This window comes from Lytechinus variegatus, chromosome 14 (genome assembly GCF_018143015.1).
Source record: "Lytechinus variegatus isolate NC3 chromosome 14, Lvar_3.0, whole genome shotgun sequence".
In the NCBI taxonomy this organism is placed as follows: Eukaryota; Metazoa; Echinodermata; class Echinoidea; order Temnopleuroida; family Toxopneustidae; genus Lytechinus; species Lytechinus variegatus.
In genome coordinates this window covers 26,303,684-26,447,823 of record NC_054753.1, presented here as the reverse complement: position 1 = coordinate 26,447,823, position 144,140 = coordinate 26,303,684, and the positions used below count along the sequence as shown (strand labels likewise).

The 144,140-nt window shown below is 36.5% G+C and overlaps 1 protein-coding gene across 2 annotated transcripts; it reads right to left on the bottom strand.

Moving 5' to 3' along the window:
• Positions 1-38,793: 38,793 nt before the first annotated feature.
• LOC121427351 (endothelin-converting enzyme homolog) lies at positions 38,794-125,818 on the bottom strand. 2 transcript variants are annotated; one of them, XM_041623697.1, is made up of 19 exons: positions 125,491-125,818; positions 117,990-118,344; positions 100,785-100,988; positions 87,530-87,657; positions 79,131-79,283; positions 78,213-78,278; positions 66,960-67,076; positions 65,414-65,506; positions 63,299-63,432; positions 58,409-58,631; positions 57,304-57,402; positions 54,976-55,053; positions 52,975-53,137; positions 49,670-49,721; positions 48,444-48,636; positions 47,253-47,318; positions 46,246-46,341; positions 45,679-45,755; positions 38,794-39,931 (listed from the first exon to the last, which is right to left on the bottom strand). In XM_041623697.1, the coding sequence occupies exons 1-19, from the start codon at positions 125,542-125,544 to the stop codon at positions 39,832-39,834; spliced, it is 2,451 nt and encodes an 816-aa protein (XP_041479631.1). In that variant the 5' UTR covers positions 125,545-125,818; the 3' UTR covers positions 38,794-39,831. The 2 variants fall into 2 exon arrangements, with proteins under 2 accessions (XP_041479631.1, XP_041479632.1); XM_041623698.1 differs by lacking the exon at positions 125,491-125,818 and adding an exon at positions 122,866-123,389.
• Positions 125,819-144,140: the final 18,322 nt, after the last annotated feature.

Sequence of the window (144,140 nt, the reverse complement as noted above, 5' to 3'; positions counted from 1 at the left end):
TTGTTTGCGCACGAGCAAATACCCATCTCATTTCTATCTGACACAACTTCCCCAATCCCTTACACACACTCACCCACCAACACGTATTCACTGGAGTTAACAGATTATGTTATCTAGGACGCTTAAATATACATGTAATAAATTGCCCGAACTCGGTACCATAAATCAGAAATACACAAGAACCCCAAAAGACAAGTGCAACTATTCCCAAATTTGCAATAAATCGCTACGCACCTTTCACCTTAACATACTTCAATGTCCTTTGGAATATACAAGGGGCGATCCGTGACGTAAAAAAAGTTCATTCTTTAAACGGTAACTTAATTCTGATCAAGTTGAGCAAGTACAAAATAACCATAAGAAATAAAGAAATAAACGCTATGAATGTAGAAAAAACGGTTACAATCTCATCGAAATTGAAAGTTAAATATGTGATAAAAAGTTCCGACATTCATAAGGTAAGGAATCGTACAAGTGACCAACTTCAGTATTATGTCTTTTTTTATTCATTTATGTATTTCATGAGACCCACTTGAAATTAAAATTTCAATTGCATGCAATATTTTATATTTTCCTAAAATCCTAATCACGCATGTAAACAATTTTGCATCATCCATAAATCAAATAATTTCATCAAAGGATAATAATTTAGCAATAATTAAACATTCGAAATTATAAGATGGACATTTGCCTATGGCGCTCTTTCTTTATTTTACGCAACATTTCCCAACGCTAAAGTGTCAGCTTCTTTCCTTTGAAGGGGCCGTTTTGATAAAAGCGGGAAAATCGGAGGAAAGATTTGCTGAAGTTTAGTTGAACACCCATCAAAGAATAAGAGAGCTTCCCTATACATCACAAAAAAAATGTATTTTCAATCCATTATTTTGATATGATAATGGTGCAAATTTGTTGTTTGTAGGAGGGGGTAAGAAAGAATGTGTTTGATGATGAATAAAATCACTTAATATTTTGGGGGGATGCAATGACAATTTTAAAGGAATTTGCTTCACACTTGACATAATTATGGCGAAGCTGCTCGTCTGTGACGTCTCAAAAATATAAACTTTAAGAATTCATGCCCAATTATTCTTTGGCGGGTTTTTATAATTCCTTAACCAATATTTTTTTTCTGCTTGAACTTTCCCTAGTAATGCTGACTATTTTTTTTCTTTTTGTAAAAACATTCATCATATAAATATTTGCTGTTTCCTCTTTCCTTTTTTTTTCGTTATTATAAAAAATATTCATTAGGTTATCTTTTTTTCTAATTGAATTATTCGTCTTATAAATAAAGTGAACATTTTGCACTCACCCACCCTCACAAAGCGTTTCTTGTTTTGTATTATATTGTTAAAACTTTAGGCGTACAACCTTGACAATGAACTTATGTTAGACTGCAGTTTCTATGCAATTTTCCCACTGTGTGATTAAAACCAAACCACCTGTTAGGGAAAGTTCAAATTATGAGCTCATGAATGATCCCTCTATGTATTTGAAAACAAATCCACATGGAATGATTAATTGATAAATGAGACACGTGACTGCATTTGTCCCCTCCCTCGTGAGTAATTCGTCTAAAAATAGAGAAAAGGTTTATTCTTGCCTTTTGGGTCGCTTGAGATTTCAGAGAGCAAGCGAGTTAGCATTGTGTCCAAAACGGAAACGCGAGGTACATTGATGGGGCAAACCAGCAGGTCATAGATCCGTCTGCTCGAAATAACTCTGTCCTGCTTTCTGCTGTCGAAGATGTCACTTATTACCAAAGGGATTCCCCGTAATATTTTAAAACATTGTTAGAAGAATTTGGGGGTATTTCTTCCATTCGTCTTTTAAGCTGTAATTTCCTTTTGAAAGTAGTTTTGTTCTCGTGGTTTTGTTTGAGTAAAATCAACAGGTGGGGATATCACAGACAGTGGCGATCAGTAGCGTACCTACATGTAGGGAAAAAAAAGGTCTTCAATCGTACCAGAAAAAAAATTGACGAGCAAAAAAAAACTTGCCAGGCAAAAAAAAACTTGTCAGGGGGGGGGGGCAAAATAGGTATTCAAGCTCGTCAGGGGGGGCAAAAAAGTCTTCAAGCTCGTCAGGGGGGCAAAATAGGTATTCAAGCTCGTCAGGGGGGCAAAAAAGGTTTTCAAGGTCGTTAGGGGGGCAGGGGTACGTCCTTTGCATGTGTTGTGACTCGTCTGGGGGGGGAGACTGCCCCCTGCCCCCCCCCCCGTAGGTGAGCTAGTGGTGGCAATTGAAAAAAATACAATGATGAAATACACAGATAAATAAATTCATGAGTAGATAAATGTTTAATTAAATGAATATCCAAATGATAAGTGAATATCTAGATAAATGAAACCGAAGAATCACCAGGAACGATGATTTATATAGTCCTTTTTTAATTGATAATGCGTATAATTTTGAGGTTACGATTAATCCTAATCAAATTTACAATTCCTGAATGACTTACCTTTCAAATCTGTAAATTTGATGTTATGTTTCTTTATCTAAAACTATAGAAAATCCTGGACGTAGATGATGTCTTTGTGAAGAAAGTAAAATGAAGTTGCCGATTTGAAACCTTCTTTGAATTTGAAATTCGATTATTTTCCTTATTTCTGTTTTTGTTTTTATTATTATAAATACTTTCAAGTATGAAAGACCCAAATGCACATGCAGTTCTAAGAAAAAAAAAGAAAATTCTATCTGGGTGTTACTAATTTTATGTTCTTAATGTGGTCGTTGTACAAATCAACTGTGAATAATTTATTTTTTATTAAAGATACCAATTAAGTGAAAGTTTTTATTCTGTCCCAATGCAAAGCAGATTCAGATATGGGCAGGTATTTGCAGCCCCCCCCCCCTTACCCTCCATGTCTCTCTCTCTCTCTCCCTCTAAACATGTCAGTACCACCTACGTTTTTCCCGCACAATTTCTCTTTTTACCTTCTCTTTCTTATTCTTGTTTTCAGTAAATTAAACTTCCTAAAATTGCTAAAATGTCACTGCCATTTATATCATCAACAATGTTACAAAATGTAAAACCTTTTCAACATGAAAATGTGTGCCTTAAGGTAGATAAACAAATCCTTAGGGTCTTCTGGAATTAGCGTCGATAGATTCTTCCAAATAAAGTGATATTCCCAAGCAAAACACGACATCATAGGTCAGGTCACTGATGGAGGGTAGCATTTTTTAAGACCAACCGTCTTTCAATTTCTTCGACTAAAGCCTTCGTAATGCGTAAAATAGTGAAAAGAAGTGCTTCTGGTCATGTCACGATTTATATTATTGACGTACTGGGCTGTAATGAAGCTGCTGATACTACACCCTCGACCCCCCCCCCCCATCTTTCCATTCCCATGTAATGCATTTTAACATGATCTTAATCTCTATTGAATTATGATAAATATTTAGCGGAATTGACGTTTTAATCATCAGATCTCATACATCTTTTATTTTTTTAATGGAGCTTATCCATTTCTGCTCAATCGCTACACTAACTCACGCATTTTCCTAATAGTGCACCGTGTTAAAAATGCAATCCACTCGAGAAGATTTGACTCACTACGTCATCAGGGGCCGCGGAAGTGGGGGGGGGGGGCTCCAGTCCCCACTTTTTTCCAAAACCATGTACAAAAAAGGAAAAATTACCACATATACGATGTGATATTAGCATGATCAGCCCCCCCCCCCCACTTTGAAAACTAAAACGTTCGGCGGCCCCTGGTCATGATGCACTCCATCTTTACCTATTTTAAGTTTTAACCATCGCTTCTGTAACTGAATATCACATGCATGTACATGAAAGCAATATAAAGACTTTGGTTAATCCATAAAATCAGCGATCTTCGGCTTCATGAAAGTCATACATGAGCAATAATCCATTTCAAATAATGATTTTTGTTTTTGCAAAGCTGGAAATGAAATCAGGTATACCGGTGAACTTTACATACAAACACGATGAATAATGCAACAATAATGCGCATCAGCAGTGCTTCCGGCGCCATCATGTATCTTTCTATATTTTCAACCTCCCATCCGACCGTGTTGAAGTATAAAATGAAATCAAATATTTTGATCCAGATCCTTTTGTATTAGACCACGGGATTAGACATTCCGTATATTGCTCAAACCAAAACAATCTATTGTATGGCTCTGTTGCATCAAGCTTCGAGATTACATGCTGACATACGAAGGTGTAAGATGTGAACATTTTTGTGGTTGGATTAAATGAGCAAAAAAATCTGTATCAATATGGGTTGCTTATCATTACAAAATGTCATAAAAGTATGTTTGTCAGTAATTGATGAATCGTCTAGTGGATTTTGACTAAAGCCGCTTTCACGCTTACCCCAAAAATTGGTTACATCTCTTTTCCCCCCCCCCCCCCCCCGATGGTGAAGCGTTCCAGTTTCCAGATAATAAGACACAAACTCAAATCACCAGAGATTAGGATCAACCAGTGAATGTTAACTTGAATATGAATTAATCCCAGGAATTAATCTCGTGCGTTAATCTCATTACCATCATCGGGTAACTCATTACTCTAAATCGCATTCCATTTTATCAGGAAACGATATGATCTTGATGGTGTATAGAAAATTAAGCTTCGGTAACTTATTGTGAGGTTTTTGAGGGATTTGTCGCAAGTCATGCTATCATTTTAGCCACGTCATAATAATTACTGATTTTTTAAGCAGATTGGGTATATAGCCTTTGCACGGACAAACGAATGAATAATTAATTTCTAATTCCAGTTACAAAATGGATCATATAATCAAAGTCCTATAAGCCAATTAAAGAATCACAATTCCAATATTTTTTTTAATGGAAATTAATTATTAAACCTAATATGACGAATGCCGTAGGTCTGCAGGCGTTAGAGGTATATCAATGATAGGCTTTTTGAAGCGTTCTAGAACCACGGTTTATAATTACATAGCCCAACTCATAATTAACTTGATCATTAGCCTAATTACCCAAAGACTTCTCTCCCTAAAAAGACCATCAATGTGTGGGTGTGGGAGTGCATGTGCGGGTGAGAGGGTGCGTGTGGGTGTGTTTGTGTGTGTGCTTGATTTTTTGTTTTATTTTACAGGCGTGCATCAATCAGACGGGCATATTTACTTCTAGAACCGACCATGGTTTTATTCACTTCCGTTCAACAAGATTAACTAAATACAATCGATGTAAGAGTACATATTCAAAATAACACAGACATTGCAATGATATTACATTAAAAATATTAATAATAATGATATTGATATTGTTATGACTGCATTGTACTTTCCTCTAAAGTGGCTGCGACAAAGACTACTGAATTAAACTACGGAAAAGAAAGGGTTGCTTTTTTGCTTAGCCACGAGTTAGTGATACGCTCGACGTGTCGTCGGGTTTCCTTCGATTTCTTTAAAATTTACCAGAGTTATGCAGTAAAAAGGTATGTTGAAATCGTTCAGGTCGTTTTGAACCTCTGGGATTTTTTTGTGATTAATTTCAAACTTGAAGTAGAGATTGCCCAGGATTTTTTAATGATCCTGAATTAGTAGTTTTTTGGTATGAAAAGTTATTGCAATTGTGATATTTATTGGTTGTTATGCAAGAATGGAAAAAGTCACATCATTTCAGGAAACAACTATATGAAAACTTGATAGCTTATTGTAAAACAAATGTAGGTTATTTAGCTATGGTTTTTGCAAACTATACTTCTTATTATTTCCCTTGTCTTGTTTTTATTTTCTGCAGGAATCATCACACAGTTGTTGATTTTTTTTATTGCTATTGCTTCTTCGTTGAAACAGAGAGTTGAAACTAGAAATTGATTAATACAAGAACTTACGAACAGTTTCCACTCATCTTTATTATTGCAACAACGTGTTATACATCACTAATTCGGGACAGATATGTTATTGAGCGCACACACAGTCCGGAGAAGCTCATGGCGCAGCAACATTTTCTTTTGATAAACATATTTCATACACGTACATTACAAACAGCAACATAGAAATCTTAAATCAATACCAGTACACTGTAAAAAAATGAAGTGCTAATTTAGCACTTACAGTGCTTGTATAGTGACTGCACTACAAGTGCTGATTTTCTACTTTAAATTTGAACTAGAAAGTCAGCACTTGTAGTGCCGTCAGTATACAAGCACTGTAAGTTCTAAATTAGCACTTCATTTGTTACAGTGTACCATCTTGCATCATCACCACTGAAATTCCAAGCTACATCCTGGTGGGGCCTGGTGCCTGTCATCAAAGATGAATTAAACAGGAACTAAAGTGAGATGCAATTATTTTTGCTATTAGAAAAAATATATAGAACAGAATGGAGGGACTTGCCAAGAAAAGAACTCTTTTACCGCATCACCCCAAAGACATGACTAGGACTCGAACCTCTGCATCACTTCAATTCGTAACGTACCCATGTAGCTTGGATTATATGCCGGATAGGCTTCCGCTGAATTTTGAGCTAGCATGTAGCATGATGGCTTAAAATCAGTTGAACTTTTATCTGACATGTAAGATTTCATTGCAATGCTAAAGATTGATACATATTAAAGAACAAGGTCCATCCCAACAAAGCATTGATTTGAATAAAAGGAGAAAAATCCAACAAATATAACACTGAAAATTTCATCAAAATCGGATGTAAAATAAGAAAATTATGAAAGCTATTTGTTTTTATTTTGTTATGTGAAAATATGAAACATTCGAATTTTATTCCCATTGTTAGGTGAAACAACAAGTAATTCCCCCCCTTAGCATTCTTTACTACTATATGTTTCAGTCAAGTTGGTCCTTATTGTCATATCTGTAAAAAAGGATATATTGTATCATTCAAACAATTAAAAAAAAGAAAAAGTGAGTGAAGTTTATCATAGACTGTCTACTTTGCATATCACTAAATTGTGCATACGACTGTTTTGTGAAAAATAAGCGAAACTTTAAAATGTCATAACTTTCTTATTTGACATCCGATTTTGATGAAATTGTCAGCGTTATGCTAGTTTGATTTTATCCATTTATTCAAATCAACATTTTTCTGGGGTGGTCTTGACCTTTAAAGGTATTGTTTAACTTTGTGAGCAGCCGATTTAAAAAAATCTCAAACCAAGATGAAACATGTGTACAAGTGCATGTATTAGAACTAATAAACCCTGAAAACAACCATTATTGAGAATGAAAAGCTAAAACTACAAGGCAAACCCCGATTTTGCAAATAGGCGTCGCCTTAATAGTACACATAAGTGTATGGGATGAAATTAAGATGGTGTTTTCGGTCACTTTATATTTCAACTTTTGAAGCACTAAATAATTATTTTTGAACGCAATTTTTTCTGTGCTTCATTTTTGTAACATATCACAGACACAGGTGACAAGTGTGACCTTCTAGCTCAGATTTTTAAAAAGTCAAACCAATGTAAACCAATCACTTTAAAGCCTATACATACGAATTTTCTAAAAACAAGTTCACACCTAGTTACCAATAATGCATATAGCATTTCCATTTATTAGAAAGCAGAGCATTGTAGATTAAATGCCTTGCTCAAATGCATAGCTGCTGCGGCCGGGATCGAATCCCGGACTCTTTCATGTACAACCAGCCGCCTTAAACCACTCGGCCACGGCACCTCCATAATTCTTGTTTAGAATTTAGCGATATTGTAAGTTCATCAGCAGCGGCGTCATTAGCCAACATATTTGAGGGGCACAACACTGTGTGTATACAATATGGAAAGAAAAATCGAAATCTCATTAACTACTAATCAGAGCTTCCCTTCCCTACTTCTTACGACCCCCCCCCCTTCCTTCTTATTCCTCCCCTGCTACACCCATGCAGGAAGGGTGCACTAATGAAAGGATACTACTTGCCCATGTGCCTCCAAAGCCGCACCTAACACCTCGTCACACCAACGCAACCAGTTCCGAACCTACCGATAATATACCATTCAAAACAAGGTAATATTGCGATCGATCTGCAATCGGTTTTAGTGGTGTAACTTGGCATTAAATACACGACCTCATCGGGGAAACTCTTGAATTTTGGTATTTCCTCAATTGAGTTTTCCTTCCGACTGTCCCACTCGAACTCTAATGCTATCTTTCGTCACACCGGTGAAACCGACCCCTAATCGGCCGATATTGTGCCATCGGATATAACGCAAAAGTTTTGATCGGTCTGGAGTCGGTCTCACTGGTGAAACTGAAGCCTCAAAGGTTGTACAAAGGTGAGAATCGGGCCCATTTGCAATTTTAAAAAAGACTTCATATTGGTTGAGGGATTCATGTTTTATTTATGCACATTCAATTATTTAAGAATTAACAAAAATAAGGATGAGAACTCCATTCATCCTTTTTGATTGATTAATTTATTTATCTATCTATTTATTTATCAAAATATCTTTAAACAGGATATCAAGCTCAGATTGATTTTTTTTCCAGCATGGTCCTGTTAATATAAAACAACAATATATACATTCATTCATTCATTTATTCAATTTTTCCAACAAAATTAAGAAGCAATAATTACAATAAATAAAATATGACATCAGAAAATACAAATGATAAATATTCAAATAAACCAAATAAAAAAAGTTATACATAAAACGATAAAAGTGTAATTTAAGTTCTATACAAGTAATGAATATATTCAATAACATTAAAATCAAAATTATCACTATTACAAAATTGCTCAAAGATAACATATTCAATTTTTGAGGAATCGATGAAATGAGATAAGTTATCCTATAGACAAGAAAATAAGAGTAAAATATAAATCAAAATTTATGATGTCATTGACATAGTAAATAATTCAACAAAATTTATAATGAATATATGTTTTAAATTTTCAGTTTTATTCATCTGCTTATGCCTGTTACACTGTTAAAAAAAACCTGATTTTACAGAAAAATAAAAGAAGATTTTGCAGAAAGCAATACCAGAATCATTCTTTAAATTCATGAAACAGGAATTTTTCTGCAATTTAACAGAACAGGTCTGTTAGAAAAAGGGGAAAAGAGTGTTTTATTTAAGGAAATTTGTAAGATTACACACACCAAATACCAATTTCCTGTAAGATTACGCAATCTGGTAAGATTACAGGTGTTCTCGAGACTCTGCTGTAGGAACTTCTTTTAGTTTAAGGATAAATTTTCTAACAGTGTATAAAATCATTATTTTTTTCAATCTTACTTTACTGGAAACCAGCCTTTGATGAATTCAGATGATCATCGTTTTCTGTTTTTCTACATTTTTTAAAATTTATTGGCTATTCATTTTCTTGTTGTCTCGCTTACTCTCTTCTATATCTCTTCTTTCTGTTTCCACGCAAACACAAACCCTTTTTAATTTTTTTCTGTATAATGATTTCATCAACAGCAAGTCAATGAAACAAATTACTTTTATCGTGATAATGTTAATTTTTCACATGTAAAATATGTAATAATAAATACTCATTAAAATCCATTATAAATCAAGAAACTCCCAAACTGGTCTCCGAGAAAAGAATAACTTAAAAGTGCTTTTACCGGCAATTTTTCTTGGCACTCATAATATAACCTATCATTGCAAGTACAAGTCAGCAAGAAAAAAGAGATTAAATACAATTGCTATTCTAATGATTTGGCCGATTTTTCCACCTGTTATTAACTTTTTTTTCACAAAGAAACACATACGCACACACACAAACACTCCCTCACCCTCTCACAACAAACCTGCACACTCATGCACGCACCCTCCCACACTACCCCCCCCCCCTCGCCCTCTGTCTGCCTGTCTCTCTCCATCTCCCTCTCTCCCCCCCTCTCTCTCTCTTTCATCTACTCTCCAATGAATGTATACATTCAACGTAAAAATGAGTCACCTCATTCTCTTAAGAGATGATTCTTTTGAAATTAACAGAATGTGATTTGCTGAAAAGCAGCCAGTTGACACTGGAAGTAAATGAAAAACTTCCGCCTAGATACAAATAAATATTACTCGTGAGGTATTAACTCTAATCCATTCTGGCTGTAATCTACTCAGCAGCTCTCGCCTTTTTTTTACTCGTTCACTCACTTTTCTTCCCGCATGTACCTCCCATTTCCGAACATTGATTTTTCTGTCAGTCACTTTCTTCTAAAAACTAGTGCTTACATGTTCATTAATCATAATTCAATAGCTAAAACATAAAATGAACAACAGGTTGTTCAGTTTTGATACTTGGTATCATTTTATTACCCCGGCTGTAGCTGAGCCGCCATATTAATAGGCGCTAAAGCGTTCAAGGAATAAATCCTACCGGGTACCCATTCACCTCACCTGGGTCGAGTGCGGCACAATGTGGATAAATTTCTTGCCGAAGGAAATTATGTCATAAAAATAAAACAACAAGATTCTTTATATGAATGCATTCACTTGTTTAATTTTAATCTAATGTCACCTTGTTCTATAATCCAACACGATACACATCCTCAAAGATTTTTTTTAGAAACAAAACTCGATTGTTACGCAAAAACAATACTCGCATATGTTGCCAAATAGCCTTTAGTCTAGGGTTACGCTCCTCTTGCAACTTTATGTCATAGATCTATCATGTTTACAATAGCTGTTTTCTCTCGACAACAATAGTGTAACAATGTACCGTGTTTTACGTGTTGTGCTATCAAGCATCAGGCACTGAAACAAGAGGAGAAGAAAAGAAAGAAAATGGAAATAAAAAGAAAAGTATCTAAACGAAATATCTCGGTCATGTATTAACTCTATAGTTCTTAAGATATTAAGGCCGTCTCGCCCACCCCTCCCCCTCCCCCAATCAAAACTTCAACAACTTCAATGTATATGTTGGCATAGGCCCTATTCTAATTCTACTCCTGAGTATAGTTGTAACTTATATTCCACATTAATATGTTCGTTTGGTTGTTTTGTATAATGATATGTTCTTTTTCTACAAATACAAGAACACATAATAAGTCAAACTTGGTACGTATTAGTTCCTCCATTAAAGCACGGTTGTTTTGAATAGTGTGCCGGCTGTAAAATATTGACTTTTATTTGCGTTGTTGTCCTTCTAGATTGGTCTTTTTCTCTTGTTTTCTCTTTGTGTCTGCCTCCCCTCCCCCCCCCCACCCTCTCCCGATTCTCCGTCGCACGCTCCTCCCTCTCTCTCTCTCCATCTCTCTCTCTTCCTCTCTCTTTATTTCCCTTTCTATTTTTCCATAATTGTTTTATTTCTTCCTTTTTTTCTCTCTCCTCTTTTTTTTCATCTCCCTACCCCTCCCTCCCTCTCTCTCTCTCTGATCATTTATCATTATCTTACTCTCTCTCTCTCTCTCTCTCTTTCTGTGTGAATTTGCACAATTTTTAACCTACTTGAGTGGGAAGAGATCTCTGGATTCTGGGATCCCACTCCTGTATAGTAAACAAGCAAGGCTAATCAATTTACTAACCAGGTTATAATGACTATAAATAGGAAACCGCTCCTTGGTGGCTAATCATGATGTGACATTCAGAGTCTGTCTACAGTAGCGGATCCTGGGGCAAAGAAGTGCATACCCCCCCCCCCCCCTCCCCCTTAATCCGACCAAAACAATTTTTTTTAATTTATTGTCTTACTTGTTTGACTGGACATGCACTCTGTAAGTGATGAATACTCTTGAAAAAAAAAACTATTTACTTTATTTTCCTTGTCACTTTTTTTTTCATATGGAAGCAAGACCCTCTAATTGAATTATAATAATCCATATTTCATTGCTCGAAATTGAAATGAATGTGGCATTCACTAGTCTTAAGCAGCATTGCTACCACTCACAATATATTACTTATCCTTACATTCTCAAAAATTGCTACAAATTATTCCCCCCCAAAAAAAAAAAAATAAATAAATAAATAAATAAAATAATAATAATAATAGTACTATAATTTTAATTTGACATTCATGAAACAACCAGTTTAAATCTGAATTTGATTTTAAACTTCCTGTAATTTTCACAGGAGTCAATTATTTTAAAACCAAATTAGAATTAGATAGACCATCGTAAAACGATTTTTCCTTTTGTCGAATGGCCTATAGCTAACAAACTCTGTTTTGTTTGACGTTTAGTTCGACAGTCAGACACCTGTGTTTCCTTGCCAATCAAAATCAAGGATAGATGTCAGAACTGACAACTTGTCGGACGACAAGTGTTGATGAAACATTCTCTAGGGCTCTTTAGAATTATACACTACTTTTTCAGACATGAAAATGAGTGTGAACTGATTTTCGTCGCTCGCGGCACTCCCTCGATCACGGTTAGAAGAAAGCAAATACATTTTGTAGGAGAGTAATTTTATTTTTACCTCGTAATTACCGATGAGATAACGTACAATAAATATTATTTCATGTTGTTTGAACCCGATTTGTGATATGATAGTAGTAAATTAACAATGAACCTAGTTGGTCCATGATATACGCTAGTGGAAGCATTGGGGTAGAAAATGGTTTAGTTGGGTACTACACGAAATGATTGAATACAAATATACTAGTAATGCTTTGGGAAAGATCGCAATCATTTAATATTGTCCTAATCTTAGTATAACTTATACTGCATAATTTATTTGACAGAAAAAGCTCCGCGGGGGGGGGGGCTAGTCGTCTTACTGCGCCATTATACGCTCTTCTCCCCAAGCCCCCCCCCCCCCACGTACACACTCGCCGGTTGCCTAGATGGAAAGACGAAAATGCAAGAGAGATTTCCATCTCGTCTATGTAATGTATAAACTACATGAAATATCTCTGACTTGGCACATAAAATAAAGTATATCCCCCTATATGAAATCATGAAAATTCCTAAAAGGATTATATCTTCTGGAAGATGCTGATAGCATATTTTCTTCTTCTTTGTTAACATTTAAATATCAATGACACTCTATTCATGTAATCATGTTACAATCATACACGCGTATTGTGTCTAAAATGATGGAAATTATGGTTTTGTGTGGGCTGGGGTTCAGGTGGAGGGGGTGGATCTATGTAATCCATTCCTTCCCATGAGGAAATGATATAAGTAGTCCCTGTGATAAAAAAAACTCTTGTAAACCTGTTGATTTCTATGTGAAGCAATATTTTACCTCCCTAATTTATCTCCAATCATTTAGGCGGTCGGAACAAGCACAGTGTGTAATATCCGTTGCATTTCTATTTCCTTCAAAGAAGATCGGGAAGTTATCAATCTATTTAGGCTACTGTTTTAATAGATAACCTGACCAACTCATAACAATAATAGAAACTTATTTTGGTTTTTCACATCATATTGAAATATAGTGAATATTACTAGCTTAAAATCCCATCATTTCAGGATGAGAACCCCTTGCCATTCACGGGGCTCTTTTTCTTTTTACAAACACAATAATAAATCATGCCACACCTTGTCAATTAACTAGTGTTTAAACACGAATGCAATGTGAAAAGCTTTATAGGTGACAGACACGAAGACACACATTTGCGTCATATTCTAAAAAAAGGCAAGTGGAGGTTACGACTTACTTTTCTTGGCCCTTTCTCGGAAGAAAAATATCAAAACCCGCCGATTCTTTCGGCGATAGCCTCAGTCAAACGATCCGAAACGATATTCAAATCTGCGAACTACTAAAAAACAGGTTACGGTGTACATTCATTCGGTGATTATCTTCAAAATGAGGTTAAATATTGAGCATTAATAGTCCATAAATATATCCCCGCACGTTCCCTATATAGGACCCCTGTGTGGAAGTTAAAAGTCATGAAAGTGGAAGGGGGAAATAGTCCAGTCATTCGAGCAGCACGGTGCGGTGATTAGTAATTTCTATCACCCTGATCACATAACGAATCATCAGCACGAGTTGAGCCAAGAAGGTTACAGTAAGAAATATTACTTTTCAAATTGACTAGTCTCAATCCAGACGGCGATTTTAACATTCAACGAAATTTATGGCAACTTTCTGGTCCTTTTCTTTGCTTAAAATTATTATTGCAATGCTATCGTCCATATTATTCATACATGGCCTATTTTGGATATGGTTGCGTCAAATCGTTTATCATTAATTTACCAGAATATTGTTCCAAATTGCTTACCAAAATGGTTCCAATTTTAATCAAATTTATATGATCTTTCATGTATGCGTGTGTCATGTTGGTTTAATATTTTTATAACAGACCTACATGAATACACACTGATATATGAAAAGAAAAACACATTTTTACCACGTTACTAGATTAAATTATATCAAGAAAAATGTAAATGCACTTTTTAAAGTGCGACCTTTGGAAAATATTTATTCGGATATGAGGCTATCTACAAATAATATTGTGATATTGAAGATGAGTGAAATGCCAACGCGGACTATTCAGGATATGTCTATAGTAAACATATCTCCGAATCAATTCGTTTTGCTGAAGTGCAATTCATTTATGCCATTTCCTTTTTGACAATAAATTACTGACAAAATGAGCATCATGGACATGCACACTGCCTTGCGTTATATTTTCCCAAATAGCATGAATTGAACATAAGCCGCCATCTTATATTTGATAGAATTATGGAGCGTTGTGGCCCAGTGGATAAGTCTTCTGACTTTGAAACAGAGGGTCGTGGGTTCGAATCTCATCCATGGCGTAATTTCCTTCAGCGAGAAATTTATCCACATTGTGCTGCACTCGACCCAGGTGAGGTGAATGGGTACCCGGCAGGATTAATTTCTTGAATGCATGAGCACTGAAAGGCAGTTCGAGCTAAAGCCGGGGTAATAATAATAATAACGCGCCTCGGAATAGAATATTTCTAGATAGGTGGCGCTATATAAATGCCTATCATTATTATTATTATTATTATTATTATTTTTATCATTATTACTGTTATTATTAGAAGGTTAGGGTTTGGCAGATTTTCATTGTATTTTATTGTATTTATTTAATCACAGTAAAACTTACATTCAGTCATAACAGACTGCTTTTCTGCAAGTCAATTACACAGTACACCTTACACGGGGTCACACATCCCACTGTCTGAGCATATTTTTATCTAATTCATATAACACAAGTGGCGAGAGACACAGATTACGAATGGTGAACCATAACAAAATAATCATTCCTCATTTTCTTAATTAAAACTAGGGTTATCGTACAAGCTCTAATATGTGCAAATCTCACCATATTTTGCCTATTTCTTATCCAATTCTCTAGAAAAACGTCTATAACCGACTTGTCAAAAGAAATTGTAAACAGACTGTCGGAGTGAGGTTGAATCAGGTTCAAAGATAGAGGGAAAATGCGCTATTAATTTATTTGTTTAATTTTATCTTTTCAGATACCTTTAAATGTCAAGTCCACCTCGGAAAAATATTGATTTGAATCAATAGAGAAAAATCAGACAAGCACAGTGCTGAAAATTTCATCAAAATTGGATGTAAAATAAGAAAGTTATGACATTTCAAATTTCGCTTATTTTTAGCAAAGTAGTTATATGAACGAGCCAGTTACATCCAAATGAGAGAGTCGATGATGTCACTCACTCACTATTTCTTTTGTTTTTTTATTGTTTGAATTATACGATATTTCAATTTTTATGAATTTGATGGAATAATGGAAATCCATGTGTTCAGGGAGGAATGAAACTTCATTTCACATGACAATGACAAGAAAATAAAAATATTTCATATTTCATATAATGAAATACAAAACAAATAGTAAGTGAGTGATGTCATCAGTTCCCTCATTTGCATACCGACCGAGATGTGCATACCACTGGGTTTTTTTTAATGAAGCATCCGATTTTGATGAAATTTTCAGTGTTAGGCTTGTTGAATTTTTCTCTTTTTATTCAAATCAAGTTTTTGTTCGGGTGGACTTGTCCTTTAAGAACGTTTTCGTAGTGATATGCCTCTCATTTTTCGAAGTCCATTTTCGCCTGGAGGATTCTTTTAAAGGAAATTATATCAGTTTCTTCTTGGGGTAAATGATAAAGTTTTTTATATAAAATATATACTGTAAAAAGTGCGGTGTCAAAACTGACACCAATTGGTGTTAATAGAGGATCACACCCTGAGGTGTTAAAATTACACCCTTGAGATTGAATGTAACACCAAAGAGTGTAAATGTAACAACAAAAGGTGTTGTAACAACACCCAATTTAGCACCGGTGTAAAATGACTGGTGTGGTCCTCTATGTACACCGGTTAACACCACAGTTTTTGCTGTGTACATATATTTTGGGGAAGCTTGTCGACAAAATTTGGCAAATTATGTCGACAAAGACCCCCCCCCCCCCATCAAAAATCCTTTCCATTACAATAATACTTGCATGGTTTGCATTGATACAGAGACATGGTTGAGAACCCGTTTTTTGACATTTTTTGTGTGAATTATAGGGATTAGTCCGCTGCAGTATGACGTACATGTACGTTACCCATGACTAGGTTAAAGGGTAAGTTAACACTGACAAAAACGTTGTAAGTATAGTAAAAAAAAATAACTAAAAATGCTGCCGAATGTATAAGAAAAATCCATCCAAGAATAAAAAAAAGTTATCAGAAATTTAATTATTTGATTTTTTACGTCATCTGCGAACAGCTATCCTACATATCGTATAGTAAAACAATAAATGACATGTCATTATCTCAGAAAATTAAAGATGGTTTTTATTGTACCTTCAGTATATCAATAGACAAATCATTTCACACCCGTTCCTGAAAAAAGTGAAATTTATTGATTTTATATTACATAACATATGGGGCAGCTGCTTGTTTATGACGTTAAAAATCCAAAACTTAAAATTCGTATAACTTTCTAATTCTTAGAGGATATTCCTCAAACCTTCACCAATATTTTCAATTACTTTTTCTTCTATTTTTACAACAATCTTGTCTTCAGGCGAACTTCCGCTTTAAAACTGCGAAAACCGTCTTTGACTTGTAAGATTTGAATTTTGCATCTTGGGTACGCATTGAGAGAGATACTCGCTTCCCTCTGTATAACTCTCCACCCCTCCCCTCCTCTTCCTGAATCTTGCTCCCCCCCATCCATCCCCTTCATTCTCTCTCTTTTTATCTACCCCCACCCCCGAGGAAAGTTTTAATTATTTATTTAAATGAAAAAGACAACAGAAAATCGTGAACCTTATCAATAATTATAGTTCATTTATTATTTTAGGGGTAGCAGTCCCCCCCCCTCCCCGTGGCGTCAAGTAGATTCAGTTGAAGTGCTGACCATTTTTTTTTGTGGGGGGGTTGTCATAAAACGTTTGATGGAAAAAAATCCTTTATCATCTAATACTGGTCAATCCACGATCCGCCGTTGGCTAACATTACCAGAATTGAATATGTAAATAAAAATGTAAACAAAAATACCAACTACAACTTTTTTACTTTAATCTTTTTCAACCCACCCCTTTGCATCTTTAATTTCTATTTCAGAGGGAGATGGGTTATCACGGATATACAACAGTTCACAGAGTTTTTGCAAAAACTGCCTTCCTGCATATCAAGTCTTAACTTCTGTATCACTTTGTAATAACGTTTACATCAAATATTTACAAAGAGATATTAGTTTCATCGAACAAATATGCTATCAGAAAGGAAAACATATTACAGAGCTAAAAGATTTGTTTAAATAACTGGTATTTGCCGACTACAGAGAGTAGCGTGGTGGGTTATAATAGAAATTTGATTCGACACAAGCTCAATTTTACTTTAAATCAATATTCCGAAAAATTCGTTTATTTCAGTATTGTTAGGTTGTATATTTAGTCTAATTCTTCATTTAATCTTTCCAGTCTTTCATCCGCTGACTGATGATAATAGAAAAAAAAATTAAAAAGAAATAAGAAGAAAGAAGAAAATACAATGTATTTCTCTTCCTTCATCTTGCTTTAATATGCCACTCTTCATTATAGCGATCACAGTAAGTCGAGCATCATTACGAAAAACCCCTTTCTGAACCTAAACTAGGGCAAAGATTGAGGGCATTATGGTCATTATCCGAACAAAGTCATACATATTTGCTCTCGAACTGGAATCGGCAACCCTATTCTGGTCAATATCTAGAACGACTCATTATCAAATGGAACACTATCCTCACAGTTTCTAATACTCATGGCCGAGTATTATAACAATCACATTAGCTTTGGATGTCATGTAATATGCCATCATGCCGTGCAGACGCGGCGGATCAGGGTGTTTTGAAATAAATGGGGGGGGGGGGGCGGCGGTGCGACTGACGAAGAGGGGCGCATTCTAATTCGACTCGGTCACGGCGTATGTTACATGCATTATTGACACAAATATGAACTGTACACTTTCAAAATAGTTTGGTCAAAATAACCATTGTGATGATAAACATTATACACCACACCCCCGCCCCACCCCCAAAGTGTCAAAATTACTCAAATTAATGAGTATAATCTATAAAAAAAAAAAGGTTGATCTTGACCATTATCTTTGGTTTGACACATATTCGTCCATAGAATGGATAGTTTTGACCAAGTTTAATCAGTGATATGCGTTGCGCTCAATATTGCACGCAACACGCCATGCGTCGAGGAGTTGGAAAATATCGGAGGCAAATTTTTGCACGACCCCCCCCCCGTCCCCCACCATCCACAATGCCGCCGCATTGATGATCGGTCGGACAGGTGTTACTGCCGAGACAGAAGATGAGCCTTTCATTGATTCGGTTACACTTCACATAAACGAGAGATGAATTCGACTGAATGTTTCGAAGCGTTTCAAGAAAATTGGAAAGGGCACCCCGGAATTTTCCGCGATACCTCGCATGCCGCACACGTAAATTGAATCCATTCAGTGCGTTAGGATATACCAGAGCCAACTAGAGGTTGAAAAGGTGGACAATTGATGTCGTAACATTATTATTGGACCCTATAATTTTAACCCCGGGGTTAGATACCACCCCCCCCCCCAATAAAAATAAATAATATAAAATAAATAAATAAAATAAATAAATAAAGATTTAAAATAAAAGAATAAATACATAAAATAAAATGAAATGAAATAAATCAATCAATCAATCAATAAATGAATGAATAAATAAATAATTGAATGAATAAATGTATAAAATAAATAAATAAATAAATCGAACAATCAATCAATCAATTAAATAATGAATAAACAAATTAACAATATAAATTGAACTCTAATTTTTAGGAAATAACATTATTTTTACCTTTCTGATTCCTTGGTAAATTTCTGTAAAATTCCTACCCCATCCCCCCCCCCCGCCGGTATGACTTTCGTGTATCTAAAGTCGTTTCAGACAAAAAAAAGCAAACATGAAATACGATGCGAATTTGAATAACAGCCCGTGGTGTATGCATTATTGCAGATATTTCCGAAAAAAAATCAAAGGACAGGAAATTCTTCATTTGCTTCAAATTGCAATAAATTTCACCTCATCAGTTTTGATGCCAAGTCAACTTTGTATTGCATTGAAGTGCAAGGATTATTAGATTTGATATTGAAATCATAAACCTGAAAAGCGAGCAGGAAAAGGGAAAATCATTGTAGCGTTTTCTATCTCTATTTCTAGATTCAATGATTTTATTCAATATCCATGTCAACAAAATATACAAATACCAAACGAATTCAAATATACACAGGGGGCCTATTCTAAAATAGAATACAATAACATGCTGCGTTATAGTCCGTGGCGTTATGAACCAACAAATTTGGGGCGGTCAGACGTTTGGATCTAAAACAGTTTTATAATCTAGAAGCACACAGAAATGTTCACCTTAACAGAAAAATCTTTTAAATAGCTTTTGAGATATGATAATATTAAGAAAATGATATAATATGTCATCCTAAGTGAATCGAAATTTCTCCCGTAAACGAAGCATTACTCATAATGACTGAATACCTGCCAGGAATCCAAATCCAGACACTTGTGAACTTTATTTTACTTATTTATTTACTTATCTATTTATTTATTTTATTTATTCATTCAGTTATTTATCTATTTTTGTAAATGAAACTTGATTAATAAATGAGACATCGAGTATATTGACCGTGTTCTTTATTCTTTGTTCAAAATTCACAATTACTGTTACAAAACATTAATCCTGTGATAAAAAGAAGTTTATTTTTTTCTGCTGACGTGTTGATTTGTGAACTTCATTTCTTTGTAAATACATAAAAAGTAAATTTCCTGTAAGGGATAAGAAAGGTTGAATTAATTCAATTCATTTTTTTCCCATTCACGTCCTTGATTTTCGATACTTTCCTCTGTTTATTATTCTCGGCCGTGAAACTTGTGGGGCGTGGTCCCCCCTGCCCTTCTGTACATCCGAATCTCTCTATGATCGTTCGAATTAGTATGATTTTACTTAGATCTTTATTCATTTTTTTTTCATTTTTGTCAAATCATTTTCTCTCGGTTCTCGTATACGATCTCTTTGATGGGAAGGGGGCGCTGGCCCCAAACACAAGAGTCACAAAACCATGCACATCTGACTGAGTTTTTAATTATGATGATAACATGAGCGAAATAATATTCCATTGATTTACAATGCTATTTACAATGCTATGTACTTGTATGTTTAAATTGTCACTTCCCACTCTAATTTTTTTGATGTTAATTGTTTCTGATGTTAAATAGTTTGTATTTTGTATTTTTGACGTTGATTGTTTTTTTTTATGATATATTTTATAATTATCTTGACATGTATTTTAAACTGCAGGGCGCCTTTGTAAAGCAGTTTTAAGAACTGAACAGGCCTACCCTGCAGTATGAAATAAATAAAACAAAATAAATAAATAAATAAACATGTAGAATGTCACGGAACGGAGTAGCTGAATGTGCAAAACACGTCGGCGGTTCTTCCCCTTTATACTACAGTCTAGTTTTATACAGTGAGTCGATCCTAAGGAAAAAAAAGGAAAATCGAAGCCAAGTTCAGTCGAGAAGATAATGTTACGAAACATTGAAACATAGGAAGAAGCCAACATTGTAAGCAAGAGGAGAAGAGTTTGCCTCCGGGCCGGCAGGTGTCGGCTGGTGTCCGTGTGGCATACCGATGCAGTCACACCGTTGAAGCTGATTTCAAACCGAGCGATGAAACGTCATGGGGAATATGTACTATATCTGTGATCGTTGTGACTTTTGTTACCGCAGTGTGACTAAGGCCAAATGACAGCGGCCACAAGAGAAAAAAGAGGACAAAACAGTTTCTTGATGTTTGCACAATTCAAACGGAAGGGAAATGGGAGCATTCAATTTACATGAACTTGATTCCATCAAACGGAGGGACAACACTCAAGCAGTAATGGAGGGGAAAGGGGAGAGAAAAGGGTGCCACGCCCCCCCCCCCTCCTTAGCGAAAGATGATGCGTATAGTTGTAACCTTTGTAACGCTAAATCCGCGGACTCAAACTTGGGGAATAAAGCTTCGCATTTTACATCGGTTTATTTATTCGGTGAATATTGATTGACATTTTGAGACATATTGGCAGTAAATACACTCTTAAAAAGGATTGGTCAAAATGACCAATCTGTTGAAAGTAAAACATTTTGGTCGATTTGAACCAATAATTTGGTTGCTTTTGACCGACTTTATCGGTCGGACACATAAAACCAACAGATTGGTCATTTTGACCAATCTTTTTTAGAGTGTAGCTGCATATTTCGTTGTTGTTTTTTTTTGGGGGGGGAGAAGCAAAGAAAAATAATTTACTAATTTGCCGTGTTTGAGAAGAAGGGAGACAGAAATAAGCATAGGAAAAATAACATAGAAAGAAATGGAAGAGAGAGAGATAAACAAAAATTAAAGGGGGAAGGCGGAAAGAAGTCCGTGAAGTTAATTGATATTTGAAGTATTATATATGAGTGTAAAATCAAAGAAGAAACAGCGGTAGGTAAAAAGAGAGAAAAGAAAGCGATTGAAAGAAAGAAAAAAAAACGGAGGGAAAAAATGATAGATATAAGAGAGAAAGGGAGAATAAAAGAAATAAAATCAGAAAATAAAAAAAGATAGAAAGAAATAGAAAATAAACTAAAAGAAAAAAATGTGAAAAAGAGGAATAATTTCAAGTCTTAAATTAGCACACAAGTCAAGAAACTAAAGTTATGGGAGAATGGTAAAAAATTGGTGAAAAACGATGAGGTGAGAACATATTAACAAAAAGCGAAATATAATTCCATAGAAGATGAATATTACCGGTGACTGATTTACCTTATCGAACCCACGGTATGTATTGAAAATATAGATCTACACAAGCATGACAAATATGAAATACATTATCCTACTGTAGTCAACGATATTTGTCTAGGCTTATTTTGCTAATATGTTTTAGGTTTTCTTTCATCATCCACTTCTCATCTGACGTCATCATAATAATCCATTATTAATGGTTCTTAGATGATGACGTAAGAGGCAAAATGATGGATCAGAATCTGATGAGTTCAGGGATTCGTGCTTTCTGCATGTCCCTTTATGACATCATAAAGACACATTAAAAAAAACAAGGAGCGATTGCCATAATGGTACCAACGTTTTTAAGTAGCACTGCATTATTCTACTAACATGACTAAGGGAGCGCTAAAAGTACATTTTCGTAGAAAAGTCAATATAGCAATTCTGTATATTTTTTATTCAATTTGATTCGATTTGATATAGAACATATTTTACAAGATTCCAACAACCCCCCCCCCGCGGATTTGTTCTTTCACATTTGAGAAGAATAAACAGAAATAGAGATAAAATAATAAATAAGGTAACGGGGTACTTCAATACAGTGATGGCAAGACGACTTTCAAGATGACGTAAGTTTTTTAATTGAATAACAGGGGTTGAGCAGATTTACGCAATTCATACATCACAAATCTTTTTAACTCTTCTTCTCTCATGTTTTTCTGTCTATTTTATGTTGTTGCTCCTTTTGTCTATGTTTATGATTACGGTAACTCCAGTAGGAACTCGACAGGACAGTGTTTTGGTGGTAAACGCCAAGATGGTATATAACCAATTACCTAGGAAATACTTTACGTCCAGGTTAAGTGACAGTGCATAGACGACATATACTCTCGGGGCTTTTTATCAAAGTGGAGGCAATGGCAGAGTGGGGATTCGAACTCACAACCTTGCGATTACAAGTCCAATGCTCTAACCACTGGACCACACGACCCGTGTGATTAAGGTATTAAATAATCAAATAATCTTCCGCACTATAACCTTCGCCTATTATATAGCGCATGATAAGGGCATGGTCTCATCACCTTCCCGTCCCCTCTTTAAGAAAATTATTACAATATATATTAATGCAACATGAAGGATGTTAATGTCCATACAATAGGTATAAATTACAGACTCGATGAGTTGAAGGGCCTTATTAGCAGTAAGGCAGTCACATGCTACAGTTATGACTTTTTAATTATTTTTAAAATTATTTCATCATTATTCATTCATTTTATTTCATTCGTCCATTTAATATTATTCTTTATTACTATTACAATTATTACCATTATCATTATTATTATCATTATTATTAGTAGTAGTAGTAGTAGAAGTAGTAGTAGTAGTAGTAGTAGTAGTAGTAGTAGTAGCAGTAGCAGTAGCAGTAGTATCAGTAGTATCATTATTATTATTACTATTATCATCATCATCATCACCATCATCATCGGCATCATCACAAATCACAACTTGCCAGACATGGCAGGAGAAATGCAATTTACAAGCAATAAACAATTAGACAAAAGAATATATTATGATTCCTTTGTACACCGAAAATTGGTGGGGTTGTCATTATCTAAACGGGGGAAACATAGAAATTGGAAGGCCTCCTTGCCTAGAGTAGCCTCCATAATTGTACGGGGTTAGACGAAAAAAATATTTACTTGTCTACCATTGCGTGGGGGTGTAAACAGAGTTCGAATCAATTAACCGTAGCTATTAGCTACTAAGAATGCATAAGGAAAGTAAAACACAAGCAAAAAATAACAATTATAGCGGAGAAAAAAATGACTCACCAGAACAAGAAGGAAACTGCTCCCTTTACCCCTCTCCTCCTTATTACGTAACAAAGCTGGTATAAATACCCCTCGCGGTGTTACTAAAATCCTAAACTGAGCATCGTCTCTGTGAGCGAGTAAAGCGACCAAGCGTAAACTCCCAGAGAAAGAGAGACGATGGAGGGCATCGTGCGGGCTCCTCCTCCTCCTCTCAGCGACTGCCTCAATAAGAGAATGGCCCCATCTCGTCGATGCAACAGCATCTTATAAGATTCGATTTGGAGGGCATCTATTATCGCGGCATGTGGTGGAGTCGAGCGTTTACACGCTGTTTAAGTATAAGAATCAGGTTGACGCGCGGAGAGGGGGTTTAAGGGTTCGCCGCGAAGGAGCAATATGATCATGATGATGGGCGTCTATTGTACCGGGAAGGGGTGCAATCAGCAGTAGGGCGGGGCAGGGGAGGGGTGAGAATAGATGCAGTTTTATTCCAGCAGACGCGTCTCTTTAAGCTACCTTATTTATTGTGTAGTTTCCCCAAAAAACAACTGCTTTGTCTAATAAATATATATTTTTAGGGGAAGGCAACACCATTGATTCGAAATAATCATGTAAAAGGGACAGCGGTAGAAACTTAAAAAAAATTTTTTTATGGAGCAGCCTTCTTTTTGGGGGGATGGGGTATTTTATTTCCTTGTTTGTTGTTTGTTTTGGGGGTTCCGTGTTATTTTTTTTGTCTTTTTTTTGCAACATGTAAATCTGTCGGCAAATCAAAACTCTCTTTTCTTCTTTTTTTATGGGGTGGGGGGCATGATGATACAAGATACATGTAATTTATATGCGAGTGGATCCCTTATTACTACAAATATTTTCAGACCTTTTTTTACAACGTTTTATGTTGATTTTTTATTGTTTAAATACGAAAAAATAAATGTGTGTGCATTATGTTTTCACCGTTCTTAGTAAATGATAACTTTTATTTTCTGATGGTAATGAATAAATATGAATTTGAAAACATGAATTTTGAAATGTTGCACAAATAAAGTTATCCCATCATTGTCCTGATTTAATGTAAAACCGTAAATCATGTCAGCATTCTTAATGGAAACATTCATGAATGTCATCTTCTTAATCTCCTTTTTCAACTGCTGGTATACTGACACCATTTCAAATTCTGGATTCACGAACTCATGGGGGCATTGATCTATAAATCATCGACCGACTGAAGCACTATGGAATGACCCCAGCCCACAGGGGCGTATCTTATCAGTTGACCCCACCCCCATTTATCTCGCCCTCCAGGTACTTGGAAAGTGGGTCCTGGAATGTTTGAAACAGTTACAACAACCCACCATCTGACTTTGATTTCTATTTTAGCTATTTTCTGGATTAACGATCTCTATTTTTTCATTTCATCAGGTAGAGTCTTAAAGCTTAATGGTACTTTAAAAAAATATTTTTAGGAATCACTTTAACAGATGTGGTAAAAATAGTTATAGTGGATAGACAAACCATTTTTAATATATGAATATAATAACCGATGATAAAGATGATGATAAAGATGGTGGAGACGGTGACGGTGGTCATGATGATGAAGATGATGAAGATGATGATGATGATGATGATGCTGATGATGAAGATGGTGATGAAGATATGGTGCCGGTGATGATGATGATGGTGATGATGGTGATGATGGTAATGATGATGATGATGATGATGATGATGCTGATGATGATGATGATGATGATGCTGATGATGAAGATGGTGATGAAGATATGGTGCCGGTGATGATGATGATGGTGATGATGGTGATGATGGTAATGATGATAATGATGATGATGATGATGATGATGATGCTGATGAAGATGGTGATGAAGATATGGTGCCGGTGATGATGATGATGGTGATGGTGTGATGATGATGATGATGATGATGGTGCTGTTGTTGATGATGATGATGATGATGATGATGGCATGAATTTGATAAATTCGCACAAATCTTTATTGTCATTTTTTTAATCAGTCAGTATTGATTTGTCAATACATTCTTAATCGTGTTCGTTCTGGAGTTTTATTTAAAGCTATATGTCATCCCCATATGTTACAGCGCTGAATGGGGGGGGGTGGCAAAATGTGCAGTTGGCCCCTTCCTCTTCAGGAGCTTTTTTAATTGTCCCCCTCCCCTCTTTTTGGAAAATCCTGGATCCACCCCTGATAATATAGGGCGGGGGCATGTATACAATGCCGCATGGCTATGCCTCTGCGGGTTTGTAGCACAGAGGGAAGTCTTCAATCCAGGAAAGTTTCAAGCCATGAGAGCAGCCGAATTTTTGGAATATAGCCACATACAATGGGTTGACATCAACCTCAGGGGTCCGTTTCATGAAGACTTGTTATGATCACACGTTCACAATTTCTATGACAAATGTACTATCAGCCAATCAAATCAAAGGATTTCATTGGCTTTTATTATAACAAGTTTTATGAAATGGGCTCGGGTCGGGCTCGGGTGCGTACACTCGGTTGCTGGTGAATATGATGAGGGGACAGGGGTCGCCTGGTGTTGGGGGCAATATGTAGTGCGGTTTCGTGACATTTCGTCCGGCCACAATTTTTCTGATGGAATATTTCTAAAACTTCAAACCTTTGAATAAAACTTTAACCTTTATCTTTAAAGTAATCTTGGACGTATGAATACATCATAGTTATAGAAAATATTTTAAACAAACATGTATTTTAGATTTTGACGTTGTGGTTGATTGGATCAATCGCAACTCTTTGTAAAACAGGGCCCTGACTTCAGAATAGACCAGTTCGTAGTTACTTCATGGGCAATTTTGGTCAAATGACCTTTCATTTCTTTCATCATGATAGGCAGATTTCAAAGCAAGATATTACGTAAGCTTGCCTTACATAGCAGGATGAAGAAATTGAATAGACCAGGTGACTAGAATAGCACATCAATGAACACTTAATGAAGGTATTTGTTGCATTCCTACTTTGAATGCATATCTTAGCATGTTGCACAATGTACTTGACAAACTGTGAAATACCAGTCGTTCGTGGAAGCATTGTTGTTTTTGTGGATGTAAATGAAAACGACAATTCAAAAGAATATATGAATAATCAAGACATCAAAGTTGGTGCTTATCTCATTAGATTTTAAACCACCATGTCACTTTAGTACAAATGACCTTCTTCTGATCATGCGTAGAATCTTTTGATCATGCGCAGAAAGGAACTACGAACTGGCTTTACGGGCTAATGCATACCGTAAATGGAAGAGGATGCCTAATGAGGTGTGGGTTCCTTATTATTATTATTTGTTTTGTATGGTATCATAAAAACAGGGTAGACACCATTTTTAATGAAATCCAGATCTATTATTGGGTATGGAATGGAATGAAAAAGCCCTGAAACTCCATCGAAAATGAATAAATAGATAAATAAATGAATTAATAAATGAATAAATAAGTAATCAAATGAATAAAATAAATTTGGGAAAATTAATAGTTACCCCCTCCCGGCCAATAAACGCACCTGGATGGGGACAGGGGACAAAGTGCCGACCCCCATCCCGGAGAGAATTTGACTTTGCTTGATATTATAACCCCCAAAAAAGTCACCCTATAGTGCTTCCGGAAAAGGTTGACTTGATTTTCTGGAGTCGTTAGATATGATTTGCCTCTCTTGACGAGGTTTTCCAGGCACGTCTGCAACATGAGCATGACGAACAATTGGATGAGCCGAACAGTATTGGCTGTCTATTACATGTATTGGTTTTTAATCTGTGTTTGTTGCTTGTATTGTTTATATTTTCACGATTCACGTTTCATTATTCACGAAATAAAAAAGAACAAGAAATCTCTTATAACCGGAAGATATACATCTTCGCAGTTCTAACCTCCAAGGGCATAATTATGATATCATAATCCTATTTTCCAGGGAGCCTTTCACGGAGCGTCTTGTCAGTACTCTGCTCGAAATAAAATGCGCTCAGCCAATCAGATTCAAGGATTTCCGTACCTTGGCAGTCACTGGTATACTGTATCCACCGATGATCCCAGGCCAGGGGCCCGTTGCAGAAAGAGTTACCTTACAACGCAAGTCAAAAATGCACACTGCTGATTGGTTGAAAATCAAGTTACGCATGATTTTTAGAGTTGCGTTTGATTGCAACTCTTTCTGCAACGGGCCCCAGGGCTCGCGATGCGCCGCAAAAGCTTTGGTTGCGCATGCTTTTCTTTTTCCTACTTTTAAAAGGGCCCTTAAAGGTGCGTTAATCATAAAGATGGAAGGAAGATAAATACAAAGAAGATATAAAAAACGACCAAAGATGAAAGACGACCAAAAAGGTAAAATACAAACTCCAAGAATACACCCGTCGGTGGCGTGTACTTGAAGCAAAGAAGACGCCGCCTGGGGCTAGATTTAGAAATAAAACCCTTCTGTATTACGTCTACATTAGCTATAAATCATTCAGATTCCATCTCTTCGAACGTTGGCTCCATTTCAAATACTGATGTCGAAACAACAGTTGAAAATGCTGTTATCAATCTTCATTGGTAGACACTTGAAATGGACCCCAGACCGGAAAAGCTTGTTCTCCAGTGCAAAACTTCGATGATGCATTTTTTGGGGGGTTACATCAATGATATTCGGATATTGCACAGACTTTTATATATTAATATGAATTTACTTTTTTTCGATATGAGGGTCAACGCCATATTTCAGTATACAAGCTATTAGCTGTTGATGGTCATCATGATCACGACCGGTAGATGCGACCAGTAGGCGAGGCGTTTTCTTTTCTTGCCTACTGCACAAAATTAAAGGGGGCAAACCCTTTGGGACCCCCCCCCCCCAAACGTGCCGATCAAAAGGCGCGAGCAAAGGTCGTGCTTGTAATGTGACCTTGAAGTAGCATATTATGACTTTGTTTCAACAATGAGAAAAGTCACGCCATTGTGAACACTAGAATGATCAAAGAAATCTCAGACGAACAATGGTATTGTTTTTTTTTTCACAAGCTATTTTTCTTCTTTTTTTAACTAAATCAAAATGTTGTAAAAAGTAACAAAATATTAATTACATGCACCTGGTCGTATGCCTTACACTCCCAATTAGTAATGCACTCGCAAACTTAGCTTCCGCTATATACATCACGATTACCTTTTAGTTAACATCCAAGAGGGACTCGATCTTCGAACCATCTTGCCCACTTTTCAGAAACAATCGAACCATGATATCTCCTCAAAGATAATGAAAAAAAAAATCCACGGAAAACAACAAAAATTATTTAAAAAAAACGAAAAAAATTAAGCTGTAGAAGAACTATTAAAATGAAGAGGAGTACCATTTATCAGGGGAAAAGGGAGCAGCAATTCAAAAAAAGGCCCGAAAACACGAAAATATAGAATATCATGATTTTGATTGTCTCCCACTGCCCTGGATAATCGAAACTGGATATCCCTCTATCAAATATCGATTATTATTATTACTCAGTGGTTGTTAAACGATAGAGCAGCTATCACATTGCCCCCAGTATAAGTCTATTGCCTCCGTTCTGTCTGCATTTTTCTATATATTATGTTACGTTTCATCTGCAAAATGATAAATTACATGTGTTTCTTTTTAATTCAAGATGCTAACTATCCGTCTGGTCAAACTTCCCCACTATCTATTCTAAATGCATCTTTAGAATGATGTTGACTCCCCTCCCCCCTCTTCTTTTTTCTCCATCACCACCAATCCATGCACCATCGCCATCATCATCATCACCACCACCATCATCACCATCATTATCATCATCATCATCACCATCATCATCACCATCATCACCACCACCATCATCCTTATCATCATCGTCACCATCATCACCACCATCATCATTATCACCACCACCATCATCCTTATCATCATCATCATCACCACCACCACCATCATCATTATCATCATCATCACCATCACCACCATCATCATCATCATTATCTTCATCATCTCACTATCACTATTATATTCATCCTGCTTTTCATTTTTGTTTTCACTATTGTTAACGCTCTATTTTAGCCTCACCATCAATTTGAAAACATAATTTTCATATTTTTGGGGAAGGGGTTACGTTTAAACATTGAATCAACAACGGTCTCTTTGAAGTCGACATTTCATTTTTATTTTCTACCTGACCAATAAATCTATGTTTATACACTCTAAAAAAAAAAAGGGTTAACCCAATATAGGGTAAATGGGAACATGCACGTTGGTTGGGAAGAAAGATACCCAAAGGCCCGTATTCTGAAGTCGGGTTTAACTTAAACTCAGGTTTAAAGTTGTGGTTTAAGTATAGCGAGCCAATTGTAACATAAATCACTAACAGCAGAGATATCATACTTCAGCTCATTTGGCACTCAAATCATTCATAATTGTCTAGGAAGTATAAAACGATTATTGGCTTCACCATCGATGAATCAGGAAAGAGCACAGTAAACATGAGAAACATACAACTTAATAAAAAATTTGATACTTTTGGCTTCCAAAACTTAAACCACAACTTTAAACCTGAGTTTAACTTAAACCCGACTTCAGAATACGGGCCAATATGTTGTAAATTTTACCATGGACCTATACCGTAATAGGTTCATGATTTTACGCAATGTTGCGTTGCAATAGCCCAATTTTGGGTAAAAAAATACCCAGCAAACATGCATGTTCCCGTTCTACCCAATTTGGTTAGAATTTTACTCAGTGTTTTTAGAATGTATCCCTCTTTCTTATTTTGTTTTTCATCGTTCACACGCTCCCTTTCAGTGAGGAAGTTTTAGTGGGCATCAATATTTTAACGAACTGAATTGTACATAATTATATTGCTACTGTGAAGTTAATACTTCATCAAATATAAACAAAATTATGTCATCTCTCAGCATTGTCGAGATCGCGTTTTACAACCTGAAAAATAAAAAATACAAGTATTTTACCCCCACATATTATTATAATTTATTGTGTTTCCAAATGAAAAGCAACGGTCAATTAGGAATGGGTTACATGAAAGTTGTTGGGAGGAATTCTAACTTGATTTCTTTATTCGGTCACAAACTTTATTTCCTTTATGGACAAAGTTATTCTATACATTGCCGCTTTCCACCTAAATGATATCCATTTCGTGAATTTCGACCCCGGCCTAAAAAAAGGAGATATATGTATCATTTTCAATTACCTAAAGGCAGTTACCAACGCATATTGTCATGGGTAATATGAGATGTGATACCCGTCTTTATTATAACCAAAATATGAAAGTCACTTGTTAGAACATTTACGTTACCGAGTACTCCCTAGTATTCTAGGGGAAGATACTCATGTCCACGAATGAAAGGCATGTGTGTCGAGTTAAATTCATAATTTTCTTCATCGCATATATAACAAGACTTGGCCGTCTGGTCGCGCGGATGAGGGCAGGCATCTAGATGGGATTGTTTCAAAAGTGATTATGATTTATTTAATATGACAAGTAGAAGATGAAAGATCCGCTAACGATTTCATTCCGGTTAACTGAGCAGGGGTGTCGGAATGCCCGGGGAAAGAGGGCCGTCAATTGAAATAGATTTGATAAGAAACGGTTTAAAAACCATCACGCTTATCTCTCCTTGAGGGGGTGATGTAGCCGCCTACGCGAGTTATATGCGGCGTGGAGAAAATGGGTCGATTGAGAGAGAGAGAGGGGGGGGGGGGGCGTGGGGGGAGGGTGTCGGGTTGGGGGGTAGGGGGAATGGAGATGGAAAGGGAATATGTTAAATAATGGCTCCTCCGTGGAAGAAAAGCTTGCGTAAAGGGAAGGAAATCACGTCAAATGAGAAACTCAAGAAAATGATATTAAGGTGTACTGCAAAACACCGGTGTTAATATAACACCAGCATGGTATCTATATCGGAAAACACCAGAAAAGTGCTGAAACAACACCAGTGTAGAATCAAACCGATATTGGTTCAACCATGGACCCTTCTGACAAGGTCCATGGTTCATCACTAATCGGTGTTGCTAACATGCCAGAATGGTGTTAGCCTAACGCCAAACCGGTGTTGTTTCAACACTTCTCTATTTTTTCCGATATAGATACCAGGCTAGTGTTGAATTAACCCGGGCGTTTTTGCAATGTGATGTAGAAAAAAAGGGAAAGAAAATTGCTGGGAAGTGAGGTGGGGGGGGGGGGGGTAGGAGAGGGGTAGAACAAAATCAGATACTATGTAATATACCTCTATCCCGGGGGGGGGCACTTACATTGGCGAGTGGATACCATGCGCGACCAAAAAAAACACGTAAAAAGGATGTCTTTTTCACGATAGGGCACGTTACGTACGTAACGTGATAAGGGTGTCAAAAACACAAAAATAATGAAAAAAGGGTATCTATTTCGCTAGGAAAATTACGTGTTTAGGGTCGAATTTGCGGGGATGATAAAACAAAATTAAAATGTTTTATAAAGGATGTCCTTTTTGCCCCAAAACTTCGTGTTTAGAGTCCGATTTGCGCGAGGTGTAGAAGGTGGGGTCGTACTAAACCAAATAAGGTAAAGCCGACGACCGAAGGACCCGTAACAATAAAACATTCCTGTACTTGTTTAGGGGTTCATTTCAGGGAATATTTACCAAGAGTATCGTTTTGTTTCCAATACTTGTTAAGGGTAGGGTTTCACACGCCAATACTTGTTAAGGGGTGCATTTTCAGAATATGGAAATTACGTGTTTGGGGTGCTTTTCGAGACCCCATGGTCGCGCATGGTATCCACTCGTGAATGGAAGTGGCCCCCCCCCCCCCCGGACCTCTCTATATAGAAACCAGTAAAACACAATTTACCACAATAACCACAATCAACACATACAATTTTTTTTTGCACATCAATAATTTATTAAAACAAGTATACAATAGATTACAATAAGAAACAACTGCATTCAGACAAAGTCACATCGTAAAAGCTGACAGAATGAAATAGGAATGTCACAAAAAAGTACAAAAAGGCTACTGATGTTACTTACGGCCATGACTCACCACCATTTAGTACTACATTGGAGTGGATGGATGGCATTAATATTCTAATATCTTCATAAAACCAAAAGCAATATAAAACCTTTTCGTACGTAAAACGATTAAGCTGATTTACACTAAATATTAAAAAGTGTTTAGTACTTTCAACAATCCTACAAAGATCTAAGTATCTTCGGCAAAATATTTGGTGTAAGTTAGAAAATAAGTATATCTCAAATCTAAAAGCGATTGTCTGACCATGATATATTGTGTGTGATATATCCTTGGTTTGAATTTGGCAAGATTAAGGTAAATACATTTTGAACGAACTATGAATTTTAATTCATATCAGTTAATAAGTCCTGGGGCTCGTTTCATAAAGCTGTTCGTAAGATATGAATGACTCAGCGCACGACTGGTAACCCTTTCTTACGCGCTAAATAATCTCAAATGAAGATTTAATGGTGAATATCATTTACCAAAAGAAAGGATCACCAGTCGTTCTTAAAGTTGCTCTTAACTTACGAACAGCTTCATGAAACGGCCCCCCGGAACGCACACTGTAAAAACTGCAGTGTTAAAACTGACACCAATTGGTGATAATAGAGAACCACACCCTGAGATGTTAAAATTACACCCTAGAGATTAAACATAACACCAGAGTGTAAATGTAACAACAAAGGTGTTGTAATAACACCCATAGGTGTAAAACTAACACCACCAATTTAACACCGGTGTAAAATAACTGGTGTGGTCCTCTATGTACACCAGTTAACACCACAGTTTTTGTTGTGTATAACGTTAAGAATCATCTGAGCCCCACTTTAGTAATAGTTTTGATTGATCCTATACCAATCCCAACTATGGAAAGCCAACATCACAAAGTTCAAGAATGCATAGGTCCATTTCAGTGCTTTAATTATGACATGCACTCATCAATGTTTAGACCCAGACAGTCGGCTCCTCTCTGTTCAAAAGAGGGCGTTGTACATTTCTTACATGTTGCATTATACTGTTAATGGTTTCCATAGTTGATACTGATTGGATCGATCACGTTGAGCTTTTTTGTGAGACCTGGGCCTGGCATCACTGTGTTGACGCGCAACCAAACATGTCTATCCCCTCCAGAGCTGCCCAGAAAGTCCCCCACAACAGTCCTTTACAGCACAACCACTAAAAACAGAACCACTACCCGTAGAGACAAAGATACTACGTCAAAATCATTCCGAAGATATATACTGGCACCCACCAGTTAGCCTGAGGGGGCGATTTTAGAGGCAGCGCAAAGCCCAGGGGCAAATTGGACTTGAGAAATGATGGGTATGAAGCGTCAAGAGTGCTAAGCAAATATGATACCATTTACATACATGTCTGACTTTTAACTGCCTGTGACCTTTCAGAGATAGGGAGCTTTCTAAAGCTATGTCATCCGCGTTTAAATGTTTAATGAACGTTGAGAAGGTTTAAGTAGAGCGTCTTCCCTTAGTCACACGTGACATGGAGATTATTATCAAAGTTAGGTATGACATTTGCACAAGGGAGTCTAACTCTGGTGAAAAATCAAGCGATAAACAAGATATAAACGATTAATGAATACTGCCAAAACAAACTTTAAGTGAAAGTTACAAGTGTCAGGATTCATAACAAGGTTGATTCTAAACAGTTATCATTGAATAACATGTTATTATTTTAAAGGTTTACATCTGATTACTCCATTAATTCTTGTTCGTACAGAATTATACAACAAAAAGTATTTAAAATATGATCCACAATGTGCTGTACTCAACCCAGGTGAGGTAAATGGGTACTGGTAGGAAGTAATTCCTTAAGAAGCTATCTGCGCTCTGAACGCCTAGCTTAGCCGGGTAATATAGGAGCACCTTGAGCACCTAACAAGGTGGATATGTGCGCAATATAAATACCCTATATTATTAAAAATATAATAGTACAGTATAAAAAAAAGATGGCAGCAAAATGCACAAAAAATAGATATATTTCTGAAGGCAGAAATGACATTGCTTGAATGCAAACGGGCATACTTGTAATTTAGCGTCTTTCAAAGAGTTATGACTGATCCAATCAACCTCACATATATATGGAAATCCATTAATTTCATTATTTTTTCTTTGGGAGATTTGCACAATGGCCTTTGTAGGCAAAGAGAAGCACACTGAATTTTCAAGAAAAATATGAATGCACGAATATACACCATATCTAGAAAATATTTTGAACAAACATGTATTTTAGATGTTGATGTTGCTGGCTTTCCATAGTTGTGCTTGACTTGATCAATTGTATCTCTTTGTAAGATGGGACCCAGATGTGATGAATACTACTGGAATGGATATCCTACATCTATGTCAGGTCTTTGTAGAGCATGCATGCGCTTTGTTTTAATAAGTAGATTCATCATGTAATGAATAAAAAAATAATGAAAAATATCAATGAATGAAAAATAAAAACCATAACAATTTTGTTAATTACAACACACATTTTAAGACATACACTATATCCCTGCCATACCAATCTAATGTACTTTTCTTGCACATATTCTTACACACATAAAAATTCTTAATTGACCTAAAAGTGAGTTCCATCATTTTACTGTTGCAAATTAAAATCACATCTCAAAGGCGTATCTATAAAATTCTAAAGGTGTACCAATAACATTTCTACATCTGTCAAGTTTTAAATGTTCAGCTGTGACAAGTACAATACAATATATGGAATTTCTTAATAAAATATACTCATGCTTACATACTTTCGTCACACATAAAAAGATAGTAAACTGGGTTATAATACGCATTACAACAATAATATAAACATTTTTTTGTCCATATAACGATATATTCTTTGAGATATATAATATGTATATATTTCTATCTTCACTTCACATGCACGTACATAGCATTCCATAATCAATATAAACAATGTATACCCTCAGTTGACTTGAGAGGCAGACAGACTTAACTCCACTCTCATCGGATTCCTTCTGCCATTCAACAGGTGAGATACACATTTCTGTTATAAAGACTTTCAAACATAATACTTATGTGTCTTATCTACACGATAAAACATGAGACACATTTTTTCATGTCTGATACTTAAAACTCTTCTACAATAATACTAGTACTATATAAAACCTACACTGGAAACATGTATATGATAAAAATTTTACACAACTCTGTACAAAATTTACATTTTTCATTGTTACATCACGTCTAATCTGTTACTCCCAAATTGCAAAAAGAAAAAAAAAGAGAGAAAAAAAATCCCTATTGCAAATAATCATCCCCTCAAATTAAGTGAAAACAATACCACCAAGGGTGTAGGCTGGGGGTGCACTGAGTGCATGTGCACCCTCATGCTGAGGCATAGGAGTTCTGACACTGGCAGGGAAAACAAAATTAGCACCCCTTCTTCTGCTTTCAGCAACTGATTTTCCAATCTTTAGTTCCACCTCCCAAAGATGTGCACCCCCATACCACTTTAGTTCCATCTCTCAAGGATGTGCACCTCCCCATGCTCAAACCAGCCTACGCCCTTGACCATCTACAGTTATATGTCATTATATTTAAAACTATGAATTGAACAATGCATACAGAAGACGACATATTATACAACGTGTAGATTAACTGCCTGTGCTATATAAACTTGTAAGGGCATTGGGTAAGTATGTGTACATACATTACATTATTGAAGGGTATTATCACACTCAATGATAAGTAGAATAATAACCATTGGCTTATTAAATGTACATCACAATAGTAAGTAGCACTATTCAAAGGGCATTGTCGGAAAGGGAGTGCCAAGATTCCTCACAAAAATGTACAAAAGAAATGCCTGAAGATAGATTTCAAGTTTACTCTGGAGCGAAAGGTGCACTATGGGTATGAAATAAGGCCCCACTGTCCCCAATCTCATCAACAGGTGGCGCGATTCATTTGTGTCAAATCAAAGAACTTTTACTTTAGTACAATGTCTTGATATGTTATTCAGCCTTGATATATTTCAGGAATTATTCCTCACGAACTCAAACCCTTCCAGGACCCTGTCACAAAAAGCTTAGCGATTGATCGTGGGATCGATTTTTACAATTGATCATGCACGATAACCAATGCAACAATCATAGAAACCAGCCTCCCGATCGATTGCTATGATTTGTGTAAAGGGGTCCAGGAGCAATTTTTTTTTTCCTTTGCTCACTTCTGCAAACCGAAGTATATCAAATCACTTCAGTATATTGGAATGTGAATCACTATACTTAGTAATTCCTTTACTTTTTATGAATGAATTAGATAGAGAAAATCCTTTGAAATCAGAGAAAATACATGTAGAGGTCCTATCTTAAAGGGGAAGTTCACCCTGAAGAAAACTTTGTTGTGAAAATAGCAGAAAAAAAAATAGTAAAAAATATTGGTGAAGGTTTGAGGAAAATCCGTTAAAGAGTAAGAAAGTTATTAGAGTTGAAAATTCTGGATTTGTGACGTCATAAACGAGCAGCTGCCCCATGTGTTATGTAATATAAAATGTATGAAATTCAAATTTTGTATGGTTCCTGATGACTTAAGTTTGCTTTCTTTTCATGATCGGGTATGAAATGATTTGTCTATTGATATACAAAAGTTACAGTGAAAACCATTTTCAATTTTCTGAGAAGACATTTCATTGATATTTTACCATTCGCTATGTAGGAATGCTGCTCGCATATGACGTCACAAATCAAATAATTGAAATTCTAATTATTTGATGAATTTTTCTCAAACCTTCGACAATATTTTTTATTATTTTTTCTGCTATTTTTACAATAAACTTTTTGTCAGGGTGAACTTCCCCTTTAAAAGTACCTTGGCCAGTACAGTAGACACGTGATTCCGATTAAGCAACAAAAAATTTGGTAACCATTTAACATGAATGTAAATTCTTCAAAAAACTTTAAGACATTCAAGATGACATTGCCAAGAAGAGCATGCAAGGAGTATCACTTGTTTCACCATTAAATCAAAATTACAGAACATGGTGCAAGGTCAGAGAAATTGTTTATACAATTTGAAATCAAGGACACAACATTTTCGGACACAGATAGAAGAAAAATGTCATATTCGTAGTTAGGCCTACATGTGATTTTCATGTCGTGGCATAACGCGATAATTGCAATAGTCATCATTCTTATACTGAATTGAGAAATTCAATGATAACTCATATTTTGTGCATGGTATTTACAAGTTAGTAACTATGTACAATTTATACAAAAATGAGGAAGATTTGTCTAATTTGGTTTCTACTTTTATATTTGGTGATAATTGATATAATATGAAGGAGGAATTAAATGCTTGTGCCCACTGCCTAACAGAAGCAAAATCTTGAGGGTGAATTTTTTTCTCTCTCTCTCTTTCTTTATCTTTAATACCCAAAATGGCAAGTACAACTCACCTGACCCACAAAAACTAAAAGATTGTCAAAGATAAATATACATGTAGAATGAACTGAAGTCTTAGCCAGCATTTCGGAGGCAGACATCATTTCTTTAAATGATGCGTTGTCCTACCTAAATCTTCTTTTGGAAAGCATTTAAGTCAGAATAACTGTAAGCTCTTGTGGTTATATAAAATTTTGACATCATTCATACCAATAATGCTAAAAAAAATAGTCTATGACAGAGCTGCTTTTGCCAAATCAGATGGCCGTTTAAGTAGCTTGTAACGTGCAACTTGCAATGAACATCATCCCCGATGAAACATGGAGGAGATCATCTTCATACATATCAAACGTTCATTTCATATTAAAGTAAAAGTGTAAAGCAAACTAATGCATTCCATAGAAACCATTAAGTCATGATGGACAAAAAACTGAAAAAGCTTAAGGGGAAAACTTAAAAGTAATATGAGCAATAGAGGGGGAAAGGAAATGGGAAGTGAATGACTACAAGATTTTTATATTTTTTTGCACCCGTACAATACAAAATAAACTTATTTCATCAACCAATAATCAATATCAAAAAGTGGATGTTAATTCTATGTAATTGAGGAATGTAGGCTAGGTTTAATTCTCTCGGAACTAGAACTTTTTTTTCACTTTGTCTGCCTTATTTTGTGGTAAACACAAACTAATGGCGCAGTCACGTTTCACCTACGATGGCAGCCGCTTTTACAATATTTTTACCAGCTTCCTGTATGTGGTTCATACAGAAATCTGTATAGCGGCCGCTTTTTCACCTAACCGTGCGGACATCATAGGGGAAATGTGACTGCAGTACAAGGCTTACCAAAGCAGAGGTACATGTATTGTTTACATTCACACAGAACTAATAATACAAAAAGATATTACAAATTTGAGGTAAAGTACACTGGACCACATAATATTCTGTTTGTTCATTAGAGAAAAGGTAATAATTTTCATCAAGATGCAGTTTATCAAAATTATCATTTGAATAGTTTAAAAGATACTGAAACTTTTAAAGCAGTACACTGTAGTACAGATAAATATGGACCGTTTTAACATTTTCCTTGGATCACAGATTTTGTGTAGCTCCTGCAGTAAGGCATAAAAACAAAAACAAACTTTTACAGGGGGGGGGGTTCCAGCACCATGATTACATAACTTGCAAAATAAAAACTTTTCAATTGAAATCAAAGCACCTGAAACACATCTACAAGTAGTTTTTCAAAGTTTCTTTTTTCGTGATAGCAGGAAGAAAATGCATTTTCCTCTTGCCTTTATAGGGTCTGGGGATAGTAACCTTGCAGAGAATAACTACAATTTACAGTGCCAGGACCACGCATACTCTGAACATGTGTACAGCTATATACAGATTTATGTACAGGGCACCTGCCTCCATTCACCTCTAAGCTTTGAACTCTGACCTTTGACCTCACCAGACCTCGCACTTATCTTTGGGGTTCATCCGCGACCCTACGGGGCACTTGAACTGCTCAGCAAACTCTTCTGAATTTGATAACGTACCAATCACCCTGGAGAAATGAAAACACAATAGAGGATCATTGAACAATATTAAGCCTATTTATTCATTTTTAATATATATGGATCCATTGTGTCGTACGCACCACGAACCATCCTCTCTGCGCACTTCGATGCGAAAGTTAGTTTTGCAGAAAACACATTTAAAGAAAAGCTTTTATTAAACCAGCAATTAGTGCACCTTCAAGGAGAGCAAATTGTTTACCAGTGTCTTTGTTCAAAAGTTCAGGTTCCAAAGTTTCATCCCGTATCTTTTATTTTCTTGAAGTGAATTATTTACGCCACAGTGGGCATCGTAACAGAGAGGACGGTTCATGGAATAGATACAGTTGTACTATCGCACCTCGCGATTTCACCACGAACCGTCCGCTCTGTTACGATGCCCACTATAGCGTAAATAATTCACTTCAAGAAAATACATAGATACAGGATGGAACTTTGGTACCTGAACTATCAGACGAAGACACCGGTAAATAATTTGCTCTCCTTGTAGGTGCAGTTATTGCTGGTTTTAAAAAAGCTTTTCTTTGAATGAGTTTTCTGCAAAACTAACTTTCGCATCGAAGTGCGCAGAGAGGACGGTTCGTGGTGCGTGCGATGATTTGTTTGTTGGTTTTTTTTTTTTGGGGGGGGGTTAGATCTGTTCTTCTTTAATTTTGATACTTACAAACAAAGCATTTTTATTCAATAAATTGATTACAAAAATCCATTTAAAACAAAATTTGGGTTTTGCCCAAAACTACAAAAATTATGCAAATAATGATAAATTAACATTCTTCTTTTAAATAGTACTTTGCAACAGCCTTCTAAACCACTTTACAGATAGACCTATATCAGTATCCCAGTCTTCATATTCTGGCTTGCCTACACATAAAGTATGCACTTTTTCCCTTCAAGCAAGACTTTGCAAACTCAATTGGTAGGCATATTGTCAGCATACTTAACACCATAAAGTAAGTCAGGAGAGAGAGAGAAAAGAAGCTGACACAAAATGACTGTCTTTAAATTTAAAATACATCAGCATCTTCTTTATGAAAATAATCACAAAATTCAATAAATTGGCAATGTGATTGAAATATTAACTATCCCCGTTTTTCATACGCATACTTTGCATTTTTGTTCACTCTGTAAAGATATTCTCAATCAATCTTTCAGGGGGGAGAAACATCCTGAATCAGATATGAAAACAAAAATAAAAACAGACTGAAAGCATGAACAAGTGAGCTAGGGGGTGTGTCCCTGAATGGGTATATTTCAAATAAGCACTGCAATGAAATACAATTAAACAGAGAAAGTGTACTTTGTTTGACCTCATAATTTACTTGACCTATAGCCTATAGGGACAAGATGCACTATCTTACAACTCTCCTCAGAAAGTGGGAACATTCAGAAATTGGCGATTCAAGAAAGTATGTAGGCCTACATGTGACCCCCGCTGTCTAGGACCTACATAAAGTGATTCGTTGCTGCTAGTACTCTGTGCTTCATATGAAAAATACTAGGTCTCACGTCATAAAGAGTCATGAAAAATGCACAATTCCTATTACAAGTAACAATCAGCCAATTACATCGGACCATTTCAGCAGCTTGTATCTGTTATTGTAAAATTAGTTATAACAAGTATAACAACTCTTGCGTCACGGGGCCCCTGGCATACATTTTTTTTTTGGGGGGGTAAGGGCTTCAAGATTTTGTCCCCTTCTCCTATCCAGAACCAAGTGGTGAATGAACTTTCCATTTTTATGACATCAATAAAACTACTTTGGTAAGGGAATTTACAGATTGCCAAAAGACTGTAAAACAAATCACATAGCTTCCATCAGGTGTATTCAGACCGACTCAATTACCAGAATACCCGTTAAATTACCAGAACTTATCCAGGCCCTAAAATTCCTGATTTTTTTTCTGCATTCACACCACCTAAAAGCAGACTGCATTGGGGTAAGTACTTGAGCATGCACAGTATGGCAATATGGTCTGATTAGCAGGCAAGGTGCAAGCCTGGGGGGAGGACCACTTCCATTTTCAAGTGGATACCATGCATGACTATGGGGTCTTGAAAAGCACCCTAAACACGTAATTTCCATATTCTGAAAATGCATCCCTTAACAAGTATTGGCGTGTGAAACCCTACCCTTAACAATTATTGGAAACAAAACGATACTCTTGGCAAATTTCCCTGAAATGAACCCCTAAACAAGTACAGGAATGTTTTATTGTTACGGGTCCTTCGGTCGTCGGCTTTACCTTATTTGGTTAGTGCGACCTACCTTCTACACCTCGCGCAAATAGGATTCTAAACGTGCCGTGTTGGGGCAAAAAGGACATCCTTTATAAAACATTTTAATTTTGTTTTATCATCCCCGCAAATTCGACCCTAAACACGTAATTTTCCTAGCAAAATAGATACCCTTTTTCATTATTTTTGTATTTTTGACACCCTTATCACGTTACGTATGTAACGTGCCCTATCGTGAAAAGGATATCCTATTTACGTGTTTTTTTGGTTGCGCATGGTATCAACTCATCAATGTAAGTGGCCCCCCCCGGGGTGCAAGCAGCCCACATTGATGGCATACGACTCGCTGGGTTGTAAAAGTTCCGATGCTATGCTATCACACTGCAAGAATATCCACAACCTTTGAAAAATCTGTGCGAATGTTCTCATAACATAACCAACTACCTTACTTTTCAGCTGGGTTTTTTAAAAGGGATATTACACATTTTTTGCTTTCACATTGGCCAAATTCCTGGTACTTTTAAATCAGGGTAGATTGGGGTGAATTAACCAATCAGAGAATACCTGGTTTTCTCAAACTTCGTGGCTGTCTGAAAGTAGCAAACGCTTTGGTCTTGAAATACTTCCAATTGCCTATTAACCCACCCGCACTCTTTTGATGGTTTTCAGGGCAAAATTGGTGAGGCGAGTTAGAGGTCCCGTCTTCGGGGACCAATAATATTGCTCAAATTTGTGAGATATTGTTTCTCTCTCTCTCACACACGAAGTTATAAGCTATTAATTTTATCTTACTTTAAAGATATATTCCAGTTTGGTAACGATCTCAAAATGACTTTTTACAGAATCTAATATAATGACCACCCAAGTGTCTGTTTGTATGAATAAAAAGTGTGCCAAAGGATTCTGGAAGAAATTGTGTAAATGCTGAGAAATAAGCAAAATAAGCGCGGATTCGGTCACTTCCGTTGGGTCTTTATTCCAGCAATAATAATACACTGTCCCACGTGTGCCTATCTGTGTTGGTGATCTTCAGTGTGAAAATTTTTCAGCGTAGATTTCAAGATTTCACAAAGTTCAGTTTATGTAACTGTACCAGATCTAGATCCTCGAGATATAATGACAATTAAGCCTGGTTTTACAGACTTTCTCATGAAATTAGTGTTAACTGCAACTACTGGCATTTCTCTTTAAACTGTGAATACACACCAAAACATTTCATCTGCAGGTCAAGTTTCAGCATTAAGATTTTGAGTGCAAACATTTATACTTGGTAGCAATGTTAATACATACCCAAACATTTAGGTTACAAAGTCACACTTTATCAATTATAAAAGAGAAAAAATTGAGAACTTTCGATGGGCCAATTTTGATGTAAGAAATTCATAATAAAAAATTGTGAAATTATTTACAAAGCCACTAAATATATACGATCACAGATAATGCAATCATGGATTTTCATTGCCTAATATAATTGTGGCAGCACAAAATGCAGCGATTGAGCTTTGGAACTCTTGTTGGAATGCTTCCCAGGGAGTGGAGAAAATGCATACTCTGTGTGCAGGCATGCAAAGATTCGGAGACCAGGGTAATAATAATTACAATGAAAACACTTAGAAGCAAAACATTAAGTGCTACATAGATAATTATTCATTATCATAAATGGTTTGTTTCATGTTTCATATGCAGAATGGATAATCTACTCCCCTAATATGTTGTCATTGATGCTGAAAGCATACTTGCATTAAAAAAAATTATGAAAGAGGAAATCAATGCTTTTATTTAATATCCACATATATTTAATAATCTTTTACAACTTATTTTGTTTTGATTATTCTTAATTTACCACTTCCTCAGTATCATATGTACATGTATATGAATTTTCACTGCTTAAGTTATTATTGCCTATACACATATTTCTCATGTCAGTTTTTACAAAGGTTACTGCTTTTTAATGTTTGAAATATGTAAAGAGTCTTTTGTTTGTTCTTTGTATACATGACCGATTCAGCCTTTTGGTTGCGACTCATGTTTTTAACAAACCTCAAATTGAATCACATTATAGCATTGTATCTTGCATTTTGGTTACAGTAATTTACTTTTCGTACACTCCTGCCCTAAGGTACATAATGGCACTCCACCGGTCACAGTTTTCAACCTCATTTTAGCACTGCGGGTAATTTTTTTTATTTCGTTGGTTGGAGGAACGCAGTTCGCAAAAAATGGTTAGTGAATGGTAAATCGCGAGAGTAACCCGCAGTGCTTTGGTTGCATTCACTTCATTGTTTAGTGAACATTTTAGCTGAACTGTTGCCAAAATTTGGCTAGTCAAATAAAATCATTATGAGGTTTCCATTGAAATAACCAAGAAAACCAGAAATTCACTTCCCCTTTCACTTCACATCACAAGATGGCAGCATATAACTTTCTATCCTCAAAAAAAGGCATCCAGGCAGTAATATCAGAAAGATTACTTTAAAGCCAAATCCAACCCTACAGAAGGTTTTTTTTTTTTAATAAAAACAAAAATGTCAAACAAGCGTAACTAAATATTTCCATTGAATATGTTGACTCCTAAAAAAAATATGAACTAGATAAGCAATGATGGTCCATCTTAATATTGAGGTATTGTTCACCATCATCTCATCATCATCATCTTCATTATCATCCTCCTTTTCATCCTCCTCCTCCTTCTCATCATCATCATCACCATCATCATCATCATCATCATCATCCTCCTCATCATCCTCATTATCATCATCCACATCACTATCATCATCATCATCATTATCCTCATTATCATCATCATCATTATCATCATCCTATCTACCTCATCACCATCATCATCATCACCAACCCCATCATCATCCTCAACATCATCATTCTCATTATCATCATCATCACCAACCCCATCATCCTCATCATCATCATCATCAACATCATCATTCTCATTATCATCATCATACTCATCATCCTCATCATCATCATTATCATCATCACCATTATCACCAACCCCATCATCATCATCCTCATTTTCATCATCCTCATCATCCTCATTTTCATCATCATCGTCATTCTCATCATCATCCTCATTATCATCATCATCATCATCACCATCATCATCATCATATTACTATTATCCTAAGTATCAATAATAACGAAGTGAAACTGCAATTGTATCAAATTATCTGCATGCAATGGAAATTTGCTCTTTCGAATTGATGACCAGAATGAACTGTCCCTTCAAATATTTTTATATATTTCCTTTAAACCACCTTGGGCCCTTTTAAAACAAAACGTAGCAATCGATCATATATTTGATTATGTCCGTGATTAAACATAATAACCAATGCAATCAATCATAAAAAATTGGCCCTATGATCAATTGCTAGGCTTTGTGTTCCAGCTCTTATAATACACTAACAATCAAATCCATTCATCATACTACACTGGAGAGTGTTATGGGGACAACCTCATTTCCAGGAAGGTAATTTTAACACTTACCTATATCTTGGTGGTGTGTGTTCATCTGTAAGGAGTTGTAACCTTGCTGCTTGTGGAGTTGAGGTTGAGCACCAAACCTAATGTAACAATCAGATTATTCATTAAATAATCAAACAGTCTGAAGAAAGTCATACAAACACCAATTCATTTTCATTTTTTTCCCACAACATCAGCTCTTTGGTATCAAAGTTTTACATTCTAATTCTAGGTTATTAAAATTTTATTTATAAACTCAGATGCAATGCATTCTGGGATTAAAAAGAGCTTTTGAAATTAATATTAAATTGAAAATATGAAAATGACTAGATAATTAATCATTGTTGTCAATTCAAGGAGGAACAGATTGGCAATGCAATGAGACAACAAATTATATGTTTAAACATGCGATTGTCAACGATTTGCATCAGTTTTCCTTTTATCACTCCGTTTGACGCATAATATCTACAACTAATTTTTTTCACAGAATGAAAATGAATGGATGATTAATTGTGCTGCCGTTTTGGGGATCAACAGATTAATAATAGTGATCTTCCGCGAGCTGTACCCTTCTATTGAACCCTGACTCACCTGTGCGAATCCCAGGAAGAAGAGCTGTTTATGCGTTAACCCTAACGCAGGAAGCTCTTGTTCTTCCCCATGCTCTCGTATCCATTCAATATAAGCCTGCCAAAACACAAATAATCGGAATCAGGATTCTATTTTAAAAGCGCTTTATTTGATTCAGATTCAGTCATTTATCTATGCAAGATTTATTTCAAGTGGGTTTTTTTTCACTGTACATCCATCCTATTCAGTGTTATACAGTCAATAAGCACTTTAAATTCAGCACAAATGAAGTATGGGCAAAACAAACTTACCAGAGATGAACAGAAAAACTTTATGTACCATCGTTCAACATGATTTATGACATACGAACAAGAGATGGCTGGAGCGGGAAATACATGTACTAGTATTAGAGGCAAACATTGGTAAATAATGCCTCAATAATATTTGAAGAAAATGGTTAAATATGCAGGGAAATACTACAAAATATACTAATGAATATTTTCAGGTACTGCCTAGTGCCAGCCACACTGAAACGTTGTTAGCCTAACAGAGCGCTAACAGTAAGCCAAGTCACATCTTTTGGATTGTTAAGTCAAAACATTTATTTCAATGTGTAACAGGGCCTCTGTTGGTGCACTAGCACTAAGCACTAGCAACGTTTCTGTGCTGTCAATACAGGTGCTTCTGAAGCATATTCTACCCTTTTCCTGTACATCTTAAAAACTTCCCAGCATTTAGAATCTTTAAGTGATTTGAATTTTCTTGCCATATCTTAAGCTTAAAAGTGTTGCTGACCCACTTGTGACCCACTCGGGACAAATCACCTGGGTCCCGGAACACAAAGGTTAGCGATTTATTGTATGCTTGATTTTCATTATTGAGTGTACATTGTAGTCAATGGAATCAATCGTAGAAAAATGTTCTACGATCATTGCTAAGCTTTGTGAAACGGGCCCAGATCCACAACAAACATTCGCAAATCTCTGAATAGAAGTGAAAGAAAAGTCTCCGATAAAGCAGATGCTTACATGATATGCAGACTTTAATCCACCGTTGTCCGCTATATTTTCTCCTAACGTCCTTCTGCCATTAACCTGTAGGAATATAACATGTTAGGGTAAACGCAATATTTAACACTCCTTCTAGCACTGAAATACAATCACATTATAACATGAACAGATATGAAGGTATTGCAGAATAATACACTATAATCTAGCATTGAAATATAATCCTCAATAAAAGAAGTATATCAAAAAAAAAAAAATTTCCTTTTTATGGTCAGATCTATATTCTTTGGACCGAATTAAAACAGAAAACATATGGTGAAGAGGTGGGGATTGAAACTTTTTTTTATTTATTTATTTCGGTGTAAAAAACATTGCACATAGCAGGCTTACAGCTGAATTGCGTACAATTTACAAGGATACAAAACACAAACAATAGTTGATAAAAATATATTATATTGAAATAAGACATACATAATTAAACTCTGATCTATAATCAATGAATTTATGATTTAACAAATGAATTTACTAATGAATATTTTACGATATACTTCAAAATGGTTGCTTTGGGATGTACATGTCAAATAAATATGCCATCTGTCTCCTTTTATTCTAGAAATTGAATTAAAGAGGTATTATAGAGTTAAAATCCTATTTTTTGTTATGTTCCGGTTCTTCTTTTTCTGTCTCTGTTTCTTCTTTTTCCTCCTCTTTTTTTTATTATTTCACAACTTTCTACAACTAAAAGAATCGCTAGGTGGTTTCAAACCGCCTCGAGCACAAGAATCCCCGTTAAATTACAAGAACTTTTTAAGGCTACAAAATACCCGTTAATTATTCCTGCATTCACACCGCCCCGAAACACATCCTTCGGGATAAGTTCCCGAAGTTACGAGCATGCGCAGTATGGTCTGATAAGCAGGCAAGGCGCGAGATTCAAAATCACTAGCCAAGCAGGCACCCACGCCGCCGCGCCCAACGACACGCTGGGCTAAAAGTTCCCGTAATTTGCTTTCACATTACCAAAATACCTGGTATTTTCTGATCGGGGTAAATTTCCCGATCAGAGAATACCTGGAACTGGCGAACTTCGAGGCGGTCTGAAACCACCTATGGGGGCGGGGTGGTCACCCCTGCCCCCCACCCTCCCCTGCACCAATCAAATCCCAAACACAAAGTCAACAGTATCAGTCCAGGAAAGAAATAGGGACAGACCTTATTTCCTAATATTTCATATTTGGAGTACTGATCCACCATGCATTCCGTTTGATCGTTAAACTTCTGAATGGTATCATTCTTCCACCACTGATGGAGGTTGCCGTTTTTATCGTACTCTCTCCCGGCATCGTCGAAAGCATGGGTGATCTCGTGACCCATCACCACGCCCATACCACCAAAGTTCAAAGATCTAAGGAAAGAAAAAAATTTTCTTTAGGAAATGATATCTTGTTTTTTCAATATCTCTATCATAAATTAAAAATACATACATTACTTCTAATCTGTGTTTGCCGCATCGTGAGACAAAAGATTATTTCTTTACTCAGATTCAGCTACCACGATGATCAACATCTTCCGTACTATTAAGCTAAACTTTATGTTTCATTATATTGCATTATGCTATTCTTTCTATATGTTCAATTTCAATACATTATTTCTATTTGTCTATATAGATATATTTATGTATATCAATTGGAAATCTATGGAAAATTTATTAATGTATTACTTATTTAAACAAAATACTGTTATGAATATTTTTTTATGTTATTGTATATATATTTTAAAACAAAAATGTTCATGTCAAATGAATGAAGTTTGATAATATAAAAAATTCATACCAAATTCAATTCAATATTTGTTAGTATAATCAAGAATAGTGATAACATTCCCGACCAAAATTACTGAATTATTCATTACTCAAGTACATGTATATTTACCATACATTCAAAATGTTCATTATGTTGAAATGTCATTATTTATACATTTATTCTCCTCCTATCCCCCATTCTGTACTTCTTTTGTACACCTTTCTCTCTGTAACCCCTTCCATATATCATGCATTGATATACATTTCTAACTATCTATTTGCATAGAGTGTAATTTGACTCTGTTCTAATTTATGTAATTCAGCCTTTGGTTGCAAGTTGGATTTGATTTTAATAAATCCCATCTATCTATCTATATATCTATCCAAAAGGTATTATATAAGTTTGCTCATTTCAAATGAAACTTTGGTTCGTAAAGCTTAGAAGACAAACTGGGAGTAGACTGGGTGGAAATTTACCAAACTTATATGCTATAAAAGTTCTACAGGAAAAAACTTATCCAATCATCAATGTCAGATTGGCGAAAGAATAAGATCTTGCTCCAAAGTTATTGTTAGAAATTTGGTGAGTTATTACTTGCCATTGAATGCAATAAAAATAATGATAAGACATACTCACTTTGGATAATCTTTGTCATAAAACGGCGCTTGAAGAATACCAGCTGGGAAAACTGTTTACAAAGCAAAAGCAGAACACATTTGATAAGGAATATGTCATGTTTACATGATGTGCTAATAAAACGTAAACATTGAACATACATGTACTAGTGATGTTATCGAATCATCACTAATCACATTATAAACAACGACAGAGTATCATAAAGACCAAACCCGAAGCCTCAAACATTATCTCAAGATATTAATGCAACATGGGCTCCCATTCAATGACCTTAAATGTAGCTATAAATCATTGGAAACATATGTTGTTTAATATCATTCTGTACAAAATAGAATTGTTGTTTTTTAATTCTTTTCTGTCTCCAATCAGTAGTCCAAGTAACATGATTATTGGCTGGGAATTTAAAATCTATTCACCATAACAGTACACACTATACATGTACATTATAAAATCCACAGAGAGTATATTTTAAGAGCATTCTAGGAATCCTTCCTACTTGTCGCCATTTTCTACACTTAAATGGACTGTGGCCTATGTATATAAAGCTTTCCAAAGTACATAGGTGGGTGGGACTTGAACCCCAGACCTTGTTAGTTTCAAACCTAGACATGGTACACCAGGGGTACAATGCAATTTATTAGAGTGTCAAAACTGAGTCAGTGCTCGCAGACTACTTGTTCAGATTCATAAAACTTGTCTTTCAGCACAACGCAAGCTCCTTCTGTTAGCCTGCATAGCAATGGTAAAAGGTAGCAAGTGACATCACAAAAAATACAACTCATGAATGTTTGTAACCTAGTATTATCCTCTTCTGGGTCACGTTTATGCATGAATAATCATCCTGCTAAATGGCATGTCAGGCAAGGCACCCTGGAAAAATTTGGTGAAAGGGACGATGACAAATGCATTTTAAGTTACAGGAAATGTCACTTTTGTCTTTTGATTCCTTCTGCCATAGCAAAGTAGTATTATCCAGGTGACAGTTCCCCACTTGACTGTCGAGTGTGACATCACTACTACCCCAGCTGGGATGGGGGTCTAAGGTTACACAAACATTGGCATAACTTCCGCTCTTAGTGGAGTTCCCATACCAGAGATTGCATTGACCATCAAACCTAGATTAACGACATATCCTACATTTTTTAGCTGTACTATGGTTTAGACAGGTGATCATAACAATTTTAACATTCATGTTTTCTCTATTCACCCTCTCCTGCCAGAGGCCACATTTCTTTCCAATGTTTGCAACAAAAACATTGACATTAATTGATAAGCATGCTACACCCCCCCCCCCCCCCTCCTAAAAAAAAATCCTCCAATTAAAGCACACAGAATGGATTCCAGACAGATATTTATCAAACTAAAATATAAATCACAAACTCTTTTCAACCCATTGCCTACTGGAATAAGTTAATTCCTGTACAAAGCCTATGGGTATTACACAAAATAATGCCAATGTTATTCTGCTTTTATATAGTACTTTAATATTGCATCACAATGATATCTAAGCTCTTTACAGATACATTATATGAGAGACAACTCTATAATAGCAACAGGTTATGACACGTTTTTTAAGTCAAAAGGCTAAATGTCACAATCGTACCCAAGTTGTGCTTCTATGAAGAACTCTCCTCTTCCTTCTAATACTGGGTAGACAACTACTAAACTGCATTTGTATGATTTTATACTTTTTTGTATTTTTAATTCAAATTGAAATATTATTTTGTTACTTGTATATGTTTTTAAGTGTTGAAAAAATAATTGATATACATGTATAAATTCATGGGAGTGTTTGAAGAAGCAAGTACCAATTTTCACTTGGTAATTTGTTCTAAGCCAATGAGATACAAGGATTTCAGTAGCTTATAACAAATGCCGCATTAGACCCTACATAACTGCCAAGGTATGTGAACATGCTGTTCGAGCCATTGTATTGTCCTGTCTTGACTATGCAAATTCACCCTTGCTGAAAAGCACACGGCCTTGCTGAAAAGAAGTCTTTTTGGCTGAATTGCAGGTCTTTGTTTTATCCGTGAATAAATAAATCAAACTCAAACTCAATCAACTCGTCACAGATGCAACGTCTTCAGAGGGTCCAAAACTGTGCAGCCAAGTTGATTTTCAAAGCTCGTAAGCATGATCATGTTAGTCCTCTGTTAAGAGAGTTGTATGGCTTCCAGTGAAGCAACGTCTTCAAGATTATGACCATTGTTTTCAAGATTGTCCATAATGAAGCTCCACGCTACATGGACTCTCTCATCCGCTTACATCAGTCAGAACGTCCCGGGCTTCGCTCGAGTAAGGACATTACTCTACTCCATATTCCACGGACAAATACTAAAGCAGGTGACAATGCTTTTCAGACATGTGCCCCAAGACTCTGGAATGACCTTCCAAGATATATGCGACTTTCTCCTTCTTTGGAAGTATTTAAGAAACATCTCAAGACTCTGCTTTTTAATCAATAATATTTACATGTATAAGTTATTATAATTTTCTATTCCATCACTGTGTAAAGCGCTGTGAAACGATGATATATTGTAAGAGCGCTATATAAATGAACAAATTATTATTATTATTAATGTCAAAGGAAAATCACAGACAATGTCTTTCATGAAATGCTCCCCTGGATGAATTTTCAACACCTTGTTCTAACCAAGAAAAAAAAGTATCCAGAGATTTCGCCCATGAATGCTCAAAAGAGCCCTGGAAAAAAAAAGATCCCTCAAAAATTCAGATTTACTAGAATTGTTAAAGCTTTGCCAATGTTGCAGATTCAGCCAGTACGTTGGGAAAAGTTACCCTGAAAATAAAAAAAAAGGGTTTTGCCTGGTAATTTCGCTCTCCTATGCTTTGTTCTTCGCAGAAGTGGTTTAGGGAACACCATGCGGTGAGTCCTAAAAGGACTTAGAAAAATGAATAGAGGTAGAAGTGAAATGGAGAAGCAATAATAATAGTAATAGGCATTTATATAGCGCCATCTATCTAAAAATATTCTATTCCAAGGTGCGTTGTTATTATTATTATTACCCCGGCCTTAGCTCGAGCTGCCTTTCAGCGCTCATGCATTAAAGGAATTAATCCTGCCGCGTACCCATTCACCTCACCTGGGTTGAGTGCAGCATAATGTGGATAAATTTCTTGCTGAAGGAAATTACGCCATGGCTGGGATTCAAACCCACGGATCTGCTGAGAATCAGTTTCAAAGTCCGAAGCCTAATCCACTGGGCCACAACGCTCCACAAGCAAGAGAGTGTAAGGATGGAAGGTAGCATATTTTTTTTGGAAATGAGAGTAGTTCTTACCGATTTCATTCTTCTGCGGGGCGTAGTAGGCGTTGACCTGTGGTGGGGTCATCTCCCATTGTCCTCTGTCTACCGTCTTTCTCAGCTGCTGCAGCTGACGTTTGACATGGAATTGCAGCACCCGGATGTTATTCATGAAGTATTCACTCGAATTGAGCTCCAGCTGAAAGGGAATGAAGAGGAAGAAAATATAATTCAATGTTTAGCAGTGACTGTTTAGAAACCAGAGGAGTAATGGCTTTCAATCCTTTCCAAAGGACCTACCTGGGGGTGTTTCACAAAGAGTTGAGTAGGACTTAATTAGTCGTAAATGCTGATGAACTTATGATACAATTTCATTTATTAATATGCAGTAGCACATGTCCTCTTGGCATGATTTGATCAATGCAGTGACGAGTTTATATCGCAAACAAACAGATAATTGTTTGAGGAAAAATTGAATGAATAATAAGTTATGAAAATTTGACATTTAGATCGTAATTGTAATGCAGATAATACATAATGGATAAATAGTTCATATAACCCTAAGAGCAAAATTGGACATTTTCAGGGTATTCTATAGTCCATCAAAGAAAAAGTTGTTCACATTTGACATCACAAACATTTGTCACATTGCCAATGTGAGGATCTCCATAGCAGTAGTGATCGCAATATTCAAATGCTCGTAACTTTCTCCTTATTTGTCTGATTCTTCTCAACTTGCTTTGATCTTATTCTTTGAATTTTCTGTTTCCACAAAATCCAACTTGTTCCAAAGGTTTCATTCTCTTTTAATGTGAAGATTTGCCCATAAAGTGATGTTTTTACGTTCACGGACAAGTACTTCTTGGCGGAATTATCCAAAAAGAGAATGTGAGATCTCCTTTCTGGAAATGAAAACACAATATAATTTATAAAGCTATTTTCAAGTCAACAATGTACCTCTGGGGCAGTGTGGGACCCCAAAATCTGACCTGATGGTCTTCACTCCTGCGCAAGCACTGGGCAATTTCAAATTGATCCATCCAGCAGATCTTATGTTGTCGTATAAAATACATTGGGACCGATGGAGCTACATCTTGGCCCCGCCTTACATTAGGAAAAGGTTTGAAGGATCTTGAGGAAGGTGTTGGTGGCTTTCCATAGTTGTGATTGATTGAATTAGCCACAATTCTTCGTAAGAAGGAACTGGTGACAGACTGCCTAATAAACATACTGGTTTGTATTCTGAAGTCGGGTTTAACTTAAACTCGGGTTTAAAGTTGTGGTTTAAGTATGGATAGCCAATTCTTACATAAATCACCAAACAGTAGGGATATCATACTTCAGCTCATTTGGCTCTCAAATCATTCATAATTGTCTAGGAAGTATAAATACATTATTGTCTTCACCATCGATGAATCAAGAAAGAGCACAGTAAACATATGAAACATACAACTTAATAAAAATGTTAATACTTTTGGCTTCCCATACTTGAACTACAACTTTAAACCTGAGTTTAAGTTAGACCCGACTACAGAATACGGGCCACTGCCTCCATCACCCAGCTTGGCAGAAGCATAGAGATTGGTGCTTTAATACCTCAGTGTTTCAACAGCTGATTTATTTTCACTTCGTGAAATGAGCACATTTCAATTTTCCTGAAATTTGAAATGTGCTTTTTAAAATCGATGTGGCGCGGCATAGGGCCAATTAAAGGTGGGTTTTGCACTTTGAATGAATTAAATTCATGAAATGAATTCAATAAACAGATTGATCAAATTTCTTTGAATTTCCAGAATTTTTTTCATTTCCTGAATCATTTCTGGAAAGAGTTGAAATTTTCTGAAAATTTCTTGAATTTCGGGAGAAGTGGAAATGCCGACTTATCTCTAAATATGATTGCTTTTAATTTCTCAGGGTCTAGGATGTAATCTGGGAAACCGATTCAACCAATGATGCCGTTGGTGGCTTTCAATATTTAAGATTGATCGGATCAATCGCAACTATTTACTGGACAGGACACAAAGATTTGGTACTTACCTCCTCATACGATGCGTCCAGTTTCTCAGGGTCCAAGATGTAGTCTGGGAAACCAATCAAATCTATGATGGCGTTGGCCTGGCAGAATGATAATCAAAATGAGGTCAATTGGTTTTGTTTATTAGTTCTTGAAATGCAATTATTGCAGTTAAATTGCGGTCAGCGGTTAGTATCAAAGCTTTGATATGTCAGAAGCGGTATTAAGTGGTCGATTAATGACACCGCTCAGTCGGATTTTTAGTTCTGGGTAGTGACTCACGAAGCATCCTGTTAGTGATTTTTATTTACAAATTTGCTCTGAGCCAATTAGATGCAAGGATTTCAGTAGCTTATAACAGTTGTCAATGAAAATTACTGACTATTTGTTACATGAACGCTCCCTTCGAAACACAATTATTGCAGACAAATAGAGGTCAGCGGCAGTTATCAAAGGTATGATACAGGTGTATATCAAATCTGGTATCAAGTGGTCGAGTGGATGACTGTGAACTTTGAAATGGGATGGACTTTGAAGAAAGTATAGATGAATGGATCAAAAGGATGCTCCAGGCTGAAAATAGTATGATTTGAACAAATAAAGCAAAATCAGGCAAACAAAACGATGGAAATTTGATCAAAATCGGACAAGGAATAACCAAGTTATGGTATTTCAAAGATTTGCATTTTCCGTTGAAACAGTTCTATGCATGTCTTTATGAATATTCAATGAGCAAGATAATTTGAAAATTTTACATTTAATAAATGCAAGAAAGCAAGAAGAAAACTTCCCAAGATAATCCAACACACTGGGGTTCTGACATACATTTTTAATTGAACTGCCAAACAAAATAATGTACATGTATGCGTCCCCTCCACTCATTGCTTGGCTGTCCGCAAATTAAATTATTCACCTGAATATCCAGCTGTGCCCGACCATTCTAATTTGATGACATTTCCAGACACTTTATGAAATTAATATTTTGGTCTAACTCGATATACTAATAATGTATGCAACAATCCACTGTGGCATACACAAATGCTACAGTACAAATGTGTGGGTAGGTTATGCTAAAATAACTTTCTCATCTGAATCCCAAGCAATTACTAGATTGGCACTTGCTTACAGGGACGGATTGAAGGGGGGAGGGAGTTGGACAGCCCCCCCCCCTCTATTTTTGCTTGGCAGAAAAAAGATATGAACATCACATTGCCCAAACCCCCCCCCCCCCTCCATCTCACACCCCGGTCAATCCTGCACCCACCATGCTTGTGTATAGAACAATGTATCAACTATGGCTATGATAAGTGATGTATAGACTCAAGCTTTTGATGATGAACATTCCAGCATACATGTATGACTGATGTTCTTTATCCAATCACAGTATATTCATCTTGTGCAATAGTCAGTCATCTTGTGCATTAGCTAAATCTGAAACCCTCCAAGCAGTCAACATGTGTATGATATAAATAAATAATGCCTTTCTGAAAAGAAAATATCGTCGGCCTTATGCCAAAAGGGCCTTAACTGCTTTTGGCCATTCCGAGATAATCGCGTTTAAAGGTTTTGGCCTCTCTAATAATCAAAAGTTTGTGGTCGTTTTTTTTGCTTTTGAAGCCAATTTCGATAAACGTGTTAAGTTATTAAGTTTTACATGAAATGTGTTAAATTTATTATAAAATATTCAGAATTGTACATGCTATGTGCAAAAAACATGTTAGGGCCTTTTTGGCATAAGGCTTGAATGTAGCGTATTTATGCCAGAAGGGCCGTAACCTACTCGGCATTATGCCAAAAGGGGCGTAACCTACGCGGCGTTATGCCAAAAGGGCCGTTATCGTACGCGTAGCTATGCGCGTAACTATGCGCGCGTATAGTTAGCGCCCTTTTGGCATAAGGAAATTTTCTTGTTTCGCAACACCTTTGGTTTGCCAGAAAGGCCCTCCTAACGCAAATGGATCATCCGTGTAGGTTAAGGCCCTTTTGGCGTAAGGAAAAAGATGAGATACACGTTAAGGCCCTTTTGAAATTCATAATTATCTTCATAAATAAATCGAATTTCAACAAGTGAGCACATCATTTTAAAGAGAATGATGAAATCTACAAGGTGATATTAATAACTCAATAACCCCTAAAATCGGGTTAAGGCCCTTTTGGCATAAGGCCGACGATATATGAGATGGCGTATCCTGTTTTGAATGCTGTACTCTATCCAATCAGAGTATATTCATCTTGTCCAATAGTCAAAGTCATCTTGGGCATTAGTTTAATCTTTTTAACCCTCACAGAAGTATGTGTATGATATAAAGAAATAATGCCCTTCAGAATGGGTGATATAATGGATTATGTACCTTTTGTTTAGCTGCTATCCTTGTTTCTTCATCCATCCATGGTAGATCTGGAAGATTCCTTTTGAATGCCGACTTGACTTCATCGACCATTTCATCCGCCTAATATAAAATGAAAGCAATGTACGTTGTCATGACATTTAAAATAATAACTATATTCCGCATCCTGAGAATTTTGGTATGGGATTGGTCGGAAGTCGACAAAGGGTAGTTTTCCTGTCAATCATCCCTCATAGTGACGGAACTGCTGTATTTCGCTGATCTTTTCAGTGCATAGGGTCACAACACCACTAATTTGAGTACACAGGAAATGTAGAGGTCATTGCCACTGATTTTTTTTGTTTTGTTCCATGATCATTCTCCATCAATTTCCATCACATTCCATCAATCTCCATCACATGAAGTGACAATTGCGAAGTCCTAGACGTGCGCGGGCGGTGTGATAGAGATTTCGTAAATCATATATCATGGAGACAAAAAGTTTGATCAGCAAAAGGAGCAAAATAATATATTTGGGGGTATACTTTCCGTATACACGGGGAAAGTCAATGGGAGGAACTCCATAGCATTAATAATAATAATCCGCTTTTATATAGCGCTTAATCCATCGGAACGACGTTTCTAAGCGCTTTACAGATATATTATTACCCCGGTCATCGGATTCAATCAGTCATTCCCGCACACAATGTGTGCAAATCCTCCACTCCCTGGGGAGTATTCCAGTCAGTCGCCTGTGAGGCGCACACAATACTGGACAAGCTACAATGACTTTCACATCCTACCGGGTACCCATTTAGCACCTGGGTCGAGAGTGGCAAAGTGTGGATTAACGCCTTGCCAAAGGACGCCAGACCGCGGTGGGATTCGAACACACGACCCTCTGTTTACAAGGTGAGAGTCAGAACCACTACACCACTGCTCCTCCACTCCTCCACATTACTGATTTCTATATCTGTTTGTCATATTATTCTCAGACTTTTGTCAATTTTATAATTTGATTTTTAATACAAGCTGCTGGAGACTGAGCCCGCATGTGTTACACCATAATCATTCAGTCTTGAAAGGGTTTCACTTGTCTTTAGGGTTTCATTCTCTAATATACACTCACCTTTGCTTTACTATGTCCCTCAAAGGCGTGTTTCACGAACAGCGCCCCCAAGGCAAAGCCCACACTGGCGTCTGTGTCCGAGACGCAGAATCTCCATTTTGCTGGTATGCTGCGTTTCCCGGAGAGCACTTGATCAAAGTCATGGTCAGCTTGCCTGAAGTCTGCACTGAGTAGGTTCATCAATGATGTGACAAGACGCCAGATCATGTAGTTGTGAACCACTCTGTAATAAAGATAGAAAGAGAGAGTTGATTTGATTGAATTGTTTAGATGTTATCACTAATTTGCCTTTTTGCCAACTAATCATTAATAGTGCGGTATGGTGTGTCATCCCGTAGGACTAGCGTGCCAAAATTGATTTTTTGGTTGTTTTGGCTTCAATAGGGTCCCCTTAGACCAAAAACGATGGGGTTCAAATTTTCAGACCCCTCCTTCCCTTTGTGGGGGGTCCTTTTTGGCGCCATATTGGCCTGTACAAAGCCCAATAGGATAATCCATTGTTTTCAACCTTATTTCTCACTTTTCTTCGCCAATTTCATTTTCAAGTTGTCTGAGGTGTACAAGAATGAATATTTGATGATGTTGTGATGTCAATATTTTTTCACTCTTGCCATACGGGGGGCGGATTTTGCGAAAAATGCCCCAAAATTGTAAAATATTACCCCAAAATTATAATTTTCCCCCTTTTTGGCACTAGAATTAGGACAAAAAGATTACAAAATGAAGTGCATATGTCTTGTTGTACAGTCCAATAACAGAGGAATACATCACATGTAATTTATATGATTATTCTTGGTAAATTAATGTAAAAGTCACCCCCATTTCAGGATTTTATGCAGTGAAAACCTAACTACAACACTAGAGGGCGCCATAACTTATAATGATGATATTAGTGTGGTATGGTATATCATGACACAGCTCCTGCAGGATTTTTGTGCCAAAATTGTTTTTTTTTTATTCACTTGGGTCCAATCTATCAGGAAATGATAGGGTTCCAATTTTCCCCACCCTCACCCACTGCCTGAGGGGGGGTCACCTATAACAAGACCCACTAAAATCAGGAGTATTAGTATAATTTTGCGCCCGGTTAAAAAATGAATTGTTTTATGGTACTTTATCATCCCTAGACAGCTAGAATGCCTATATCTGAAGGCTTCAAGTTAGACGAGCAACCTACCAACCATATCCCCTACCCCCCCCCCCAACTGACTGGCATACAACTTTCACCATTCGGCCACTCGTTCTAGAGTTTTAAAAGACTTCTATTCGAATTGTCAATTATATACTTCTCGGCTAATATCCAATTACTGATAGACAGAAAGAAACACATAAAATATATTTTTTATCCCCCCCACACAGGCAAACACACACATGCACATAATCATTATTGAAATAACATGTGATGTTTAGAGAACTTCCGAACTTACATTGTTTTTCAACAGTTTTTAGTACTAATTGACCTCAGGAATAATATACTAAAAATCTACCAAAATCTGCATCAGGGAACTAAAGTGATTATTTTCAAGATAGTATCCAAGATGGCCACCATTCACTTAAAATTAATGAATACGACTCACTCATTATCCACCCTAGAATCCTAATTAGTTTCATTCTCCATGGTCTAGGAGTTAAAATAATTTGTTGACACAGGGTAGAGTGAATATAAGGACCCCAGAATACCTGGAAAATTTAAGATGGCATCAAAAAAGGCTGCTGTGTGCTAAAAATTCGCAATTTGGTTTTGATTCAATGATTTTAAGGGTGAAGTAGTAAATTGGAAAAAGTTACAAGGACAGTGAGTGGTCTGGTGGGTCCAAAAATCCATGATGGCTTCAAAAATTTATTCTGAAATGGCTGCTAAACTTAAAGCAGACATAGCTGATTTCATATCGTCCATGGAAATGTGATTTCGTTGTTTAATTTTAAACCACTGGTTTGGTTCAAGTAATATATAAGGATAAGTTACAAGGACAGTCAGTGGTCTGGTATGTCCAAAAATCAAAGATGAATTCCAAAAAATGATCTTAAAATGGCTGCTGATACTTAAAGCGGACATTCATTTCATATCGGCCTGGGAGATATAATTTTGGTGTCTAAACCAATGGTTTCAAGGGTCAAATAAGACATTTGGATAAGTAAATAAGGGCTGTCAGTGGTCTGGTATGTCAAAAAATGCGATATGGCCTCCAAAATGCAGGGTCTAAATTGACTGTGGTTCTTAAAAGTAGACATAGTTCATTAGAAATGCACATTGTGGATTTGATTTTGGTGTCTACACTAGAGTTTAAAGGATCAAGTATTGTTTCAAGTTGAAAGAACAGTCGGATGTCAAGTTTATCAAAAATCCAAGATTGCTTAAATGACTGCTATTACTTAAAAGTGGATATAGAACATTAAACATACACCTGGGGATATTATTTTGGTGTCTACACTAGTATTTCAAGAGTTGAAAGTAAAAATACTTATTAAGGACTGGCTACAATGACTATGCAGTTATCCATTTTGCCTTAAAATCCAAGTTGGCTTTAAAAAATGGGTTCCAAAATGACTATTGTTACTTAAAAGTGGAGACATTATTCAAACAATACCAACCTGTGAGAAATATTTTGGTGCCTACACTTAAATGTATGGGATAAGTTATCATATTGATTCATGAGTTTGTAATAGCACCCATTTGATGATTTTTTTTTAATCTACCATGGATTTTAGACAAAATGGAAAACTAAATATCCTTGTTATTTGTTGAATGTATTATCTGACCCTTTATACCACCATGTAGACATCCAAATTATTCCTCAAATATTAATATCGTAACTCTGACCATTATTATAATGAGTTTTAGGAATCATTTTAGATGCCATTTTGAAAACTTTCTTGGATTTTAAGGCATATTGGACAAGTGCATATCTTTGTAACTAGTCGAAAGTATCATTATAATCATGAAACCATTGAGTGGACACCAAAATCATATGTCCTTGGTGAATTTTAAATGAACTATGTTCATTTTTAAGTAACAGCATTCACTTTAGACTCAGATTTCTTCACGCCATCTTTGATTTTCCGACATAGACCAATGACTGTCCTTGTTATGATAATGATAATATTAATGATATAGGTATATTTACCTAGGGAAGCCACTTCAATTCTAAAAACTGTTCTCCCAGCGGGCCTTGCCATTATTATTACCCCTGCCTTAGATGGGCTGCCTAGGCGCTCTCGCATTCAGGGAATTTTTTCCTACCGGGTACCCATTTACCTCACCTGGGTTGAGTGCAGCACAATGTTGATAAATTTCTTGCAGAATGAAACTATGCCATGGCTGGGATTCAGTATCAACAGCCATTTTAAACTCCATTTTTGGAAGCCATCTTGGATTTCTGGGTCCTTGTAACTTTTCCCGATATACTTCTTCACCCTTAAAATATTTGAATAGAAACCAAATTAAGGTCACTTAAGTAACAAAAAAAAAGAATCCAGGTTTTTTTTTTTAGCCTAAGGCAGCCATTTTGCCCCCCCCCCCCCCGGGGGGGGAAACAAAACAAAATAAAAACCCATACTATGAATAGGCTTTGGATATAATTGCTCTTGAAATGTGTCAGCTTTCAAATTTATTGATAAAATTACAGTGCCCTAGAATTTGATTTTTTTAGGGAAGTGCTTATCATAAGTTATGGCGCCCTCTAGTGTTGTAGTAAGGTTTTCACTGCATAAAATCCTGAAATGGGGATGATTTTTACATCAATTGACCAAAAATAATGATATACATTACATGTGATATATTCCTCTGTTGTTGGATTGTATAACAATACATATTCATTTCATTTTGTAATCCTTTTGTCCTAATTTTAGTGCCAAAAAAGGGAAAAATAATATTTTGGGGGCAATATTTTACAATTTTGGGGCATTTTTCGTAAAGTCCGCCCCCATAAGGTAAAAGTTAAAAAAAATTGACATCACAACATCATCAAATATTCATTCTCATACACCTCAGACAACTTAAAAATATAATTGGCGAAGAAAAGTGAGAAATAAGGTTGAAAACAATGGATTATCCTATTGGGCTTTGTACAGGCCAATATGGCGCCAAAAAGGACCCCCCACAAAGGGAAGGAGGGGTCTGAAAATTTGAACCCCATCGTTTTTGGTCTAAGGGGACCCTACTGAAGCCAAAACAACCAAAAAATCAATTTTGGCACGCTAGTCCTACGGGAGCTGTGTCAGTGACATACCGTACCACACTATAATTCCAAATTCAGTCTTTTATTTGTTAAATTGTAATCAAACTTTTCATTCATTGTTATTTCATCTAGTTATTCATTCAACCAATTATTAATTTGTCTTTATCCGTTTATTTATATCTTATTTTTTGTATTTAAAACTCACATTGGATCTGGAGAGAGAATGAGATTGGTCTTTCATACATTCATGATTCATCCATCAATCCACCCGTTCACTTACTCATCCATCCATCTATTTATTTATTATATTTACAATCTTAAACTCACAATGGATCTGAAGAGAGAATGAGATTGGTCTTTCATACACCAAACCATCCACCCATTTATTCATTCATCCATCCCTTTACTTTCTCATCCATCCATTCATCCATCCATCCCTTTATTTTCTCATCCACCCATCTATCCATTCATTTATTATATTTACAATCTTAAAACTCGTATTGGATCTGAAGAAAGAATGAGATTGGTCATTCATACACCAATCTGTCCATCCATCCATCCATTTATTGACTAATCCACCCATCTATCTATTTATCATATTTACAATCTTAAAACTCACACTGAATCTTAAGAAAGAATGAGATTGGTCATTCATATACCAATATGTCTATCCATCCATCCTCACTGATCCACCTAAAATCTAAAAACTCACATTGGATCTGAAGACAGAATGAGGTTGGCCATGTCTTGGAGGAAATCCGGTGCATAGACAACAATGGGCTCATCCTTGGTGATCTGAATGTCTGTACCGTTGAAGAGGAACTGGAGATAACTCAACCAGTCTATCTGTAATAAGAAAGGAAGAAGCAAGAGAAAGAGATAGGAGAGATAGATAGATGGAGAGGTACAGATGAAGAGTGAGAAAGGGAAAGAGGATGAGGAAGAGGTGGACGAAAAGAAGAAGAGGAGAAGCAGGAAAAGGAGAAGATGAAAGAGAAGAAGAAAGAAAAGGAGAAAAATAAGGAGAAGAGCAAGGAGAAGAAGGAGAAGGAGAAGAAGATGGAGGATGAGGAGAGAGAGAATGTGGAAGAGGAATATGAGGTAGAGGAGGAGGAGGAAAAGGAGGAGTGAGAGAGGATGAGAAGGAGAAGTAGAAGAGGAGGGGGATGGGAATGAGAAGAGGAGGACAAGAAGAAGAGGAAAGCAACAGCGACAATGAAGAAGGAAAAAGAAGAAGATAGAGAGGTAGAAAGAGAGAGATAGAGAGAAGAATGGAGATGGAGACAGAGTGACCAGGGAGTGTATGGAGAGGACAATACAGCCAATGTAAAAAAAATAAGTAAAAAGAATTTGAGAAGAGTTGGGGGAGAGAATGACGAAGAGGTAGAAAAGTGCAAGAGATAGAGAGAGTGAAAAAGAAGAAAGATGGATAACGAGAGCATGAAAGATGATAACAGTCCATAAAAAATGGCAGCAAACAAATAAATTTTCAGAAGAAATAAGATAGGAAAGGGGAAATAAGAAAGAAAGAGACAGAGATAAGGAGAGAGGCAGAGAGAGGGAGGAGGAGAGAGAGATTGTGGGGGAGAATTAGGAGTAAAAATATGAAGAATGTGGTAAAATAAAAGAAGAGAAAAACCAATCAAAATTTTGATAACACAAGGCAGAGGGAGAAACCGTATAAGAGAAGAGAAGTACAGAAAACACAAGAGAAGCCAGACAGGAGAAGCAGGGGAAAACAAAGAGAAAAGATAAAAAAATATGTTTATAATGTTCAGTAAAAATTCCAAATTTCACTTCAGGGATCTTCCTCATTAGAGCATCCTGTTTGTCAATTAATAAATTGAGGATGGGAATAAACAACGTCTAATTGCCCTTATAACTTCATCTATTTACACAAGGGGAGACAGGCCGGTACAACCTTGGCATTTAACATAAGATGTTTGGGGTTTGATAGCCCGAGGATGGGACGATAAAATGGTGAGAAAAGGGTATGTCCGAAAGGGCAAATATAGTCTTAATGCGCCATGAGTATGATTTTTCAAGGCGCTGAGTGGAATATAGCTCTGTGTCCATGGGTAATGTCCTATCAAGAGCAGATAGGCTCATATGCAGATGCTGCTTCATAGTGAATATCCAAATCGTATACAATATGGCAATATAAAGACAGCGGTGAATCAAACGCCATCTTTGTACGTTTTGAGCGCATGGGTAATTTCGTGAAAAGCAGGTGTATCCCATCAATCTGCACACAAGAAGATCCCCCTCCCCTTTTAAGTTCTTCGCCATTGTTCAGATTCAAGATTCAGAGGGGAATTCCAAGGGGGGCCTGGGAATTTCCCTCTCTCCTTTATAGATACATGTATTATGCTACTATTTGAAATAAGATTATCCTTTCTATTTTACTTGTGCTCCGCCTCAGAATATGTCTTGATAGTGTATACATTACAACCTAAATGCATATCATTAGTACTATTATTATTATAATAACAAGAATGGAAGCGCCGTGGTGGAGCGTTTCTGACTCTCGCCTTTTAATCAGAGGGTCGTGTGTTTGAATCCCACCATGGCCTAGCGCCCTTTGGCAAGGTGTCAATCCACACATTACCACTCTCACCCAGGTGCTAAATGGGTACTGGCAGGAAACAACCGTCATTGTGGTTGGTTTAGCAAGTGTGCACCTAACAGGCTGCTTGAAATGCTATGAAGCCAGTGACCAAGAAATAATAATTGTGAAGCGCTTTGAACAGTCGTAGATTGATAAAGCGCTATATAAATGCTAATTATCATTATTATTAAGAATGAAAAGATGGTAATGTATGCTTACAGCAGGCATGATATCTTGTAGATCGTCTATCGTCTTGAGATGGTATAGCATCTCCGGGTCTTGATCCTCGTTGTTAGTATCTCTTACTGAAATCTAATTAGAATGCAAATCCAAACAAACATCAATGTATTATACACCAAGAGGCATATTAGAGGTGGAAGGAGGATAGGGAAAAAATGTGAATAAATAGTTACACTGCTCAAACAAGCATTTGTTATTTAGTCAAGTTGTATTTTTTAATTATAAAAATGAATTGAATGAATTATTGAGGATTTATCAAAATCATTTTGATAGAAAAAAGGGGGTGTGGTGAAGAGGAGGAAGAAGAGGAAAAGGAGGAGGAGGAGCAGGGAGAGGAGATAGAACAGGAAGAGGGGGAAGAGGAAAAGAGGAGGTAGGGAAAAGGAGGTGGAAGAGGAGGGGAGAAGAGGAAAAGGAGGGGAAGATGTGGTTTAAGAGCAGGAGCAGGGAGAGGAGGAAGAGGAGGGGAAGAGGAAGAAGAGGAGGGGGAAGAGGAGGCTGAAGAGCAGGTACAGGAAGAGAAGAGGAGGAAGAGGAGGGAGAGGAGAAGGGAGAGGATGAAAAAAAGGAATAGGAGAATGAGGAGGGGGAAGAGGAGGGGGAAGAGGAAAAGGAGGAAAAGAGGAGGTAGGGAAAAGGAGGTGGAAGAGAAGGGGAAGAGGAAAAGAAGGGGAAGATGTGGTTTAAGAGCAGGAGCAGGGAGAGGAGGAAGAGAAGGGGAAGAGGAAGAAGAGGAGGGGGAAGAGGAGGCTGAAGAGCAGGTACAGGAAGAGAAGAGGAGGAGGAAGAGGAGGGAGAGGAAGAGGAGGGGGAGGATGAAAAAGAGGAATAGGAGAATGAGGAGGGGGAAGAAGAGGAGGAGGAGGAGGCAAAGAGGGGGGGGGGCAGAGGAAGGAGAAAGAAGTGCATGGTTTAGAAGATTGATTGATTGTGGTTTAACAACACTACCAACATAATGTTTCATACACATAAGTATCTGAATTTTAATCTGTAAAGTTAAAGGGAAATTTTACCCTGACAAAAAGTTGTAAAAATAGAAGAAAAAAAATCATTTTAAAAAACTTAGGTGAAGGTTTGGGAAAAATCTATTAAAGATTTTAAAAGTTATTACAAATTCAAGTTTTTGATCTATGACATGATCATAAACAAGCAGTTGACACATATGTTATGTAATATAAAATTTCATTTTATTTTGATGACTTATTTTCAATTTTCCTTTAGGAACGGGTGAGAAATGATTTGTGTATTGATATACTGAAGGTACAATAAAACCATTTTCAATTTCTGACAAATGACATTTCATTGATTTTTTACCATATATGCTATGTTGGAAAGCTGCTTGCATATGACATCACAATTCAAATGATCAAAATTCTAATAACTTTTTATTCTTTGATGGATTTTCCAAAAAACTTTGACATAATTGTTTTATTTTTTTTCTGCTAATTTTACAATCAACTTTTTGTCAAGGTGAACTTCCCCTTTAATGTATGTTTGACATAGAGGAGGAAAAGTAAGATCTTACATTTGCAATATCTTGGCCAAACTCTAAGACTGCCCTCATTTGTCTGTTGGCCTCATCTTCATCTGCTCCCATTAGCGTTGCCACAGTCACCATCATCTTGATATAAGCTGCTAAAACCTGAAAGGGAAAACAAGAGAGCAATCCATACAAGATAATTTGTATTAATGACAACATGACAGATAAATCTTCATGAAAATTCTCTGAGAAATGTCACTGCTCATACGTTATGTTGCTTTATACCAGGGGCCGCGGAATGGTTTTGAAAGTTTAGGGGGGCTGACCATGCAAAAAAAAATCACAAATCTGGGGGCTGTAACACAAAGCTTTGCAATAATCGTAGAATATTTATCTATGATTGATTCCATTGACTACAATGTACAATCAATCATGGAAATCAAGCGTATGATTGATCGCTAACATTTGTGTTACCACACCCAGATGGTGATTTTCATGTATATAGAGGCTGTAGTCCAAAATGATACTTTAATCCAAAAGAGAGATTCTACTGTACATTTACATCTATGAATGCACATTTAATGGACATTTGTTGACAATAATACCAATAATGGATAATAGGAGGGAACTTCTCACTGGAGTCAAAGATTATTTGCAGTGAAGAGCAACTAAAGTCAACAAATTCATTTTACATGACAGAGGCATACAGGCTTCGAACTGATGACGGTCCTTACTATGTTAATTTATATCTTGTACACCTCGGCAATATGGTCAGATCACATACTGTACAACCTTATATGCAGATCGAGGTGCAAAGTTCTTAGATTCCTGATTTACAGGACTACCTGTAAAACTAGTTATATCCGTATATGGAGGTGTCCCATATCACCACGCATTATTAAAATGGGAAGATTTCGAAGGGATAGCTTTCTCACAGATTTGCAGGTGTTTCTTTTTATGAGCATGAAACACTTTTTGTGCACACTGCCCTGCTACAACACGTCCGACAAAGCAGCAATAAATATCTGTGGTGTAAGCAAACAAAAATTTCTCTTTCACCCACCCTTTAAACATTACTTTCATCAGGATTACTTTTGATTCTAGAGTCTAGGAAAGATAAATGACAAATGTTAACTGTATTGAATTACAAGGGTAGCTATCCTGGGAAGTTCAATAGCCATGATTAAGAAGAAGCCAACAGATTTTGTCTTCCGGGGGTTGGCAATCGCCGATGGGGGACAAAGCAAGCTATTACTAGGTATTTGACTTTATCCAGGGCTGGCATCTCAACACTAAGTATGCCCAAAAGGTAGATAGGGGACAAAACCCTGGCATTTAAAGGGGATATTCACCCAGATGACAAGTTGGTTTGAATAGAAGTATTTAAAAAAGAGAAAAAAAACCTTGGTGATGGGTTGATGAAAATCCGTCATAGAAAAAACAGATTATGAATTCTTAAAGTTTTGATTTTGTAACATCATAGACGAGCAGCTTCTTCATACGTTGTGTGATATAAATTCCCCAAAATGCTCTTTTCTCAAAAATTTTGAAAGTGATTTTGTTTGTGCAATAGATACATCCTCAGACGCATTATCTTATACCCCCTTCTGTATCAAAAAAAGGAATTTATAGAATCTACATTCCAAAAACTGGTTGCACATGACATCACAAACTAACAATTTGAAAGTTTTATAAGTTTCTTGTTCTTTTTTGGATTTTAAAGGACAAGTCCACCAAACAAAAACTTGATTTGAATAAAAAGACAAAAATTCAACAAGCATAACACTGAAAATTTCATTAAAATCGGATGTAAAATAAGAAAGTTATGGCATTTTAAAATTTTGCTTCATTTGACAAAACAGTTATATGCACATCTCGGTCAGTGCAAATGAGGAACTGATGACATCACTCACTCACTAGTTCTTTCGTACTTTATTATAAGAAATATGAAATATGAAATATTTTCATTTTCTCGTAATTGTCTTGTGAAATGAAGTTTCATTCCTCCCTGAACACATGGAATGCCATTATTTTAACATTTTGTGCTTCAGGCAAGGAGGTCCTAATCATCAAATTTGTAAAAATTGAAATGTAATTGTATAATTCAAACAATAAAAAACAAAAGAAATAGTGAGTGACATCATTGCTAGATTTATACCCACAATGCAACATTATTTATGATCATATAGTCATTTGAGACAAACCCATAATTTTTTGGTCTTTAAAATATTCATGCATCCGTATTTGCAAAGAAATATGCTTCCACGCATTTATCATTTTTAATAAACATCAAATTGCCATATTTTTTCCACAGGTAAAATCACAAATGATTTCCAATTATTTTATGATAGGGTTTGTTTACCAAGACTTTCAAAGTGTGCATGAGCAGGTGAATGGCCAATTTGTCTATTGTTAGCCCGTCCACTCATCACATGGTCTACCTTCACAGTCTGATGCCATTTCGTCCATCAACATTTCGTCTAACAACCATTTGGTCCAATCATCACTCTAATCACCAGTTCATCCATGACCATTTCGTCCTAACCAGTTGGCCTAATATCCATTTTTATTTCCATAGTATTCGCCCAATTAACACTTGAAATTAGACCATATGGTATATCAGTGGCTATTGGACCAACTGATCGTTAGATGAAATGGTGAGTGGCTGAAATTGCAATTAGACCACGTGGATAGTGGACGAACTGAAGGTAGACCAAATGATAGTAGACGAGTTGGTAATTGGGACAAGTTGGCTTTAGACTAATTGAGGAAAAAGCCCATTAGCCAAGAATGAGATTCAATGGCCCGAATTCACAAAGGTGGTTTTGAAAACCGACGGTTGAGTCCATGGTTTATGCAGATTTCCTATATAAATTACGCTTAATTTAGCGCATATCTGGCGCGTGTATAAAAAATGTCAAATGCTGACGCACGCTTTTGTCACAGTGTGCCAAATTGACGACTGTTACCATGGTTAGATATGCTATTTTATTCATAAGTCCACTGTTATTATTCATGAGTCTACTCTTCAAACAGTGGACTCATGAATAAAATAGCGTATCTAACCATGGTAGCAGGCATCAATTTGGTGCACTGTGACAAAAGCGGGCATCAGCATTGGAATTTTTTATACACGCGCCAGAAACGCGCTAAATTTAGCGTAATTTATACAGGAAATCTACATAACCATGGACTCAACCACGGGTTTTCAAAACCACCTTTGTGAATTTGGGCCAATGTCTTGAATGGTAGAGCACCTTGAAGTGAGTTCCCCTTAATTTCTCAAAGATATCAATTTTCAGAATAGGAGACAGAAACAGTATCAATCCTGTACAAGATTAGAAGCCCCAAGCAAATACCTGTGGAAAATTCATGATTAATTTTCTCTCCAGGAATAATTAGGGTTGACTTCAGGCAAATCACCTTCAAGGTACATTTAACATTTACATCAATCAGAATTGCAAAACTAGATTTAAAAAAAAAAAACAATCACTTGTGAAAAAATCTTGCATGATATGAAACACTCAAATACTCTCTTTCAATTAAAAGATTTCTCTATTTGGTTCACATTTTTTCAATATTTCATGCTAAATATCGATGCAGGATTTCACAGCTCAAAAGAACACTATACACTATACCAAACAAAATTACCTTAATCTTTAGAAAACAAATTGTGATAATAATTTAAGGGGGGAAATTGGAATGTCTCTTTCTCTTTATACCATATCTGGCCTCCTTTATTCACATAACAAAGCAAATCAAGCTACATGTACACTTATAAAGAAATATATCTCTTTTTCCAAATGGACACACAAATTTCATGTCAATAATTTAAATCATCTAATGAAAAATTACAGATTGTCTGAATACGATAGCAACAATATATAAACAAAAGGGATTTACGGTAATCCGGGGACCCTCTTCCATAAATTAATATTTATCGCTTTGGGTGTTTCGCTTTTACATCTATACGGTCTTTCATCAAGAGCAAATAATTTCAAAGATATTTTTAGAATTGTTATTAACTTATTATTAGAAAATTTGAACGTCAAGGAAACCTGCAGCTGTAAGCAATTTTTTTGGGAAAAACATTTTTTTGAAAAACCCTTTTAAAAAGATTCACTTTCAAATAAACTCTTTCTATTTGGTCTTCACTTTTTTATGATTCATACTGAATATCAATGCAAGACTTCACAGCTCAAAAGACAAAAGAAAATAATACTAAACAAAATCCTTAATCTCTAGAAAACAAAATGTTGCAATAATTTTGGGGAAATTTTGAATGTCCATGAAACCTGCAGCATTAATTTTATTTATTTTTTCATTTTTTTAAAAACCCTTCAAAAATATAACAGGAAATTGCATGGCCTTTGGCTTCACCTAGTCTGCCTGCACAGACTTATATTTGACACTGATATACCCCTTTCATAAACCTATCCTCCAATTAGCCGCCTAAGAGTAATGCGGATAATTCAATAAAATTGCGTTCATAAACTCCGAAAATAATAATCCGCACTATTTTTACGAGCGCCAGTCCTGAAAAAGGAGGATAATCATCATGGCAACCGCACACACCCCCTCCGATGCGGTTGCGTTGGAAAAGGGTGACCTTGTGACCGCTCCATGGCAATTATCCGCATTACTTTCAAAATGCGTTCATAAGGTCAAAATCTGGTCCCGATGCTGCTATTATGCGGATAATAGCAGCATCAAAATAATGCGGATAACTCTGGTTCTTCCTTCGATTTTACGACCAAATTATGCTGCTATTAGCCGTATAATTAGGTTTATGAAAGGGGTATGACACACAACAGGTATAAAGTGACCTCAGACTAGACTCCAAAGACTCTTGTTTCAAGTACAGCCAGCCATAGTACATAGTGAATATAGTCTCATGACTCCAGACTCTGCATCATGCACTACAGTCCGACCTCTCTTATCCGGCCTCCCCTTATCCGGATCTCTCTATTATCTGGACGCACACTTGCCAAGATTTTTTTTTTTATTCAATCTAGTACCGGTACGTGGGGAAATGAGATTTCAATCTAAACTCAATCCTCATACGTAAATTCACTTTGATTACATGCATGTATATTTCCCAACACAGTCACCCTACACCAAACATATATTTCATTAAAATATCTCACCCAAATCACCAAAAGAACTTTAGGAATGATAATTTCCAGTAAATCAGGGTGCAGCGCAAACATTTCATCACGTTTCTCTTTTTGCTTCGCGGGAAAAACAACACATGTCTTGCTAGCTAACTTTAGGCCTCAATACGGACAGCGCCATCTATCATGTTTGAGCCTACAGTCAGTGTAACAATGGCTGACATATTGCGAAGCTGCGATACCTGCCGCGATGATCTAATTTTAAAACTTGGTTTCATCGAGTCATTCTCTTTCTTTTGAGGTATGCTCGATGTAGGCCCTATACCTCAGTCATTTTAGCAGGTAAATTATCCAAGAGTTTTGGCCATCGATCAATTTCATTTCCATAAAACACTGCCTATAATTTGCGCTGACTCTGCAGTGACTATTGTCTTTACTGTACGCCCACTACAATAGTGTACATGTCGCTACCGCGGGTGGCCTGGGGAGGCAGCCGGCAGCGCAGCTGCGTGTATTTAATATTGGGTCTCCCAGATCCAAATAAATCCCTTATCCGGATTGGTGCTGGTCCCAACGTGTCCAGATAAGAGAGATCGGACTGTATGTGATTTACGAAAACCAAGAGTCTGCGCCTGCAGACTAGGCTTCAGCTACATCCTTCTGAATAGGTAGGTGGTTTCAAACCACCTCGATCACAAGAATCCCTGTTGAATTACGAAAACTTTTTTCAGGCAAGAAAATACCCGTTAATTAATCTCACAGTCACTCCGCCCCAAAACATACCTTTGGGGATAAGTTTCTGAAGTTACGAGCACGCGCAGTATACGGTCTGATAAGCAAGCAAGGCGCGAGAATAAAAAAAATCACCAGATAGCTGCAGCCACATGGCATCCGCGCCCTATAACAAGCTGTGCAAAAAGTTCCCGTCATTTGCTTTCACCATGCCCAAATATCTGCGACCTTGTTCTTTTATTTTGACAAGTACCTACGATTTAGCGGGTATTTTTTTTTTCGGGGAGATAACGCATAATTTGCTTTTACATAACCTGGAACTGACAAGCTTTGAGGAGGTCTGAAACCACCGAATGTAATTACCAATGGTAAATGACTGAAAATTCCCCTTGCAGCTCAAATGTGCATTTTGGGAGGGGGGGGGGGGCAACTTCATATTGCACTAATAGAGAATACGATCTCAGAAATGCCAACTTTTGGAAATCAAAATTAGGGAGGATTTGCAACCGACACCAAATTATGTGCGCATAGCGCACATCTCGAGCGCGGAGCGCTCGACCCTTGCAGCCAGGGTCCAGGGCCCACCTTAGGGCCCTGGAAGCTCTGAATTTCTAGATGCTCTCTGGTGCAATCTGACCCTTATTTTGGAGCATTTCACACATTTTTAAAAAAACATTGTTCCCACTTTTTTAACATAAAAATTAAGAAAAATATACATTTTTAGTTTTACATGTAAAAAAAATGAGGGAACAATAGAAGAAAAGTACCTGTTCAACAATAATAATAGGGAGGAATTATAATAATCCAGTAAAGAAAAGCTCAGCGCAGATAATGTCTTCCTCCACGCCGATCCCTTGCTTGGTGAAATAAGTCAACAGGGTAATTTACTAATAGCTGTAGCTAGAACTTAGAAGATCTCGTCTTCGTGATGTCCGTAATCCAAAAATGTCCACGCTGCAAACTGTGCAAAATGCATGGTAAATTCCTCTTTCCGACTTCCGAATACACGGGTAATGGAGACTGTATTCAGTCTTATACTTCTGAGACCATTTCTTGGTCTTTTGTTGATTTTCCACCATTTTGTGTCGATATCAACCCATCAATACGCCAAAATCTCGCACCGATAATCCACCGCACGAGTCGACAAATCCAGCGGCTGCAAGCGCACACGCCTCACGAAGCTAGCCGGGCCTACTGGCCTGGTGCACAGTGGATTCCAGTTGGGCATATCACATGCACCAGCTTTTCGCTGATCCTTATTGCCTTTCACACAGAATTTAGTAGCAGCGAACGTAATGGAGTTACTACATGCTAAAGTTAGCAGACGATACATGTACTTTCAATCCAATTTGATCAATGCAAAAAAATTGGAATTTCGGGAGGATATGGATGGTAATCGTAAGGGCGGGAGTTGGGATGAATTTTCGGGAGCCTCCCAATGAAATCGGGAGGGTTGGCATCTCTGCGACCTTCATCATTTATAAAACGCAGATAGCCTGGATATCTTATAGCTGGACTCAATATGTTAGACAAATAGAGCGATGTACATGTATGGGATTTAACTGTTCGAATATCAGCTGACAAACGTTTTTTCACTGGTCATTAAAAGATCATTGTAAGAACAACATGGGCAAAAAGTAGCGATGCAAAATGCAGTTGGAAAGCAATAACGCTAAATGAATACATCTCGCATTCCAGGGTGTCATATTGAAATCCATAAAGCTTTGAGATACAGATCAAATTTTTGTTTCTTTCTAGTTGGAAACCCCTTCCTTCCCAGGGCAGCTTTATCCATTTCTTTGTTCATTTTAACCATCTCACGACCGACCAATGAATGATACTATTCGGACCAAGTAGGGATCAAATTACAGCGTGAAAATTGAAATTTGATCATAGCCCCTGCAAAGAGGGGGAGAAAGAGAGATGGAGAGAGGGAGAGAGCGAGAGAGAAGGGGAGAAATGAAAAAAAAAATGAAAGTAAGTAGAAATGCTACATCATCGGAACAAGCTTCCTTCCGGTGGATAGTGATAATGGAACAAGGCTCTTCATATCGCTCCAATAAAAGCTTTTCTTTTTTTATTTGTTTGGTCTTCAATCTTCGCTTGATTTCTTTTAAATTCCTCTTGGGGTGCCTTTATGCTCAGCTTTTTGAGCGCCATTAGGCATTTTCGAAACATGTTCACAGGCTGTTCAAAAGTGGTTGTGTAACATCTACCCTTCGCGTTACGTGGCACTCAAATCAATAAATTACAACACAAAAAGAGCATTTAGGGCTTAATTAGCCTTTTCTATTTCTGGTTCATTGAATATAATTACTTTGTATTTACATGTAAAATATATACATGTAACTACAAAACAGTACAAACTACAAGTGCAAGAAGGAATATGGCGAACCGTCTAAACTATGGCACATCTGAGCATTGTGGTACATGCCTGTGATCCAAGCTACACGGCAGTTGATGCAGAAGTCATGCCATAGGTCGATCATTTATGATTGATACACGTCTGTTTGTCAATCAAATTACAAATATTCTCAACTCCTCCCACAATAGACCAAGAATTATTCAGGCTCTCCCCTCCAAAAAAACAAATGAACAAGAAACAGATGGACAGACGGACAGACAAACAAGTGAATGAATAAATAAATGAATATTTATAGAAGTTTTATAACTGGTAGAACAAATATGTCCAAACACCTCTTACCATCTTTAAACCTCAGGTATAAACACAACCAAGGTCTTTCTCTTCTTTTTTTATAATAAAGTCTGATAAATAATAAGGTTGCATCCTGGAAATGGGATCAAGGCATCTACAGGTTTCAAGTTTAAGCAGTACTTCTCCGAAATCAATACAACTGTTCAACCTCCAAAAATAATGTATGAACACAGCAAAACTTTCACTCTCTCTCTTCTTATCAATAATGACTGCTAGAAAATGGTCGAAGTTGCATCTCATACCCCTTTCATAAACCCAATTATGCGGATAATAGCAGCATTATTTCCATGCTGCAATTATCTGCATAATAGCAGCATCGGGACCAGATTTTGACTTTATGAACGCATTTCCAAAGTAATGCGGATAATTGCCATGGTGCGGTCACAAGGTCAGCCTTTGCAACGCAACCCCTTCAGAGGGGGCGTGTGCAGTTGCTAGGACAATTATCCGCCTTTTTCAGGTAGGGCGCTCATAAAAAAATAGTGTGGATTATTTTCGGAGTTTGTGAATGCAATTTTTATTGAATTATCCGCATTACTCTTAGGCGGATAATTGGAAGATGGGTACATGAAAGGGGTATTGGTGATGGGATATGGGTTAGGGTTGGGTTTCAAGTATAAGCATTACTTCTCTGAAATACTCATAACTGTTTGACCTCCAAAAACCATGTATGAACACAAAAAAAATTTTTCTCTCTCTCTATTCTCATTATTAAAGACTGCTAGATAATGGTCAAGGCTGCATCTCGGTGATGGATGTTTCATACAGCATGCATAGGTTTCAAGTATAAGCTGCCCTTCTCTGAAATAATTAATGTTTGACCTCCAAAATTCATGTATGAACACAATAAAACTTATTTTCTCTCTCTCTCTCTGTTCTTATTAATAATGACTGCTAGATAATGGTCCAGGGTGCATCTCGGTAATGGGACGTTAAGGCATCCTCTGGGAGATGTGTGGCGAGGAACCGGAAGCCACATAGCATCTCTTTAGTGGTCAATCCAAAACACTTTGACTGCTCATTCACTAGGGCCGTCTGCACCATCCCGAGTTTTCAAATTAGTGCGCTATTTCTGATCTGGCAAATTATCCCGATCTGAACAATCTCGAGATTATTTGCAATGCAGACGCAATTATCGCGCTATTTTGTAGGATTAATCTCGAGATTGCAATCCCAAGTCAACTTGGGATTATTTGCAAAATAGCACGCTATTTCACGAATTATCGCGCTAATTCGTAGGTGCAGACGCGCTCGGGATTATTTATACACGGCAATGCATCGATGCCTCGCTCGAGCAGGAATTGCTCTTCTTGCGATGGTGGAGACGGGGTTTCTTGAATCTCGAGATTAATCGCGAAGAGGGCCGATCGGGCTAAAATCTTGAGATTGGGCAAACTCGGGATGGTGCAGCACCGCCTACTGCTACAAGGGTGTCATAACTCACTGCACTTAAAACATTGCCAGTTGCGTTAGGCCTATAATGATCTAAATATTAGTCTGAGAACCCCACTAAGGTCCTCAATTTTGACCCCTTCACATACCCTGGGGATGCCAAAGTCATAATACTAATTGCTGTCTTTTGAAAAATGGGGAAAAAAGGATTTTGGGTAGAAAACAACGCTTTCATTTTTGTTTCCAATAGACACAGTTTAAAAAAAGCATTGGGGAATTCTTTTTAATTGCCCTGCATTATTTTTGTTTTAAAGAAAAAATAGATATATATTATATATATATATATATCATGCAAAAAAGGAATATCGGCCATTTCTGCATACCCACTGGTAAAAAATTCTCGTCAAAATCAGCATTATCATATTGAATTACATGTACATGTACTACAACAGCAAATCATATGATACCTGTATACTCTTAGTACAATGAACTTGATGTATCATGCTTGTATTCTTTACTTAGGATATATTCTGTCAATCAGAATGTAATTAAGGCTTTAAAGAGATTATAGACATGTATTCTGAGACAATTCAGCTTGTATCTCTCTTGTTTCACCAGCCACAAACCATCCTGATGGAGTCACGGTCTCTTCAGTGGCTAACCTACCCTGGAATTGACCGATTCGCTAATGGAGCATCGCAATGATGAACATGTAACACTTGTCATCACAATTACACCTCGTAGCTATCTACACTTTACTTTTGGTCCCACAGGCACTATGGGGTGGGGGGACTCGTGGGCACACCTCCAGGGGGAGGGTAATGTTTATACCCCCCTCTCGCAACAGTTATCTTTGATCCAATAGGCACTTAGATGAGGGGGCGGGGGGAGTGTTGATGGGTAGATATCAAAGGGGCGATGTTTATTACCCCTTCTCATAATGGCTCTCCTTGATCCCACAGGGGAGGATTAATTGGCAAATGGGGGGGGAATTATCACGCCCCTGTCTCGCATTTAGTAATAGGCACTTCAGGGGGGGCAGAGATCCTGGGGGAAGGAGGGGGATAATGCCTATGCCCCCTTGATCTTTTCTGATAAAATTGTCCCCCAATCCCCCCCCCCCTTCAAATTAAAAAAAAAATCGACATAATATTTGTTTTATTCCACTTCAAACAGCCAGATTTTAAACAAGTTACTCAGTGATTATTTATGGGTCACGTGTCTATTTTCCAACTTTTTTTGGGAGGGGGTTAAAATATTTTAGTTTACTTGTGACTAGATGGCCCATCCTTGCTATAAATATATAGTTACATTCATAATTCAAAACATTTCAATGTGGCTTACCGGGTCATCCTCGGTTTTGTTGATGAGGTAACTTGAATCTGGGAGTAATAACCCTGACTGAGCAATCTGAATGAAGAGTAATTAATATAAAGAAAAATGGCAATTAATGGGAAATCATAGACAGAATAAAGGCTTGCAGAACAAAACAATTACAACAAAAGAACAACAACATGTATACAAGAAAAATAAAATGATTAGGCTAAAGAACTTTTGACAAATTTTTGTCATCATTTCACTTCATCTTTCCTTTTTTCCAGGACAGAGAAATGAAGTGAGAACGACATGTATACCGTGTTTACACTTAATCGGCATTTGGTTCAGAATCAAAAGCCGATGCAGAATCGGCTTTTGGTTTGCGTTTACACGTTGTTACAGCTCGCGGTTCAGAACCACGAGCCGATGCAAAAACCTGAAATGATATGCACACCAACAATATACGTCATGATAAAGACAACGCTGGATCAGTGCCCTTACAATTACGTCACAATGGTAAAGTAAATGAAATGCACACAAATTGCCTGTGTAGAATCGGCTCTCTGTTTACACGTAGTAAAAAAGCTGATTCTGCATCGGCTCGCGGTTCAGACCCTACTACTTTGGTGGTGCAAATTGCTGGTTCTGAACCGCAAGCCGATGCAAGTTACTCGCGTTTACATGCTATGAAAAACCCGATGCTGCATCGGCTCGCGGTTCAGAACCGCAAGCCGATTCAAATGCCGATTAAGTGTACACACAGGAATAGAGACAACGATATATGGTGAAGGGAGGGGGGTAGAGAGACCATGGCATGGACCTACTAGAGATCAGAGACATAGATGAGAGAGGGTGAATGATAGAGCGAAGCCAGCAATGGATGGAAAGATCTCCAACACACACACCATCACACATTCAATTGTATATTGTTGCAGATGTACTCACTTGCAATATGTTTCTTGATGAATTTTTGTCATCTCCAGCAATAAACAAACTAAAGAAGGGCTGCTCGCTGTATGACGTTCCCAGGACCCTTATCGTCTCGTTGAAATCGTATGTGCTTAGGTTGAATGTTCCTGTGACGTTCCAACCTCCTAGCTAAAAATAAGACAAAAAATACATCAAGCATTAATATAAAAGATCAACCATATAGAAAAAGCAGGAGCTTAAAGGTCAAGCCCAGCATAGAAAAGAATAAAGAAAATTCAAACAAGCATAACGCTGACAATTTCATCAAATTCAGACATTAAAAAAATAACAGAAATTTAATACAATTTAAAATTTGCATTAAAAATTTACCTAAGCAGTTATATGCACAAATAAATGGTATGTAAATGAGAGAATTGATGATGTCACTATTTCTTTGGGTTTATTTACGTATGAATTAGGCCCCTATACAATATTCAGATTTTTAGATATCTGACAATAGAGGCCCTCTTATACCACAAAATGTTATACTAATTCAACATGTTCAGGAAGGAATAAAACTTTGTTTTATATTTTTTATACACTAAAGAAGAAAATTTGAATATTTCATATAATAAAATACATTTTTTAAAATAGTGGGTGGGTGACCTCAATTGGTCTGTCATTTGCATACTGACAAGGATATAAAAGTCTATTTTGTCATTTTGTACAATTAAACAAAACTTGAAAATATCTTTAACATTGCTGAGTTGGACTTTCCCTTTGAATAAATCACTGTGAGCTTTGAAAAAAAAAACCCAAAGAAACAGAACCCTTTAAAAAAAGCGAGCTCTACAGATATTTATCACAAATTTCAATCAGGTATCACTTCAATCAGGTTTTGAAAACACAACATCCCACACAAAATGTCAATTTATTGCGGACATTCAACTACATGTCATGTACCTAGGGGCACATATTAAAGAACTTGAATTACAAATTTGCAATAACAATTTTAAGCTACTGAAATCATTTGATTTACTACGAGTGAACTTGCTACACAGAAGTTAAGCATCTGTTATGAAGATTTCTTTATAAAAGTCTCTTGTGCCCACTCCCCTCACCACTTGCTGGTTAAAGGGAAAGTTCACCCTAAAGAAAAGTTTAATGTAAAAATTAGCAGAAAAAAAAAAAAAAAATATTGAAAGTTTGATGAAAATCCATTACAGATAAATTTTGGATTTGTGATGTCATAATCAAGCAGCTGCACCATATGTTATGTAGTATGAATTGCATAAAATTTCAATTTTATAAAATGGCTCATGATGACTTTTTTTCAATATTTCTGAGAAAAAGTCATTTCATTGATTTCTTACCATACGATGTGTAACAAAGCTGCTCGCATATGACATCACAAATCAAGTAATTAAAATTCTAATAACTTTTTAATTCTTTTATGGATTTTTCTAAAACCTTTGGCAATATTTTTTATCATTTTTTCTGCGATTTTTACAATAAACTCTTTTTCAGGGTGAACTTCCCCTTTAATGCTGACTCTTTTGCTGGTCAATCTAATTAGACACCTTTCTCACTACGTTCCTAAAACTAGTTTACTGGAAACTAGTTTAACGTGAAGTGAGAACGGTCGAAGCGGTCTTGGAAGCGATCTTCCACACCAGTTTGGAAAACCACCTCGCAATGTAGTTTTAAGCGTACGTGAGGACACAACCATTCTTCTGGAAGTGATCTTCACCCATTTTGAGCACGCTACTCCACACGACAGGTGTAGAATGCCTACGCTGCGGTTCCAAATTTTGCATGAAACGTGTCACCTCAAGAGCATTTCCATAGCAACAAGAAATATTTCATACATTTACATGAAGTGATTTTGGAAACCACTTTCGTTAGATCAAGTGGGAACACTAGCAAAGCAATCTTCCAAACTGGTTTCCTGAATCGGTTTCCAGTAACCTAGTTTTAGAAAGCGTATTGAGAACGACCTCCAAGACTCCGATTAAAAAAAGACTTGACAGGAATCAAGTTGTAGAAGCCCGTATAAGCATAAAAGCTTAGCAGGTGCTGAGGCCCAGAACCAGTAATTCAGGTGTGAAGTCAATTCATTGAAATGAGATAGGTTCGGTATTTTTTTATGCGAAAGAGATGGAAAAAAATCAATAAGTCCCAGATTCATCTCTATGACGAATTGTGTATGATCCTGGTTTCATAATTTACCACATATATGACATATAGAAGATGCCCATTAATGATTGTGCACTGAGACCTACTGTACTAGTACTTGACCAACCTGAACAAAAATAGGTTTGAAATGTACATTTTCTGTATTAAAACACAAACCATTATTTACATGTTCTCAGATTGTAATTGTAGTTTGAGAATGTTACTATTTAATGAGACTTTTTTGTAAGAGTTAATGTAAAGAAAATAGGTCATTTATTTAGTGAAAAAATATGTTACATCGCATGTTATGAGTACCATTTTAATTATTCTGGTCATTATAAATCATTACATTATGTACATCATGTACTTCTATTGAATCTTTTAAGAGAAACTTGAAAACGTATTTATTTCTGTTTTAGTGTAACTGTAATATTGGAGAGCAATTTCAATTGATTATGCGCTAAATAAGTACCAATTATTATTAATTATCTTTATCAGTACCATCATCTATTTCGATATCGATATTAATATCATTGTCATTTTTTATTGCCAGTATTGTTATTACCATTACTATTATCACTATTATCAACATTATAATTGTTATCATTATCATTAAATAAATTAATTTGATATTCTTACTCTTGTCTAAAAAGTTAAAGAGATAAAAAATATGAAATATAAACAAATATGGGATTAGCTCATTTTCTACTTTACAAACTATCAAGTTTGTAAAACTATCAAGTATAATAACTGAGATTTGCCTGAATTCTGCTAGCAACTTGGTAAATGACTTAAAGAGTTTACGTCCTCCCAGTTTCCTAGCACATGAAATGTCAAATACTCAATGGCTAACCCAGGAACATGGTATCCACTATGACAAAATACTTTTTTTTTCTTTCTCAGAATCAGACAAAAATAACCACTCAAGTAAATTGGCAGCCCTCGCTGTACACCATTCAGCTATCATCCAATTTCGGAATGCTGGTTTTCTAATCAAGAATTACCATTTTGGGATGATCTTTAGCTTTTCCAATCAAGGAAAAGCTTATCAAATTTGCAACTGTTTTCTGGATTATATTTCTGACCTTACGGATGCAATGAATTATCTGTTTCTCATCTGATTTTCTTTTTTGAGGGGAATAAGGAAAGTGAATACCAACATGGGTTTGTTTACAAAATACATTGATAGTCCTGGGGTACTAATTTTCATAGGGGAGGGGCAAGACCATTTATCAAAAGGTGTATGTTTCTTCGTCTTGTTTTCTTGGCTGTAATAATGATAATGATATAGGATTTGTATAGCGCACATAACTTGCCAGGTGCTCAAGGCGCTCCTATATTACCCTGGCTAAGCTATAGTCTACTGATTCTGGTACACACAGCTTTTTGTGGAATTACTTCCTGCTGGTAACCATTTACCTCACCTGGGTCTAGACCACGATGCCCCCACATACACTGTAAAAAAGATGTTTAAAATTTCAAGCATGTTGTTTAAGCCTGTCATTCTAACAACTACTGTTAAAAACTTTTTACACAGCTGTTTAAACTTTTCAAACAAGTTGTTTAAAACGTTTAAACATTTTAAACAAATTTTAAACAACCTGTTGTTAAAGTGACAGGCTTAAACCACATCTTTTTTTTTCTCACTGTGTATAAAAATGTAAGACATGATCATGTATCTTTAATTTTCATGTCCCTTTAATGATGCTCATAACTAGTAGAAAATGTACAGGTCTCAAGGATACGTGAACCCCCCCCCCACACACACACACACACACACAAACACACAATCACACATCCTTTCACCAATTAAGGATTTGTACAAACTAAACATAATGTTTAAAATTTCATACACCACTATAAACCTTGCAGTAGTTGTTTAACCGTTTCAACAACTATGCATCATTTACTGATATTGATATTAAAAATCAAAGTTTGTGCAAAACTAAAAGTTGTTAACACTTGTTTAAACTGTTCAAACAATGACTTAAGGTTTGTATAATAAACACTGTTGCATGAACGATTTAAACAGCATTTCAAGTGTGTAGAATCATATGATTTGTGTTGCTGTTCATGATTTGAGGTCTGGAGGACTACTTCACTTTCAATGTCACATTTAGAGGTTTCCTATTCATCCAGCTGTGTATGATCCAGAGGTAATCTCCTTATAATGAATGTTTGATAGAATAGCAGGCTACGTAGCACATGTGTTAACCTTGATTTCTTGGCCTCAAAATACATATCAACATGAACTCTCACATTCCATGTCATGTCCACACCATGTTGGACACCATCAAGGATTATACATGCTTTTCTCAATATCTAGGCTCTGTCGTACAAATCACAAAGAGTTCATTGATCCTATCATAATTCTGTCTCTTTGACGTATTGCTTGTATTTCGTCGCATGCACCACGAACCATTCTCTCTGTGCACTTCAATGCGAAAGTTAGTTTTGCAGAAAATGCATTTAAAGAAAACCTTTTTTAAAACCAACAATAAGTGCACCTACAAGGAGAGCAAATTATTTACTGGTGTCTTTGTTCGATAGTTCAGGTTCTTAAGTTTCATCTCGTATCTTTATATTTTCTTGAAGTGAATTACTTACGCCACAATGGGCATCGTAACAGAGAGGACGGTTCGTGGAATAGATACAGTCCGCCGTCATGCCTTCGCGATTTCACCACAAACCATCCGCTCTGTTATGATGCCCATTGTGGCGTAAATAATTCACTTCAAGAAAATATAAAGATACGAGATGAAACTTAAGAACCTGAACTATCGAACAAAGACACCGGTAAATAATTTGCTCTCCTTGTAGGTGCACTTATTGCTGGTTTTAAAAAAGGTTTTCTTTAAATGCGTTTTCTGCAAAACTAACTTTCGCATTGAAGTGCATAGAGAGGATGGTTCGTGGTGCGTGCGACGATTTGCATAATTTCATAAAAACAAATATGTGACTTGCCATCACAAAAGCAACAATAAGTTGACCAAAATGAATATTGAGATTTTTACTGAGCTTGAAAATTCATTTTCTAACCTTTATAATGATATACATATGTATAAGATGTTCAAATTGACCAACAATAACTATTACAAGTACTTAATTGAATGCAGAGGAAATTCAGCAACTGTTTAAAAAGTAGGGAGAAAACAAGGTTTGACGTTTGGGGTTCACTTAAGCATGAGATGTGCATACTTTCAAGCAGTCTGAAAAAGTACTGTCCACAAAACTCTTGTATCTTTTCTTTTAATCAACTTCACGACTTCAAATTTTCACACTATATAAAGAAGAATTGCTCTTTCAGATGAGACATTTTTTTAATTTTTGGACATTGGAGACTAAAGACAAACTTACCTGGCGACTGATTGGTGGTTTTGGGGTGGCAGATCAAATATGTATTCTCAGATTACCGATTATAGGTATGGCACGATTAAAAAACAACTTTATGCAAGACTGATCATCAACAAAACAGACCGTTCGACAGTGGATTGGTGCTGATTAGAGAGTGGCAGTCATGTGCCCTCTATGTTAGCTTTGGGAAAGAGAACTTTCACACACCAAGGTCCAATCTGGAATAAAGTGCCATATACGCAGGGATCCTTTTAATAAAACTTGTTATAATAACAAACAAGTTAAAGTTACTGAAATCATTCAATTTCATTGGCGGATAGTTGTTTTTAAAAATTGTGCACTTGTTATCATGACAAGTCTTTCCAAAGTTCTCATGACACCATGCTCCTCAGTCACCCATCTTTTAAAACAAAGATCTACATGTAGGTGATCATGCCTTTGTTATTGCTGCACCCAAACTCTGGAATAGTCTCCCTTCCTTATTGTTGGCAACAAATCTAGTAACTTGTTAAAAGCTAAACTAGAACTATCACTGAGGGTGATTAATACCCCCACCCCTTGCTGTTACCATGGCAACAGTTTGCAACACAATGTGTTGGGCAAGATGTATTTTTTCCATGTGTTGAACACATGGAAAAAATACATCTTGCCCAACTTTACCCCAAGACCTGTGTGAGCAAAATATCATGAGAATTGGTGGAATACTGATGAAGTAGTTCAAAAAGCAAGATTTTTGCCTAATTTTTGGCATATAAAATATTATTACCATGGCAACATGATTTCCGACACATGCAAAAAATATGTCAAATACATCTTTACCTCAAGACCACTGTGTGAGCTACATTTCATTAGAAATGGTTAAAAACTGAGGAAGTAATTTGAACTGCAAGATTTGTACTTTTATTTTTGTCAAAATATACCGTTACCATGACAGCACAATTTCCTACACATGCGAAAAGTGAGTCTTGCATATCTTCATCCAACACCAATAGGTGTTCCAAGTTTCATGAGAATCAATTCAACACCGAGGAAGTAGTTCGATGCACAAATTTGCAACAGACCGACGGACCGCCCAACAGTATGCTGATTCCTAAACCCCTTCCAACTGTCTTTGGCGGGGTATTAAACCTACATTATTCAAGAGTTTAAATAAATAAGTCACTTTTTATATATTTGTGGCGACAGTAGGCATCCTTATCAAGTAATTTTGTGTATTTATGTTGTTAACTATTTTACCTTTTAAGTATTGCAATATGGGGTAAACACATATAGAAATTGTGTAATATAAACGTACAGCACTTATTATCATTCTTATTATTATTTTTATTATTACTATTATTATTATTATTATTATCATTATTATTATTATTATCATTATTATTGTTATTATTATAATCATTATTATTATTATCATTATCATTATTATTATTGTTATCATTATTATTACTATTATTATCGTCATATCATTATTATTATTATTATTATTATTACTATTATTATTATTATTATTATTATTATCATTATCATTATCATTATCATTATTATCATTATTATTATTATTATTATCATTATGATTATTATCCTTAATGTCTTCATTATTATTATTATCATTATCATTATTACGAAACATGACCGGGATTCCTGCTATGAGATAATTAAATGATCAACGGAATGACACCAATTATGCTGTCAAGTTGGTATTTCTGGTCCATAAGTCAATCCTAATTGTTGTTTTTAACCTCTGGCCACCTGCCTCCTAGCTACGCGAATGACCCAGTTGGACATCAAATTTGATTACTGGTTAGCAAAGGAGAGGTGATGGCATGGCACGCATGTATTATGAAAAGCCTTCATGTGATCTGCGGACATTGATAGGTCGAACAGCATGATGGGAAGTGCTTTGATATTTACCTGCCGAGTTCATTTTGGGGGATCGGACAAGTTTGGTGGTAATGACAATTCATGTTCACCCCTTTATTGAGGCATTAGTTGATGATGGTGGGGGTGTTGATGACGATGATGATCATGGTGATAGTGTAGTGGTTGATGATGACGAAGATGATGATAAAGATGATGAGGAGGATGATGATGATGATGCTGATGATGATAAGAATGATGATATTGATGATGTGAAGATGATAAGGACGATGATGATGATGATAAGGATGATGATGATGTGACGATGATGATAAGGACAATGATGGTGACGATGATGATGATGATGATGATAAGGATGATGATGTGACGATAAGGACGATGATGATGATGATAATGAGGAGGAAAAGGAGGAGGATGGTGACGAGGAGGATGAGGATAAGGATGAGGAGGATGAGGAAGATGATGATCCTAAAGAAAGTAGTCATGATGATGGTGATGATAGTAATTATGACAAATATTTGTGATAACTGATGATGGTGATTACAATGACACTAACAATAAAAAATATGACAATGGAATTGCATTATCAATTCCCGATACTTATAACTCTATGAAAACTGATGTACAGATGGGGGAAGGGCTGGGGGCATGGTCCTGCAACATTTTTTTAGGACTGAGAAAAAAAAGTAAAAAAAGAAAGGAAAGGGAAAAAGGGTGAATTTCTATTAAAATATATAATGTCAAAATTTATCATGACATTAGATTTTTGTGTTAAACTCTTTTTTTTTTCAAAAAATTTTTTCCCCCACATGCCACGTCTTCCCCCTCCATTTTTTGGGCTCACTACGCCTCTGCATACATGCATGGATGCATAGGTGCCGTTTCACAAAATATTCACTACAAATCTGGGCGATGTTTGCCCTGCTTTTGGCGGCAGCATGCACACCCTCGTGTCAGGTTCCGCCAGGCGGCCATCCTGTATAATTAATCCCTAAATCTTGTTACACCGCCTAATGGTTTGAACTGACCTGTAAATTAATGATGTCCACCAGAGGCTTGGCACCAAGTTTTTCTATTACACTATCCTCGTCCATACATGATATAAAGAAGTCTTGGGCTTTTAACTCTGCACTGCTCGTCGTGTTCAGCTCACTTTCTGTGCATAAAGATAGAAAAACAAATCATTAACTAAGGAAAATAGGATGTCTAAGTAAATTCTAAATGCACATGTTGGAAGTCAATACTCCATGTACTCGCTTTAGAGCATTCTGCGGACTAAAATGACTTGCACTTTCGCCCTATTACAATATGTTGTAATCTACTTGTGTCAAGTAATGCCAGTCTTACATGTAAATGTTGCACATTATTATCATCATTATCATTGTCATCATCATCATCATCATCATTGCTTTTATTATATGTAGCCTACTTCTAATGACTCTACAATATTTTGATTGTTGGAAGGAATTGTATTTTTTTTTTTAATCTGCATTTCCATGAAACCCAACAGTATTTTGGGAAAGTTCACATATTTCACAGGAGATTTAGTGCCCTTTAAGTCCAATGGGACAATGGATATGGCCTTTATAAATTATTCCTTTCTTTTTGAGTACTTATGATTTGGTGGCATCAAAAATGGAAATAAAAGAAAACAAACCAACCAAGCAGACTACAATAGTATAATGCCCTGTCCTGGCCAACGAATCACCATTTTTCTTATATTTTGTTTTTTCATCAAAACATAACACATACATGAAAGAAGGATTGTGATATGACCAAACTGATTGCAATGATTTTCTGAAATTCACAAATTGAGCAATTTCTTGTCTTCTTGATATTTTCATATCAAATTGTCAATTTTCAGTCTTACAGCATTTGGACAGCGCTTGGTAATGTTTTTATCTAGGTTTGTTACGTTTTGTTTCATTTGTAATTTTGTTCATTGTTGAAAATGTGATTTTATCAATGTAACTCTTTTTTTCAATCATTTGTATTTTTTTTTACATATTTCATTTGATTGTAATCCTCTCTGTTTGGATTGGAATCAATAAAATAAGCTTGATTACGTGTATATCATTTCGAGCCTCCATAATTAGTCATGTACGATAATGAAAATGCAACTGTTGCCAATCTGATGACAAGAAAGCTGAGCAAACAAAGCTTCAAGTAATCATAATTCCTATAATAAATTAATGAAAAAAAATTGAAGTCAGCAAAACAGGGTAAGAGGATGGGTTGGGGAGAATACACAAGTCCGTATTCCGAAGTCAGGCTTAACTCAGAGCATGGTCTTCAACTCTGTGCGAAAAATTATTGGAAGCCAAATAAGTATGTCAAAATTTTGTTTACATTGTAATGTCTAATGTTTACTGTGCCCTTTCCTTAGTCTTGGATTGCGAAGACAACTTTCCTATTTACCCTTGGCTTCATAAACTGTTAAGAATGATCAGAGATTCATGTGAGCTGAAACATTGAACCTCCACTGTTAGGGATTTATGCAACTAATTGGCTATCCCTAGTTAAACCGCATTGCAGCCAATATGTTCACATCAGATAAAGATAACATGGGATACCTTAAGCCATTTATATGACAAAATTGTACATGTACATGTAGGCTATGTTTACATCGCAATATACAAGGTCAAATGGTCAAAACCGAGAACAGATTGTTATTACTTAGTAATTGTGGACAACACTGTTTAATGAGGCCAAGGTCAGACATGAAGGTTCCATAATGACCCAATATGCTCTAGTAGTAATAACTCAACCATAAATTTCTGACATAAAGCAATGCAGTGTTTCACTAATGCTTAAGATTGACTAAACTTGCTCTCAATCATGGCAGGCCATTAATGCCCTTTATTCACCCTCAATATAAGTCGTTATGGCAAATCATAGTCTTAAATTATTTGGAAATGTGTTCTAAGTCTCCTGTTAAAAAGGAAAAAATGATCCACCATTTTTCTTACTGTGACTTCCATTTGATGAAAGGATTTATAGTGAAAGTAAGTAAAAGTTTGAATATATACTCCATGTAATTTTTCTTTTTCATCTTGATCTACATTGCAAAGTCGAACATCCTCTCTGCCACGCATATTTCATGAAATTGAAATATCTGATTAATATTGATATCAATCACAGGTTAATGGCAGCCTATTGGCTGATGTAATGAGTATGACTGATGTAAAATTTGATATATTTCTAAATATTACTTGTACGGTATACCAACCATTCACATTTATGAGATCATTTGGTTATTAAAACCCACAAAAATGAATCTAAATATTTATAAAATATAACAAAGATCATTTCTCTGCATAATGTACACACAAATCATGTTTAAAGAAAAAAAAGAAAGTTGTTGCAGCATACAATTATTTACTGAGAAACTCTTTTAAATCAAGGTAAATTGTCATCATACTATCTAGATCTGGTACACTAATCTAAATTTATCTCTGTGAGATCACAAAATCTTAGCCCAAAACTGATAAATCAGATGATCACTAACACAAAAAAGCATATGTGGGATGGAGACAGTGTATTAATATTGCTTGGAAAAATGCCTGACATTTGACGGAATTCCATGCTTATTTTGCTAATTTCTCGGCAAATACACATTTTCTTTCAGAGCTATTTGCCACAATTTTTTTTTATTTATAGATACAAACACTTGGGCGGTCATTTTATTGGATTTCAATCTAACTCATATTGAGATTGTCACCATAACTGGTATTTATCTTTAAAACTCATTCTTGGAATGGTCCTTCTAATAAGCAAATGCACAAGTGCAGGAAAAATACAGTCTATAGGAATGTACAGCATTTCAACAACCAAAAGCTGCAATTCTAGCCCTTTTCTAAGAAAATTGGGGGGACAATGAATATGAGGCAGGATTTTTTTTAAATTGGTAACCCAAGAACACTGCCACCAAATCCTTTTGGTCACATGACTCTACAATTCCTGAAAACAAGATCAAACTTGATGCGCTGTGACACCAATTCAGGGAGAGGAGACACGACTGGATGGTTTTGGTAATAAATTTTTCTACGGACGTCTGATCATCTCGTAGTATTTGGGAGGACAGCCCTGATATTTCCACACATTTTGTTCACGCAACAAATGAATAATTGTTGGCTTTTATTTCTTATCCTATTCTTAGAAACCGTGTCTAGATACAAAGGTACACTTTAAACATTCAAACTTTAAAATAGAAATGATTTTGAGCATTGTGAAGGAGGAAGGACAAAAATATCATGAAGGATTTTACAAGGAACCCTTTATGAGGTTCTTCTTGGAAATAATGGGACCCTGTAATATGCTTTATAACATCAAGAAATCACATAAATTGTGTAAAGTACATTAAAGGGGGAAGTTCACCCTGACAAAAAGTATATTGTCAAAATAGTAGACAAATTAATGAAATATATTGTTGAAGGTTTGAGGAAAATTGATTAAAAATAAAGAAAATTATTAAAATGTTAAGTTTGTGATTTGTGACATAAATGAGCAGCAGCCTCATGTTATGTAATATAACGCATGAATGTTAAGTTTTTTTAATGGTTTAATGATGACTAAAATATTTCTTCTTTCAGGAGCAGCTGTGAAATAATTTCTCTGTTGATATACTTAAAGGTCATGTCCACCCCAGAAAATTAATAATTCTTTGATGGATTTTCCTCAAACCTTCACCAGTAATTTCAATTATTTTCCTGATATTTTTACAAAAAGTTTTTTGTCAAGGTCAACTATGGCTTTAATAAAGAGTTCCATAAAGAAGCGAAACCGGTTCTAGAGTACTGTTGAGAACAATTTATCATTCTTAAAACCTTAGCAAATTCTAGATAAGGGACAAAGAAATAATCAAAGAGAGAAGCGTTACTCTGGACAAGGCTATATCTTTCAAAGTGGTGATTTATTTTGCTACAACGTGATCTTGACTTTGAAAGCCTGCATTAGGATTCTCTAAACAGCTGTAATTTACATTCCATAAAAAACCCAAAGCACAAAATAATTGAGATAAGGATTTTCAAAAAATATGGGCAAATCCAACCTAGTTCTCCTGTTCCCTACCATTTCTTCCTTCCAATACCCAATATATCTTCAAAAATTCTGTTTTTTTTTTTGGGGGGGCAGCAGTGATTGGCGCCCCCTTTCCTACCCATTTATCCAACCGTAACATTTAATCTCAATTAATCATCCAAATGAAGTCTGGTGAATAAAGAGGTGTGAATGCATTTTATCTAAAAAGGTATTTCAAAGATGGGTTCATACAAATTCAACAAGGGGATCATTGCCAAATTGTCTGATAGTGCATTCCATTCTAAAAGTTATCTCTTACAAAAGTTCCATATAATTTATGATTTATTTCAAGCCAATTAGCTTTTTTATCACCAATAAATCAACTTGTTAAAAAGTCATCAGATGCACCTGAACAGAAATTCTCCTTTAAATGCCGCTCCATGTATTATAAAATAGGCATTTATACAGGGCCACCTATCAAGAAATATTCTATACTGAGGCGCGTGATTATTATTACCCGGCTTTAGCTCGAGCTGCCTTTCAGCACTCATGCCTTCAAGAAATTAATCCTGCCGGGTACCCATTCATCTCACCTGGGTTGAGAGCAACAAAATGTGGATGAATTTCTTGCTGAAGGAAATTACGCCATGGTTGGGATGTATCAATATGATCAAGATGTAATATCTTAAAGAGAAATGCCAGTAGTTGCAGTAAACACTGATTTTATGAGAAAGTCTGTAAAACGATGCTTAATTGTCAGTATATCATCAAGGATCTAGATCTGGTACAGTCATCCATAAACTGAACTTTGTGAAATCTTGAAATCTATGCTGAAAAATGTTCACACTGAAGATCACCAACACAGATAAGCGCATGTGGGACAGTGTATAATAATTGCTTTGAATGTCGGGCCCGACGCTTGACCCAAATCATGTGCTTATTTGCTGATTTCTCAGCATTTACACAATTTCTTTCAGAATCCTTTGGCACATATGTTCTATTTATACAAGTCAAGCAGACACTTTGGTGGTCATTTAATTGAATTCTGTACGAACTCATTTTGATATCATTACCAAAACTGGCATTTACCTTTAAATGGTAAGTTCATATTTATGGCGGAGGAACTGAACCATGTGTTGCCTCTCATGTGATTTTAGAAGATTATCCCATTTCTCATTTTTCCCTCGATAAAACTTTTTAAAGTTTATGGGATATAACTGTTTGCATGTGCCTGTGTAATAAAAAAGACAGATTTGTTTCTTGATATATTGTGTGTTTTTTAAAGTTTTCAAAGTTCCATTCTTTTTAATTCAAATTGAAAAGCACAATATTTCAAGCAGCAAATGAGAATTAAAGAAGCAGGAAGCTCTGTATTGTCTGAATTTTGTCAATACCATCTCGCAGATATGATAAAATGCAATTACAATTTACATGTGGAATAAGGTGAAAGTAATACAAACGAGAATGCTCGAAACATACTGGGGGATATCATTCCACCAGGGATAGATTCTCTTTAACTCCCAATGCAATCTCTCGAGTTAGACAGTTGTCTTCGTCTCAGTGTTGTTCCCTTGGAAGTATTTTCCAATTAAACGTGATCGCAAAGTGAATGCTTTGATTAGCGCAGCCATCGATCACCCGACACTTCTTTCTCATTTCGCCAGAGCGTGATACACCAGACGTGGTGTATCTCTCCGGTCTTCATTCATGCCTCACATTAGATCACTATAAAGACCCTTCTCCAGTAAACTGACTGTCTGCCTTGTTCCGAGGAGTCATCTTTTTCACTCTAGCTTCTCCGAGACGGTGACAACAAGCTCTACTCCCTGATGGAAAGTAGCTTCCTATTTCACTTAGCTCGCAAATCAAACACGTTCACGTAAGTCCTACAAATCAAGTACCTTGACATGTACAAGGGTCCCAGGTACTCACTTTGGTGTGGGTCAAAATATGGTCAAAACCCAGGGCAAGGATGTTCACATATGTATTAATAATACATAAGTGACATGTACAGTGCTGGTAGCTGGGCGATATTTTGATTATTATCGAAATTATGGAGTATTGAAAAATACTGCATGATTCAAAATGGTTTATGATTATGTTTATATATCATGGGAACAAGAGATGACCAAAATATTGTTGAGGATGAAAAGTTAACTACTATTCCTGCTCTGTATTGCTTCAAGACCAACTCAGGACTTTAAAGTTGGTGCCCAAATGCCCGCTTTTCAAACAAGCACCGATGAACGCCTTGCTTTCTTTTCCCCCTTTCCTGCTCTCACAGAATGGCAGCTTATAATGCATGTATATGAGTTTTCAGACAAGATGATATATTGTATTACCAGCGATATATTGCTGGCAAGAAAGATACATGGTGGACCGTGAAACCTACTACACTAACACGATATATTGCTGGTGATAATTAATACAATGAAATAAACAAGTGGAATGCCTCTGGCTGTCTCACCTGCATCACACGATTCAACATAGCAGCAGTGCTGACTTTGAAAACTACTATAAATCGCACAAGATGTTCAGTGATACTTGGTTACTCTTATTTCCACGTTTTATGAACTAAACCAATACACTTACAGAGATAGGATGGTAATTCAACAAATACCCCCAATGTTACCAAAGTTCATTGACCTCACATGATCTTTGACCTTGATCATGTGACCTAAAACTTGCACAGGATATTCAGTGATACTTGATTACTCTTATGTCCAAGTTTCAAAAGTCAGATCAATAAACTTGCAAAGATAGGATGTAATTCAACAAATACCCCCAATGCGGCCAAAGTTCATTGACCCTAAATGACCTTTGACCTTGATCATGTGACCTGAAACTTGCACAGGATGTTCGGTCAACTTCGGTGATACTTGATTACTATTATTTCCATGTTTCATGAATCAGATCCAAAAACTTTTAAAGTTTTGATTGTAATTCAACAGATACCCTCAAAATCGGCCAAAGTTCATTGACCCTAAATGACCTTTGACCTTGGTCATGTGACGTGAAACTCATGCAGGATGTTCGGTGATACTTGATTAACCTTATGTCCAAGTATAATGAACTAGGTCCATATATTTTCTAAGTTATGATCACATTTCAAAAACTTAACCTCGGGTTAAGATTAAGATTTTGATGTTGATTCCCCAACATGATCTAAGTTCATTGACCCTAAATGACCTTTGACCTTGTTCATGTGACATGAAACTCTAATAGGATGTTGAGTAATACTTGCTAAACCTTATGGCCAAGTTTCATGAACTAGGTCCATATACTTTTTAAGTTATGATGTCATTTCAAAAACTTAACCTCAGGTTAAGATTTGATGTTGACGCCGCAATCGCCGCCGCCGTCGGAAAAGCGGCGCCTATAGTCTCACTCTGCTATGCAGGTGAGACAAAAAAGCAGCCAGCGCTAGACATGTTGATACAATGGATGATATGGTGATCAATTTGGTTGGCATGTAAGTCATATTATGAATATAAAAACTTACTTTGCAGTGATGAAAACAAAGACCAGAGAGGCATGTTTCTAGCAACTCAAGGCTATAAAGTTCACCCTGACAAAATCACAACTGAAAATTTCATCAAAATCAATTAGCTGGAAATAAGAATTTAAAGGGATGCTCCAAGCTGAAAATAACATGATTTCAACAGATAAAGAAAAACCAGACAACAAAAATTTGATCAAAATCGGACAAGAAATAACAAAGTTATAGTATCTTAAAGATTTGCATTACTCTTGCGAAACAGTTCTCGGCATGTCTTCATGAATATTCAATAAGCAAATGTCATATCATCACTAATTCTTTGTATTTCACTATATAAAATTGGGTTTCTTTAATTTTTTCTTCCATGAATTAAAAATATTGGATTATAATGATAAGATTCTAATTCGTCATTCTCAAGTCCGTAATAGTCCTTCATCGTCATCAATCTGGCTTATTTAGCACCTTCCCAATGTGCTGGTGTAATGTAGATCCCTGTGGTTTCACAGGCCTAATTCATTCCCCATAGACTCATGTGTTAAATTGGCACTTTAAAAAATTCATAAAAAATAAGGATGAAATTCGGGGGTTGAATGTTTACTACCAGTGGATAGGATTTATATCTGGCAATCCATATCTGACCAGAAAAGGGTCCCTCGACCGGCTCATTTTAAAAATAAATTGGCGTGTTTGAAGACACCTTCGGGGGGAGCAGATTCATCACCTCAAACAGCAAAATAGCCCTAATCCTTCCGCCAGTGAAAATATAGTCCAAAATTGGTGATATTTCTTCCCAATTTGGGAAAAGGAAGTTCAGTAATTACCAAAAATAGAATCAGTGTTAAATGGACAATCATATGCATACACTTTGTCAATCAGCCATATCAAAATAAAAAAAATAGCAATGGGTTGGCTCGAATGAATATTTATGGCCTGCCACTAGTGATTAGGCCCGTGAAACCCTGTGGTATCTTCAAAACTATGAAATCATCTACCTGCTACAGTCAAGACAGCCACTTCTGTTGACCAGTTCACGAGAGCCATAAATCCCATACTGTATTTTGCTAAGAGGATAATGAATGGTGAATTGCCAATTTGTCCATTGCCAACTCGTCCTTCATTTAGTCTAATGCCATTCCATCCATCAACATTTCGTCTAACAACCATTTGGTCAAATAACCATTTGGTCTAATCATCACTTCGTCCAATCATCATTTCGTCTATGATGATGTTGTAACCCGCAAGTGAAAACCCGAACCGTACCGTCCCGTATAATCCAATAATTTGCAAGCGAGACCCGCTGACCCGTCGGGTTTTAACCCGCAAGTCAATTTATCTTTGAAAAATGAAAAACATTATTTCTGCAATCCCCACACTATACAGGCTCAAATCAGGAAAATATATGTCTACTATGATGGGGTGTCCAAACTTCGCGCACTTTTCAAAAATATTCATCAGGCTTAATTTTGTCCACAAATTATTCATAATTTATACAAAACCAATTCAAGAAATAGTTACCACATTGACGGCAAGATCATAAACTATAAAATCATGGACGAAAATGTAAAGTAGGTCACTGGGTTTCGCCGGTATCGCGATCTCAAAATTCTATTCCGATCGGCGAATGTGGGCTGTGCAGGAAAACCGTTCAGAAAAAGTGTGACCTAACTTCGCGCACCAAAGCTTTCGTGGAGATTTAAACAAAGACTCAAGCTCAAAAAGTGAAATATTTATATCAGATTGATGGCAAAATGCTATGGAATCGGTCAGTACCACATTTAACTCAAATTTTTTATGATTCCTGCTTGTAATATGGTGATATCGTGATGCTTGTTGCTTTCTTCAAAACGGGCGCTAACGGTGACAAATTTGCCGATCTTTTGCCAATATTTTCATGAATACTGGACTAATCCTAAAGAAACTTTCAGCGAAGGGTAATTGTAGGTCGCTTTTCACATTGATGATGTCAGATTTTAAGGATATTGGCTAGTTTTTGAGATAATAAGCGTCCGCAAAGTTTGGACACGCGCGAAGTTTGGACTCACTGCCATACTACCTAGCCTAGAGTGAATTTACTTACAAATTGCAAATTCGCCTTTTATTCCGGAGAGATAATGTTTTTGGGGTGACTTTGTACCACGAAATGGGTCCGCTCTGATCTCGAAATTGAAAGCATTACGCAATTAACGCCTCGGATCGATCGGAGCTAGCGCTAGCGAGCCGCAGCTCAGCTGCAGCACGCTAGCTAGCCCAGGCTGCCCAGCAAGGATCGGCAGACGGCAATGTTGTTTTTCAGTCCAGGTCGGTCCACAATGCGACTCACAACAATCATAATTACAATATTCAATTCCATGGGACCTCGTCTATAAAGTAATCAAAATTGCAATAAATACCTGGAAAATGATACAGTCAATTTTTTCTTCTCGTTTATCTCTATATAATTTCCTTCTCTTTTTGTATTTCATTCGATAATATGGCCGCTAAAACTCGATGTTCAGTTTCCCGTCGCCCGCGTTATGAAATTTGGCCCGCGTTTGAAAATCAAATTCTGAAAATAAACTATTTGGATATCTAGATTCAAAACTGATTTAAAACATTAATATAAGCTTTTCAGTAAGACAATTACTTGTATATCTTGTAAATACCTGCAAATCTTTTCTTTCTTTTTTTGTGAATGGAATGACGCTGCATGCTCAACCATAACTCGAGTGATGTTCGTGCAGGCTCCACCACTTCAACCGTAGAAGTGGTGGAGCCTGCACGAACATCCCTCGAGGTATGGTTGAGCTACCTCAATAAATCCCAGTCTAGTAAACTCGCGTTGGTGAGTTATCATACGGCCTAGTACTCATCCAAAATAACTTATCTTATTTGCTAATTATAACTTAAAAATCATTTGTTTTATTTTTCCAGGGGATGAGTTAAATATCAGACAAAAAATCATCAAAGCTTACCGTAATCTGTTACAGGGCCGACGGGAGACTCACCCACGTACGCATTGGCGCTTGTGCTAGCTAGTCTGAGCTCTGTCTCTCTGCCAGAGCTCTGGGGGACAATTCGCTCTGTAAAGGCCTCAATGATGGTGATTTTCTGCTTCAGACAGAGTTTATATTTCGGGTATATTTTTCAAAACTGCCAATGAAGTTTGATGATTTCTTCATTGTCATGTATATTTAAGTTATTAATGAGTTCATTCTCACCAAATTTAGACTCCCCCATAGAGAAATACAATTTTCGTGGAGATCTGCGTTTTCAAAGAACTTCAGGAAAAGTAAGGGTATGTGGGCCTTTATTACATGGCCAAGTACTGGAATTAGATGGAGTAAAATTTAGATATTAAATTCATTTATATCAAGTTCAACTCACAGTCTCACCCACACAAACACACCCACATCCAAGATTCTAGGCATGAAAAAAAACTTTAAAAATCATACAATATTAAACAACAAGTAATAATTAATTTAATAAGTGAACAGGTATTCCTCAAAATACAAAAACGTAGCATTTGAAAAGAGCCCCTGAAATATTGCAAAAAAAAATGAAAATGGAGCCCCCCCCCAAAAAAAAATGATTAATTTTTCCCTGGCTTCAAGTTCCACAGAATAAAGTGCGTTAAAAGGTTACAAAAGGTCAAACTTTCATCTTCTGAAAAATAATGAATAATGAAATCGGTTCCTCATTATGAGCTGGAAAAAATGGGACGGGAAACTCAACATCGAGTTTCATTGGCCCATGCGGTTGCTTTTGACTGCGCTGCATGCACGCACTGGCGCTGGCCTTTGAAAGAGAGCAACTCGATGTATTTATCATGTTGAACTGTCTCAGACTCAGTCCTGTTCACTATTCACAAGACAAAAATACGCCGGCATTTTTAAAAGGAAATATCTACGTCTCTAAAAGAATCTGCCACGTAAGAAGCACATGATCTTAACTCAATTTTCACTGTGAATGTTTTTATTATGCGTCGTTTATTCTCCCTTTTTTTCGCATGACGGTCTGCGGGTTTGAGAATGAACTCGGCCCGGCCCGCAACCCGCGATCGGAGGCATACCGGCAGGTTAACCCGTACCGCAACGGGTGCGGGTTACAACATTAGTCTATGACCATTTCATCTATAACCAGTTGGTCTAATACCCATTTTCTTTTCATTCATTTTGCACAATTAACACTTTAGTCCAATTAGACCATATGACATATATGGAGTAAATGGCCATTGGACTAAATGAAAGTAGACCATGTGGTTAGTAGTCGAACTGATATGGTAGACCAAATGATAATGGACCGGTTGGCAATGGGACAAATTGGCATTAGACGAATTGGAAAGAAACCCAATGAATTGCATGGACTACACTGATCATTCTGAGGTGTTGATATATTGTCTTAGAGGCTGTTCTCACTACGTTCCTAAAACTAGTTTACTGGAAACTAGTTTAGTGGAAACTAGTTTAACGCGTAGTGAGAACGGTCAAAGTGGTCTTGGAAGCGATCTTCCAAACCAGTTTGGAAAACCACCTCGCGATGTAGTTTTCAAGATCGCTTTGCCTCGTTAAACTGGTTTTACCGTAAGTGAGGACACAACCGTTCTTCGGGAAGCGATCTTCGCACATTTTGAGCGCGCTACTCCACACAACAGGTGTAGAATGCCTATGCTGCGGTTTTGAATTTCGCGCGAAACGTCTCACCCCACTGAGAGCGTTTCCATAGCAACAAGAGCGCTTTACGTGAAGTGATTTTGAAAACCACTTTCGTGTGATCAAGTGAGAACGCTAGCAAAGCGATCTTCCAAAGTGGTTTCCTGAATCGGTTTCCAGTAAACTAGTTTTAGAAAGCGTAATGAGAACGGCCTCTTAGTGGCTCAAACATGGAGTATTCAGTATTGTGTGTGCAGTGCTTTGTAACCAAAAGGAAAACTAAAGAGCTCTACATCAAATGATTATTGGATTGGGTTGAATTCATTCAAATACTTCAAATCAAGGTTTTTTAAGCCCACTTTTATTATATTCTATATCAAATGACATTATTGAATCTTCCTCTCTTTTGTCCTTTGTCTTATTTGCTGAAGACATATATCAGTATATTTTATTTGCACACGGACCAGAATTCGAGGACCAGGGCATTGTGGCCTAGTGGTTGAGACTGCCTTCTTTCAGTCTGAGGAACATGGTTTGATTCCAACCCATGGTGTGTTTTCCGTCAGCAAGAAATATACCCTTATTGTGCTGCACTCGACCCAGGTGAGGTAAATGGGTACTGACAGGAAGTAATTCCTAAAAAAGCTGTGCACACAGGAATAGGTAGACTATAGCCTAGCCGAGGCAATATAGGAGTGCCTTGAGCACTAAGCAAGGTGGATATGAGCGCTACGCAAATCCTATATCATTATTTATTCATTACAGAATATAGCAAAGTGGGGTCCGTTGCAGAAAGAGTTGCGTTTAAACGCAAGTAAAAATATCAATCGCAAGTCCCAAATGCGCGCTGTTGATTGGTTGAAAATCAAGTTGCGCATGATATTTAGAGTCACGATTGATTGCAACTCTTTCTGCAATGGGCCCCAGGGGCCCGTTGCAGATTTTAATAAAAGCAAACAGACTTTTCATAAATACCTAAAAGAAAGGTCTGCCCCAGACCGGCTCAAATCTTAATCATGAAGGAAAGTGGGTTTAGCTCAGAAATGTTAAAGAGTTACACAATTCTTTAATGAAAATGTTTCTATTCATTCAAATGAAACTACATACATGTACCATGGCCATTCAAAGAATACTTACCTAAAACATTCTTTAGAACGAGCCTGTTCTCTTGCCATAGCAGACCGAACGTGCTCCACCTGTTATTTCCTTCTGGTAAAGGGTTATGTTTGTCCCATGTCCCACATGAGTACTCGTAGAAATCTTCACAAGGATCTGCTGATTTGTCCATTGACATCAGAAGGCTACTCGCTACTGTTATGCAGGCTTCCGTTAGACAAAACTCTGAAAAGAGAAGGCAGGGAAAATTGCTCCAAATAAAGACCGTTTGGGAACTTCACTGTATTTACCTCAAAATCTGGAAATATGATGAAGCTAATGGTTCTGAAATTCTCATGTAAATCAAGTAGAGTGATTTTAAAATGAAAGTTAAAGGTAAATGCCAGTTTCGGTAACAATATAAAAATGAGTTCATACAGAATCCAATGAAATGACCACCAAAGTGTCTGTTTGTATAAATAAGAAATATGTGCCAAAGGATTCTGGAAGAAATTGTGTAATTGATGAGAAATTAGCAAATAACCACATTCAGGTCAAGCATCGGGCGCGACATTCAAAGCAATAATAATAATACACTGTCCCATGTGCGCTTATCTGTGTTGGTGATCTTCAGTGTGAACATTTTTTAGCTTATATTTCAAGATTTCACAAAGTTCAGTTTATGTAACTGTATCAGATCTAGATCCTCAATGATATACTGACAATTAAGCCTGGTTTTACAGACTTTTTCTTGAAATCAGTGTTTACTGCAACTACTAGCATTTCTCTTTAAAATCTCAGTACTCACATTATTCTTCAGTGCGCAAACAAATGCCATTGAAAACAGAAAGAATATATTCATGCAGTTCTTGTTAATCATTACGAACTCTCTTGGAAAGTGCGGATATCCCAGCTGGGCGTTCCAGAAAGCCACACGTCCGAAGCAACCTCGACCTGTAAGACCTTCGGAAGAACAGTCGAATACTCCGGATAACCAGTCTGAAGCTGCGACAGCCCAACCTCGCCGGAATAGGACCCTTGTTACTATTCCCTACATTGTGGGTCTATCAGAAAGGATCAGTCGCACCTTTGGTAGGTTCGGAATCTCCACCTCACATAAGCCGCATAGAACACTGAGACAATTGCTTGTGCACGTGAAAGACCAACCGGTCAAGGATAAGAAGCGAAACGTGGTGTATGGTATTAGATGTGAACAAAGGGAATGTCAGGATTCCTACATCGGTGAAACTCAACAATCACTGAGAGCAAGGATGTACCAACACCGTAAATCTACTGGTCTCGCAGCCATTCCTGAATCGGCGGTTTTCACCCACTTGAACGCGACGGGACACACTTTCAACAACAAGGACGTGGTGATCCTGGACAAAGAAAGCAGGTGGTTCGAGAGAGGAGTAAAAGAAGCTATTTGGGAAAGAGTGGAAAAGCCAACATTGAATCGGAGAGGTGGTTTGCGGTTCCAGCTGTCACACGCCTGGGACCGAATCCTACGGGAAGTTCAAAGCCGTCTCTCACGGGATTAACTTCCGCCCCTGGTGAACCAAGTGACGCTACTGTCGGCTGACTCTGGCGCGGAGTCACTTGGAAAGACGTGATTGGCGTTCATTCGCCTGATGAAGCCAACAGCGGTTGGTGAAACGTCGCGACGACAGAGAATTGTAAGTCAATACTTTCAATTTTCAACAAATTCCAGTAGATGATTCAATTTTTGACTGTTATTCTTGTAAATCATACTTGAATAAAAATCCTAACTTATTTAGCTTTTTTCTCTTCTGAGTTGTGCTTTTCAAGGGGATCGAAGTTCACCCTGAAGGAAAGTTTGTTGTAAAAGTAGCAGAAAAACATAATAAAAAATTATTGGTGAAGGTTTAAGGAAAATCAGTCAAAGATTAAGGAAATTATTCGACATTCAAGTTTTTTACATAAACGAGCAGCTGCTATGTAATATAAATTGCATAAATATGAATTTTGAAATGGTTTGTGACGATTTATTTTTGTTTTCTTTTTTAGGGACATGTGTGAAATGATTTGTCTATTGATATACTAAATGTACAGTAAAAATAATTTTCAATTTTCTTAGAAAATGACATTTCATTGACTATTTATCATTCAACATCTAGGAATGCTGCTTATATATGATGTCACAAATCAAACGATTAAAATTCTAATAACTTTTTCATTCTTTGATGGATTTTTCTCAAACCTTTAGAAATATTCTATTTTTATAGCAAATTTTAAGTCAAGGTTAACTTCCCCTTTAATTTACTCTGTATTCCTCTAATTCTCCTCCTAACCCCCCCCCCCATCCCTTTCATAAGATTCAATAATCTTATTTTCCAGAAATATAAATATTTCATTCAATTTCGATTCTATATCTCCATTTTAACTTCATATTTTGACCTCCCTATGACCAACCCTAATGGACATCCAATGCCACTGGTTTCAGCAATAGATTACTAGGTGGTTTCAAACCGCCTCGATCACAAGAATCCCCGCTAAATTACGAGAACTTTTTAAGGCTACAAAATATTCGTTAATTATTCCTGCATTCACACCACCCCGAAACACATCCTTCGGGATAACTTCCCGAAGTTACGAGCATGCGCAGTATGGTCTGGTAAGCAGGCAAGGCGCGAGGTTCAAAATCACTAGCCCAGCAGCCACCCACGCCGCCGCGCCCAACAACACGCTGGGCTAAAAGTTCCCGTAATTTGCTTTCACATCGCCAAAATACCTGCGACCTTGGAAAAATCCCCATGAAAGTTCTCCTAATTTCGCCAAGTACCTACTATTTAGCGGGTATTTTCTTTCGGGGAAATTACGCGTAGTTTGCTTTCACATTACCAAAATACCTGGTATTTTCTGATCGGGGTAAATTTCCCGATCAGAGAATACCTGGAATTGGCGAACTTCGAGGCGGTCTGAAACCACCTCATCTCAATACATTACGTCATTACGTACTACCTTGAGCTGGCTGAATTTTTGAGATCATATCCTGCTCTAGTTTTCAGACACCATTTCAATTGTCTTTTATCTAGAATTGTTGAGGAAACAAGACTGGGATAAATCCCCTGGTGACTCATAATTATTACTCATTATTTTTTTCCAAATGTATCACACCAAAATTTGTTCAGTTATCAAAAAAGAAGAAAAATGCTGTGGTGCACGTTATATGTATCTCCCAATCATAGGCCTGTATACATGTAAAGTTTAAAAACATCTCAAATCTGTAACAAGCTCAAAGATTGATGAAACAATTGAATTTGTAAAAGTTATTGCACAAAGATCGTTGCAATTGTTTGTGAATATATGTGAGGAACACAGACCTAATCATATACCCTTTTCATAAACCTATCCTCCAATTAGCCGCCTAAGAGTAATGCGGATAATTCAATAAAAATTGCGTTCATAAACTCCGAAAATAAGCCGCATTATTTTTACGAGCGCCCGTCCTGAAAAGGCGGATAATCGCCATGACAACTGGACACGCCCTCTCCGATGCGGTTGTGTTGGAAAAGGGTGACCTTGTGACCGCACCATGGCAATTATCCGCATAATTTGGAAATGCGTTCATAAACTCAAAATCTTGTCCCGATGCTGCTATTATGCGGATAATAGCAGCATCAGAGTAATGCGGATAACTCTTGTCCTCCTCCAATTTTACGACCAAATTATGCTGCTATTAGCCGCTTAATTCATTTTAATGTGGTTTATGAAAGGGGTAATACAGACCAGTTGTGGTAACGATCTCAAAAGGAGTTCTAACAGAATCCAATAAAATTACCACCAAAAAGTATAAGTGCATAAAAGAAAAATATTCATTCATTCATTCGTTTATTTCCATTTTCAACAATTACAGTTTCTTCTGTACATGTTGACATATTTAAATAACAAAACATATTTCAAATATTCCTGTACAGAAAATTATATTCAAGATTATTACAAATCAGGTTGGAAATGGAGGAGGCTGCTAAAAAGCGGAGCTTGTAGAGTGCAGCCTCCTAATAAATATTCTTGCAGTTGTTTAGCATATAAAAAAATAAAATAACGACTTGAGCATGACCAGTTGAATTAAAAGGAAAAATGGGAAATAAAAATAGAAAAGGAAATAAGAAAAAGAGAGATTAAAGGTCTCCAGAATCCAGCCCCAGCACTCACAGACGGACCTCGCCGATCAACAGGGAAACGAAAGAGATGTAAAAGTGTACGTGACATGATAAACATGTTTGATTAAAAAAATACAAGAGTTTGAGTGATGAAGAGTTAAATTCAATGGTTATCTTGAAGAAATTTTTTGAACTTATATTTGAAAGAATTAAGGCTTGGAGATTCTTTGATGTTACTATTAATAGTTCCCCAGAGTCTAGGGCCTTCAAAAGTAAAAATTGAATTTGCAAGGATGGTCCGGGGTAGAGGTAAATGAAATTCATCGGATTGACATGTGGGATATTTGTGAAGGGTTTTGTTTTTGTTAAATGAAGAATTAAATATGGGTGTTTGTATTTTTAGAATGTTATTGTTTAAAAACAACTCATCTGTGTGAGATCTCCAGGACAAGTTGAAAATAACACGCAATGCCTTCTTTTGTAAAAGCAATATTCTATCTAGGTAGGTTGAGTGTGTGTTTCCCCAAACAATTGCTCCATAATTTAGATATGGTAAAATTAATGTTGAATAAAGCATTTTTAGGGAGGAAGTTGGAAGAAAAAAATTAACTTTGTTGTAAATTGTACGACATATATAGAGTCAATATGAGATTTCCAAGATAATTTGTTGTTTATTATGAGGCCTAAAAATTTTGTTGTAGTAACAACTTCAATTTCTACATTGTCTAATTTGATATTAAATGGCAATTGTTCTAAAGAATTGCTAAAAAGCATGCATTTCGTTTTTTGAACATTAATTGACAATTTGTTGGCCCTAATCCATTGTACCAATTTATCCAGTTCAGTGTTCAGTACATTAATTAAAATATCGGGGTTAGGATGAGAGTAGAGTACATTTGAATCATCTGCAAAAAGGACATAAGATAATATTTCAGAGGAGTTCTGGATGTCATTTATATAGATTATAAATAAAAGAGGGCCCAGGAGGCTGCCTTGGGGAACACCCCAGTTAACATTTTGTAGAGAAGAATTTTGTTCATTTATGCTTACGAATTGTTTGCGATTTACGAGGTAGTTTCTGAACCACTCCAAGGCCTTCCCACGAACTCCATAATTTTCAAGTTTGTAGAGCAAACTTGAGAGAAATGGCTCTTGAAGAAAAATATGTAATAGCTGAGAAATAATGAGCAAATAAGGATGGAATTCCATCAAATGTTGATGGTAGCTCAAGCTAAAGCAAGGTAATAATAGCAAGTGTCCCCCCCCCCTACCCTGTCTCTGCTCCATTTCCCATCTGTTCTTGTAACTGAGCATCTGTCCTGCGGACCCAATAAAATCATGAAGGCTGGCTTCCACTTCTATCACTGATCATTACTCATCTATTTCTGGCAATTTTTCAACTACCCCCCCCCCCCCAACCCTCCATCCTCTCTCCAAAACTCAAATCAACACTCAAGAAGGCTGCATATTAATTGCATGGTGTACTCGGCCCTGACAGGACTAATCTATAATATAAATCTTTTCATCAAACGAAAGATCTGCATCAGCTATTGAGAGACGATGATTAAAAAGGGAGAAGGGATTTTACAGAAGGAAATCTCTCATAGCTCTATTCTTTAAGAAAATAATGAGCAGGATATTTTCTAGGCCCCTGGTAGACTTTTTGACTAATTTCCAATATTGATAGTTGTTTTTAAAGAAAGTTGATTTCCCCCACAATGCCATAAAGAGTAGAATCAGGGGATGTTACAATTGTTTTCACTTCAGACTATGAACTATGTAGACCTTACATGTATTTGTGACTGGCCACCCCCAAAATCAACAATAAAGTCACTGGGAAGGTTCTGTAAATAGCTAAAATAATGATTTGGTCTACCAATAATGAATATTAGAAAATTAGCTTTTAATATCTAAAAAAATAATTTTTCTTCTTCATACTGTAGGCATTTGAAGTTGTAAAATAAAGAGATACAAGGGTTTCTTTGAAGCCACTATTTCTAGACTTCTTAGAAATTTCACTGAGATTGTAACATGCACATGTCATGCTTGAGTGAACACTAAACTTGTTTTCTCCCTATTCTTTTAATAAATCTCTCTCTGAATTTCTTCTGCATTCAATTAGGGGCTTAGTTGATCAATTTGGGCAAGTTAAACGTCATTTTAAAGCTTGGGATGTGTCTTCTCAAGCTTGATAAAAATCTCATGATTATTTTTGGGTGACTTTATACTGTTGGTCTTAAGGCTGTATGTCATATTTAAAGGACAAGTCCACCCCAACAAAAACTTGATTTGAATAAAAAGAGAAAAATCCAACAAGCAAAACACTAAAAATTTCATCAAAATCGGATGTTCAATAAGAAAGTTATGGCATTTTAAAATTTCGCTTCATTTCACAAAACAGTTATATGCACATCTCGGTCGGTATGCAAATGAGAAACCGATGAAAGCACTCACTCACTATTTCGTTTGTAATTTATTATATGAAATACGAAATATTTTTTATTTCTCGTCGTTGTCATGCAAAATGAAGTTTCATTCCTCCCTGAACACGTGGAATTCCATTATTTTAACATTTTGTGCTTCAGGCAAGGAGGTCCTAATGGCCAAATTTGTAAAACTTGAAATATTGTATAATTCAAACAATAAAAAACAAAAGAAATAGTGAGTGAGTGACATCATCGACTCTCTCATTTGAGTGTAAGTGGCTCGTTCATATAACTATTTTGTTGAAAATAAGCGGAATTTTGAAATGTCATAACTTTCTTTTTTTACATCCGATTTTGATGAAATTGTCAGCATTGTGCTTGTCTGATTTTTCTCTATTGATTCAAATCAACATTTTTCTGAGGTGGACTTGACCTTTAAGATTCTGAGACGGCTTTGCATCATGCACCAAAAAGGGGAAAAATAGTGGTAAAGGACATGGTCAAAATTCAGGTTTGCATACCAACAATCCCTGTAATTCAAGAGGTGGTAATTTCTCAGCCTTTTAATGGTAATTTAACATTTAAGGTTTTAGAAAGCAGACTTAAATTGGAGACCAGATTGAGATAGAGGTGAGACCACAAATGGGATCTACCATGATGTTTTTCCCTCCATTGCATTAATTGAATAAAATCAATTCTTACAGAGAACGTTTCGAAGGAAGTGACATTTCCATTTTTCCCAAAGATGGCTCTTAGAAAAAAAGAAAGTGGAATCAATCCGGAAATGCAACGTTTGTAAAGACTAGAGAATTGCAGAACAATGCAAGTAACTCTGGCATTTCAGGTTTGATGATTGTTAAAGGTAAATGCCAGTTTTGTTAACGATATCAAAAAGAGTTTGTACAGAATCCAATGAAATGACCACTAAAGTGTCTGTTTGTATAAATAAAACGTCTGTGCCAAAGGATTCTGGAAGAAATTGTGTAATTGCTGAGAAATCAGCAAATAAGCACAGGATTCGGGTAGAGCATCGGGCCCGACATTCAAAGCAATAATTATACACTGTCCCACATGTGCTTATTTGTGTTGGGGATCTACAGTCTGAACATTTTTCAGCATAGATTTCAAGATTTCACAAAGTTCAGTTTATGTAACTGTACCAGATCTAGATCCTCGATGATATACTGACAATTAAGCCTTGTTTTACAGACTTTCTCAGGAAATCAGGGTTTACTGCAACTACTGGAATTTCTCTTTTAAAGGGGAAGTTCACCCTGACAAAAAGTTTATTGTAAAAATAACAGAAAAAATATAAAAAAAATATTGCCGAAGGTTTGAGAAAAATTCATCAAATGATTAAAAAGTTATTAGAATTTCAATTATTTGATTTGTGACGTCATATGCGAGCAGCATTCATACATAGCGAATGGTAAAAAATCAAATAAATGTCATTTTCTCAGAAAATTGAAAATGTTTTTCACTCTACCTTTTGTATATCAATAGACAAATCATTTCACACCCGATCATGAATAGAAAACAAAATTAAGTCATCAGGAACCATACAAAATTTGAAATTCATGCATTTTATATTACATAACAAATGGGGCAGCTGCTCGTCTATGACATCACAAATCCAAAACTTTGAACTCTAATAACTTTCTTACTTTTTAACGAATTTTCCTGAAAACTTCAATATTTTTTACCAATTTTTCTGCTATTTTTACAACAAAGTTTTCTTCAGGGTGAACTTCCCCTTTAACATCCATAGACATTGGATGCTCTTTAGCAGCCATTGACTGTAAAGCTGTGAAGTACAACTCTACAAAATATGTCATTTCCTATATATATATCTTACTATTCAAGGGCGTGTTGAATGTCCATTTTCAAATTTAAACAGCAATACGAATCATGATTGGAAACTAAATTACGAAGTGGATATAAAGAGAAACAAAGTGTGTGTTCATTGATATGACATGTTTGTCAAAACTTTATAGGGACTAGTATAAAGACTAGAAAGTTGGCGTATCCAAAGGACACAGATGCCCCCCGTCATCTACCTACACACCCAAATTTTTTTAAAACTGTTAAATATTTCATAAGTTATCATGCGGAAACTAACTGGCGTATTTTATGAGCTGTGACCTTTGACCTGCGAACTCCAAATTCGAACTTAGTCTGTATTACATTGTATGGTGTCATCTACCTACACAGCCAAATTTGTTTAGATCTGTTCAATAATTCATAAGTTACCATGCGGAAACCAACTCGCATATTCAATGAGCTGTGACCTTTAAATTTTGACCTGTGGACTTCGTATTTAGCCTGTATTTTGGTGCCATCTACCTACAACAACCAAAATTTTAAAATCCATTAAATACTTTTTGAGTTATTGCACGGAAACCAAGTGGGGGATGGACCCGATGTTACGACTGAGGGACAGACTGACGGGGGCAACTCTTAATGCCCCCTCCAGACTTCGTCTGCGGGGGCATAAAAAGACTAATAGCTCAACCCCGGCCGAACAAGCCATCCACTGGTCCTTACAACCTAACTTCTTAATTTGTTTTGTTACCCATTGTTTCAGGCTTGAAACCGCTATCTGAGCGGTACATGTAGTAACAAATCACGGAACGCATCATTCGCATCAATGAACCAACGAAATCATCAGGCATTGAAAGTGCGGATTGATGCATCGGCAAGCTCATGAATAATTTGTATCAAGCAATGAAAGTCAGGTTCCATAAGGCCTCGTCGTTCGATCTTGTGTTCACCCGAGTTTCGCAAGCTCTCTTTGACCATTTGTCTTGTTTCAGCCACTACTTGACGAAGGATGAAGCCATGTAACAAGGCCATGTCAAAAGGCTGAATCATGATTTGAACATGTTAGCATTCCATTTACATGAGAGTAAAAGTCTCAAATCACAGACATGTTAAACTTAGAATAAAGGGGCGTTTTAAGGCACGTTTTTTGAAGAATCAAGTACGGAAATGGTCAAGTACGTAAGTGAATCATGATCATTGTGTTGGCATCCAGTACAATCACTGTTATTCATTCAAGCTATCACAGAAGCAATGCTAGTCAGTTTGTGATTCTAGGGTTCTTTGGGTGTGTTTAAGCTTCCATTGCGTAGACAGAATCAGTGTTTCCAAACGTTGTTTCAGATCGCCGATCGTAAACGTTGTTCAGAAAGTGCTTTTTTTTTTAAATCACGATCCTGCAGCTGGCTCGCATCGCAGGCTCCGTTGACCAGGAAGGGGAGGTCAAATCAGGCGCACTTTTTTTTAGGAAGTTGTTTTGATGATATATTATAAAAGAAAAGACAGATAAACAATAATTCTTAAGTAATCAAAAGGTCAATGTCCTATGACGATAATAAACATGTGCACCGTGATTCACTGCATGCGTAACCAGCCTGGTGAGTTCGAGAGGCCTGGAGCAAGTCGGTCTGTGAGTTTGGAGGTTAGAACCATGCGGCCTTATTTGCACCTGAAACATGACGTCATTTAAACACGTTTACGATCGCGGTCCTGTTTATACTTCCCCAGAATGCCTGATTCTGGTCAAAAGACGTTTACAAACGTACCTGTCTGTGAATTTATGATCAGCGTTCTGAAACATCGTTCAAATGAAAGTAAGCATGGATGCAACCGTGTTTGCACTAATCACGTATGGAAACGCTGATTCTGGCCTGAAAAGTGGAAGCATACCGGTAAACACAGCCTTTAATGCATAACATTTCTGTACACAATAGCACTGATGCAAAGTACACAGACGTACTTGTCCTTCATATCTATGAATAATTCTCTTGCAATTCTGAAGCACCTGTAAGAGGTATGCTTGGTGCATCGATCTGGGAATACTAGTGGGTTGCGTGGTTAACAGTGCACACAAATTCATCTCGATAGTACATCTATATTCTTCACGAACCTTGATGTACTTTTGAGAGTTTGTTCCTAATCATCACATCCCATCCACTAAAAATAGCGCTGTAAACCACACATGCTACGTTTGACAAATACATTGGAAATACCTATAAAAAATGAACAACCACAAGCATATTATACAACAAATGTCTATTTGTGAGTACTCTTTCCTGATTGGCTTTAAACGCTTTCACACAAATGAAAGAGATACTTTGCCCAACCAGATGATCTTACATCGTAAAACAAAAACTGCACGTCAAATTCTATAATATTTGGCTTGCATGACTTGCGTCATATAATAAAATTTTACAACATTAAAGCGTTGCCCAAGTCTAGACCAGCAATAATCCGAAAGGTGTAACTACAGGACAAGAATCAAGAAATGTCTACAAATTATGTGAAATTCTCGATTCCAATTCAATTCCATTCATTTGCTTGTTTTATGCAAATGAAAGAGATACTTTGCCCAACCTGATGTTCTTACATCATAAAACCAGAACTGCATGTCAAATTCTATAATATTTGGCTTGCGTGACTTGCGTCATATAATAAAATTTTACAACATTAAAGCGTTGCCCAAGTCTAGACCAGCAATAATCCGAAAGGTGTAACTACAGGACAAGAATCAAGAAATGTCTACAAATTATGTGAAATTCTTGATTCCAATTCAGTTCCATTCATTTGCTTGTTTTATTCAAAATCAAAAACAAATTTTACAAAAATACAAGGTATACAAAAAAGCAAAAGCTACATGTAATAGAATGCGGAGAGAGTTGAGAAGTACAAAGGCTTATGAAATGCTGCGACCAAAGGTTTGGCTTTCATCTACAAGAGGACTGGAAGGGGGCAACTGACCCCCCCCCCCCCATGATATTTCAGGTACTTGGTGGTACAAAAAAGGGGAAGATGACAAAAGAAAGGCAGCAGGAAAATATATACATGTAATAAAGAGAAGGCTGGGCCCCTAAAAAATGTAATGAAAATCAGTGTACAATTGCACATTAAAAGTGGCCTAAAACTCACATCAATACTTAATTGTTGGGAAAAAAGTATTAAAGGTCAAGTCCACCCCAGAAAATTATTTATTTGAATCGATAGAGAAAAATCAAACAAACATAACGCTACAAATTTCATAGAAATCGGATGTAAAATAAGAAAGTTATGACATTTTTAGTTTCACTTATTTTTCACAAGACAGTTAAATGCACAACTCAGCGAGAGAGAGTCGATGATGTCCATCACTTACTATTTCTTTTGTTTTTTATTGTTTGAATAATTTACAATATTTCAATTTTTACAGATTTGACAGTAAGGACCAACTTAACCATGAACTGTTAAAGGTCAAGTCCACCTCAGAAAAATGTTGATTTGAATCCATAGAGAAAAATCAGACAAGCACAATGCTGAAGATTTCATCAAAATCGGATGTAAAATAAGAAAGTTTTGACATTTCAAAGTTTCGCTTATTTTTAACAAAATAGTTATATGAACGAGCCAGTTACATCCAAATGAGAGAGTTGATGATGTCACTCACTATTTCTTTTGTTTTTATTATTTGAATTGTACAATATTTCAATTTTTACGAATTTGAAGATTGGGACCTCCTTGCCTGAAGCACAAAATGTTAAAATAATTGAATTCCACGTGTTCAGGGAGGAATGAAACTTCATTTCACATGACAATGACGATAAAATCAAAATATTTCATATTTCAAACAATAAAAAACAAAAGAAATAGTGAGTGAATGACATCATCGACTCTCTCATTTGGATGTAGCTGGCTCGTTCATATAACTGTTTTTGTGAAATGAAGCGAAACTTTGAAATGTCATAACTTTCTTATTTTACATCCGATTTTGATGAAATTTTCAGTGTTACGCTTGTTGAATTTTTCTCTTTTTATTCAAATCAAGTTTTTGTTGGGGTGGACTTGTCCTTTAAATAATGGTAATTCCACATGCTCAGGGAGAAATAAAACTTTGTTTCACTTGACAAGGAGAAAATTAGAACATTTCATATAATAAAATACAAAAGAAATAGTGAGTGGGTGACGTCATCAGTTTGCCAATTTGCATACCAACCAGGATGTACATATGACTGTTTTGTGAAATTAAGCAAAACTTCAAAATATCATAACTTTATTTTACATCCGATTTTGATGAAATTTTCAGTGTTTTGCTTGTTGGATTTTTCTCCTTTTTTCAAAATCAACTCATTGTCGGGTGGACTTGTCCTTTAAGCTATATTTAATTTTGGCTTTTTCAAACTTTACTTTTGAATTCATGATTTTTTGCATTGAATTTAATGTTAAATGAACAATGAAAATGGAACATGATCAATATGGTCTCATGCTAAAGCCATAATAAAACATACATACATAGGTCTATATGATACTCTGCATTTACATCAATTTTCTCACATTGCTACTTTATAAGCAAGCTCCAGTTTCCAATAGAGCAAATCAAATTTCACACCTACCAGCAGTAGAAATGTCACAATGACCAAGCATTTGTCAAAATTATTTCCAGGACATTGGCTTCACACAAGTGCATCTGAAAGTTAAAGGGAAGGTTACCCTAGGTGGTTTCAGAAAGTCTCGAAGTTTGTCAGTTCCAGGTACTTTCTGATCGGAAAATTTAACCTCGATCAGAAAATATCAGGTAATATTGGCAATGTGATAGCAAATTACGCGTAATCTCCCCGAAAGAAAATACCCACTAAATATTAGGTACTTGTCAAAATTACGAGAACTTTCGCTGGGATTTTTCCAAGATCGCAGGTATTTGGCAATGTGAAAGCAATGTACGGGAACTTTTAGCCCAACGTGTAGTTGGGCGCAGCCTTGCCTGCTTATCAGACCTTACTGCGCATGCTCATATCTTCAGGAACTTATCCGGAAGGATATGTTTCGGGGCGGTGTGAATGCAGAAATAATTAATGGGTATTTTTTAGCCTAAAAAAGTTCTTGTAATTTAACGGAGATTCTTACGGTCGAGGCAGTTTGAAACCACCTACTGACACCGTTCTCACTACCTTCCTAAAACGAATTTAGTGGAAACTACTTTGACATGTAAAGAGAATGGTTGAAGCAGTTTTGGAAGCGATCTTCCAAACTTGTCCATAAAACTGTCTCGCGATGTTTAAACTTTGACCACAATACCCCACATTTATCACTATTCAGATCATCATTTGTCACCAAAGTTTTCAGTTTTTTTTTTTTTGGGGGGGGCGAAATCACCCCAAGCCCTTGGTAATGTCTGCCCTGTCACCCCACCCCCCCCCACCTATAGATATTTAACTGATGTTGTTTAGATGTTTGACGAAGATTATTTGATACAGGGGTAGGGTATACATAAATCAATATGTATTTGAGTGGTACTAATTCGAGACAATAAAGGATCAAGCCGGATTTGTCTTAGACATAATTAATCTCTGTTGTGGTTAGGTTTCACTCAACTTGATGGAATTAAGTACAGTCCTACAACATGTGTGGGAAGGGTGTGTGGGGGTGATGAAAGATCCATTCTAGGTAAGTATATAATAATGTGTGCGTCATATTTTATGAAATAAACACCTTTGTACTTAAATTGCAAATCTACCCTTTTTTACTCCTACTTTACCTTATAAATATGTCACAAAAAAGTTGATCACCATGAAATTATTTGTTTGAGACTTAATGCACAAGTAAATTTTCAAACATTAATTGGTCCATGGGTATCCTACCATGTACCTATATATTGTTATACAAGAAACAAGAAATAAAAATAGTGTAAAATCTTGTTAAACTGTTCCATATCAACTGATCCAATAATATCCTATCATATACTGTTAATTGCACAGAATAAACCTTTTTTTTTTAATCTCAACTTCATTCATCAATATTATAAAGAGCCTTCTGGCAAGGTAAATGATGAAACTCTTGTAAGCTAGTACATGTACATGATTGATTACTTCTCACAGGAAAACTGATCCCCTATCAATTATCCTCAAACTTAAAAGTAATATGTTTTCAGTTAATGATTAAGGTACATATTTCTGCCGACGCCACTAGTCAAGGTGTTGAAGTGCCACTTGGTCTAAGCATACTCATTGCTATTGTGAACAGTAGGAGGCACCAGCCCGAGTTTCCTCCATCTTGAGATCTTAGCCCGACTGGCCCTCTTCGCGATTGATCTCGAGATTCAAGAAACCCCGTCTCCACCATCGCAAGAAGAGTGATTCCTGCTCAAGCGAGGCATCGATGGTCTGACGCCATGAATAAATGACGCCATAAATAAACAAGTGAGTTTGCACATGCGAATTAGCGGGATAATTTGTAAATAGCGTGCTATTTTCCAAAAAATCAAAAGTTGACTTGGGATTGCAATCTTGAGATTAATCCAGTGAACTGGCGCAATAATTGACTCTCCATTACAAATAATCTAGAGATTGTTCAGATCGGGATAATTTGCCAGATCAGAAATGGCACGCTAATTTGAAAACTCAGGCTGGTGCAGACGGCCCTTATCATTCCTATCATGGCATGACATGCATGTATGTCGAGATCCTGAATATGTAGGTCTCAGTTCATTCACTCTGACTCCACAACAAATTGTTCCTTTAAAGCGACGGTGTCCTTTCAAAAGTTCAAATCCAAGTCTACGATAATCCATTCTCAATACTAGGTAATAGGAAATGGATTCAGCCCTACATCAACCAATACAAAGCAGAAACCCAGATCTTAGATTTTTATTTCTAATCAAAACACCCAGAAATAGCCCAAATTAACAGACCCAGGATGACATTTGGAATTTTTAAGCACTGACGTCATCGAGGAGGTTGGTTGCACGGGAATTGAATAAGAAGATAATATTTTTCTGACGTACACTAACAGCAAGACCCTCCCCATCTGAGAAAGCATTTAACATGACAATAAAAACCACTTCCAAGTGGTCCAAAGAGCAAGGGGACTTTATGTTTCTCAAAGTACACTGACCCGATATACCCTGTTGAGTTTCATATGCGCAAAAAAATGTATAATTCATCGTATGGAAAGTTCATCATTTGTAAGAATTCTTGGGCCTAGGATTTCGGTGATAAATAAATAAAACTAATCAATTTAAGTAAAGAAAAAAATGAAATGCATAATTGCAAAGTGTTTTTTTTTCTCTGTCTCTCTCTCTCTCCCTCTCCAATACTGCAAGCTAATTAGGGCCTACACTATTAGAAATAGGCATTGGCATGGCCATGGCGTTACATCAAAATATATCGCAGCATTCAAATCTGGGTTAGCCCTTTCACCATGACCATATTTTTAGGTTAAGTTGTAATCACTAAGAATAGGCGGCTTGTTATAAAAGGCTGTGTAAATTTGCGGCGTTGCACATATGTTTTGGGTAAATTTTTTACGGGCAGCATGAAAGCCAAAAGTAAAAAAAAAAAATTGTAACTCTTAAATGGAGTATCTGATCTTTAATCAGCTTCAATATTAACTTATTTTTTATGGATCTTTATCACTTGTGTAATTCTTGGTAGCTTTGTACTTTGAAAGAAAGGAGAACTTGACCGACTGTCTAGCTTACACTCCATTTACCCGGCCAATTAATTAATCACGCCAAAAGACATTAAATGATGAAATTTGCTGCTAACCTGTTTGGCGTTCAACATTCAAGGGATAGAGCCTCGTTGATCTGGCGCTGCGCAGCAGCTGCCGGGTCCAAGATCAAGTGGGCAAAACAAATTTTTGGAGAATTTCATTTCTTATGTCTATTTTGAACAATGAAATAAAATGTGGATTTTAAAACTACTCCAAAAGCAGAAAATGTCTCCATGAGCTTTACATTATTAGCTGAATCTATATCGAAACTATAGAAGGTATAAATGAAGAAAAAGTATGCAAAGACTCAAAAGAGTGAGAGAGAGAGCAGAGTCACTAAATATGATCTTACTGTCAAGACTAATATGAAATATAAAAAAATTAATTACACTGCGTGATTGGAGAATACTTTCGCATGTCGAGAGTTTTCAAATCAATATCACAATTCTTTATTGAAAGTAGAGAGTAGCTTTAAAATTCAAAGAATAATAGCAACAGGAAGACGATTGAATACAAGAAATCAGGATGCCTAAACCTCAAGGCACTTCTTAAGGTCTGTATATCCTCTCTAAGAATATGAAACCTTCACTAAGGGCTCTCAGGGAGATTGATGGCTGATTAAGTATTAAAGAATACAATTCATCAATCTCTGGCCTGGATTTGACCATCATCACAAAATTAAAAGACCAGTGGCGAATGAACGGAAATTGATTTGGACAAAAGTCTAGGGAGGTGGAGATATTTTGTCAGATATTATTGCCATATGAAAAAAACATTGCTAGAAATTGGTTTCTATTTTAAGAATATAGTAACCGTATTTACCAATGGTTAATGGAATCTCTCAGCACAGAAATTAGCAGAGAATATATTCATATAAAGCATGTGTAAAAAAGAATGCATGTTTGCTTCGAATTGTTACATAAATCAAAGTAAATGAAAATAAAGGGGTTATGTTTTTGGTATAAGAAAAACTGTATAATAATCAGAGGACACATTAGACATATGACAGATAAATTGCTCTTTTTATTCATCATTTTGATGGATCCCTTTAAAATTAGCAGGCAAAATCACCACACATGGACTTGCTGTATTGTGCACATTCAATAAACATCTCATTATGTAAGCATATTGTAATATGTCATTCCTGACAGCTCCCTTTAACTTCAAACAAAATTAGATATCAAGATTAATTAACTTACCATGTTTTCTTGTGGTAGCCAAGACGATGGCGACGATAACGACTGTGAGTAAGAGAAGAAGACATACGACGAGAAGTATCCTTTCTAACGTGCTCCTTTCCCACCAAAGTTTGACGCTCACCGACTGCCCCTTCCATTTGGTCTCGTTTACCCCTCTCCCTTTAAGATGCTTGAAGCGGACCTCGGGAGGGGCATTTGAAGCTACCTCCATTTTTCCTGATGGATTGTGAGTGGTGGAAGAATTGTTGGTAGCGTTCGCCGCCGACCCGTTGTTGGCTGTGTGCGTCTGTGACGACGGATCTTCCTCAAAGACATCGTCCCCACCGCTGAGCGATGAGCGCTCATACTTCACCATCTGTACAGGGCAGGAAAGGGGAGATACAAAGGAGACGATACATTGTTTAGCGGGGATCCAAGCAGCTCGAGCTCTTGACACCAATCAAGATTTTAATGATCTCTACCTGGTCTCCACATGTGAAAACAACCTAAGGGTCCCTGCATCTTATCGCTTCAACTACAGGGTCATGCATTTTGTGGTTGTAATCAAACAAACGCGTCGATTCGGTGGAGTAGCGGAGGAGATGGCGGTACTATTTGCAGGATGATTTCCCTCCGGATAGCTTGTTAGACGGGGTTTCCCCCCTGGGAGAAATGGATCAATCCAGTAAAGTGATGTTAAATACGCTAGTGAAGTGCTGGAGTAAATGCAAACCAAGGGAAGCTAGAGAGTACGGAGCCTGGTATCATAACAAACTAGGCAAGAGATGTCAAGTACCTATCATCCTTTCTCTTTCGACTCTCACCATGTCTCTCTCTTCCTCTCCCCATCTGTCTCCCCCTCTACTCTTCTTTTACATATTTCTCTTCTTCCTCTGTTCTATTATCTTCCTTTCTATTCTGTTCTCTACTCTCTTTTTCTAGCATCTGATTTACCTTTATTCTTTTCTCCCCCCCCCCCCTCCATCCTCCTCTTTTCTCTTCTCTCTCCCCACCTTCTACAGAGGAATACAATTCATTAGGTTCAGATCTTTTGTAAAATGCATTTTTTGCACACGCACTCACATGACCTTCCCTATCCAGATGTATACAATTTGGGGAAAATGATTAGATTTCAGTGAACTTATTTCATCTTATTCCAGTTTCAACCCTCATCAAATTCATATATTCCACATCAATGATTTGTATTACATGCCTATAGATCTGTAAATATTATTTGGCTTTTTTTGCATAAAACAACAATTCAGACACAATAGACACATGTAATTACTCTTACAGGGGCTTATATCATACAAGCTCTGATTTTCAGTTGGTCCTCCCTCCTTTACAATTTATATTTTATTTGAATAAATACATGGATCTATTGCAATAATAGGACAATCTTATATGTACTTCAAATGTGACTATATGTTACTATTTCAACTGTATAATAATGACAAATTGAATGTGGAAATTCAAACAACTGAATTTAATTGAATTTAACTGCTAATACCTCAGGTATTAACAAAAATGAAGAGAGTTGAGGGATGAAAGCTATAATCAATGCACATTGCTTTGTTTCATACACCTCCCTCTGATTTTGTGTTCTTCGCCTAAGAGCATTGCTGCTGATTTGAGAGTGTTTTACGGCTGATCTCACCAACCCATTTGATTACATCTTGAAAGGGTGAACACAGAACTGACAAAGTGTCAGGTCCACTATATGCTTTTCACACTATACTTTTTTTCCTCAGGTAGGGCAAGGGGGTTTCACACTAGTGCACTTGGGCTATCACGGTAAATAAGGAGGGTTAGCCAGCTTATTGCAGTGCTAGGAGATGCAGTGTGAAACGAAACCGGGCTAAAGAAAAGTGGGGCTAAGCATTAGCAAATTGCAGAAGGCGAAATTGCATATTAATCATACGCTGTGTGGCAAAATTATCAATATTCATAAGCTTTGCAATACTCCAGGGTTAAAGTGTTAACCCCAGCTAAGAAAATTGTATGGGATTAAGAAAGACAGTGTGAAACCAAAAAAATGTAGTATGGGTTTAAAGATAGTCCGGGTTTAAAGATAATCTGGGGTTAAAGGACAAGCCCACCCCAATAAAAACTTGATTTGAATAAAAAGAGAAAAATTCAACAAGCATAACACTGAAAATTTCATCAAAATCGGATATGAAATAAGAAAGTTATGGCATTTTAAACTTTCGCTTATTTTCAACAAAATAGTTATATGAACGAGCCAGTTACATCCAAATGAGAGAGTTGATGACATCACTCACTCCCTATTTCTTTTGTATTTTATTATATGAAATATGAAATATTGTTATTTTCTCGTCATTGTCATGTGAAATGAAGTTTCATTCCTCCCTGAACACGTGAAATTACATTATTTTAACATTTTGTGCTTCAGGCAAGGAGGTCCTAATCGTCAAATTCGTAAAAATTGAAATATTGTATAATTCAAACAATAAAAAACAAAAGAAATAGTGAGTGACATCATCAACACTCTCATTTGGATGTAACTGGCTCGTTCATATAACTATTTTGTTGAAAATGAGCGAAACTTTGAAATGCCATAACTTTCTTATTTTTCATCCGATTTTGATGAAATTTTCAGCATTGTGCTTGTCTGATTTTTCTCTATTGATTCAAATCAACATTTTGCTGAGGTGGACTTGTCCTTTAAGGATGGGGTTAAGGAAATGCAGTGTGGAAAGCATATAGCTAATATTGTTACTTCGGTTTCACGTGGAGTCGGTGTATTATATAAGGTCAGATGGTTTATTCCTCGCCAAACATTATTTACTATATATAATTCTATCATACTGCCTTATATTTCATATTGTAATGTTGTATGGGCTTGTCAAAAAACAAAAATCACCTCTTTATTTCTTCTTCAGAAAAAAGCTATTCGTATTTGTACAAACTCAGACTATCGAGCTCATTCAAACCCATTGTTCCACAAACTTAGAACCCTAACCACACATGACATTCATTACCTTCAAATTGCTCTTTTCATGTACAGATTCCAAATCCGCGAACTTCCTGACAACCTTTTAAAAATGTTCCGTTTCAATACATCTATTCATAATTACCCAACCCGAACCTCCACAAATATTCATTTAGAAAACCCAAGAACAGCTCTTGCCCATAGATCTATTCGACATACTGGCCCCGACATTTGGAATTCCCTTTCTATTTATATTCGTTCATGCCCAACAAAAAATTCCTTCAAGAGGCAAGTTAAACATTTCCTTATTTCAAAATATGAAACGCAAGGTTGATAATAATGTCATGTATGTTTATTACCACTGCATGGTTACATAATGTACCACCACACATATGAAATTCATTTTATTTACTATTGTTTATATTTATTATGCAAACAAAATAACTCACGCACGAGTCTTCTTTATCAAACATGTCTTGTTATATATTGTTAAAAATTCTCCTCAAATTTTATCTCTTTCTATTCAGTTCTTTCTTTCCCACTCTGTTCTTTTCACCCCTCACTCTATCTCTCTTGCTCTTCTTTTTACTCTTTGTTGATGTTCGCATCATTGAATATATTATTTTAGCCAATGTATAATTATGTATCTTTGTATTCTTTTTTCTCAATGGAACATCATTTTCAAGCTCTTAGAGCTTAAGATGCTCCATTCATGTATATATATAAAATGATTATACTAATATGAACATAATGTAATGTTTAAAATGATGTATGTATATGAATAAAATCAATCAATCAATCAATATTAGTGGAGTGTTATTTATGAGTGACAGACAGTTGAACCTGAGCAGGTAGTTTTCATAAACTTGTGGGCCGTTTCATAAAGCTGTTCGTAAGTTAAGAGCGACTTTAAGAACGACTTGTGATCCTTTCTTTCGCGCAAAACCATCGCCAATGAATAAACTATTTACCCAAAGAAAGGATCACCAGTCGTTCTTAAAGTCATTCTTATCTTACGAACAGCTTTATGAAACACCCACCAGGGGTGTGAGTGGTCACAATAAAAAGATCTGAAAAAAGATGAAAGGTGTTGAAAAAGTCTGAAATAGAAAGTATTTGCATGTAAAAATTAAAAAACAGAGGCCTTAGTCTGTGTGATATTGTGTACATGTATGTTTCAAATCTGAAAGGATATAGTAGAAAATTTGTAAATGCTGACAAGCAAAAGACCAAAATGATCAAGTAGAATATACAAAGAGGTTTTTTCTTTCTTTTTTGTATAGTTTATTAATTGAAAAAACCTGGTGCTCAGTTGTTCTTGTATTTGAAAATTAGAAAACAATTGGTAGATTTCATACATTCAAAATTTCTGGGCATGGAAGGATGTCCCGTAAAAGCTGCGTTTCCAAAACAGCGGCAACTATGAATGAATCAGGGTTAAAGATACTCAATCACAGCGTGTCGCATGCTAGTAACTAGCATGCAACTAGCAGGGCGCTTGCTTAATAAGCAAGTGCATGCTAGCGAACAGTCCCTGCTCACAAAAAAATCGCTTAACTATAACTCTAGACGTATATTACACGCTTATTAAGCTAGCCGCATGCGAGTTACTAGCATGCCACAAGCTTGTCGCACGCTTGCCGCAAGCTTGAAAATTTATGTGGGGGATATACACAATAGAGGGCCAGCTAAGAATAAACTTGTTGCTGGATTCGGTATAAGCACACCAATGTTAATGAAAAAGAAGTAAAGGACTTTTAAGGGCATTCAATTTATGATACACAGGTTCTATAAATGGCACTAATCTAAATTCTAATAAAACAAGCAACAATTGAGAGAGATACGCTGTACATGTACCCATCATTGGACTTGTGCAGATGTACACTGTAACGCATCTCTCGTCACATTACAATTATAACATACGCTGATATCTTGCATACTTACAATTTGTAGGTTGATTTCTTCCTCACTCAATAGAGAACAAGAAAATAATCAAGCTTTTCACTCCAAAGCCTTCTCCTCAAACGAATTGACAGAAATAAGGCACAACCACCTACGAAATTCCAAATTATTTTTAAACAGTTGGAGCAATATGGCCTGCAATGTTGAGATGCTTGATGAACAGGGAGCGACTAATACACTCAAGAAAGTATCAGCAAGATTGCAGGACATGCAGATGTAGCTGTTCCTTAGAGAGATACACAAATCCCCTTTCAAGTGAACTTTAATCGTAATCCAGCAAGGCTTAGAGTTAAGGAATTCGCGTGGGTCGAAATGGTTGCCATGGCGATTCCTCTCTTCCACTCAATGAATAAGTCTAAAGGTGGTTCTATTTGTCTCTGTCTGTTAACACTTGTTTAGGGAATAGATCTCTGTCTAAGATGGCATGATCAAATGCACATTACACCCACCCAAGTCTTTTCATCCGTGTATTGATTTTGCGATAAAAACAAATCAAGGCCCCATCTCACAAAGAGTTGCGATAGATATAAATGGTGAATGAGCTTATAGATCTTAACAACATAAGGTAAATTGCAATTCGAGTTCGATTTTAATCAATCACAGCTCTTTGAAAGAAGTGGCCGAGATTTTATTTCCAGGGTCCCATAACATAAAGGTTAGCGGTAATTCTTACATTTGATTGCACATTGTAGTCAATGCAATTAATCGGAGAAAAAATGTTCTACGATCATTGCTAAGCTTTTGTTATGTGCCACTGGTCTGTTAATAAGTTAATTATGTTCAATTCTAGTAATTCCTTGGTTTATTCATCGCCGATGCACAACCTCAATTAAACTGATATAGCTGTTTAAAATGTAAAACACCAAGTGCCCTATTACATAAATCGCTGAGTGAAATTACACACTAAAAGCCTTGGTACAATTCCTGTACAAGTGACATGCTCTAGACAATACAATACTATCAAAATAATTGATTTCAAGATTTTGACTTATATTTGGGAGCAATCTCTGACCAGTTCATACATTCAAGGTGTTTTCTTGATAAGCATTGGCTCTTGAAATCGTTTTTTTATTCCTAGAAACAAAATATGAAATTTGCAAAGTGCAACAAGATGAATTTAAGAGAAAAACATAAAATGTAAGACTACCCCTGGATAAAATGTGCCCTATAGTGTTTAGTTCAAATATTTATACATTTTCAGGAAGGAAAAAAACTCATTGATGCTTCACGCACATAAGGTGGTTTCAGACCGCCTCGAAGTTCGCCAGTTCCAGGTATTCTCTGATCGGGAAATCTACCCCGATCAGAAAATACCAGGTATTTTGGTAATGTGAAAGCAAACTACGCGTAATTTCCCCGAAAGAAAATACCCGCTAAATAGTAGGTACTTGGCGAAATTACGAGAACTTTCGTGGGGATTTTTCCAAGATCGCAGGTATTTAGGCGATGTGAAAGCAAATTACGGGAACTTTTATCCCAGCGTGTCGTTGGGCGCGGCGGCGTGGGTGGCTGCTGGGCAAGTGAGTTTGAATCTCCCGCCTTGCCTGCTTATCAGACCACACTGCGCATGCTCGTAACTTCGGGAACTTATCCCGAAGGATGTGTTTCGGGGCGGTGTGAATGCAGGAATAATTAACGGGTATTTTTTAGCCTTAAAAAGTTCTCGTAATTTAACGGGGATTCTTGTGATCAAGGCGGTTTGAAACCGCCTATTCATGATATCTTTGTACTGTGGGCCTGACAGTTCAAAGAGGAAGAGAAACAACTTCTTACCTTGATTACTGAAAACAAACTTCCTCTTCTTATCTCTTTTTTCCTGCGATCATCAACATTGAATGAGCAAGCAACAAGAGGATAAGCCAACACAAAGACTCTCAGTCTGAGTATGTTAAAACATACTCTTTTAAAAGAAAGATTTGACATTGGGCTGCTTGATCCTCCAAAACATGGAAAAACCCAACACAAGGATCTTTGTATAAAAAGCATACCCTTATTTTTTTTTTTTTCTGGAAAAAGATAATGTTACATTGAAACTTCTGTCAGTGATATTCAGAGGCTAAGTTGCTCTCAGCCAATTTGCTTCAAGAAATGATTCTCCATCAACAAGGAAATCAAGCAGAAACAAAATCTTCTATAAAAGATCTCTTTTCGACCCTGTTCTCATTGATTATACATTCTAAAACTAGTTACTGGAAACCGGTTCAGAAAACCAGTTTGGAAGATCATTTTGCTAGTTTTTTCACCAAAAATCACCCCAAAATGATTTTCGAAACCACTTCACGTAAAGCGTTTTGGTTGCTACAGGAATGCCCACACTAAGGTCATGTTTCGTGCAAAATGTGTAACCCCAGCGTAGATATTCTACACACAATGTGTGGAGTAGAGCACACGACATGTGTGAATATCACTTCCAGAAGGAAGGTTGAGTCCAATCTAGTGCTTAAACCTGTAAACGAGGCAAAACGATCTCGAAACTACATCGCGAGGTGGTTTCCAGAACCGGTTTGGAAGATAGTTTCCCACACCGCTTTGAATGTTCTCATTACACTTTATTTCCACTAAACTAGTTTTTGGACTGTAATGAGAACTGGGTCCAAGAAAACGTACCTTGACTTTTTTTGAAGAAAAAGATTTTATATCAGATAGTATTTCGATGTTCATATATGATATCCAATTCTTTTGGTCAGTACAACAGCATGCAGCAAGTGTAAATCACTAACACATCAACATGGCCTCCTGCACAAAAACATGACTCCACTTCTTGCGACAGAGATTTGATTTCAAAAATAATTACCAGCATCTACGTGAACATCTAAATCCTTGGTGTCATAAAGCAGGTTGTACTTCGGTCTCAAGAAAACAACAGTTTATTCAAGAGGAAAATTTTGTGAACCGCCCACTGACCTTGCAAAATACATGCAGGAGCTATTCGGGGTTTTTTTCTTGCCAAGACCTTTATTTGGAACAGTCTCTTTACTCAAAAACTTCCTCAATCTTTTCCTGGTTGAAACGATTTCAGCTGGTAATCGTTGGCAGGGGCTGCGGAAGCGAGGGGGGGGGGCTGGGCGGTTTCAGCCCCCCCACTTTTTTCAAAAACCGTGTAGAAAAAAGTAAAAATTACCGTAGAATTGTGATTTTATGCATGGTCAGCCCCCCCCCCCACTTTGAAAACAGTTCCGCGGCCCCTGGTTGGTTAGTTCATACAATGATTCCGACCATGGTTGTTGAGTTGTTCAACGTGTACCAAGGACTCATGTCATGTACCCACAAATCATTCCCATGTCTGACCATTGATACAGATTTTATGTTTCTTGAAATGTATGCTGAACTTCAAAGGTCAGAATATGCATTCTAAAATGTGTAAGATATCATATACATCATGTACAATGTTGTATCCTTTAAGATTTTTTTTTCTGAAATAAAAATAAGGTCTATGATTGGCTTTTTTATAATAAAGGATAGTTTAGGGGGAAAGACTTAAAACATGACATTAATTGCATGAACATCCATAATGGTAAAAATGTTGAACAATGAAGTCATCTCGAGAGGGAAAATATACAGAGACATAGAACTCTCCACCCCCCCCCCCCCCCCCCCCCGGACCAAAAGTTATAGCTCTTTTTTTAACCGAAGATGCTCTATATACCAAAGCATAAAAAATAAAAATAAGGTCTATGATTGGCTTTTTTATAATAAAGGATAGTTTAGGGGAAAAGACTTAAAACATGACATTAATTGCATGAACATCCATAATGGTAAAAATGTTGAACAATGAAGTCATCTCGAGAGGGAAAATATACAGAGACATAGAACTCTCCACCCCCCCCCCCCCCCCCCCCCCCCGGACCAAAAGTTATAGCTCTTTTTTTAACCGAAGATGCTCTATATACCAAAGCATTATGGGGAAAATGTCCTGTAATATGACATAAAATTACAAAACATTTTATGTAATCAAATTGAAATTTTAGGTACTTTAATATTTCAAAGTAAAAAGATAAAAACTCAAAAATAAAAAAGATAAAAACTCCAAAATAAGATCATTCTCAAGATAAAATTCTATTCTGATCGATCCTCTGTATGGAAAATACTTTAAAAATACAAATACACAAGTCTGATTTCAAGTATTGCTTAATAAACCAATAATAAACTGTAATACGGGACTTACAGAAGTTGTGGTTAAGCATTCTCATACTTAATAATGAAGAAGAAACTATATAAGGGATAATTTGTGGTGAAATTGCCTCAAATCCATATCGAAATAAATCATGAAGGTTTTGTGGTTAAAAAAAGAAATCTTTACAGATAAAAGAAGAAAATCCTTTGGAGTTTTTCAAGTCTTTTGTTATTGTAACACAACCATGATATACATGTATGTATCATTGTAGACTGTAAAGTACTAAATCAATATATTCATGAAAGCGATTTATCTATCAAAGCGAGATGGATAGAGAGGGAAAAAAGAAAAAAATTATTAAATACTCAGAAGGGAGATGAGACGAAAGGTATGGAGGGTGTAGATTGGGTTTTAGTATTAAAATGAGGACAGAACATTTTCCATTCTCCTCCTCCCCCCCCCCACTAACAAAAAAAAGAGAGATTTCAATTTATCTATACTCAAATCATATGATTTTAAACCTAGATCAGTTTAGATAATTGGAGTACAAAAAAATCCACAAAACAATGGAGAACAAAAGACAAAATGTCTTATGTTTTATTTTGATAGTGGACAATATTTGTAAAGAGAGAGAGGGTAGAAAGAGGAAGGTGAATATCAAGAGAGGGGAAGGGGGCAAACAGAGAGATTAAGCAGGTCCATGGATCAGGGGCAGATCCTGGGGAGGTAATTCTGAACATTAGGTGGTTTCAAATCGCCTCGATCACAAGAATCCCCGTTAAATTACGAGAACTTTTTAAGGCTAAAAAATACCTGTTAATTATTCCTGCATTCACACCGCCCCGAAACACATCGTTCGGGATAAGTTCCCGAAGTTACGAGCATGCGCAGTATGGTCTGATAAGCAGGCAAGGCGCGAGATTCAAAATCACTAGCCCAGCAGCCACCCACACCGCCGCGCCCAACATGCTGTGCTAAAAGTTCCCGTAATTTGCTTTCACATTGCCAAAATACCTGCGACCTTGGAAAAATCCCCACGAAAGTTCTCGTAATTTCGCCAAGTACCTACTATTTAGCGGGCATTTTCTTTCGGGGAAATTACGCGTAGTTTGCTTTCACATTACCAAAATACCTGGTATTTTCTGATCGGGGTAAATTTCCCGATCAGAGAATACCTGGAACTGGCGAACTTCGAGGCGGTCTGAAACCACCTATTGTCTTTTCTCGATATTTTATCTTTTCTCAGAGATAAGACGAAATCAGGATTCTGGTGGATGTCATAACTTTTGTCACAATAATTGTCATAAATTTTGTCTCATCTCTTTGGCACGCACTAAAAATACGCCCCTTTAGATGCGTGTAATCCTTAGATATGACAAAAGTTATGACAGGGGGGTAGCCGACATAATTTTGTCATATCTTTTAGTACCAAATATCCCGATACCCTGCTGACTGAATATCAAGCATAGAATGATATCATTTAAATTAGATTGTCTTCCATGACAATTCTCAAAATTATTTTACCATGCTACAATTAGTTAGGCCCGACATATTAATTCTTCCTTTTTTCTGTTTTCCTTCTTTTTCTACTTCTCTAAAATCCTTCACAGCTCCCTGTCTCTCTTTGTAATGAAGCGCATCAATATTAGCGTACTTGCGCGATGCCAGCAACTGTATTGGGGATACACCCTACCTGTCATGGGGCCTTCCTATTGGCTAGAAGGGCTCCCACTTGGAACCAACGATGATTTTGATTGGATTGCTTCGGAAAAGATGGGCGGGAACTTAAAGAGATATGACAGGGAAAAGACAATGTTCAGAATATTGATTTGTGACAATCACAGCAGTGTCACATCTCGGAGAAAAATGACAAAATTTATGACAAAAGTTATTAGTGTTCCAGAATACCACCCCAGGATTTTCCAAATCGGAGGGGAGGCACATTTTTCCCCCAGGGGAAATTTGACAAGCCGCCCCCCCCAAAAAAAAAAAAACAGGTTGTCACTAAAAATGAAGGTCATTATGTCCCAGAAAAAGCAAATAAAAGGTATCACTATTAACAACATATTTTCCCATTAGAAATATTTTCAGTGATTCTCAAATGGAGGAGGGCACTATAAAGGACTTATTTACACTGAAAATATTGACCATGACTATCAAGGGGGGGACACACTTGTGTATGAATAAATATTGCACACTTGTATACAATAATAATAATAGGCATTTATATAGCGCCATCTATCTAGAAATAGGCACTGATCTATTCTGAGGCACATTGTTGTTATTATTATTACCCCCGACTTTAGCTTGAGCCGCCTTTACATTTCTTGCTGAAAGAAATTACTTCATGGCTGGGATTCGAACGCACGACCCTGTTTCAAAGTCAGAAGACTTATCCTCTGGGCCACAATGCTCCACTTGTATGAACACAACCACGACATATTTACATTAAAAATATTGATTATGACTCTAAAAGGGGGAGGGGGCGGAAATGCCCCCCCCCCAGCCCCGCCAATGTCATGGATAGAGGGGCAGAATGAGACATAGGGAGAGATATACGAATATACGAATGCAACAGAATGGACACAACATGGAGATAGTGAAACAGAAAATAAGAAAAAGAGAGAGCCTGACAGAGAATGTGTGTCACTCCAGCAAACTCCCACACTGTCAAACGCTGCCCTTGGCTTTGCACCTCATCCTTCGACAGATTATCCCCCAACCTCCGACCCTTAGGGGAGCTGATTCGCTATCCACACATGAGTTTGTGGTCACTGTTAAATTCTGTTCAAAATCTGAACCTTGCTGGGCAACATTGAACTTTATAGGCATGTGATATGCAATGTTCATATTCACTGGTGCAGAGAAATGAACCTTTGGATGTATAACATATTTAAGAGATATGATTAAATATTTACAACCGATTTTTGCTGAAAATGGTAAGAGTTTTGTGACAAACCTACTTTTAGGGATACACATACAAAGAATAATATCAACTGAAAATTTTATAGAAAATCAATATAAAATTGTCAAAGTTAAAGTTCAAAAGGTGTGCAGACATTGGATACCCCCCCCCCATTCATATAGTACATACAGAAAAAAAAAATTATATGGGAACTAATGAAAGTCTCATTTAATCTGAAGTTCAATTGTAAGGTGTGCAGACATGGGTCATTCCCCCCCCTTCCGCTTCATACAGCTGGGAAAAAAATCTTGGGGTACCTCTCATTCCATAATAATTAAATTGCGTATACATTTGTAATACCAAAGCTTCGTTATTCCGAAGGTTCAGATATTCCGAAGGTTCGTTAGTTCGAAAGCGAAATAAGCTTTGTTGTTCCGAAGGTTCGACAATCCGAAAACGAAATAAGGTTTGTTGTTCCGAAGGATCGTTTATGCAAAAAACAAAATGAGGCTCGTTGTTCTAATGATCCTTCGGAATTACGACTCTCATTTCGTTTTCGGATAAACGATCCTTCGGGATTACGACTCTCATTTCCTTTTCGGATTAACGAACCTTTTCAGAATTACGCCACAAATGTTCGGATTAATGTGCCCTTTTTCATTTTCGGATTAACGAACATCAAGGTACAGGCAATTCACGTGTAACCATTAAATTGATCTAATTTTGATATTCAGTAGGCCTATACGATATTTTAACACCCATACACAGGATCCCTAGCCCTACAATTGCTTTTTATCTCATTAGGGCCGTTTGCACCATCCCGAGTTTTCAAATTAGCGCGCTATTTCTGATCTGGCAAATTATCCCGATCTGAATAATTTCGAGATTATTTGCAATGGAGACGCAATTATTGAGCTAGTACGTAGGATTAATCTCGAGATTCAATCCCAAGTCAACTCGGTAGTAGCACGCTATTTCACGAATTATCGCGCTAATTCGTAGGTGCAGACACACTCGGGATTTATTCACGGCGTCAGACCATAATGCATCGATGCCTCGCTCGAGCAGGAATCGCTCTTTTTTGCGATGGTGGAGATGGGGTTTCTTGAATCTCGAGATTAATCGCGAAGAGGGACGATCGGGATAAAATCTCAAGATTGAGCAAACTTGGGATGGTGCAGCACCACCTATTCCTCCTTTAACCGCCAAAGTGAAAGGATCCTCAATCCGATCCAATAAATGTCAGAGCTCCGTGGCTGCTTGGAATCCCTACCAACTGACTTTTGAGTGTAATGGTCAAAAAGGCTCACGGCAATGCAGGGCTACAAACAGCTGCAAATTTCAAGTTTAACTCTTCCAGGGCATTCAAGGTTGTACTTGTCAGAGGTTTCATAAGTTGAGCAGATGTTAAACTAGAGATGGCGCTGTGACCATCTTTCTCAAAGAGCCATTGATTTATTGATGCTAGTTGCGCATAATGAACTGAATTTATTACCAAATAATGTCAAAATTCATCGATACAGGGTAAATTGTTATATGTACTTCATTGCTATAGGAATCCACAGAAATAGCAAGTACTAGGAATCCACAGAAATAGCAAGTACTGCTAGTGGGAGGTGGAGCCCCCTATCCTACGATGTTTATGTATTTGTCGGGAAGTAAAGTATCAAATTTGAAAAGATGACAACAATTTTGGTATGAAGCCATTCTCAATAATGAAAAGGAATCTTCTCAAAAGACTGGATCAGGAACTATTAATGATTATAACCTGAATGAAGCATTTTGGAGACACTACACTGTAAAAACTGCGGTGTTAAAACTGACACCAATTTGTGTTAATAGAGAACCACACTTAAAAATCACACCTTAGAGATTAAACATAACACCAAAGAGTGTAAATGTAACAACAAAAAAGGTGTTGTAATAACACCACTAGGTGTAAAACTAACACCACCAATTTAACACCGGTGTAAAATAACTGGTGTGGTCCTCTATGTACACCGCTTAACACCACAGTTTTTGCTGTGTATAAAAAGACTTATTTTGTCTGTCTGATTGTTTAACTTGACACAAAATATGTCACAATGGTCCTGCCAGGGTTCAGCTGAATGACTGGGGACCATATTATTCATACACCCTTCCTCCGCAAATTCGTCATGATCCTATTGTGTGAATATAATAGATCATCAATCCATAATATCCATATTCTCATTTCATCAAACCCAAGCGCAAGTTTTGTGTACGCTTTAACTGTATGTAAATGCCATGCATGAAACACACAATTTGCATTGTACACTTTAAGTCATAGGCAGGAATAATTCAAGTTAAAAAATAACTTCAAACGAGAAGGACCAACAGGCAAACAAATATTCGGGAGATACCACACTCTATTTCCCTCAGTTGACCTATATTGCCCTCTTCCAAGACTCGGGCAATATGACTACGGGAGATACCACACTATATTTCCCTCGGTAGACCTATATTGCCCTCTTCCGAGACTTGGGCAATATGACTTCGGATGATACCACATTATATTTCCCTCAGTAGACCTATATTGCCCTCTTCCAAGACTTGGGCAATATGACTACGGGAGACACCACACTATATTTCCCTCAGTTGACCTATATTGCCCTCTTCCAAGACTCGGGCAATATGACTACGGGAGATACCACATTATATTTCCCTCAGTAGACCTATATTGCCCTCTTCCAAGACTTGGGCAATATGACTTTGGGAGATACCACATTTCCCTCAGTAGACCTATATTGCCCTCTTCCGAGACTTGGGCAATGACTTTGGGAGATACCACATGATATTTCCCTCAGTAGACCTATATTGCCCTCTTCAAAGACTCGGGCAATATGACTTCAGGAAATGTCCACTATGGGGTCTCCCTCAAAGACAGTCAATAAACAATTTATCATTAGAATAGATCTTCTTTTAACAGAAAATAAGATTATTACTCTACATGATAAAGAATTATAATGATTCAGACACAAGATGGCAGCATTCTACTTTCTACATCTTCCAAGACAGAGTAAGAATTATCTTGCTTAGATGTTGAAGAAGTCTCAATATGGTGGGAAAAATGCTGGTTATGACAATGATGGTGGTGATGAAGATGGTGGTGAAGAAGATGGCAGTGAAGAAGATGATGATGACGACGACTATGGTGATGATGATGATGATAATGATGATGATGAAGATGGTGACAACGTTGATAACAAGGATCATGGTGATGATGATGATGGTGTTAATGATGAATATGATTATGATACTACTGTATTTAAATGGTGACAATGACGTTTGCTCATAATTAGGATGACGTTTGCTAATAATTAGGATGATGTTTTATGTTCCTGACACTAATGATGATGATAATGACAATGATGATTACAAATATTTTTTTCTTGTCCCATTTCATGTTTATCCTGTCCCGTCTTCTTTTACTCTTTCAGTTCATTTGTAATATTTGCTTAAACTGTACACTGCCCCCACAACCTTGGTATTCTTTCCATCACCCCCCCCCCCTTGCCCCTACCCCTTCAGAGATCATCCATCTAGAGCACTTCTCTTGATTGTACGGCCCTCCTACATGAGCTATACAAACAGGCAGAATGGACATTAAGAACCTTGACCTTTACACGATGCTAGATATAGCTCTATGCATCACTTACACCCAGACCATGCATCAATCTTCCCTTTCTTCTGAAGTCGGTTCTAATTAGACAGGTTTTCTAAAATACGGTGGCAATCCTTCTTAAAAACAATAGTTCCAATTACATCTTCGTGGAATGCTGATGATGAAGATGATGATGATGACGATGGTGATGATGATGATGATGATGGTGATGACGATGGTGATGATGACGATGGTGATGATGACGATGATGAAGATGATGATGATGATGATGGTGGTGGTGGTGATGATGATGATGATGATGATGATGATGGTGATGATGATGATGATGATGATGATGACGATGATGATGACGATGATGATGATAGTGATGACGATGGTGGTAATGATGATGGTGATGATAATGAAGATGGTGATGACGATGATGGTGATGATGATGATGATGGTGATGATGGTAATGATGGTGATGATGATAAACAGTTTTTATGTGAAACAAATGTAAAAGCATTTGTAACTCAGCCTTTGGCTGCAAGAAATGTTTTTAAGTATCAGTAAAGACCATTATTATTATCATCATTTTTAAAATAATGATAATTAAAAGAGAGAAAGGATCGGATATGCTTCATCTTACCCCAATGTTGAAGAAGTAATAGCCTCTCAACACATGTCAAGAAAATAAAAGGGCAATAATAAAATAAAATGAATATGCGTTTCATGTGTAGGTGGTTTCCTTCTTCTTCAACTTTGATAATGATGAGGAGGAGGAGGAGAAAGATGATGAAGATGATGATGATGATGATGATGGTGATGATGATGGTGATGATGATGATGATGATGATGGTGATAATGGTGATGATGATGATGGTGTTGATGATGATCATGATGATGATGATGATGATGGTGATGATGGTGATAATGGTGATGATGATGATGGTGATGACGGTGATGATGAGGAGGATGATATGGATGATGATGATGATGATTTACAAATTATTTCTTGTCCTAAATCTTGGCAATAGATAAACCCCTATTTCAAAACAAGCAATACCTCCTTTAATAGGCATCCTGCTCTAAGCTGTTCAGGGTAACTTTCACAGAATAGATTGGGCTTATGGCAATACAACCACTGATTCACCATACACTCAATAGGAATCCTGCTAAGCCTATCATGAATATTAAAGTTAAACGGAGTGAATTATTGGGCTAATGGTGACACACCCACTGATTTGCCATATATCCCTGGGGATCAAGTTATGGCCATCACCTTGTATTTCATCTACTCATTCCTTTTCTTCCAATCTTGAACTCAGCAATAGCTAAATCCCTACTTGATTCTGGCTTATAGCAGCTTCCAGAGAAAAACTGCAGCTTTCATATTTTTGTATACATTGACAAGAAAAGAATGGATCTGAAAAATAAAAAAACAGTTTTATTCCAAGAATCTGATAAATAAAGAATTCCATATGTATGTAAGGTTATTTTCAAATCTTACATTTTGTAAAATTAAATAGTTTTTAAAAACAGATCACTTTCCACATAGAAATATTCTTGAAGATCTATCGATTTCATTGTCTCAAATGTACACAGAAATACATCTACTCATGATATATTCTCTCCAGAAGGTTGTAAAATAATTTTGAATTTAAGAACTTCACAACTCATTTTTTCTCACTTCCAATACAATCATCTGTAATGTAGCAAGTGATAGAGCAAGATAACCACTTTATCTTTATTTTTCGACTTCTTCAACATCTTAAATAGATAGACCATTTTTAGTCACTCTTTTCTAATTTATTTTAGATTACTTTTATATCAACCTATCATTAACACTATGGAAAAGGAAAATTATGATTTCTTCAAATCAAATTCCTGTTTCATATTAGGCCCAGTCCACAGTAAAACAAATAAAATCATAATCGATTTTTCTTAAATTTGCATTTTCATGAAGTAGGCCCGTTTCGGGTACACGTGTACACGTGTACACGCACGGTCAAGTCAGTGCACGTGTACTAAATTCCATCACCGTGTACACGGTAGCATCTGCATAAACAAGCTCACAGCCTCACATTAAATCTTAGTTCTCAGACACTGCACATGTTTTAATTACTAATATGTCAACATATTTCAATTAATCCAGAGTGAGTTCACTTCCAAAATTGCCAATTCAATCCACATTCTTTCTGGAGACTCACGTTTTTGTACCACGAAATCGGCACGAAATGGGTCTGCTCCGGTCTCAAAAGCTCGAAAGCGTTGCTCAATCACACTCAGAGTCAATTTGAGAATCATCAATTGCGATAGCGATCATCGCTACAACTTACGTGTTATACGCTCGCACACAGGCCTACAAACAAACGCTCTTCAAATTGGCAACATAATAATGAAAATTAATCGATAACTTCAGTTACACTTATTCTGCAGCGATCTGTGCATGCATGTACGGTACAGTATACAAAATGCGCATCCACCGAGCGTCGGCGATAGGTAGGGCCCTGCACTGATTTTCTTTTGCATTCTTTATTAATTTAATGCGCTGCTAAGCCGAGTAAACTTTTAATTTGCACCAATTTTTGTGGATTGATACTTCAAACTTCTCAGGTAAGCTTTAAAACCGTAACTTAGGCTATATAGACCCCTTTTTATGACATATTGATGCGGGTCCGTGTCGACATGAAAACAGAACTCGCTCTCACATTGTTTACAACGTGTACACGTGTACACGACCGAAAAACACGCCGTGTACACGTGCATCAAAAATGGACTTTCAAAACGGGCCTATCATGAAGACAGTACATTAACTGCAAATGACATTTCCAATCGTATGTCCTTTATCGAGTCTCCATGAAAAAGGTAAAGAGTTGAAGACATGTATATCGACTGTAAATGACATTTTCAAATCTGTATAGCCACAGATTCTACAATTCAACTGATAGCGTTCGTTCGTAGACTTCCAATGTCAAACATGCCTCTATCAACACTAAATGTAAATCATACTCGAGCGCAAATCCTCTACAAATGGAAGCAATAAAGCAAAAACAAGTCTGATGCCACACTGCATGATAATAAATCAGTCTGCATGATAATAAATCAGTCTGCAGTTAATGATGTAAGTATAAACTCTATTTCATTTCATCAGCACACCGCCCACATTCAATACCAAAGATAAGGCAACATTTCAAATATTGACATCCTAAATGTGAATCATATAAATCACAGCATTTGTCAGAATTAATCATCCGTTCGACCATCACAATGAGGATGTGATGTCTTTCTAAAAGCTTCCATTAATTACTATCCACCCCCTCCCACAATGAGCATGTCTGCTTCATATGGCTCAGCATATAAGGGCTATGAGAGAAATATTCTCTATATTTTAGCATTTAAAAATACTGATATTCCTTGTGGTAAAAACTTTTTTTACCTTCACTTGACCCACATGCCTGAGATAACTCAGACTCAGGTGGAAAATAAATATTAAAGGTCAAGTCCACCCCAGAAAAATGTTGATTTGAATCAATAGAGAAAAATCAGACAAGCACAATGCTGAAGATTTCATCAAAATCGGATGTAAAATAAGAAAGTTATGACATTTCAAAGTTTCGCCTATTTTCAACAAAATAGTTATATGAACGAGCCAGTTACATCCAATTGAGAGAGTCGATGATGTCACTCACTCACTATTTCTTTTGTTTTTTATTGTTTGAATTATACAATATTTTAATTTTTACGAATTTGACGATTAGGACCTCCTTGCCTGAAGCACAAAATGTTAAAATAATGTAATTCCATGTGTTCAGGGAGGAATGAAACTTCATTCCACGTGACAATGACGAGAAAATAAAAATATTTCATATTTCATATAATAAAATACAAAAGAAATAGTGAGTGAGTGACGTCATCAACTCTCTCATTTGGATGTAACTGGCTCGTTCATATAACTATTTTGTTGAAAATAAGCGAAACTTTAAAATGCCATAACTTTCTTATTTTACATCCGATTTTGATGAAATTTTCAGTGTTATGCTTGTTGAATTTTTCTCTTTTTATTCAAATCCAGTTTTGTTGGGTAGACCTATTCAATGGTTGAATACAAAATGTGACATCCCTCCCCCCCATAAAAAAATGCACATTCCTACTAAATAATTATTCTTATTCTATTCTTGACCTTTATTTCTTAATACCATACTAGTTTATGGGATACAGTGGGTCAATATTATAAAAAGTCTGATTTTTAAATGACTGTACACTTTACGGTAACCAAACATAGGTTCACAATGATCATAGAAGTACATGTATTTGTAACTCTGCCTACATGTACATCAACCTTTCATACATGTAAGTCAAATGATCACCTAACCAAATTTTTCAAGACCAGATCATTAAAATCAACTAGTGTTGCAAACCTGTTCTGAAACAGATTTCTATCATCCCAAAAGATTTGACTTAGTCAGAGTTACCTGTTTTATTTATAATAGGATTAAAAGTCAAAATCACTTTTCACAGCTCTTAATCACATTGTTACTTTTTAACCTAGCAATTTCGTAATTTTTATTTTAAATACACACACAGTCATGTATGTATATATTAAATCCATGTGCATAACATGTACATGGGTGCACAATGAACTAAGGTGGTCTGAACAGAGGTTATTCATGCACACGTGATTCCTTGCCCTTCCTCGCTCGATAAGGAGACATAGCCCGGGGATATAACGATACTTGATTGTCTTTGATGCGTGCAGAATAAATCTAACTCCGGGCAGTCTGGAGTTCGATCCATACTTAATTTGCGTTGACATCTGGACGGAGATATGATTAGTCTATAAACTGTCCAGATGTCAGCTTTAATCCAAAGCAAAGTGTCTGGATGATTACAAAATATAGACTACATGTACAGTATGTACACAATTCTCTGCTATCACATACCTTGTTACTTCTTACCTTCATGCATGCATACAATACATTGATCAGCAATTCTTCTAAAAAATTAAAGCCTGAAATTTAGAGTTATACAGACCTTTCACACTGGAAAAAAATTGTAATTTGAATGATTCCGGTGAAAAATAAAGCTAATGACAAATTTTTAGCATGTGTGAAACCAAGCTAGAATCATGAATGCTAATCACAATCACGATTTAAAATTCTACTCCGGCGGTAAATTCCAGTTAAGTTTAACTCAAATTACGGTACAAATTTTACATGTGAAAGGCTGGACCTCCAAAACATCTTTTTGGTGGCGTAGCTTTCAAGCACTTCCATAGATACATACAACTGTCATGCACTCTTTGTATCGATGCAGTGCTTTAGTTGAAAAGTCACAAAAAGAGACTGTTCTCACTACGTTCCTAAAACTAGTTTACTGAAAACTAGTTTAGTGGAAACTAGTTTAACGCGTAGTGAGAACGGTCAAAGCAGTCTTGGAAGCGATCTTCCAAACCAGTTTGGAAAACCACCTCGCGATGAAGTTTTCAAGATTGCATTGCCTCGTTAAACTGGTTTTAGTGTAAGTGAGGACACAACCGTTCTTCGGGAAGCGATCTTCGCACATTTTGAGCGCGCTACTCCACACGACAGGTGTAGAATGCCTATGCTGCGGTTTCGAATTTCGCTTGAAACATGTCACTCCACTGAGAGCGTTTCCATAGCAAAGGTCCAATAATTCTAAGGACGAATTTCAATCGTCAATACAATGATGATTCAAGATTCATGTCTGAAAAGGACTATACTCAAGACTCTGAAATACTTATTTCAACATAGAAAGAAAGTCTACCAATACAGACTAGCATGCTACATGGTTTGGAGATAAGGGAAGTGCATATCATCATCAGCAGCATCATCATTACGATGTGCATTATATTGCTGAGTAAACATGAATGGTGAATCAGAGCTAGTTCAAGACATAAGCTTCAGTGCAAAATGTAAACTGGATGTACATGCAAAACAGATCAATTTTTCACACAACTATCTTAAGAAGCATATTGAAACAATGTTATTACATTACTAATCTGGATTTTTTTTTATTCCTTGAGCCAAATCCCTCCAAGCAACAAGAAGATTTGTAATAAAATCCTATTTAAAAAAAAAACATACCAGAATTACTGTTTTATCCAGGCAAACTTTGTTCACGAGATAGATTTTGCAATAGAATAATATGCCAAATTATAGACATTAACATCAAGATTTATAACAAATAAATCACATATGACTTTCACGTCAGCCATTTTTTTAAAGCCTGCTGTCTGTAAAGATTTTGGTTCATGGCATTGCCTACATGTACTTGACATCAGTGTGAAATAAAAATTGTAATTCATCTAAAATAAAGAAAATTGTAAACTCAGGGGGGGTGAGCGAGACTTTACTTTTTATTGATTGGGACCGGGGGAGTTAGAATTTTCCTCTTCACCGATTAGGACTGCTATTATATGGATGACTTGAAAACAGTGGGTGGAGACATATAAAGAATTACTTCCTTGTAGAAGTAAATTCAGTTCCTTCTCATATTCTCAGACTTTTATTGTTTTTTTTTAATTTTAGGAATTATAAAAGGTAAATATTCCCACATTACTTTATGGTAATATTCAATAGGAACTAATTCCCCATAATTAAATGGATCAAATTCAAATCCACATACAGGGCCCCAAGTAACATATTGTTTCATGATCACCCTTCAATGGGTTTTGATATGTAAAAATTATACCGAAGACTGTAAAGCCAAGCAATTAGATTAAATACCTCCTTATAATCCTCATGAAGTCATTGCTTTCTCAAAACCAAAGCTGCTAGGTCATACACCATAAATCATTTTACAGCAATCATCAATGACAGCAAACTCATTAAAACAGTATTATCCAGGAATACATGTAGGCCTATGTATGACGAATTGTGTTTGATGCAATAACATGTAAATTGGTTTTTCTAATTTGCTGGGAAACTGAAACCAGGTTTTCATAATATCATCGGAAGCCCATTAAAGTATTTACAGTGAGCTGGTCAAACAGTATCAAGTCAATATGAATCTTAAACTAAAACCTATCTTTGGTGAAGGATTGGTAAACATGAATCATTTAAAGTGGTAATTGGATGTTTTCAGTTGTTAGAATTCACATTTAATGGTTAGTGGCCCTCTTTCAGTAATGTCATATTTCTATTAAAATTTATATGACACCTAGATAGATCCTTGTCATTTGCTTGGTTGTTTGATATCAATCATTCAGCTCATCTTACAATGAGTTCATCATCGGTGCAATTTTGAGGCTACATATCGTTGAATGGGTCATTTCACCTTTCACCTCATGAAGTATTCTGTCCACCGCACTCATAAACATTCATTATTTGTATAACAATGAATAGAGAATTGATTTTTGATCCCATTCAATGCATGGAAAGAGATTTTAATTTAACAAAGACAAAAATATTTGATTTTGATAAAATTGATTAATCAATATTTTATATTTTTCTATTTTATACCTGTATCCTTCATATTTTAAGCATTATAGGGCACACTCATTTCTAGTAATGAATTGAAATAGCCACATGGACTTGGGGAGGATTTTGTCGGCTTCCGCAAGAAGGGACTTTGCGAGAAAGTGAGCAAATCGTACGTTTTCGAGAAAACCCAAAATTATGTTTTGACCTTACTTTTGTGCTTTTGGCAGCTAGTGTATTATTTTCTGTCCTAATTCTCAAACTTTTAGACACAGCAAGATATTGTGTGATTTAAAACACTCACAGAATCAAAACCATACATGTACGCCCTGTTTCCGGGAAAAGAAAAACGCGATCCACTGATCAAGTTGAATGTGCAATCCACTTCCCGGAGAAAGGAAGCAAGCGTGAATCGGTCTATGCGCGCAAGCACCTTGAGCGAAGAACTGTCTTTTTTCAGGAACGAAAATGCGTGATCCAGTTCCCCCAAAAAGGACGCATCTATGTGCGTAGAGCACGTTGGAATGTTTTTGCTCACTATGTCATAATAACATTACCTTTAGGGTCGAGACTGGTACCAGAAGAAATTTCATAACATGCTTTTTCCGTTTCAGCAATAAAAAAAATTTGAAGAAAAAGTCCCTTTCCTGCAGGAAGCTGATGATTTATCAAACATCTTTAGTTTTAAAAAGAGTGATAGTCTTAAGGAGAAAAATAATATTCTATAAAGAATATCAACAAATCCCTATGAAACTTGAATTGTAAAAATATGATAGAACAAGAACAAGAAAGTGGATAAAATAATATATTGTGTGAAATGATTTAATGAACTCCCTGAATACTTTATTGAAAAACAAAACTTGCTTACATCATACTTATATAAAGACAAAGATATCTTCAAGACAATCAAATAGCTATTGTATGCATTGGGGGAGAGTAATTATTTCATTGATGCTTGAGTACACTGAATAAACATGTAATAATGATTAAGTGTTGTAATATTATAGAGTACAGTTTGATTTTAAATGCCAAATAAAATTGAAATTGTGGCACAGAAATCAGTTTGATATGATATTCCATGCCAGCTGGTCTATCAAACCCATAATAGTACCCTGAGAAAGGCTAGAGGCTTTAAATATCTATTTGAAAACAGCTTTGGAGTACAACATAACTTATAAGCAATTTATAGGCAATCAACCACCACAAATTATTTGTAAAAATCCTAATAGAAAAGCGGCTGAAAAAAAAACCGACCAACAAATCAATGATCGTCTGCCTTATAGCATGATACTTACATGTTCTATTTAAACAGAATTTATTGACTAAATCCACTACAGAGTTACAAAATGCCAAGGGGGATAAAATGGAGGAAAATAAAGGAACAAAACATGAGGACGAATCGATACAAATCTGATGTATGCGAGGGTCCACCCTGTTTGCATGTACGAATCCCTCGAAGGCTAAGATTAGATTCATGGTTGAATGTCTTGCGCCTACTTTGCAATTCCGCACATGAGCCAAGTCATGTTCTTCTACTGTACACATTAATGATGTGAACATTCAATGTGGGTACATGTATGCACATCGCTGTAAAAAAACTTGAGCGCGAGGCTTTCCACATAATAAGCTCAATGCAAGGATAATGGTTTTAGTTTGATTTTCCCTTAATGATCGATGCTTTACAGCTGTAATATTTCATGTTCATTTGCTAATGTGTTGTGCATCTTATTTTACAGCATTTGCGTAAACAACCTGTCAAAACTGATTTTTCATCTCTTTATATCTTCTTTATGTCCTCTCCATTCCTACTCCATGTTTCAGTTTCATTGTTGTCCTCTTCCCTTTTGTAATTTGTTACTGTTGTCACCTCATAATTATTCCTCTTTTTTCAAAATTTAGTTCCTTTTTATGGTAAATTGCGCTTTATCACATACACGTAGTATGAAATATATGATGTCTGATGTTGATCCTACATATAACTTGAGTATACAAATTCTGCCAAATACATGTATGCATATTTAAATTAAATCACAGGTCTCACTTTTATCCCATTTAGTAATGGATGATTATTTTTTTAATAGTATAAGTAAAAAAAAATTGATAAAATACTATAAAAATAATTCATCAAAAATAGGAAATTGTCATCTACAGTAGATAGTAACATAGTACAACATCTAGGGAGCTTTCCATGATCCAAGTGTCTTGTAAATTTTTTGAACAGCAAATCAGATGCAAAGATGTCAGTAGCTTTTTAGTGGTGGTGAGTGGCAACAACCCCTGGAGTATTACAAAAGGAAAATTTACTGGTGTTTACCAGCAAAAAGCTGTCCTGTCGAGTTCTTGCGGGAGTTACCATAACGTAAACGTAAAATACTTCAGGATTTCACTCCACCGACAGCTCTTCCTTCATTGTAACCATTTTCTCCCTCCCTTCTTCCATCTCTCTGTCTCCCTTCTCTCCCTCTTCTTCCTCTATACTTGTTCTTTCTCTCTCTCTCTTCTTTGTCTATTCCCTCTCTCTTCCCCTCTATCCCCAATCTCTTTCTCTGTCCCATTTAAAGCTCTGCCCAACTACAGATGAAATATCTCTCTCCCTCTCTGTCAAGAGCCACCCATTTGGCTCCATTCCCCATCCCCAATGCTCCCTCCCCCCCCCCCCTCTGCTGAGGAGGAAGACTGTATTGAGTACAGAGAGTGCACCTGCCATGGGTAACACCACCAAAGACAAGGTATTAGGGAACCTAGATCGCTCTGATCAGGTAACAGACGCACACACAAAATACCTGCCCTTTATGATGGATAGGGCTCTTAAAAGCTTCATCCATACTAGGTCCATGCTTCATCTAACACTGGATTTAAAGGATTGGGAAGCATGAATAATACCCTTTTCATAAACCTATCCTCCAAGTAGCCGCCTAAGAGTAATGCGGATAATTCAATAAAAATTGCGTTCATAAACTCCGAAAATAAGCCGCATTATTTTTACGAGCGCCCGTCCTGAAAAAGGCGGATAATCGCCATGACAACTGGACACGCCCCCTCCGATGCGGTTGTGTTGGAAAGGGGTGACCTTGTGACCGCACCATGGCAATTATCCGCATTATTTGGAAATGCGTTCATAAACTCAAAATCTTGTCCCGATGCTGCTATTATGCGGATAATAGCAGCATCAGA

Excerpts from the sequence above, each read along its gene's own strand:
- LOC121427351 (XM_041623697.1), bottom strand. The coding sequence starts at position 125,544 with ATGAACATCGAAATACTATCTGATATAAAATCTTTTTCTTCAAAAAAA. Across the intron at positions 79,284-87,529 it reads TGGACATCATTAATTTACAG|CTAGGAGGTTGGAACGTCAC; the intron begins GTCAGTTCAAAC and ends TCTTATTTTTAG. Across the intron at positions 55,054-57,303 it reads GGATAGCAGCTAAACAAAAG|GCCAACGCCATCATAGATTT; the intron begins GTACATAATCCA and ends TCATTCTGCCAG.